Source organism: Eleutherodactylus coqui, unplaced genomic scaffold (assembly GCF_035609145.1).
Source record: "Eleutherodactylus coqui strain aEleCoq1 unplaced genomic scaffold, aEleCoq1.hap1 HAP1_SCAFFOLD_284, whole genome shotgun sequence".
NCBI classification, from domain to species: domain Eukaryota; kingdom Metazoa; phylum Chordata; class Amphibia; order Anura; family Eleutherodactylidae; genus Eleutherodactylus; species Eleutherodactylus coqui.
Genome location: NW_027102553.1, coordinates 41,440 through 164,549, shown reverse-complemented (window position 1 = coordinate 164,549; position 123,110 = coordinate 41,440). Strand labels below are relative to the sequence as shown.

At 47.8% G+C, this 123,110-nt stretch overlaps 40 non-coding genes and 1 pseudogene across 40 annotated transcripts; all 41 read left to right on the top strand.

Moving 5' to 3' along the window:
* The first annotated feature begins 1,732 nt into the window (after positions 1 to 1,732).
* On the top strand, positions 1,733 to 1,923 carry LOC136604803 (U2 spliceosomal RNA). The gene has a single exon (XR_010789899.1). It is a non-coding gene; the product is annotated as a U2 spliceosomal RNA (small nuclear RNA).
* Positions 1,924 to 4,545: 2,622 nt separating this feature from the next.
* Positions 4,546 to 4,735, top strand: LOC136604744 (U2 spliceosomal RNA). Its single transcript, XR_010789847.1, has one exon. It is a non-coding gene; the product is annotated as a U2 spliceosomal RNA (small nuclear RNA).
* Positions 4,736 to 7,353: 2,618 nt separating this feature from the next.
* Positions 7,354 to 7,544, top strand: LOC136604801 (U2 spliceosomal RNA). Its single transcript, XR_010789898.1, has one exon. It is a non-coding gene; the product is annotated as a U2 spliceosomal RNA (small nuclear RNA).
* Positions 7,545 to 10,166: 2,622 nt separating this feature from the next.
* LOC136604800 (U2 spliceosomal RNA) lies at positions 10,167 to 10,357 on the top strand. Its single transcript, XR_010789897.1, has one exon. It is a non-coding gene; the product is annotated as a U2 spliceosomal RNA (small nuclear RNA).
* A 2,614-nt stretch (positions 10,358 to 12,971) lies between these two features.
* Positions 12,972 to 13,162, top strand: LOC136604799 (U2 spliceosomal RNA). The gene has a single exon (XR_010789896.1). It is a non-coding gene; the product is annotated as a U2 spliceosomal RNA (small nuclear RNA).
* Positions 13,163 to 15,778: 2,616 nt separating this feature from the next.
* On the top strand, positions 15,779 to 15,969 carry LOC136604798 (U2 spliceosomal RNA). The gene has a single exon (XR_010789895.1). It is a non-coding gene; the product is annotated as a U2 spliceosomal RNA (small nuclear RNA).
* A 2,620-nt stretch (positions 15,970 to 18,589) lies between these two features.
* Positions 18,590 to 18,732, top strand: LOC136604750 (U2 spliceosomal RNA; annotated as a pseudogene).
* Positions 18,733 to 23,793: 5,061 nt separating this feature from the next.
* Positions 23,794 to 23,977, top strand: LOC136604746 (U2 spliceosomal RNA). The gene has a single exon (XR_010789849.1). It is a non-coding gene; the product is annotated as a U2 spliceosomal RNA (small nuclear RNA).
* A 2,625-nt stretch (positions 23,978 to 26,602) lies between these two features.
* LOC136604796 (U2 spliceosomal RNA) lies at positions 26,603 to 26,793 on the top strand. The gene has a single exon (XR_010789893.1). It is a non-coding gene; the product is annotated as a U2 spliceosomal RNA (small nuclear RNA).
* Positions 26,794 to 29,419: 2,626 nt separating this feature from the next.
* LOC136604795 (U2 spliceosomal RNA) lies at positions 29,420 to 29,610 on the top strand. Its single transcript, XR_010789892.1, has one exon. It is a non-coding gene; the product is annotated as a U2 spliceosomal RNA (small nuclear RNA).
* A 2,614-nt stretch (positions 29,611 to 32,224) lies between these two features.
* LOC136604794 (U2 spliceosomal RNA) lies at positions 32,225 to 32,415 on the top strand. Its single transcript, XR_010789891.1, has one exon. It is a non-coding gene; the product is annotated as a U2 spliceosomal RNA (small nuclear RNA).
* Positions 32,416 to 35,033: 2,618 nt separating this feature from the next.
* On the top strand, positions 35,034 to 35,224 carry LOC136604793 (U2 spliceosomal RNA). The gene has a single exon (XR_010789890.1). It is a non-coding gene; the product is annotated as a U2 spliceosomal RNA (small nuclear RNA).
* Positions 35,225 to 37,841: 2,617 nt separating this feature from the next.
* Positions 37,842 to 38,032, top strand: LOC136604792 (U2 spliceosomal RNA). The gene has a single exon (XR_010789889.1). It is a non-coding gene; the product is annotated as a U2 spliceosomal RNA (small nuclear RNA).
* A 2,616-nt stretch (positions 38,033 to 40,648) lies between these two features.
* On the top strand, positions 40,649 to 40,839 carry LOC136604790 (U2 spliceosomal RNA). Its single transcript, XR_010789888.1, has one exon. It is a non-coding gene; the product is annotated as a U2 spliceosomal RNA (small nuclear RNA).
* Positions 40,840 to 43,455: 2,616 nt separating this feature from the next.
* On the top strand, positions 43,456 to 43,646 carry LOC136604789 (U2 spliceosomal RNA). The gene has a single exon (XR_010789887.1). It is a non-coding gene; the product is annotated as a U2 spliceosomal RNA (small nuclear RNA).
* A 2,606-nt stretch (positions 43,647 to 46,252) lies between these two features.
* Positions 46,253 to 46,443, top strand: LOC136604788 (U2 spliceosomal RNA). The gene has a single exon (XR_010789886.1). It is a non-coding gene; the product is annotated as a U2 spliceosomal RNA (small nuclear RNA).
* A 2,621-nt stretch (positions 46,444 to 49,064) lies between these two features.
* LOC136604787 (U2 spliceosomal RNA) lies at positions 49,065 to 49,255 on the top strand. Its single transcript, XR_010789885.1, has one exon. It is a non-coding gene; the product is annotated as a U2 spliceosomal RNA (small nuclear RNA).
* A 2,620-nt stretch (positions 49,256 to 51,875) lies between these two features.
* LOC136604786 (U2 spliceosomal RNA) lies at positions 51,876 to 52,066 on the top strand. The gene has a single exon (XR_010789884.1). It is a non-coding gene; the product is annotated as a U2 spliceosomal RNA (small nuclear RNA).
* A 2,618-nt stretch (positions 52,067 to 54,684) lies between these two features.
* On the top strand, positions 54,685 to 54,875 carry LOC136604784 (U2 spliceosomal RNA). Its single transcript, XR_010789882.1, has one exon. It is a non-coding gene; the product is annotated as a U2 spliceosomal RNA (small nuclear RNA).
* A 2,618-nt stretch (positions 54,876 to 57,493) lies between these two features.
* Positions 57,494 to 57,684, top strand: LOC136604783 (U2 spliceosomal RNA). Its single transcript, XR_010789881.1, has one exon. It is a non-coding gene; the product is annotated as a U2 spliceosomal RNA (small nuclear RNA).
* A 2,620-nt stretch (positions 57,685 to 60,304) lies between these two features.
* LOC136604782 (U2 spliceosomal RNA) lies at positions 60,305 to 60,495 on the top strand. The gene has a single exon (XR_010789880.1). It is a non-coding gene; the product is annotated as a U2 spliceosomal RNA (small nuclear RNA).
* Positions 60,496 to 63,112: 2,617 nt separating this feature from the next.
* On the top strand, positions 63,113 to 63,303 carry LOC136604781 (U2 spliceosomal RNA). Its single transcript, XR_010789879.1, has one exon. It is a non-coding gene; the product is annotated as a U2 spliceosomal RNA (small nuclear RNA).
* Positions 63,304 to 65,913: 2,610 nt separating this feature from the next.
* Positions 65,914 to 66,104, top strand: LOC136604779 (U2 spliceosomal RNA). Its single transcript, XR_010789878.1, has one exon. It is a non-coding gene; the product is annotated as a U2 spliceosomal RNA (small nuclear RNA).
* Positions 66,105 to 68,718: 2,614 nt separating this feature from the next.
* LOC136604778 (U2 spliceosomal RNA) lies at positions 68,719 to 68,909 on the top strand. Its single transcript, XR_010789877.1, has one exon. It is a non-coding gene; the product is annotated as a U2 spliceosomal RNA (small nuclear RNA).
* Positions 68,910 to 71,524: 2,615 nt separating this feature from the next.
* On the top strand, positions 71,525 to 71,715 carry LOC136604777 (U2 spliceosomal RNA). Its single transcript, XR_010789876.1, has one exon. It is a non-coding gene; the product is annotated as a U2 spliceosomal RNA (small nuclear RNA).
* Positions 71,716 to 74,322: 2,607 nt separating this feature from the next.
* Positions 74,323 to 74,513, top strand: LOC136604776 (U2 spliceosomal RNA). The gene has a single exon (XR_010789875.1). It is a non-coding gene; the product is annotated as a U2 spliceosomal RNA (small nuclear RNA).
* Positions 74,514 to 77,120: 2,607 nt separating this feature from the next.
* LOC136604775 (U2 spliceosomal RNA) lies at positions 77,121 to 77,311 on the top strand. The gene has a single exon (XR_010789874.1). It is a non-coding gene; the product is annotated as a U2 spliceosomal RNA (small nuclear RNA).
* Positions 77,312 to 79,935: 2,624 nt separating this feature from the next.
* On the top strand, positions 79,936 to 80,126 carry LOC136604774 (U2 spliceosomal RNA). Its single transcript, XR_010789873.1, has one exon. It is a non-coding gene; the product is annotated as a U2 spliceosomal RNA (small nuclear RNA).
* Positions 80,127 to 82,733: 2,607 nt separating this feature from the next.
* Positions 82,734 to 82,924, top strand: LOC136604772 (U2 spliceosomal RNA). Its single transcript, XR_010789871.1, has one exon. It is a non-coding gene; the product is annotated as a U2 spliceosomal RNA (small nuclear RNA).
* Positions 82,925 to 85,527: 2,603 nt separating this feature from the next.
* On the top strand, positions 85,528 to 85,718 carry LOC136604771 (U2 spliceosomal RNA). Its single transcript, XR_010789870.1, has one exon. It is a non-coding gene; the product is annotated as a U2 spliceosomal RNA (small nuclear RNA).
* Positions 85,719 to 88,314: 2,596 nt separating this feature from the next.
* LOC136604770 (U2 spliceosomal RNA) lies at positions 88,315 to 88,505 on the top strand. Its single transcript, XR_010789869.1, has one exon. It is a non-coding gene; the product is annotated as a U2 spliceosomal RNA (small nuclear RNA).
* Positions 88,506 to 91,117: 2,612 nt separating this feature from the next.
* LOC136604768 (U2 spliceosomal RNA) lies at positions 91,118 to 91,308 on the top strand. Its single transcript, XR_010789868.1, has one exon. It is a non-coding gene; the product is annotated as a U2 spliceosomal RNA (small nuclear RNA).
* A 2,614-nt stretch (positions 91,309 to 93,922) lies between these two features.
* Positions 93,923 to 94,113, top strand: LOC136604767 (U2 spliceosomal RNA). The gene has a single exon (XR_010789867.1). It is a non-coding gene; the product is annotated as a U2 spliceosomal RNA (small nuclear RNA).
* Positions 94,114 to 96,726: 2,613 nt separating this feature from the next.
* LOC136604766 (U2 spliceosomal RNA) lies at positions 96,727 to 96,917 on the top strand. Its single transcript, XR_010789866.1, has one exon. It is a non-coding gene; the product is annotated as a U2 spliceosomal RNA (small nuclear RNA).
* A 2,606-nt stretch (positions 96,918 to 99,523) lies between these two features.
* LOC136604765 (U2 spliceosomal RNA) lies at positions 99,524 to 99,714 on the top strand. The gene has a single exon (XR_010789865.1). It is a non-coding gene; the product is annotated as a U2 spliceosomal RNA (small nuclear RNA).
* A 2,602-nt stretch (positions 99,715 to 102,316) lies between these two features.
* Positions 102,317 to 102,507, top strand: LOC136604764 (U2 spliceosomal RNA). Its single transcript, XR_010789864.1, has one exon. It is a non-coding gene; the product is annotated as a U2 spliceosomal RNA (small nuclear RNA).
* A 2,609-nt stretch (positions 102,508 to 105,116) lies between these two features.
* On the top strand, positions 105,117 to 105,307 carry LOC136604763 (U2 spliceosomal RNA). The gene has a single exon (XR_010789863.1). It is a non-coding gene; the product is annotated as a U2 spliceosomal RNA (small nuclear RNA).
* A 7,744-nt stretch (positions 105,308 to 113,051) lies between these two features.
* LOC136604748 (U2 spliceosomal RNA) lies at positions 113,052 to 113,248 on the top strand. The gene has a single exon (XR_010789850.1). It is a non-coding gene; the product is annotated as a U2 spliceosomal RNA (small nuclear RNA).
* Positions 113,249 to 115,865: 2,617 nt separating this feature from the next.
* Positions 115,866 to 116,056, top strand: LOC136604762 (U2 spliceosomal RNA). Its single transcript, XR_010789862.1, has one exon. It is a non-coding gene; the product is annotated as a U2 spliceosomal RNA (small nuclear RNA).
* Positions 116,057 to 118,663: 2,607 nt separating this feature from the next.
* On the top strand, positions 118,664 to 118,854 carry LOC136604760 (U2 spliceosomal RNA). Its single transcript, XR_010789860.1, has one exon. It is a non-coding gene; the product is annotated as a U2 spliceosomal RNA (small nuclear RNA).
* Positions 118,855 to 121,472: 2,618 nt separating this feature from the next.
* On the top strand, positions 121,473 to 121,663 carry LOC136604759 (U2 spliceosomal RNA). The gene has a single exon (XR_010789859.1). It is a non-coding gene; the product is annotated as a U2 spliceosomal RNA (small nuclear RNA).
* The last annotated feature ends 1,447 nt before the right edge of the window (positions 121,664 to 123,110 follow it).

Sequence of the window (123,110 nt, the reverse complement as noted above, 5' to 3'; positions counted from 1 at the left end):
TGTAAACTTGCATGGAGCTCGTTTGTCAGCCACTGACTGACTGAATGCTGAAACGTGGTCTGACGTTACATGCACCACCAGGGATAAGGCCTTGCCTATAAGCATTCCCCAGCTGGCAAAAACCGAACCTCCCTGCCTATTCCTCACCATGGAAGAACGGAACCTACCTTTTTTTAAAAAAAGAAAGCCACAGCAGCAGCCAACTCGATTTTGGTAGGCCGCTGTCTCCCCCTTGTGTGCTGCATAAAAAATGCACTCCACTAAAAATAGCAATGATCCACGAAATAGAGCGTATGGAGAGAATGAGGCTTCCAGATGAGCCGTCAGGCTATGATAAATTGTATCACACCTGGGCGATATGGATAGATGCCCGGAGCTCACCCCTATTTACCAAGTGGTTACAGACAGGGACATGTGAGTAACACGTTTAAACCACAATCGTAAAGAGAAACAACAATTCCGGAGCCCGCCCCCCCCCCCCTTTTTGTTTTATTTTTTCTTTCTCCCGTGTCATAGATACCTACCCCCCCCTTACCCTCCCCTCATTCCCCTGTTTGTAGACCTTATAAAATATCACAGACAAACATGATATAGTTCAACTCGAAATTGATTTATTAAGTTTCATTGTCAAAGTTAATTTTACATTGCTTTGAGATAAGGCAAAAGTTTCCCCCCCTCCATGAAACCAATAAAACCTATATTGAATAAAATAAAAATGATGCAGTTACCGGTAGTTCTGCAGCTTCTTGGTGGAAATAAAGACCATCTCCCGTCTCCCAGCTGCAGCAGAGACTGACTGAAATGGCTGCCAAGCCCGGTATTAATGCTTCTAAATTGATGACATCACAAAGGAGTGACATCGTCAGCCTTCCAAACACCTGGCTCAATTGCATACAGTATGTATGTATGTATGCATGTATGTGAGTGAGTCTATCTATCTATCTATCTATCTATCTATCTATCTATCTATCTATCTTTATTAATTATGTAGAATATAGATATGGATTATTTCTAAATTACAGATTTTGTAGATATAGATTAAAGATAGATTTAAGATTGTGTGTGTGTGTGTGTGTGTGTGTGTGTGTGTGTGTGTGTGTGTGTGTGTGTGTGTGTGTGTGTGTATATATAATGTATATATGTAAAAAAAAATATAAAATCTGTAGTTATGTATGTATGTATGTATGGCGGGCGGGCAAAAAAGGCCTGCTGTATGTTTTTAAGTTCTTCGGATGACCATGCCGCTCTAATATTCTCCTTACTAGGGTCTACTAATGCTGGCCCAGGGGAAGGCAATAAAGCCCTATGGGGCCGAAGCCAATTTCCCTTATTTTAGGTTAAAAGTTTCCATCCGTCCCCACTGGAAATGCGGCCGGCCGAAGAGATCCCTCCAACCGACCGACCGACGCACCTTCAGAGACAAACTAGTGCTTGCTTCTAGTGTCATCGCCGGCTTAACCATCCTTTGTAGGGAGCTGACGAGTCCTGCAGTAGCAGCAGCAGCAGGCTCTGCAAGCCTAGGATGCGTGAGCACGGTGCAAGAGGAAGGACTGAGGGTGTGAGGCTGGGCGCGGTTGAGAAGGCGTGGGGCGGGGCTATGGAAAGTTTTAATAGCTCTCCCAGCTGCCTGGGTGCATTGTGGGTGCGCCCAGAGTGCTGGCTGAGCGTGTTGCCTCAAGCCTTGGAAGTGGAGTTGGGCGGGCCGGGCTACAGGTGAAACCCATTTCGGGTTATCGCTTCTCGGCCTTTTGGCTAAGATCAAGTGTAGTATCTGTTCTTATCAGTTTAATATCTGATACGTCCCCTATCTGGGGACCATATATTAAATGGATTTTTAGAACAGGGAGCTGGAAAAAGAGCTTGCTCTGTCCACTCCACGCATTGACCTGGTATTGCAGTACCTCCAGGACCGGTGCACCCCCTTTCCTACAGCAGTTTCCAAAAGCAGAAAAACAAAACCGACGAGCAAGAGGTGCAGCGCAGCTGTGGCGGCGGCTGCTGCTACCACCCAAGCACTTTGATTGACACTCAGCCCGTCTGCTCGCAACATTGTATCCACTGAGCAGCTGCGTCTGCCAGAGTGTGCACAGCACAGGTACAACTGGAAGCAAAACACACACACACACACACACACCAGTTCATATGGCAGCCGCACTCTATAGTTCGTACCTACCGCTGCGCTAATAGCCAAGTTGGAAACATCGGGCAGGCACAGCGTATCCTGGCAGCCTGCGTCTGTATGCTCCACGTATTCGGGTCATGGGTGTATGTGCAGGGGGCCCGGAGCCCTAGGGGGCCCATAAAGTCTCTCTTCCCCACATTGTAAACCAATGCTATCAATGACGCTTTATAGTTTGGGGGCCCAGTTCCAGACTTTGTACTGGGGCCCCCGCAGCTTCAAGTTACACCTCCGGATCAGGATAATGCTAGGCCATTCCAACCAGCCTGTGTGTGTGACCTGCAGTCGCTGGTAGTCGAAAAGCGGCCGGCCCCGGATGCGCGCTTCAGAGTGGACAGACAGCAGCGGACCCCCAATCACACAGGCCCAAGGCTTGCTATGTAGCACGGAATACCTCATTGGACTGCAGCACTCCACGCGGGCTGAGATACACGCTCCACGTGGGATGGGCAGTATTCGTCCATGAAGATCCAGGCCAACGTTTAGAGATGGAGCAACACTCGGGGAGCAAAGAACTCCAACGAACGGACGCCTACTTTACAAGGATGTATTGCTTTATTCAATGCATGGACACAGAAACAGTTCAACCGCTCGATTACAGACCGCAGTCAATACAGTAAAGAAAGAAATGTGTCTGTTTAATGTAAACTTGCATGGAGCTCGTTTGTCAGCCACTGACTGACTGAATGCTGAAACGTGGTCTGACGTTACATGCACCACCAGGGATAAGGCCTTGCCTATAAGCATTCCCCAGCTGGCAAAAACCGAACCTCCCTGCCTATTCCTCACCATGGAAGAACGGAACCTACCTTTTTTTAAAAAAAAGAAAGCCACAGCAGCAGCCAACTCGATTTTGGTAGGCCGCTGTCTCCCCCTTGTGTGCTGCATAAAAAATGCACTCCACTAAAATAGCAATGATCCACGAAATAGAGCGTATGGAGAGAATGAGGCTTCCAGATGAGCCGTCAGGCTATGATAAATTGTATCACACCTGGGCGATATGGATAGATGCCCGGAGCTCACCCCTATTTACCAAGTGGTTACAGACAGGGACATGTGAGTAACACGTTTAAACCACAATCGTAAAGAGAAACAACAATTCCGGAGCCCGCCCCCCCCCCCCCTTTTTGTTTTATTTTTTCTTTCTCCCGTGTCATAGATACCTACCCCCCCCTTACCCTCCCCTCATTCCCCTGTTTGTAGACCTTATAAAATATCACAGACAAACATGATATAGTTCAACTCGAAATTGATTTATTAAGTTTCATTGTCAAAGTTAATTTTACATTGCTTTGAGATAAGGCAAAAGTTTCCCCCCCTCCATGAAACCAATAAAACCTATATTGAATAAAATAAAAATGATGCAGTTACCGGTAGTTCTGCAGCTTCTTGGTGGAAATAAAGACCATCTCCCGTCTCCCAGCTGCAGCAGAGACTGACTGAAATGGCTGCCAAGCCCGGTATTAATGCTTCTAAATTGATGACATCACAAAGGAGTGACATCGTCAGCCTTCAAACACCTGGCTCAATTGCATACAGTATGTATGTATGTATGCATGTATGTGAGTGAGTCTATCTATCTATCTATCTATCTATCTATCTATCTATCTATCTATCTTTATTAATTATGTAGAATATAGATATGGATTATTTCTAAATTACAGATTTTGTAGATATAGATTAAAGATAGATTTAAGATTTGTGTGGTGTGTGTGTGTGTGTGTGTGTGTGTGTGTGTGTGTGTGTGTGTGTGTGTGTGTGTATATATAATGTATATATGTAAAAAAAAATATAAATCTGTAGTTATGTATGTATGTATGTATGGCGGGCGGGCAAAAAAGGCCTGCTGTATGTTTTTAAGTTCTTCGGATGACCATGCCGCTCTAATATTCTCCTTACTAGGGTCTACTAATGCTGGCCCAGGGGAAGGCAATAAAGCCCTATGGGGCCGAAGCCAATTTCCCTTATTTTAGGTTAAAAGTTTCCATCCGTCCCCACTGGAAATGCGGCCGGCCGAAGAGATCCCTCAACCGACCGACCGACGCACCTTCAGAGACAAACTAGTGCTTGCTTCTAGTGTCATCGCCGGCTTAACCATCCTTTGTAGGGAGCTGACGAGTCCTGCAGTAGCAGCAGCAGCAGGCTCTGCAAGCCTAGGATGCGTGAGCACGGTGCAAGAGGAAGGACTGAGGGTGTGAGGCTGGGCGCGGTTGAGAAGGCGTGGGGCGGGGCTATGGAAAGTTTTAATAGCTCTCCAGCTGCCTGGTGCATTGTGGGTGCGCCCAGAGTGCTGGCTGAGCGTGTTGCCTCAAGCCTTGGAAGTGGAGTTGGGCGGGCCGGGCTACAGGTGAAACCCATTTCGGGTTATCGCTTCTCGGCCTTTTGGCTAAGATCAAGTGTAGTATCTGTTCTTATCAGTTTAATATCTGATACGTCCCCTATCTGGGGACCATATATTAATGGATTTTTAGAACAGGGAGCTGGAAAAAGAGCTTGCTCTGTCCACTCCACGCATTGACCTGGTATTGCAGTACCTCCAGGACCGGTGCACCCCTTTCCTACAGCAGTTTCCAAAAGCAGAAAAACAAAACCGACGAGCAAGAGGTGCAGCGCAGCTGTGGCGGCGGCTGCTGCTACCACCCAAGCACTTTGATTGACACTCAGCCCGTCTGCTCGCAACATTGTATCCACTGAGCAGCTGCGTCTGCCAGAGTGTGCACAGCACAGGTACAACTGGAAGCAAAACACACACACACACACACACCAGTTCATATGGCAGCCGCACTCTATAGTTCGTACCTACCGCTGCGCTAATAGCCAAGTTGGAAACATCGGGCAGGCACAGCGTATCCTGGCAGCCTGCGTCTGTATGCTCCACGTATTCGGGTCATGGGTGTATGTGCAGGGGGCCCGGAGCCCTAGGGGGCCCCATAAAGTCTCTCTTCCCCACATTGTAAACCAATGCTATCAATGACGCTTTATAGTTTGGGGGCCCAGTTCCAGACTTTGTACTGGGGCCCCGCAGCTTCAAGTTACACCTCCGGATCAGGATAATGCTAGGCATTCCAACCAGCCTGTGTGTGTGACCTGCAGTCGCTGGTAGTCGAAAAGCGGCCGGCCCCGGATGCGCGCTTCAGAGTGGACAGACAGCAGCGGACCCCCAATCACACAGGCCCAAGGCTTGCTATGTAGCACGGAATACCTCATTGGACCTGCAGCACTCCACGCGGGCTGAGATACACGCTCCACGTGGGATGGGCAGTATTCGTCCATGAAGATCCAGGCCAACGTTTAGAGATGGAGCAACACTCGGGGAGCAAAGAACTCCAACGAACGGACGCCTACTTTACAAGGATGTATTGCTTTATTCAATGCATGGACACAGAAACAGTTCAACCGCTCGATTACAGACCGCAGTCAATACAGTAAAGAAAGAAATGTGTCTGTTTAATGTAAACTTGCATGGAGCTCGTTGTCAGCCACTGACTGACTGAATGCTGAAACGTGGTCTGACGTTACATGCACCACCAGGGATAAGGCCTTGCCTATAAGCATTCCCCAGCTGGCAAAAACCGAACCTCCTGCCTATTCCTCACCATGGAAGAACGGAACCTACCTTTTTTTAAAAAAAAGAAAGCCACAGCAGCAGCCAACTCGATTTTGGTAGGCCGCTGTCTCCCCCTTGTGTGCTGCATAAAAAATGCACTCCACTAAAAATAGCAATGATCCACGAAATAGAGCGTATGGAGAGAATGAGGCTTCCAGATGAGCCGTCAGGCTATGATAAATTGTATCACACCTGGGCGATATGGATAGATGCCCGGAGCTCACCCCTATTTACCAAGTGGTTACAGACAGGGACATGTGAGTAACACGTTTAAACCACAATCGTAAAGAGAAACAACAATTCCGGAGCCCGCCCCCCCCCCCCTTTTTGTTTTATTTTTTCTTTCTCCCGTGTCATAGATACCTACCCCCCCCTTACCCCTCCCCTCATTCCCCTGTTTGTAGACCTTATAAAATATCACAGACAAACATGATATAGTTCAACTCGAAATTGATTTATTAAGTTTCATTGTCAAAGTTATTTTACATTGCTTTGAGATAAGGCAAAAGTTTCCCCCCCTCCATGAAACCAATAAAACCTATATTGAATAAAATAAAAATGATGCAGTTACCGGTAGTTCTGCAGCTTCTTGGTGGAAATAAAGACCATCTCCCGTCTCCCAGCTGCAGCAGAGACTGACTGAAATGGCTTGCCAAGCCCGGTATTAATGCTTCTAAATTGATGACATCACAAAGGAGTGACATCGTCAGCCTTCCAAACACCTGGCTCAATTGCATACAGTATGTATGTATGTATGCATGTATGTGAGTGAGTCTATCTATCTATCTATCTATCTATCTATCTATCTATCTATCTATCTTTATTAATTATGTAGAATATAGATATGGATTATTTCTAATTACAGATTTTGTAGATATAGATTAAAGATAGATTTAAGATTGTGTGTGTGTGTGTGTGTGTGTGTGTGTGTGTGTGTGTGTGTGTGTGTGTGGTGTGTGTATATATAATGTATATATGTAAAAAAAAATATAAAATCTGTAGTTATGTATGTATGTATGTATGGCGGGCGGGCAAAAAAGGCCTGCTGTATGTTTTTAAGTTCTTCGGATGACCATGCCGCTCTAATATTCTCCTTACTAGGGTCTACTAATGCTGGCCCAGGGGAAGGCAATAAAGCCCTATGGGGCCGAAGCCAATTTCCCTTATTTTAGGTTAAAAGTTTCCATCCGTCCCCACTGGAAATGCGGCCGGCCGAAGAGATCCCTCCAACCGACCGACCGACGCACCTTCAGAGACAAACTAGTGCTTGCTTCTAGTGTCTCGCCGGCTTAACCATCCTTTGTAGGGAGCTGACGAGTCCTGCAGTAGCAGCAGCAGCAGGCTCTGCAAGCCTAGGATGCGTGAGCACGGTGCAAGAGGAAGGACTGAGGGTGTGAGGCTGGGCGCGGTTGAGAAGGCGTGGGGCGGGGCTATGGAAAGTTTTAATAGCTCTCCCAGCTGCCTGGGTGCATTGTGGGTGCGCCCAGAGTGCTGGCTGAGCGTGTTGCCTCAAGCCTTGGAAGTGGAGTTGGGCGGGCCGGGCTACAGGTGAAACCCATTTCGGGTTATCGCTTCTCGGCCTTTTGGCTAAGATCAAGTGTAGTATCTGTTCTTATCAGTTTAATATCTGATACGTCCCCTATCTGGGGACCATATATTAAATGGATTTTTAGAACAGGGAGCTGGAAAAAGAGCTTGCTCTGTCCACTCCACGCATTGACCTGGTATTGCAGTACCTCCAGGACCGGTGCACCCCCTTTCCTACAGCAGTTTCCAAAAGCAGAAAAACAAAACCGACGAGCAAGAGGTGCAGCGCAGCTGTGGCGGCGGCTGCTGCTACCACCCAAGCACTTTGATTGACACTCAGCCCGTCTGCTCGCAACATTGTATCCACTGAGCAGCTGCGTCTGCCAGAGTGTGCACAGCACAGGTACAACTGGAAGCAAAACACACACACACACACACACCAGTTCATATGGCAGCCGCACTCTATAGTTCGTACCTACCGCTGCGCTAATAGCCAAGTTGGAAACATCGGGCAGGCACAGCGTATCCTGGCAGCCTGCGTCTGTATGCTCCACGTATTCGGGTCATGGGTGTATGTGCAGGGGGCCCGGAGCCCTAGGGGGCCCATAAAGTCTCTCTTCCCCACATTGTAAACCAATGCTATCAATGACGCTTTATAGTTTGGGGGCCCAGTTCCAGACTTTGTACTGGGGCCCCGCAGCTTCAAGTTACACCTCCGGATCAGGATAATGCTAGGCCATTCCAACCAGCCTGTGTGTGTGACCTGCAGTCGCTGGTAGTCGAAAAGCGGCCGGCCCCGGATGCGCGCTTCAGAGTGGACAGACAGCAGCGGACCCCCAATCACACAGGCCCAAGGCTTGCTATGTAGCACGGAATACCTCATTGGACTGCAGCACTCCACGCGGGCTGAGATACACGCTCCACGTGGGATGGGCAGTATTCGTCCATGAAGATCCAGGCCAACGTTTAGAGATGGAGCAACACTCGGGGAGCAAAGAACTCCAACGAACGGACGCCTACTTTACAAGGATGTATTGCTTTATTCAATGCATGGACACAGAAACAGTTCAACCGCTCGATTACAGACCGCAGTCAATACAGTAAAGAAAGAAATGTGTCTGTTTAATGTAAACTTGCATGGAGCTCGTTTGTCAGCCACTGACTGACTGAATGCTGAAACGTGGTCTGACGTTACATGCACCACCAGGGATAAGGCCTTGCCTATAAGCATTCCCCAGCTGGCAAAAACCGAACCTCCCTGCCTATTCCTCACCATGGAAGAACGGAACCTACCTTTTTTTAAAAAAAAGAAAGCCACAGCAGCAGCCAACTCGATTTTGGTAGGCCGCTGTCTCCCCCTTGTGTGCTGCATAAAAAATGCACTCCACTAAAAATAGCAATGATCCACGAAATAGAGCGTATGGAGAGAATGAGGCTTCCAGATGAGCCGTCAGGCTATGATAAATTGTATCACACCTGGGCGATATGGATAGATGCCCGGAGCTCACCCCTATTTACCAAGTGGTTACAGACAGGGACATGTGAGTAACACGTTTAAACCACAATCGTAAAGAGAAACAACAATTCCGGAGCCCGCCCCCCCCCCCCTTTTTGTTTTATTTTTTCTTTCTCCCGTGTCATAGATACCTACCCCCCCCTTACCCTCCCCTCATTCCCCTGTTTGTAGACCTTATAAAATATCACAGACAAACATGATATAGTTCAACTCGAAATTGATTTATTAAGTTTCATTGTCAAAGTTAATTTTACATTGCTTTGAGATAAGGCAAAAGTTTCCCCCCCTCCATGAAACCAATAAAACCTATATTGAATAAAATAAAAATGATGCAGTTACCGGTAGTTCTGCAGCTTCTTGGTGGAAATAAAGACCATCTCCCGTCTCCCAGCTGCAGCAGAGACTGACTGAAATGGCTGCCAAGCCCGGTATTAATGCTTCTAAATTGATGACATCACAAAGGAGTGACATCGTCAGCCTTCCAAACACCTGGCTCAATTGCATACAGTATGTATGTATGTATGCATGTATGTGAGTGAGTCTATCTATCTATCTATCTATCTATCTATCTATCTATCTATCTTTATTAATTATGTAGAATATAGATATGGATTATTTCTAAATTACAGATTTTGTAGATATAGATTAAAGATAGATTTAAGATTGTGTGTGTGTGTGTGTGTGTGTGTGTGTGTGTGTGTGTGTGTGTGTGTGTGTGTGTGTGTGTGTATATATAATGTATATATGTAAAAAAAAATATAAAATCTGTAGTTATGTATGTATGTATGTATGGCGGGCGGGCAAAAAAGGCCTGCTGTATGTTTTTAAGTTCTTCGGATGACCATGCCGCTCTAATATTCTCCTTACTAGGGTCTACTAATGCTGGCCCAGGGGAAGGCAATAAAGCCCTATGGGGCCGAAGCCAATTTCCCTTATTTTAGGTTAAAAGTTTCCATCCGTCCCCACTGGAAATGCGGCCGGCCGAAGAGATCCCTCCAACCGACCGACCGACGCACCTTCAGAGACAAACTAGTGCTTGCTTCTAGTGTCATCGCCGGCTTAACCATCCTTTGTAGGGAGCTGACGAGTCCTGCAGTAGCAGCAGCAGCAGGCTCTGCAAGCCTAGGATGCGTGAGCACGGTGCAAGAGGAAGGACTGAGGGTGTGAGGCTGGGCGCGGTTGAGAAGGCGTGGGGCGGGGCTATGGAAAGTTTTAATAGCTCTCCCAGCTGCCTGGGTGCATTGTGGGTGCGCCCAGAGTGCTGGCTGAGCGTGTTGCCTCAAGCCTTGGAAGTGGAGTTGGGCGGGCCGGGCTACAGGTGAAACCCATTTCGGGTTATCGCTTCTCGGCCTTTTGGCTAAGATCAAGTGTAGTATCTGTTCTTATCAGTTTAATATCTGATACGTCCCCTATCTGGGGACCATATATTAAATGGATTTTTAGAACAGGGAGCTGGAAAAAGAGCTTGCTCTGTCCACTCCACGCATTGACCTGGTATTGCAGTACCTCCAGGACCGGTGCACCCCCTTTCCTACAGCAGTTTCCAAAAGCAGAAAAACAAAACCGACGAGCAAGAGGTGCAGCGCAGCTGTGGCGGCGGCTGCTGCTACCACCCAAGCACTTTGATTGACACTCAGCCCGTCTGCTCGCAACATTGTATCCACTGAGCAGCTGCGTCTGCCAGAGTGTGCACAGCACAGGTACAACTGGAAGCAAAACACACACACACACACACACCAGTTCATATGGCAGCCGCACTCTATAGTTCGTACCTACCGCTGCGCTAATAGCCAAGTTGGAAACATCGGGCAGGCACAGCGTATCCTGGCAGCCTGCGTCTGTATGCTCCACGTATTCGGGTCATGGGTGTATGTGCAGGGGGCCCGGAGCCCTAGGGGGCCCATAAAGTCTCTCTTCCCCACATTGTAAACCAATGCTATCAATGACGCTTTATAGTTTGGGGGCCCAGTTCCAGACTTTGTACTGGGGCCCCGCAGCTTCAAGTTACACCTCCGGATCAGGATAATGCTAGGCCATTCCAACCAGCCTGTGTGTGTGACCTGCAGTCGCTGGTAGTCGAAAAGCGGCCGGCCCCGGATGCGCGCTTCAGAGTGGACAGACAGCAGCGGACCCCCAATCACACAGGCCCAAGGCTTGCTATGTAGCACGGAATACCTCATTGGACTGCAGCACTCCACGCGGGCTGAGATACACGCTCCACGTGGGATGGGCAGTATTCGTCCATGAAGATCCAGGCCAACGTTTAGAGATGGAGCAACACTCGGGGAGCAAAGAACTCCAACGAACGGACGCCTACTTTACAAGGATGTATTGCTTTATTCAATGCATGGACACAGAAACAGTTCAACCGCTCGATTACAGACCGCAGTCAATACAGTAAAGAAAGAAATGTGTCTGTTTAATGTAAACTTGCATGGAGCTCGTTTGTCAGCCACTGACTGACTGAATGCTGAAACGTGGTCTGACGTTACATGCACCACCAGGGATAAGGCCTTGCCTATAAGCATTCCCCAGCTGGCAAAAACCGAACCTCCCTGCCTATTCCTCACCATGGAAGAACGGAACCTACCTTTTTTTAAAAAAAAGAAAGCCACAGCAGCAGCCAACTCGATTTTGGTAGGCCGCTGTCTCCCCCTTGTGTGCTGCATAAAAAATGCACTCCACTAAAAATAGCAATGATCCACGAAATAGAGCGTATGGAGAGAATGAGGCTTCCAGATGAGCCGTCAGGCTATGATAAATTGTATCACACCTGGGCGATATGGATAGATGCCCGGAGCTCACCCCTATTTACCAAGTGGTTACAGACAGGGACATGTGAGTAACACGTTTAAACCACAATCGTAAAGAGAAACAACAATTCCGGAGCCCGCCCCCCCCCCCCTTTTTGTTTTATTTTTTCTTTCTCCCGTGTCATAGATACCTACCCCCCCCTTACCCTCCCCTCATTCCCCTGTTTGTAGACCTTATAAAATATCACAGACAAACATGATATAGTTCAACTCGAAATTGATTTATTAAGTTTCATTGTCAAAGTTAATTTTACATTGCTTTGAGATAAGGCAAAAGTTTCCCCCCCTCCATGAAACCAATAAAACCTATATTGAATAAAATAAAAATGATGCAGTTACCGGTAGTTCTGCAGCTTCTTGGTGGAAATAAAGACCATCTCCCGTCTCCCAGCTGCAGCAGAGACTGACTGAAATGGCTGCCAAGCCCGGTATTAATGCTTCTAAATTGATGACATCACAAAGGAGTGACATCGTCAGCCTTCCAAACACCTGGCTCAATTGCATACAGTATGTATGTATGTATGCATGTATGTGAGTGAGTCTATCTATCTATCTATCTATCTATCTATCTATCTTTATTAATTATGTAGAATATAGATATGGATTATTTCTAAATTACAGATTTTGTAGATATAGATTAAAGATAGATTTAAGATTGTGTGTGTGTGTGTGTGTGTGTGTGTGTGTGTGTGTGTGTGTGTGTGTGTGTGTGTGTGTGTGTATATATAATGTATATATGTAAAAAAAAATATAAAATCTGTAGTTATGTATGTATGTATGTATGGCGGGCGGGCAAAAAAGGCCTGCTGTATGTTTTTAAGTTCTTCGGATGACCATGCCGCTCTAATATTCTCCTTACTAGGGTCTACTAATGCTGGCCCAGGGGAAGGCAATAAAGCCCTATGGGGCCGAAGCCAATTTCCCTTATTTTAGGTTAAAAGTTTCCATCCGTCCCCACTGGAAATGCGGCCGGCCGAAGAGATCCCTCCAACCGACCGACCGACGCACCTTCAGAGACAAACTAGTGCTTGCTTCTAGTGTCATCGCCGGCTTAACCATCCTTTGTAGGGAGCTGACGAGTCCTGCAGTAGCAGCAGCAGCAGGCTCTGCAAGCCTAGGATGCGTGAGCACGGTGCAAGAGGAAGGACTGAGGGTGTGAGGCTGGGCGCGGTTGAGAAGGCGTGGGGCGGGGCTATGGAAAGTTTTAATAGCTCTCCCAGCTGCCTGGGTGCATTGTGGGTGCGCCCAGAGTGCTGGCTGAGCGTGTTGCCTCAAGCCTTGGAAGTGGAGTTGGGCGGGCCGGGCTACAGGTGAAACCCATTTCGGGTTATCGCTTCTCGGCCTTTTGGCTAAGATCAAGTGTAGTATCTGTTCTTATCAGTTTAATATCTGATACGTCCCCTATCTGGGGACCATATATTAAATGGATTTTTAGAACAGGGAGCTGGAAAAAGAGCTTGCTCTGTCCACTCCACGCATTGACCTGGTATTGCAGTACCTCCAGGACCGGTGCACCCCCTTTCCTACAGCAGTTTCCAAAAGCAGAAAAACAAAACCGACGAGCAAGAGGTGCAGCGCAGCTGTGGCGGCGGCTGCTGCTACCACCCAAGCACTTTGATTGACACTCAGCCCGTCTGCTCGCAACATTGTATCCACTGAGCAGCTGCGTCTGCCAGAGTGTGCACAGCACAGGTACAACTGGAAGCAAAACACACACACACACACACACCAGTTCATATGGCAGCCGCACTCTATAGTTCGTACCTACCGCTGCGCTAATAGCCAAGTTGGAAACATCGGGCAGGCACAGCGTATCCTGGCAGCCTGCGTCTGTATGCTCCACGTATTCGGGTCATGGGTGTATGTGCAGGGGGCCCGGAGCCCTAGGGGGCCCATAAAGTCTCTCTTCCCCACATTGTAAACCAATGCTATCAATGACGCTTTATAGTTTGGGGGCCCAGTTCCAGACTTTGTACTGGGGCCCCGCAGCTTCAAGTTACACCTCCGGATCAGGATAATGCTAGGCCATTCCAACCAGCCTGTGTGTGTGACCTGCAGTCGCTGGTAGTCGAAAAGCGGCCGGCCCCGGATGCGCGCTTCAGAGTGGACAGACAGCAGCGGACCCCCAATCACACAGGCCCAAGGCTTGCTATGTAGCACGGAATACCTCATTGGACTGCAGCACTCCACGCGGGCTGAGATACACGCTCCACGTGGGATGGGCAGTATTCGTCCATGAAGATCCAGGCCAACGTTTAGAGATGGAGCAACACTCGGGGAGCAAAGAACTCCAACGAACGGACGCCTACTTTACAAGGATGTATTGCTTTATTCAATGCATGGACACAGAAACAGTTCAACCGCTCGATTACAGACCGCAGTCAATACAGTAAAGAAAGAAATGTGTCTGTTTAATGTAAACTTGCATGGAGCTCGTTTGTCAGCCACTGACTGACTGAATGCTGAAACGTGGTCTGACGTTACATGCACCACCAGGGATAAGGCCTTGCCTATAAGCATTCCCCAGCTGGCAAAAACCGAACCTCCCTGCCTATTCCTCACCATGGAAGAACGGAACCTACCTTTTTTTTAAAAAAAGAAAGCCACAGCAGCAGCCAACTCGATTTTGGTAGGCCGCTGTCTCCCCCTTGTGTGCTGCATAAAAAATGCACTCCACTAAAAATAGCAATGATCCACGAAATAGAGCGTATGGAGAGAATGAGGCTTCCAGATGAGCCGTCAGGCTATGATAAATTGTATCACACCTGGGCGATATGGATAGATGCCCGGAGCTCACCCCTATTTACCAAGTGGTTACAGACAGGGACATGTGAGTAACACGTTTAAACCACAATCGTAAAGAGAAACAACAATTCCGGAGCCCGCCCCCCCCCCCCTTTTTGTTTTATTTTTTCTTTCTCCCGTGTCATAGATACCTACCCCCCCCTTACCCTCCCCTCATTCCCCTGTTTGTAGACCTTATAAAATATCACAGACAAACATGATATAGTTCAACTCGAAATTGATTTATTAAGTTTCATTGTCAAAGTTAATTTTACATTGCTTTGAGATAAGGCAAAAGTTTCCCCCCCTCCATGAAACCAATAAAACCTATATTGAATAAAATAAAAATGATGCAGTTACCGGTAGTTCTGCAGCTTCTTGGTGGAAATAAAGACCATCTCCCGTCTCCCAGCTGCAGCAGAGACTGACTGAAATGGCTGCCAAGCCCGGTATTAATGCTTCTAAATTGATGACATCACAAAGGAGTGACATCGTCAGCCTTCCAAACACCTGGCTCAATTGCATACAGTATGTATGTATGTATGCATGTATGTGAGTGAGTCTATCTATCTATCTATCTATCTATCTATCTATCTATCTTTATTAATTATGTAGAATATAGATATGGATTATTTCTAAATTACAGATTTTGTAGATATAGATTAAAGATAGATTTAAGATTGTGTGTGTGTGTGTGTGTGTGTGTGTGTGTGTGTGTGTGTGTGTGTGTGTGTGTGTGTGTGTATATATAATGTATATATGTAAAAAAAAATATAAAATCTGTAGTTATGTATGTATGTATGTATGGCGGGCGGGCAAAAAAGGCCTGCTGTATGTTTTTAAGTTCTTCGGATGACCATGCCGCTCTAATATTCTCCTTACTAGGGTCTACTAATGCTGGCCCAGGGGAAGGCAATAAAGCCCTATGGGGCCGAAGCCAATTTCCCTTATTTTAGGTTAAAAGTTTCCATCCGTCCCCACTGGAAATGCGGCCGGCCGAAGAGATCCCTCCAACCGACCGACCGACGCACCTTCAGAGACAAACTAGTGCTTGCTTCTAGTGTCATCGCCGGCTTAACCATCCTTTGTAGGGAGCTGACGAGTCCTGCAGTAGCAGCAGCAGCAGGCTCTGCAAGCCTAGGATGCGTGAGCACGGTGCAAGAGGAAGGACTGAGGGTGTGAGGCTGGGCGCGGTTGAGAAGGCGTGGGGCGGGGCTATGGAAAGTTTTAATAGCTCTCCCAGCTGCCTGGGTGCATTGTGGGTGCGCCCAGAGTGCTGGCTGAGCGTGTTGCCTCAAGCCTTGGAAGTGGAGTTGGGCGGGCCGGGCTACAGGTGAAACCCATTTCGGGTTATCGCTTCTCGGCCTTTTGGCTAAGATCAAGTGTAGTATCTGTTCTTATCAGTTTAATATCTGATACGTCCCCTATCTGGGGACCATATATTAAATGGATTTTTAGAACAGGGAGCTGGAAAAAGAGCTTGCTCTGTCCACTCCACGCATTGACCTGGTATTGCAGTACCTCCAGGACCGGTGCACCCCCTTTCCTACAGCAGTTTCCAAAAGCAGAAAAACAAAACCGACGAGCAAGAGGTGCAGCGCAGCTGTGGCGGCGGCTGCTGCTACCACCCAAGCACTTTGATTGACACTCAGCCCGTCTGCTCGCAACATTGTATCCACTGAGCAGCTGCGTCTGCCAGAGTGTGCACAGCACAGGTACAACTGGAAGCAAAACACACACACACACACACACCAGTTCATATGGCAGCCGCACTCTATAGTTCGTACCTACCGCTGCGCTAATAGCCAAGTTGGAAACATCGGGCAGGCACAGCGTATCCTGGCAGCCTGCGTCTGTATGCTCCACGTATTCGGGTCATGGGTGTATGTGCAGGGGGCCCGGAGCCCTAGGGGGCCCATAAAGTCTCTCTTCCCCACATTGTAAACCAATGCTATCAATGACGCTTTATAGTTTGGGGGCCCAGTTCCAGACTTTGTACTGGGGCCCCGCAGCTTCAAGTTACACCTCCGGATCAGGATAATGCTAGGCCATTCCAACCAGCCTGTGTGTGTGACCTGCAGTCGCTGGTAGTCGAAAAGCGGCCGGCCCCGGATGCGCGCTTCAGAGTGGACAGACAGCAGCGGACCCCCAATCACACAGGCCCAAGGCTTGCTATGTAGCACGGAATACCTCATTGGACTGCAGCACTCCACGCGGGCTGAGATACACGCTCCACGTGGGATGGGCAGTATTCGTCCATGAAGATCCAGGCCAACGTTTAGAGATGGAGCAACACTCGGGGAGCAAAGAACTCCAACGAACGGACGCCTACTTTACAAGGATGTATTGCTTTATTCAATGCATGGACACAGAAACAGTTCAACCGCTCGATTACAGACCGCAGTCAATACAGTAAAGAAAGAAATGTGTCTGTTTAATGTAAACTTGCATGGAGCTCGTTTGTCAGCCACTGACTGACTGAATGCTGAAACGTGGTCTGACGTTACATGCACCACCAGGGATAAGGCCTTGCCTATAAGCATTCCCCAGCTGGCAAAAACCGAACCTCCCTGCCTATTCCTCACCATGGAAGAACGGAACCTACCTTTTTTTAAAAAAAAGAAAGCCACAGCAGCAGCCAACTCGATTTTGGTAGGCCGCTGTCTCCCCCTTGTGTGCTGCATAAAAAATGCACTCCACTAAAAATAGCAATGATCCACGAAATAGAGCGTATGGAGAGAATGAGGCTTCCAGATGAGCCGTCAGGCTATGATAAATTGTATCACACCTGGGCGATATGGATAGATGCCCGGAGCTCACCCCTATTTACCAAGTGGTTACAGACAGGGACATGTGAGTAACACGTTTAAACCACAATCGTAAAGAGAAACAACAATTCCGGAGCCCGCCCCCCCCCCCCTTTTTGTTTTATTTTTTCTTTCTCCCGTGTCATAGATACCTACCCCCCCCTTACCCTCCCCTCATTCCCCTGTTTGTAGACCTTATAAAATATCACAGACAAACATGATATAGTTCAACTCGAAATTGATTTATTAAGTTTCATTGTCAAAGTTAATTTTACATTGCTTTGAGATAAGGCAAAAGTTTCCCCCCCTCCATGAAACCAATAAAACCTATATTGAATAAAATAAAAATGATGCAGTTACCGGTAGTTCTGCAGCTTCTTGGTGGAAATAAAGACCATCTCCCGTCTCCCAGCTGCAGCAGAGACTGACTGAAATGGCTGCCAAGCCCGGTATTAATGCTTCTAAATTGATGACATCACAAAGGAGTGACATCGTCAGCCTTCCAAACACCTGGCTCAATTGCATACAGTATGTATGTATGTATGCATGTATGTGAGTGAGTCTATCTATCTATCTATCTATCTATCTATCTATCTATCTATCTTTATTAATTATGTAGAATATAGATATGGATTATTTCTAAATTACAGATTTTGTAGATATAGATTAAAGATAGATTTAAGATTGTGTGTGTGTGTGTGTGTGTGTGTGTGTGTGTGTGTGTGTGTGTGTGTGTGTGTGTGTGTGTATATATAATGTATATATGTAAAAAAAAATATAAAATCTGTAGTTATGTATGTATGTATGTATGGCGGGCGGGCAAAAAAGGCCTGCTGTATGTTTTTAAGTTCTTCGGATGACCATGCCGCTCTAATATTCTCCTTACTAGGGTCTACTAATGCTGGCCCAGGGGAAGGCAATAAAGCCCTATGGGGCCGAAGCCAATTTCCCTTATTTTAGGTTAAAAGTTTCCATCCGTCCCCACTGGAAATGCGGCCGGCCGAAGAGATCCCTCCAACCGACCGACCGACGCACCTTCAGAGACAAACTAGTGCTTGCTTCTAGTGTCATCGCCGGCTTAACCATCCTTTGTAGGGAGCTGACGAGTCCTGCAGTAGCAGCAGCAGCAGGCTCTGCAAGCCTAGGATGCGTGAGCACGGTGCAAGAGGAAGGACTGAGGGTGTGAGGCTGGGCGCGGTTGAGAAGGCGTGGGGCGGGGCTATGGAAAGTTTTAATAGCTCTCCCAGCTGCCTGGGTGCATTGTGGGTGCGCCCAGAGTGCTGGCTGAGCGTGTTGCCTCAAGCCTTGGAAGTGGAGTTGGGCGGGCCGGGCTACAGGTGAAACCCATTTCGGGTTATCGCTTCTCGGCCTTTTGGCTACGATCAAGTGTAGTACCTGGTCTAGCCGGAGGGTTGGGAGTGAGCTGGGTTTGGCCCAGGCTCTACTGCAAAAGCAGAATTTTTTCTGTGGTCCCTGACAGACCGACAGACTTACCTTGTGAAGATGGCTGGAATCCGGAACACCATCCGCTTTGACGTGGACCTCACCGACAGGACGAGGAATAGCTTGGTGTACATCGTGCGGGATGTCCTTATGGAAAAGTGCGGTGTGCAGAAAATGGAAATCTACAGCGTGCAGGACTTCGCAAGACAAGGCCAGTACGATGTCACATTTTGTGAGGAATATGCGTGCTTAAATGTGTATGAATGGCTGCGGGCTCACAAAGACAGTGACCTTCTGAAGGGAGTGAGGATAACTCCCTTGTTCGGGATACAAGAAAAGCCTGTATTGGTCCACGTGTACAACCCGTACACCGACGTAGCGTTAATTGAAAGCTTCCTAAGGCGGTACTGCGATAATGTGCGCGGTGGGGACAAACAAAAAAACATATTGGACATATTTAATTGCAAATATAAATTCTTTGTCCGATTCAGAATGGATCCAAACCGCTTGGGAGGGGTGATGCACCCGCCAGCGAACTTTTCTATTGCTGGAAATCGTGGGTATTTAACGTATCCTGGACAGCCCCGCTACTGCAGAAACTGCAACCAGTTCGGACATATAAAGGACGAGTGCACCAAAGGGCAAGTCTGCCGCAACTGTCAGGGCGAGGGGCACCACGCAGGCGATTGCCCAAAACCCAGACGGTGCGACCTGTGCGGGTCTGAGGAGCACGTTTGTAAGGACTGCCCGGGGGCTGAACGCCCTAGAGACTTTTGGAGGAGGACGTATGCAGAGACTGCTGCAGGTAAACGAGATACTGCTGCCTCGGGTGTGGCTGCTGGGGGCGCGGCAGCTGCAGGTGCTGCTAAGGCTCGTTACTCACCTGCTGTGAGAGCTGCTGCAACCCCTGAGTCAGCCTCTGCAAAGGCTAATGTTGTGTCTGTGACCCCGACTGCAAGTACCCTCGCTTCTAACCCACCAGCTGTTACCCCTGATTCACCTGCTGTGAGTACCAGGCCTGTTGTGGGGCCACCTGCCGCTACTGCTGTTTCTGTGCCGTCGGCTGCAGTTGCAGCTACTGTTAAAGTACTGTCTGCTGCTGTTGTGATGCCTGCTGCAGTTGCTGTTGCCACATCGTCTGCTGCTGCTATTGCTGCTCCTGTTCCCGTGCAGCCTGCTGCGGCTGCTGCTGTCTCTGCTGCGGCTGCTGCTGTTTCAGCTGCGGCTGCTGCTGTTTCTGCACCACCTACTACCACAAAGAGCGTGACTGGCCAGAACATAAAAAGAAAAGTGGAAAGCCAGAAAGTTGTGGGTGTGGATATGAGTGCGGCAGCAGACGCTCAGGTGTCTGAAGTTATCCGCCATCTGGAGGAAATAATAGAGGAGGTGGACAGCCCCATCCGTCCGTCTGGCATCATTGGCAGCTTTTCCTCGCCAGAGACGGTTTTGTGTCACAGGGAGGGTGGTGGGTACAAAATTAGTGACAGCGAGGAGGATTTCACCGAGGTGGCTGACAGTAAAGCTGCAAAAAAAAGAAGGAATGAGGAGAGTGGAAGTGAGGCGATGGAAACCAGCAACCCCTTTGAAGCGCTGGCGCCAGATGAAGGCGACCATATGGGGCTATGTTAGGCGCTTTGATGCCATGAACCCTATGCCTTGACTTTATGTTTGTGTATGTTTATATAAAGCCATGTCCCTACTGATCCACTCCCAGAACGTTCGTGTTTTTCAAAATAAGAGCAGGAGAGCGGCCATATTGAGCCTACTAAGGCAAGAAGGGGCGTCCGTAATATGCCTACAAGAATGTGGTATTAGCGGTGAGGTTGGCCCTGGAGAGTGGCCCCACGGAGGAGCCATATGGTCTGGGAGTGGATCTAATAAAAACGACGGGGTAGCGATCCTCATAAACACTGGGGACATAGAGCTACTCAGTTATGAGGTTATAGAGGTGGGGAGATGCGTCTCGGCCACATTATTGTATAGGAATATAAAGTTTCGTGTTGTTAACGTGTATGCGCCCACAGGTAAGAATGAGCGCAAGATATTATTTGACAAATTGAAATTCTTTATGCAGGGCAGGTTGCCCGTTATCTTAGTTGGGGATATGAATTGTGACATAAACAAGACTCCCCTGGACATATCTGGAAAAGCCTTGGTTGAAATTATAACGGATTTTCATTTGCAGGACATACAGACCTTATGTAACATATCACCATTTATGCCTACTTATCATGCAGACAGGGGGGGGGTCCACTCCCGCCTGGATTTTTGTTTCGTTTCACATGATTTTACTGCCATTAAGTACAAGCAAAAACCGGTTTTGTTTTCTGATCATGAGAGTGTGTTATGTGAGCTTGTGGTTAGGGAGAGTGCGGTGTGTGGGAGGGGAGTATGGAAGTTAAATGTAAGTCATCTGGAGTGTGAGGATGTGAGAGTGCAGTATGAGTGTGAATACAAAAAGTGGAGTAGGAGAAAGGTGGAGTTCCCTAATATCTTGGCATGGTGGGAATGGGTTAAAAGGAAAACAAGAGCTTTCTTCAAGTCTGCAGGGTATAAAAGAGCAAGAGAGAAAAGGAAGGAGTACATAAGGCTCAGTGCCCGTCTGTGCTTCCTTTTAAAGCTCCGTGAGAACGGTATGGAGGTCCAGCAGGACATAATACAGACTAAGAGGGATATTAACAACTATCTGACTCAGAAAGGCAGGAGCATTATATACAGAGCTAAAGCAGACAAGATGGAGCATGACGAAAAATGCACACGTTTCTTTTTTAAGAAAGCTTTTGCCAAGAAACCAACTTTTGAGTGTGTGATGAATGAGGATGAGTGTGAGGTGAGGGGGGAGGGGGTGCATGAGGTGATTGCGGGGTTCTATGAGGAGTTGTATGCGGATAAGTGGAGGGATGAATGTCTGGAGAATGAGGTTCTGAGTGAGGTAGAGGGTAGGCTCGGGGAGGTGGAGCGGGCATCCATTATGCGGGAGGTGACCACAAATGAAGTGTTTGAGGTGATGCAAAGTCTAGCATTAAACAAGACACCCGGGGCAGATGGGCTACCGGTGGAGTTCTACCGAATGTTGTGGAATGTGGTGGGCAAGGATTTGTGTGAGGTGTGCAAGTACATGTGGATGAATGCGGAGATGGCTGATAGTATGCGTGAGGGTGTGGTTGTGCTGATCCCAAAAAAGGGTGATCTGAAACATCTAAAGAACTGGCGTCCTATTACACTACTGAATAGTGATTATAAAATCTATGCCAAGATAATCGCCAACCGTATGCGTGATGTGGTGGAGTGTGTGGTGGGTGAGGATCAGTATTGTGCGGTGCCTGGGAGACGTGTGCATGAGAGCTTGTGTCTGATGAGGGATGTGTTGTGGGACTGCAAGAAGCGAAAGAAGAATGTGTATGTGGTGAGTGTGGATTTTGAGAAGGCGTATGACAGGTTGTCGCATGGGTTTTTGTTTCGTGTGTTGTTGCGAATGGGTTTTCCGGCTGAGTTTGTGTGCAGAGTGAGGAGTTTGTATGAAAGTATCTTCAGTAGAATGTTGGTGAATGGGAAGGTTGGAAGGAGAGTGAATGTGAAGTCTGGAGTGCGGCAGGGGTGCCCGTTGTCACCAGTGGCATTTATTTGTGCCATGGAGCCTTTGCTCTGCATGATTAGGAAAGACAAAGTGGTGCGAGGGATCCATATTCCTGGCAGCAATGGGAGAGAATGGAAGGTGAGTGCTTATATGGATGATGTGTGTGTGATGTGTGAGTCTGAGTGTGCTGTGAGGAGGGTGAAACTGTTGGTATCAGTGTTTTGTGGTGCGTCTGCGTTCAGAGTGAATTGGGACAAGAGTGAATGTAAGGTGTTTGGTGAGGCTGTGTTGAGTGCGGATGTAGGTATAAATGGAGTGAATGGTGCCATTAAGATTTTGGGGATCAGCTTTGATAGCAACCTGGATGGAAAAGAGAGCTGGCAGGAGGCAAAGCGAAAGGTGGAAAGCCGCTTGAATTTTTGGAGGCTGCGGAGTCTTACCTTTATAGGTAAGACCCTAGTAATAAAGAGTGTGATCTTGCCAATTTTTCTATATATAGCCATGGTGTTTCCACCAGACTACATGACCCTCAGGGGTCTGAATAGGATCATTTTCACCTTTTTCTGGAGGTCTAGGATGGAGCGGCTGAGGAGAGAGGAGGTTATAAAGAGCTGGAGGAAGGGGGGAGTGGGCTTCCCCAACCTAGAAGTCTATTTTGGGTGTAATATCATAGTTTACTTATTGGCGCTGGTCCAGAAAGATTCGAAAGGTGCGTGTATGATGAGGTACTTAGCTGGGAGACTGTGTGTGCGGATGAAGTGGTGTGAGTATGATCTACGTAAGCCAGTGGCGTTTGAGAGTCCCAAGTGGTATGAATGGGTTGTCAGTTTTGTAGTGAAGTTTGAGTTGAGTGAGTGTGAGGCAAGCGTGCTGAGGAATAAGCGGATGGTCCAGAGAATGATTGAGAGTAAGGATGTGGTGTGTGATATCAGTTCTGTGAGGGGAGCGGATGTGGAGAGTGTGTGGAAGAAAGTGCGGATGGACGGGATGAGTAACAAGCAGAGTGAGATTGTATGGCAGAGTCTGCATGGTGTGTTACCGGTGCGAGAGTTTCAGCGTGTGAGAGGTCTGGTGAGGGATGAAAGGTGTCCGAGAGAGGGGTGCGGGGGATGTGAGAGTGTGATGCACGTTTTTTGGAACTGCGGCTATGCACAGAATGTATTACGGAGGCTCGGCCCTCTGTGCAAGGAAATAACAGGGGCCACGTTCATTAATTATGGTTTAGTTATGTTCGGCTTTGGTGTGAGTGATTGTGTGAAGCAGAGGTTGTTGTGGCTGTTTATGGCGTGTGTGAAGGAAGTGTTGTGGGATGTAAGGAATGTGTATGTGTTTAAGCGGAAGGATCTGAGTGTTAGGGACAGCGTGCGAATGGTGCTGGGGAAATTGTATTTTATTTATTTGTGGGACAAAAGCAAAGGGGGGGTGGATGCGGAGGGGATGTGGAAAGTCAAAAAATGGATTGAGTTAGTTAATTTGTCAGGAGTTTGACATGTCTTTAAGTTGTATTTGATGTGATGAACTGTTTTTGTGTTGTGTAAATAAAACCTTTCAGGTTAATAAAAAAAAAAAAATCTGTTCTTATCAGTTTAATATCTGATACGTCCCCTATCTGGGGACCATATATTAAATGGATTTTTAGAACAGGGAGCTGGAAAAAGAGCTTGCTCTGTCCACTCCACGCATTGACCTGGTATTGCAGTACCTCCAGGACCGGTGCACCCCCTTTCCTACAGCAGTTTCCAAAAGCAGAAAAACAAAACCGACGAGCAAGAGGTGCAGCGCAGCTGTGGCGGCGGCTGCTGCTACCACCCAAGCACTTTGATTGACACTCAGCCCGTCTGCTCGCAACATTGTATCCACTGAGCAGCTGCGTCTGCCAGAGTGTGCACAGCACAGGTACAACTGGAAGCAAAACACACACACACACACACACCAGTTCATATGGCAGCCGCACTCTATAGTTCGTACCTACCGCTGCGCTAATAGCCAAGTTGGAAACATCGGGCAGGCACAGCGTATCCTGGCAGCCTGCGTCTGTATGCTCCACGTATTCGGGTCATGGGTGTATGTGCAGGGGGCCCGGAGCCCTAGGGGGCCCATAAAGTCTCTCTTCCCCACATTGTAAACCAATGCTATCAATGACGCTTTATAGTTTGGGGGCCCAGTTCCAGACTTTGTACTGGGGCCCCGCAGCTTCAAGTTACACCTCCGGATCAGGATAATGCTAGGCCATTCCAACCAGCCTGTGTGTGTGACCTGCAGTCGCTGGTAGTCGAAAAGCGGCCGGCCCCGGATGCGCGCTTCAGAGTGGACAGACAGCAGCGGACCCCCAATCACACAGGCCCAAGGCTTGCTATGTAGCACGGAATACCTCATTGGACTGCAGCACTCCACGCGGGCTGAGATACACGCTCCACGTGGGATGGGCAGTATTCGTCCATGAAGATCCAGGCCAACGTTTAGAGATGGAGCAACACTCGGGGAGCAAAGAACTCCAACGAACGGACGCCTACTTTACAAGGATGTATTGCTTTATTCAATGCATGGACACAGAAACAGTTCAACCGCTCGATTACAGACCGCAGTCAATACAGTAAAGAAAGAAATGTGTCTGTTTAATGTAAACTTGCATGGAGCTCGTTTGTCAGCCACTGACTGACTGAATGCTGAAACGTGGTCTGACGTTACATGCACCACCAGGGATAAGGCCTTGCCTATAAGCATTCCCCAGCTGGCAAAAACCGAACCTCCCTGCCTATTCCTCACCATGGAAGAACGGAACCTACCTTTTTTTTAAAAAAAGAAAGCCACAGCAGCAGCCAACTCGATTTTGGTAGGCCGCTGTCTCCCCCTTGTGTGCTGCATAAAAAATGCACTCCACTAAAAATAGCAATGATCCACGAAATAGAGCGTATGGAGAGAATGAGGCTTCCAGATGAGCCGTCAGGCTATGATAAATTGTATCACACCTGGGCGATATGGATAGATGCCCGGAGCTCACCCCTATTTACCAAGTGGTTACAGACAGGGACATGTGAGTAACACGTTTAAACCACAATCGTAAAGAGAAACAACAATTCCGGAGCCCGCCCCCCCCCCCCCTTTTTGTTTTATTTTTTCTTTCTCCCGTGTCATAGATACCTACCCCCCCCTTACCCTCCCCTCATTCCCCTGTTTGTAGACCTTATAAAATATCACAGACAAACATGATATAGTTCAACTCGAAATTGATTTATTAAGTTTCATTGTCAAAGTTAATTTTACATTGCTTTGAGATAAGGCAAAAGTTTCCCCCCCTCCATGAAACCAATAAAACCTATATTGAATAAAATAAAAATGATGCAGTTACCGGTAGTTCTGCAGCTTCTTGGTGGAAATAAAGACCATCTCCCGTCTCCCAGCTGCAGCAGAGACTGACTGAAATGGCTGCCAAGCCCGGTATTAATGCTTCTAAATTGATGACATCACAAAGGAGTGACATCGTCAGCCTTCCAAACACCTGGCTCAATTGCATACAGTATGTATGTATGTATGCATGTATGTGAGTGAGTCTATCTATCTATCTATCTATCTATCTATCTATCTATCTATCTTTATTAATTATGTAGAATATAGATATGGATTATTTCTAAATTACAGATTTTGTAGATATAGATTAAAGATAGATTTAAGATTGTGTGTGTGTGTGTGTGTGTGTGTGTGTGTGTGTGTGTGTGTGTGTGTGTGTGTGTGTGTGTGTGTATATATAATGTATATATGTAAAAAAAAATATAAAATCTGTAGTTATGTATGTATGTATGTATGGCGGGCGGGCAAAAAAGGCCTGCTGTATGTTTTTAAGTTCTTCGGATGACCATGCCGCTCTAATATTCTCCTTACTAGGGTCTACTAATGCTGGCCCAGGGGAAGGCAATAAAGCCCTATGGGGCCGAAGCCAATTTCCCTTATTTTAGGTTAAAAGTTTCCATCCGTCCCCACTGGAAATGCGGCCGGCCGAAGAGATCCCTCCAACCGACCGACCGACGCACCTTCAGAGACAAACTAGTGCTTGCTTCTAGTGTCATCGCCGGCTTAACCATCCTTTGTAGGGAGCTGACGAGTCCTGCAGTAGCAGCAGCAGCAGGCTCTGCAAGCCTAGGATGCGTGAGCACGGTGCAAGAGGAAGGACTGAGGGTGTGAGGCTGGGCGCGGTTGAGAAGGCGTGGGGCGGGGCTATGGAAAGTTTTAATAGCTCTCCCAGCTGCCTGGGTGCATTGTGGGTGCGCCCAGAGTGCTGGCTGAGCGTGTTGCCTCAAGCCTTGGAAGTGGAGTTGGGCGGGCCGGGCTACAGGTGAAACCCATTTCGGGTTATCGCTTCTCGGCCTTTTGGCTAAGATCAAGTGTAGTATCTGTTCTTATCAGTTTAATATCTGATACGTCCCCTATCTGGGGACCATATATTAAATGGATTTTTAGAACAGGGAGCTGGAAAAAGAGCTTGCTCTGTCCACTCCACGCATTGACCTGGTATTGCAGTACCTCCAGGACCGGTGCACCCCCTTTCCTACAGCAGTTTCCAAAAGCAGAAAAACAAAACCGACGAGCAAGAGGTGCAGCGCAGCTGTGGCGGCGGCTGCTGCTACCACCCAAGCACTTTGATTGACACTCAGCCCGTCTGCTCGCAACATTGTATCCACTGAGCAGCTGCGTCTGCCAGAGTGTGCACAGCACAGGTACAACTGGAAGCAAAACACACACACACACACACACCAGTTCATATGGCAGCCGCACTCTATAGTTCGTACCTACCGCTGCGCTAATAGCCAAGTTGGAAACATCGGGCAGGCACAGCGTATCCTGGCAGCCTGCGTCTGTATGCTCCACGTATTCGGGTCATGGGTGTATGTGCAGGGGGCCCGGAGCCCTAGGGGGCCCATAAAGTCTCTCTTCCCCACATTGTAAACCAATGCTATCAATGACGCTTTATAGTTTGGGGGCCCAGTTCCAGACTTTGTACTGGGGCCCCGCAGCTTCAAGTTACACCTCCGGATCAGGATAATGCTAGGCCATTCCAACCAGCCTGTGTGTGTGACCTGCAGTCGCTGGTAGTCGAAAAGCGGCCGGCCCCGGATGCGCGCTTCAGAGTGGACAGACAGCAGCGGACCCCCAATCACACAGGCCCAAGGCTTGCTATGTAGCACGGAATACCTCATTGGACTGCAGCACTCCACGCGGGCTGAGATACACGCTCCACGTGGGATGGGCAGTATTCGTCCATGAAGATCCAGGCCAACGTTTAGAGATGGAGCAACACTCGGGGAGCAAAGAACTCCAACGAACGGACGCCTACTTTACAAGGATGTATTGCTTTATTCAATGCATGGACACAGAAACAGTTCAACCGCTCGATTACAGACCGCAGTCAATACAGTAAAGAAAGAAATGTGTCTGTTTAATGTAAACTTGCATGGAGCTCGTTTGTCAGCCACTGACTGACTGAATGCTGAAACGTGGTCTGACGTTACATGCACCACCAGGGATAAGGCCTTGCCTATAAGCATTCCCCAGCTGGCAAAAACCGAACCTCCCTGCCTATTCCTCACCATGGAAGAACGGAACCTACCTTTTTTTAAAAAAAAGAAAGCCACAGCAGCAGCCAACTCGATTTTGGTAGGCCGCTGTCTCCCCCTTGTGTGCTGCATAAAAAATGCACTCCACTAAAAATAGCAATGATCCACGAAATAGAGCGTATGGAGAGAATGAGGCTTCCAGATGAGCCGTCAGGCTATGATAAATTGTATCACACCTGGGCGATATGGATAGATGCCCGGAGCTCACCCCTATTTACCAAGTGGTTACAGACAGGGACATGTGAGTAACACGTTTAAACCACAATCGTAAAGAGAAACAACAATTCCGGAGCCCGCCCCCCCCCCCCTTTTTGTTTTATTTTTTCTTTCTCCCGTGTCATAGATACCTACCCCCCCCTTACCCTCCCCTCATTCCCCTGTTTGTAGACCTTATAAAATATCACAGACAAACATGATATAGTTCAACTCGAAATTGATTTATTAAGTTTCATTGTCAAAGTTAATTTTACATTGCTTTGAGATAAGGCAAAAGTTTCCCCCCCTCCATGAAACCAATAAAACCTATATTGAATAAAATAAAAATGATGCAGTTACCGGTAGTTCTGCAGCTTCTTGGTGGAAATAAAGACCATCTCCCGTCTCCCAGCTGCAGCAGAGACTGACTGAAATGGCTGCCAAGCCCGGTATTAATGCTTCTAAATTGATGACATCACAAAGGAAAGGAGTGACATCGTCAGCCTTCCAAACACCTGGCTCAATTGCATACAGTATGTATGTATGTATGCATGTATGTGAGTGAGTCTATCTATCTATCTATCTATCTATCTATCTATCTATCTATCTATTATTAATTATGTAGAATATAGATATGGATTATTTCTAAATTACAGATTTTGTAGATATAGATTAAAGATAGATTTAAGATTGTGTGTGTGTGTGTGTGTGTGTGTGTGTGTGTGTGTGTGTGTGTGTGTGTGTGTGTGTGTGTATATATAATGTATATATGTAAAAAAAAATATAAAATCTGTAGTTATGTATGTATGTATGTATGGCGGGCGGGCAAAAAAGGCCTGCTGTATGTTTTTAAGTTCTTCGGATGACCATGCCGCTCTAATATTCTCCTTACTAGGGTCTACTAATGCTGGCCCAGGGGAAGGCAATAAAGCCCTATGGGGCCGAAGCCAATTTCCCTTATTTTAGGTTAAAAGTTTCCATCCGTCCCCACTGGAAATGCGGCCGGCCGAAGAGATCCCTCCAACCGACCGACCGACGCACCTTCAGAGACAAACTAGTGCTTGCTTCTAGTGTCATCGCCGGCTTAACCATCCTTTGTAGGGAGCTGACGAGTCCTGCAGTAGCAGCAGCAGCAGGCTCTGCAAGCCTAGGATGCGTGAGCACGGTGCAAGAGGAAGGACTGAGGGTGTGAGGCTGGGCGCGGTTGAGAAGGCGTGGGGCGGGGCTATGGAAAGTTTTAATAGCTCTCCCAGCTGCCTGGGTGCATTGTGGGTGCGCCCAGAGTGCTGGCTGAGCGTGTTGCCTCAAGCCTTGGAAGTGGAGTTGGGCGGGCCGGGCTACAGGTGAAACCCATTTCGGGTTATCGCTTCTCGGCCTTTTGGCTAAGATCAAGTGTAGTATCTGTTCTTATCAGTTTAATATCTGATACGTCCCCTATCTGGGGACCATATATTAAATGGATTTTTAGAACAGGGAGCTGGAAAAAGAGCTTGCTCTGTCCACTCCACGCATTGACCTGGTATTGCAGTACCTCCAGGACCGGTGCACCCCCTTTCCTACAGCAGTTTCCAAAAGCAGAAAAACAAAACCGACGAGCAAGAGGTGCAGCGCAGCTGTGGCGGCGGCTGCTGCTACCACCCAAGCACTTTGATTGACACTCAGCCCGTCTGCTCGCAACATTGTATCCACTGAGCAGCTGCGTCTGCCAGAGTGTGCACAGCACAGGTACAACTGGAAGCAAAACACACACACACACACACCAGTTCATATGGCAGCCGCACTCTATAGTTCGTACCTACCGCTGCGCTAATAGCCAAGTTGGAAACATCGGGCAGGCACAGCGTATCCTGGCAGCCTGCGTCTGTATGCTCCACGTATTCGGGTCATGGGTGTATGTGCAGGGGGCCCGGAGCCCTAGGGGGCCCATAAAGTCTCTCTTCCCCACATTGTAAACCAATGCTATCAATGACGCTTTATAGTTTGGGGGCCCAGTTCCAGACTTTGTACTGGGGCCCCGCAGCTTCAAGTTACACCTCCGGATCAGGATAATGCTAGGCCATTCCAACCAGCCTGTGTGTGTGACCTGCAGTCGCTGGTAGTCGAAAAGCGGCCGGCCCCGGATGCGCGCTTCAGAGTGGACAGACAGCAGCGGACCCCCAATCACACAGGCCCAAGGCTTGCTATGTAGCACGGAATACCTCATTGGACTGCAGCACTCCACGCGGGCTGAGATACACGCTCCACGTGGGATGGGCAGTATTCGTCCATGAAGATCCAGGCCAACGTTTAGAGATGGAGCAACACTCGGGGAGCAAAGAACTCCAACGAACGGACGCCTACTTTACAAGGATGTATTGCTTTATTCAATGCATGGACACAGAAACAGTTCAACCGCTCGATTACAGACCGCAGTCAATACAGTAAAGAAAGAAATGTGTCTGTTTAATGTAAACTTGCATGGAGCTCGTTTGTCAGCCACTGACTGACTGAATGCTGAAACGTGGTCTGACGTTACATGCACCACCAGGGATAAGGCCTTGCCTATAAGCATTCCCCAGCTGGCAAAAACCGAACCTCCCTGCCTATTCCTCACCATGGAAGAACGGAACCTACCTTTTTTTTAAAAAAAGAAAGCCACAGCAGCAGCCAACTCGATTTTGGTAGGCCGCTGTCTCCCCCTTGTGTGCTGCATAAAAAATGCACTCCACTAAAAATAGCAATGATCCACGAAATAGAGCGTATGGAGAGAATGAGGCTTCCAGATGAGCCGTCAGGCTATGATAAATTGTATCACACCTGGGCGATATGGATAGATGCCCGGAGCTCACCCCTATTTACCAAGTGGTTACAGACAGGGACATGTGAGTAACACGTTTAAACCACAATCGTAAAGAGAAACAACAATTCCGGAGCCCGCCCCCCCCCCCCTTTTTGTTTTATTTTTTCTTTCTCCCGTGTCATAGATACCTACCCCCCCCTTACCCTCCCCTCATTCCCCTGTTTGTAGACCTTATAAAATATCACAGACAAACATGATATAGTTCAACTCGAAATTGATTTATTAAGTTTCATTGTCAAAGTTAATTTTACATTGCTTTGAGATAAGGCAAAAGTTTCCCCCCCTCCATGAAACCAATAAAACCTATATTGAATAAAATAAAAATGATGCAGTTACCGGTAGTTCTGCAGCTTCTTGGTGGAAATAAAGACCATCTCCCGTCTCCCAGCTGCAGCAGAGACTGACTGAAATGGCTGCCAAGCCCGGTATTAATGCTTCTAAATTGATGACATCACAAAGGAGTGACATCGTCAGCCTTCCAAACACCTGGCTCAATTGCATACAGTATGTATGTATGTATGCATGTATGTGAGTGAGTCTATCTATCTATCTATCTATCTATCTATCTATCTATCTTTATTAATTATGTAGAATATAGATATGGATTATTTCTAAATTACAGATTTTGTAGATATAGATTAAAGATAGATTTAAGATTGTGTGTGTGTGTGTGTGTGTGTGTGTGTGTGTGTGTGTGTGTGTGTGTGTGTGTGTGTGTGTATATATAATGTATATATGTAAAAAAAAATATAAAATCTGTAGTTATGTATGTATGTATGTATGGCGGGCGGGCAAAAAAGGCCTGCTGTATGTTTTTAAGTTCTTCGGATGACCATGCCGCTCTAATATTCTCCTTACTAGGGTCTACTAATGCTGGCCCAGGGGAAGGCAATAAAGCCCTATGGGGCCGAAGCCAATTTCCCTTATTTTAGGTTAAAAGTTTCCATCCGTCCCCACTGGAAATGCGGCCGGCCGAAGAGATCCCTCCAACCGACCGACCGACGCACCTTCAGAGACAAACTAGTGCTTGCTTCTAGTGTCATCGCCGGCTTAACCATCCTTTGTAGGGAGCTGACGAGTCCTGCAGTAGCAGCAGCAGCAGGCTCTGCAAGCCTAGGATGCGTGAGCACGGTGCAAGAGGAAGGACTGAGGGTGTGAGGCTGGGCGCGGTTGAGAAGGCGTGGGGCGGGGCTATGGAAAGTTTTAATAGCTCTCCCAGCTGCCTGGGTGCATTGTGGGTGCGCCCAGAGTGCTGGCTGAGCGTGTTGCCTCAAGCCTTGGAAGTGGAGTTGGGCGGGCCGGGCTACAGGTGAAACCCATTTCGGGTTATCGCTTCTCGGCCTTTTGGCTAAGATCAAGTGTAGTATCTGTTCTTATCAGTTTAATATCTGATACGTCCCCTATCTGGGGACCATATATTAAATGGATTTTTAGAACAGGGAGCTGGAAAAAGAGCTTGCTCTGTCCACTCCACGCATTGACCTGGTATTGCAGTACCTCCAGGACCGGTGCACCCCCTTTCCTACAGCAGTTTCCAAAAGCAGAAAAACAAAACCGACGAGCAAGAGGTGCAGCGCAGCTGTGGCGGCGGCTGCTGCTACCACCCAAGCACTTTGATTGACACTCAGCCCGTCTGCTCGCAACATTGTATCCACTGAGCAGCTGCGTCTGCCAGAGTGTGCACAGCACAGGTACAACTGGAAGCAAAACACACACACACACACACACCAGTTCATATGGCAGCCGCACTCTATAGTTCGTACCTACCGCTGCGCTAATAGCCAAGTTGGAAACATCGGGCAGGCACAGCGTATCCTGGCAGCCTGCGTCTGTATGCTCCACGTATTCGGGTCATGGGTGTATGTGCAGGGGGCCCGGAGCCCTAGGGGGCCCATAAAGTCTCTCTTCCCCACATTGTAAACCAATGCTATCAATGACGCTTTATAGTTTGGGGGCCCAGTTCCAGACTTTGTACTGGGGCCCCGCAGCTTCAAGTTACACCTCCGGATCAGGATAATGCTAGGCCATTCCAACCAGCCTGTGTGTGTGACCTGCAGTCGCTGGTAGTCGAAAAGCGGCCGGCCCCGGATGCGCGCTTCAGAGTGGACAGACAGCAGCGGACCCCCAATCACACAGGCCCAAGGCTTGCTATGTAGCACGGAATACCTCATTGGACTGCAGCACTCCACGCGGGCTGAGATACACGCTCCACGTGGGATGGGCAGTATTCGTCCATGAAGATCCAGGCCAACGTTTAGAGATGGAGCAACACTCGGGGAGCAAAGAACTCCAACGAACGGACGCCTACTTTACAAGGATGTATTGCTTTATTCAATGCATGGACACAGAAACAGTTCAACCGCTCGATTACAGACCGCAGTCAATACAGTAAAGAAAGAAATGTGTCTGTTTAATGTAAACTTGCATGGAGCTCGTTTGTCAGCCACTGACTGACTGAATGCTGAAACGTGGTCTGACGTTACATGCACCACCAGGGATAAGGCCTTGCCTATAAGCATTCCCCAGCTGGCAAAAACCGAACCTCCCTGCCTATTCCTCACCATGGAAGAACGGAACCTACCTTTTTTTTAAAAAAAGAAAGCCACAGCAGCAGCCAACTCGATTTTGGTAGGCCGCTGTCTCCCCCTTGTGTGCTGCATAAAAAATGCACTCCACTAAAAATAGCAATGATCCACGAAATAGAGCGTATGGAGAGAATGAGGCTTCCAGATGAGCCGTCAGGCTATGATAAATTGTATCACACCTGGGCGATATGGATAGATGCCCGGAGCTCACCCCTATTTACCAAGTGGTTACAGACAGGGACATGTGAGTAACACGTTTAAACCACAATCGTAAAGAGAAACAACAATTCCGGAGCCCGCCCCCCCCCCCCTTTTTGTTTTATTTTTTCTTTCTCCCGTGTCATAGATACCTACCCCCCCCTTACCCTCCCCTCATTCCCCTGTTTGTAGACCTTATAAAATATCACAGACAAACATGATATAGTTCAACTCGAAATTGATTTATTAAGTTTCATTGTCAAAGTTAATTTTACATTGCTTTGAGATAAGGCAAAAGTTTCCCCCCCTCCATGAAACCAATAAAACCTATATTGAATAAAATAAAAATGATGCAGTTACCGGTAGTTCTGCAGCTTCTTGGTGGAAATAAAGACCATCTCCCGTCTCCCAGCTGCAGCAGAGACTGACTGAAATGGCTGCCAAGCCCGGTATTAATGCTTCTAAATTGATGACATCACAAAGGAGTGACATCGTCAGCCTTCCAAACACCTGGCTCAATTGCATACAGTATGTATGTATGTATGCATGTATGTGAGTGAGTCTATCTATCTATCTATCTATCTATCTATCTATCTATCTTTATTAATTATGTAGAATATAGATATGGATTATTTCTAAATTACAGATTTTGTAGATATAGATTAAAGATAGATTTAAGATTGTGTGTGTGTGTGTGTGTGTGTGTGTGTGTGTGTGTGTGTGTGTGTGTGTGTGTGTGTGTGTGTATATATAATGTATATATGTAAAAAAAAATATAAAATCTGTAGTTATGTATGTATGTATGTATGGCGGGCGGGCAAAAAAGGCCTGCTGTATGTTTTTAAGTTCTTCGGATGACCATGCCGCTCTAATATTCTCCTTACTAGGGTCTACTAATGCTGGCCCAGGGGAAGGCAATAAAGCCCTATGGGGCCGAAGCCAATTTCCCTTATTTTAGGTTAAAAGTTTCCATCCGTCCCCACTGGAAATGCGGCCGGCCGAAGAGATCCCTCCAACCGACCGACCGACGCACCTTCAGAGACAAACTAGTGCTTGCTTCTAGTGTCATCGCCGGCTTAACCATCCTTTGTAGGGAGCTGACGAGTCCTGCAGTAGCAGCAGCAGCAGGCTCTGCAAGCCTAGGATGCGTGAGCACGGTGCAAGAGGAAGGACTGAGGGTGTGAGGCTGGGCGCGGTTGAGAAGGCGTGGGGCGGGGCTATGGAAAGTTTTAATAGCTCTCCCAGCTGCCTGGGTGCATTGTGGGTGCGCCCAGAGTGCTGGCTGAGCGTGTTGCCTCAAGCCTTGGAAGTGGAGTTGGGCGGGCCGGGCTACAGGTGAAACCCATTTCGGGTTATCGCTTCTCGGCCTTTTGGCTAAGATCAAGTGTAGTATCTGTTCTTATCAGTTTAATATCTGATACGTCCCCTATCTGGGGACCATATATTAAATGGATTTTTAGAACAGGGAGCTGGAAAAAGAGCTTGCTCTGTCCACTCCACGCATTGACCTGGTATTGCAGTACCTCCAGGACCGGTGCACCCCCTTTCCTACAGCAGTTTCCAAAAGCAGAAAAACAAAACCGACGAGCAAGAGGTGCAGCGCAGCTGTGGCGGCGGCTGCTGCTACCACCCAAGCACTTTGATTGACACTCAGCCCGTCTGCTCGCAACATTGTATCCACTGAGCAGCTGCGTCTGCCAGAGTGTGCACAGCACAGGTACAACTGGAAGCAAAACACACACACACACACACACCAGTTCATATGGCAGCCGCACTCTATAGTTCGTACCTACCGCTGCGCTAATAGCCAAGTTGGAAACATCGGGCAGGCACAGCGTATCCTGGCAGCCTGCGTCTGTATGCTCCACGTATTCGGGTCATGGGTGTATGTGCAGGGGGCCCGGAGCCCTAGGGGGCCCATAAAGTCTCTCTTCCCCACATTGTAAACCAATGCTATCAATGACGCTTTATAGTTTGGGGGCCCAGTTCCAGACTTTGTACTGGGGCCCCGCAGCTTCAAGTTACACCTCCGGATCAGGATAATGCTAGGCCATTCCAACCAGCCTGTGTGTGTGACCTGCAGTCGCTGGTAGTCGAAAAGCGGCCGGCCCCGGATGCGCGCTTCAGAGTGGACAGACAGCAGCGGACCCCCAATCACACAGGCCCAAGGCTTGCTATGTAGCACGGAATACCTCATTGGACTGCAGCACTCCACGCGGGCTGAGATACACGCTCCACGTGGGATGGGCAGTATTCGTCCATGAAGATCCAGGCCAACGTTTAGAGATGGAGCAACACTCGGGGAGCAAAGAACTCCAACGAACGGACGCCTACTTTACAAGGATGTATTGCTTTATTCAATGCATGGACACAGAAACAGTTCAACCGCTCGATTACAGACCGCAGTCAATACAGTAAAGAAAGAAATGTGTCTGTTTAATGTAAACTTGCATGGAGCTCGTTTGTCAGCCACTGACTGACTGAATGCTGAAACGTGGTCTGACGTTACATGCACCACCAGGGATAAGGCCTTGCCTATAAGCATTCCCCAGCTGGCAAAAACCGAACCTCCCTGCCTATTCCTCACCATGGAAGAACGGAACCTACCTTTTTTTTAAAAAAAGAAAGCCACAGCAGCAGCCAACTCGATTTTGGTAGGCCGCTGTCTCCCCCTTGTGTGCTGCATAAAAAATGCACTCCACTAAAAATAGCAATGATCCACGAAATAGAGCGTATGGAGAGAATGAGGCTTCCAGATGAGCCGTCAGGCTATGATAAATTGTATCACACCTGGGCGATATGGATAGATGCCCGGAGCTCACCCCTATTTACCAAGTGGTTACAGACAGGGACATGTGAGTAACACGTTTAAACCACAATCGTAAAGAGAAACAACAATTCCGGAGCCCGCCCCCCCCCCCCTTTTTGTTTTATTTTTTCTTTCTCCCGTGTCATAGATACCTACCCCCCCCTTACCCTCCCCTCATTCCCCTGTTTGTAGACCTTATAAAATATCACAGACAAACATGATATAGTTCAACTCGAAATTGATTTATTAAGTTTCATTGTCAAAGTTAATTTTACATTGCTTTGAGATAAGGCAAAAGTTTCCCCCCCTCCATGAAACCAATAAAACCTATATTGAATAAAATAAAAATGATGCAGTTACCGGTAGTTCTGCAGCTTCTTGGTGGAAATAAAGACCATCTCCCGTCTCCCAGCTGCAGCAGAGACTGACTGAAATGGCTGCCAAGCCCGGTATTAATGCTTCTAAATTGATGACATCACAAAGGAGTGACATCGTCAGCCTTCCAAACACCTGGCTCAATTGCATACAGTATGTATGTATGTATGCATGTATGTGAGTGAGTCTATCTATCTATCTATCTATCTATCTATCTATCTATCTATTATTAATTATGTAGAATATAGATATGGATTATTTCTAAATTACAGATTTTGTAGATATAGATTAAAGATAGATTTAAGATTGTGTGTGTGTGTGTGTGTGTGTGTGTGTGTGTGTGTGTGTGTGTGTGTGTGTGTGTGTGTGTATATATAATGTATATATGTAAAAAAAAATATAAAATCTGTAGTTATGTATGTATGTATGTATGGCGGGCGGGCAAAAAAGGCCTGCTGTATGTTTTTAAGTTCTTCGGATGACCATGCCGCTCTAATATTCTCCTTACTAGGGTCTACTAATGCTGGCCCAGGGGAAGGCAATAAAGCCCTATGGGGCCGAAGCCAATTTCCCTTATTTTAGGTTAAAAGTTTCCATCCGTCCCCACTGGAAATGCGGCCGGCCGAAGAGATCCCTCCAACCGACCGACCGACGCACCTTCAGAGACAAACTAGTGCTTGCTTCTAGTGTCATCGCCGGCTTAACCATCCTTTGTAGGGAGCTGACGAGTCCTGCAGTAGCAGCAGCAGCAGGCTCTGCAAGCCTAGGATGCGTGAGCACGGTGCAAGAGGAAGGACTGAGGGTGTGAGGCTGGGCGCGGTTGAGAAGGCGTGGGGCGGGGCTATGGAAAGTTTTAATAGCTCTCCCAGCTGCCTGGGTGCATTGTGGGTGCGCCCAGAGTGCTGGCTGAGCGTGTTGCCTCAAGCCTTGGAAGTGGAGTTGGGCGGGCCGGGCTACAGGTGAAACCCATTTCGGGTTATCGCTTCTCGGCCTTTTGGCTAAGATCAAGTGTAGTATCTGTTCTTATCAGTTTAATATCTGATACGTCCCCTATCTGGGGACCATATATTAAATGGATTTTTAGAACAGGGAGCTGGAAAAAGAGCTTGCTCTGTCCACTCCACGCATTGACCTGGTATTGCAGTACCTCCAGGACCGGTGCACCCCCTTTCCTACAGCAGTTTCCAAAAGCAGAAAAACAAAACCGACGAGCAAGAGGTGCAGCGCAGCTGTGGCGGCGGCTGCTGCTACCACCCAAGCACTTTGATTGACACTCAGCCCGTCTGCTCGCAACATTGTATCCACTGAGCAGCTGCGTCTGCCAGAGTGTGCACAGCACAGGTACAACTGGAAGCAAAACACACACACACACACACACCAGTTCATATGGCAGCCGCACTCTATAGTTCGTACCTACCGCTGCGCTAATAGCCAAGTTGGAAACATCGGGCAGGCACAGCGTATCCTGGCAGCCTGCGTCTGTATGCTCCACGTATTCGGGTCATGGGTGTATGTGCAGGGGGCCCGGAGCCCTAGGGGGCCCATAAAGTCTCTCTTCCCCACATTGTAAACCAATGCTATCAATGACGCTTTATAGTTTGGGGGCCCAGTTCCAGACTTTGTACTGGGGCCCCGCAGCTTCAAGTTACACCTCCGGATCAGGATAATGCTAGGCCATTCCAACCAGCCTGTGTGTGTGACCTGCAGTCGCTGGTAGTCGAAAAGCGGCCGGCCCCGGATGCGCGCTTCAGAGTGGACAGACAGCAGCGGACCCCCAATCACACAGGCCCAAGGCTTGCTATGTAGCACGGAATACCTCATTGGACTGCAGCACTCCACGCGGGCTGAGATACACGCTCCACGTGGGATGGGCAGTATTCGTCCATGAAGATCCAGGCCAACGTTTAGAGATGGAGCAACACTCGGGGAGCAAAGAACTCCAACGAACGGACGCCTACTTTACAAGGATGTATTGCTTTATTCAATGCATGGACACAGAAACAGTTCAACCGCTCGATTACAGACCGCAGTCAATACAGTAAAGAAAGAAATGTGTCTGTTTAATGTAAACTTGCATGGAGCTCGTTTGTCAGCCACTGACTGACTGAATGCTGAAACGTGGTCTGACGTTACATGCACCACCAGGGATAAGGCCTTGCCTATAAGCATTCCCCAGCTGGCAAAAACCGAACCTCCCTGCCTATTCCTCACCATGGAAGAACGGAACCTACCTTTTTTTTAAAAAAAGAAAGCCACAGCAGCAGCCAACTCGATTTTGGTAGGCCGCTGTCTCCCCCTTGTGTGCTGCATAAAAAATGCACTCCACTAAAAATAGCAATGATCCACGAAATAGAGCGTATGGAGAGAATGAGGCTTCCAGATGAGCCGTCAGGCTATGATAAATTGTATCACACCTGGGCGATATGGATAGATGCCCGGAGCTCACCCCTATTTACCAAGTGGTTACAGACAGGGACATGTGAGTAACACGTTTAAACCACAATCGTAAAGAGAAACAACAATTCCGGAGCCCGCCCCCCCCCCCCTTTTTGTTTTATTTTTTCTTTCTCCCGTGTCATAGATACCTACCCCCCCCTTACCCTCCCCTCATTCCCCTGTTTGTAGACCTTATAAAATATCACAGACAAACATGATATAGTTCAACTCGAAATTGATTTATTAAGTTTCATTGTCAAAGTTAATTTTACATTGCTTTGAGATAAGGCAAAAGTTTCCCCCCCTCCATGAAACCAATAAAACCTATATTGAATAAAATAAAAATGATGCAGTTACCGGTAGTTCTGCAGCTTCTTGGTGGAAATAAAGACCATCTCCCGTCTCCCAGCTGCAGCAGAGACTGACTGAAATGGCTGCCAAGCCCGGTATTAATGCTTCTAAATTGATGACATCACAAAGGAGTGACATCGTCAGCCTTCCAAACACCTGGCTCAATTGCATACAGTATGTATGTATGTATGCATGTATGTGAGTGAGTCTATCTATCTATCTATCTATCTATCTATCTATCTATCTTTATTAATTATGTAGAATATAGATATGGATTATTTCTAAATTACAGATTTTGTAGATATAGATTAAAGATAGATTTAAGATTGTGTGTGTGTGTGTGTGTGTGTGTGTGTGTGTGTGTGTGTGTGTGTGTGTGTGTGTGTGTGTATATATAATGTATATATGTAAAAAAAAATATAAAATCTGTAGTTATGTATGTATGTATGTATGGCGGGCGGGCAAAAAAGGCCTGCTGTATGTTTTTAAGTTCTTCGGATGACCATGCCGCTCTAATATTCTCCTTACTAGGGTCTACTAATGCTGGCCCAGGGGAAGGCAATAAAGCCCTATGGGGCCGAAGCCAATTTCCCTTATTTTAGGTTAAAAGTTTCCATCCGTCCCCACTGGAAATGCGGCCGGCCGAAGAGATCCCTCCAACCGACCGACCGACGCACCTTCAGAGACAAACTAGTGCTTGCTTCTAGTGTCATCGCCGGCTTAACCATCCTTTGTAGGGAGCTGACGAGTCCTGCAGTAGCAGCAGCAGCAGGCTCTGCAAGCCTAGGATGCGTGAGCACGGTGCAAGAGGAAGGACTGAGGGTGTGAGGCTGGGCGCGGTTGAGAAGGCGTGGGGCGGGGCTATGGAAAGTTTTAATAGCTCTCCCAGCTGCCTGGGTGCATTGTGGGTGCGCCCAGAGTGCTGGCTGAGCGTGTTGCCTCAAGCCTTGGAAGTGGAGTTGGGCGGGCCGGGCTACAGGTGAAACCCATTTCGGGTTATCGCTTCTCGGCCTTTTGGCTAAGATCAAGTGTAGTATCTGTTCTTATCAGTTTAATATCTGATACGTCCCCTATCTGGGGACCATATATTAAATGGATTTTTAGAACAGGGAGCTGGAAAAAGAGCTTGCTCTGTCCACTCCACGCATTGACCTGGTATTGCAGTACCTCCAGGACCGGTGCACCCCCTTTCCTACAGCAGTTTCCAAAAGCAGAAAAACAAAACCGACGAGCAAGAGGTGCAGCGCAGCTGTGGCGGCGGCTGCTGCTACCACCCAAGCACTTTGATTGACACTCAGCCCGTCTGCTCGCAACATTGTATCCACTGAGCAGCTGCGTCTGCCAGAGTGTGCACAGCACAGGTACAACTGGAAGCAAAACACACACACACACACACACCAGTTCATATGGCAGCCGCACTCTATAGTTCGTACCTACCGCTGCGCTAATAGCCAAGTTGGAAACATCGGGCAGGCACAGCGTATCCTGGCAGCCTGCGTCTGTATGCTCCACGTATTCGGGTCATGGGTGTATGTGCAGGGGGCCCGGAGCCCTAGGGGGCCCATAAAGTCTCTCTTCCCCACATTGTAAACCAATGCTATCAATGACGCTTTATAGTTTGGGGGCCCAGTTCCAGACTTTGTACTGGGGCCCCGCAGCTTCAAGTTACACCTCCGGATCAGGATAATGCTAGGCCATTCCAACCAGCCTGTGTGTGTGACCTGCAGTCGCTGGTAGTCGAAAAGCGGCCGGCCCCGGATGCGCGCTTCAGAGTGGACAGACAGCAGCGGACCCCCAATCACACAGGCCCAAGGCTTGCTATGTAGCACGGAATACCTCATTGGACTGCAGCACTCCACGCGGGCTGAGATACACGCTCCACGTGGGATGGGCAGTATTCGTCCATGAAGATCCAGGCCAACGTTTAGAGATGGAGCAACACTCGGGGAGCAAAGAACTCCAACGAACGGACGCCTACTTTACAAGGATGTATTGCTTTATTCAATGCATGGACACAGAAACAGTTCAACCGCTCGATTACAGACCGCAGTCAATACAGTAAAGAAAGAAATGTGTCTGTTTAATGTAAACTTGCATGGAGCTCGTTTGTCAGCCACTGACTGACTGAATGCTGAAACGTGGTCTGACGTTACATGCACCACCAGGGATAAGGCCTTGCCTATAAGCATTCCCCAGCTGGCAAAAACCGAACCTCCCTGCCTATTCCTCACCATGGAAGAACGGAACCTACCTTTTTTTTAAAAAAAGAAAGCCACAGCAGCAGCCAACTCGATTTTGGTAGGCCGCTGTCTCCCCCTTGTGTGCTGCATAAAAAATGCACTCCACTAAAAATAGCAATGATCCACGAAATAGAGCGTATGGAGAGAATGAGGCTTCCAGATGAGCCGTCAGGCTATGATAAATTGTATCACACCTGGGCGATATGGATAGATGCCCGGAGCTCACCCCTATTTACCAAGTGGTTACAGACAGGGACATGTGAGTAACACGTTTAAACCACAATCGTAAAGAGAAACAACAATTCCGGAGCCCGCCCCCCCCCCCCTTTTTGTTTTATTTTTTCTTTCTCCCGTGTCATAGATACCTACCCCCCCCTTACCCTCCCCTCATTCCCCTGTTTGTAGACCTTATAAAATATCACAGACAAACATGATATAGTTCAACTCGAAATTGATTTATTAAGTTTCATTGTCAAAGTTAATTTTACATTGCTTTGAGATAAGGCAAAAGTTTCCCCCCCTCCATGAAACCAATAAAACCTATATTGAATAAAATAAAAATGATGCAGTTACCGGTAGTTCTGCAGCTTCTTGGTGGAAATAAAGACCATCTCCCGTCTCCCAGCTGCAGCAGAGACTGACTGAAATGGCTGCCAAGCCCGGTATTAATGCTTCTAAATTGATGACATCACAAAGGAGTGACATCGTCAGCCTTCCAAACACCTGGCTCAATTGCATACAGTATGTATGTATGTATGCATGTATGTGAGTGAGTCTATCTATCTATCTATCTATCTATCTATCTATCTATCTATCTATTAATTATGTAGAATATAGATATGGATTATTTCTAAATTACAGATTTTGTAGATATAGATTAAAGATAGATTTAAGATTGTGTGTGTGTGTGTGTGTGTGTGTGTGTGTGTGTGTGTGTGTGTGTGTGTGTGTGTGTGTATATATAATGTATATATGTAAAAAAAAATATAAAATCTGTAGTTATGTATGTATGTATGTATGGCGGGCGGGCAAAAAAGGCCTGCTGTATGTTTTTAAGTTCTTCGGATGACCATGCCGCTCTAATATTCTCCTTACTAGGGTCTACTAATGCTGGCCCAGGGGAAGGCAATAAAGCCCTATGGGGCCGAAGCCAATTTCCCTTATTTTAGGTTAAAAGTTTCCATCCGTCCCCACTGGAAATGCGGCCGGCCGAAGAGATCCCTCCAACCGACCGACCGACGCACCTTCAGAGACAAACTAGTGCTTGCTTCTAGTGTCATCGCCGGCTTAACCATCCTTTGTAGGGAGCTGACGAGTCCTGCAGTAGCAGCAGCAGCAGGCTCTGCAAGCCTAGGATGCGTGAGCACGGTGCAAGAGGAAGGACTGAGGGTGTGAGGCTGGGCGCGGTTGAGAAGGCGTGGGGCGGGGCTATGGAAAGTTTTAATAGCTCTCCCAGCTGCCTGGGTGCATTGTGGGTGCGCCCAGAGTGCTGGCTGAGCGTGTTGCCTCAAGCCTTGGAAGTGGAGTTGGGCGGGCCGGGCTACAGGTGAAACCCATTTCGGGTTATCGCTTCTCGGCCTTTTGGCTAAGATCAAGTGTAGTATCTGTTCTTATCAGTTTAATATCTGATACGTCCCCTATCTGGGGACCATATATTAAATGGATTTTTAGAACAGGGAGCTGGAAAAAGAGCTTGCTCTGTCCACTCCACGCATTGACCTGGTATTGCAGTACCTCCAGGACCGGTGCACCCCCTTTCCTACAGCAGTTTCCAAAAGCAGAAAAACAAAACCGACGAGCAAGAGGTGCAGCGCAGCTGTGGCGGCGGCTGCTGCTACCACCCAAGCACTTTGATTGACACTCAGCCCGTCTGCTCGCAACATTGTATCCACTGAGCAGCTGCGTCTGCCAGAGTGTGCACAGCACAGGTACAACTGGAAGCAAAACACACACACACACACACACCAGTTCATATGGCAGCCGCACTCTATAGTTCGTACCTACCGCTGCGCTAATAGCCAAGTTGGAAACATCGGGCAGGCACAGCGTATCCTGGCAGCCTGCGTCTGTATGCTCCACGTATTCGGGTCATGGGTGTATGTGCAGGGGGCCCGGAGCCCTAGGGGGCCCATAAAGTCTCTCTTCCCCACATTGTAAACCAATGCTATCAATGACGCTTTATAGTTTGGGGGCCCAGTTCCAGACTTTGTACTGGGGCCCCGCAGCTTCAAGTTACACCTCCGGATCAGGATAATGCTAGGCCATTCCAACCAGCCTGTGTGTGTGACCTGCAGTCGCTGGTAGTCGAAAAGCGGCCGGCCCCGGATGCGCGCTTCAGAGTGGACAGACAGCAGCGGACCCCCAATCACACAGGCCCAAGGCTTGCTATGTAGCACGGAATACCTCATTGGACTGCAGCACTCCACGCGGGCTGAGATACACGCTCCACGTGGGATGGGCAGTATTCGTCCATGAAGATCCAGGCCAACGTTTAGAGATGGAGCAACACTCGGGGAGCAAAGAACTCCAACGAACGGACGCCTACTTTACAAGGATGTATTGCTTTATTCAATGCATGGACACAGAAACAGTTCAACCGCTCGATTACAGACCGCAGTCAATACAGTAAAGAAAGAAATGTGTCTGTTTAATGTAAACTTGCATGGAGCTCGTTTGTCAGCCACTGACTGACTGAATGCTGAAACGTGGTCTGACGTTACATGCACCACCAGGGATAAGGCCTTGCCTATAAGCATTCCCCAGCTGGCAAAAACCGAACCTCCCTGCCTATTCCTCACCATGGAAGAACGGAACCTACCTTTTTTTTAAAAAAAGAAAGCCACAGCAGCAGCCAACTCGATTTTGGTAGGCCGCTGTCTCCCCCTTGTGTGCTGCATAAAAAATGCACTCCACTAAAAATAGCAATGATCCACGAAATAGAGCGTATGGAGAGAATGAGGCTTCCAGATGAGCCGTCAGGCTATGATAAATTGTATCACACCTGGGCGATATGGATAGATGCCCGGAGCTCACCCCTATTTACCAAGTGGTTACAGACAGGGACATGTGAGTAACACGTTTAAACCACAATCGTAAAGAGAAACAACAATTCCGGAGCCCGCCCCCCCCCCCCTTTTTGTTTTATTTTTTCTTTCTCCCGTGTCATAGATACCTACCCCCCCCTTACCCTCCCCTCATTCCCCTGTTTGTAGACCTTATAAAATATCACAGACAAACATGATATAGTTCAACTCGAAATTGATTTATTAAGTTTCATTGTCAAAGTTAATTTTACATTGCTTTGAGATAAGGCAAAAGTTTCCCCCCCTCCATGAAACCAATAAAACCTATATTGAATAAAATAAAAATGATGCAGTTACCGGTAGTTCTGCAGCTTCTTGGTGGAAATAAAGACCATCTCCCGTCTCCCAGCTGCAGCAGAGACTGACTGAAATGGCTGCCAAGCCCGGTATTAATGCTTCTAAATTGATGACATCACAAAGGAGTGACATCGTCAGCCTTCCAAACACCTGGCTCAATTGCATACAGTATGTATGTATGTATGCATGTATGTGAGTGAGTCTATCTATCTATCTATCTATCTATCTATCTATCTATCTATCTATTAATTATGTAGAATATAGATATGGATTATTTCTAAATTACAGATTTTGTAGATATAGATTAAAGATAGATTTAAGATTGTGTGTGTGTGTGTGTGTGTGTGTGTGTGTGTGTGTGTGTGTGTGTGTGTGTGTGTGTGTGTATATATAATGTATATATGTAAAAAAAAATATAAAATCTGTAGTTATGTATGTATGTATGTATGGCGGGCGGGCAAAAAAGGCCTGCTGTATGTTTTTAAGTTCTTCGGATGACCATGCCGCTCTAATATTCTCCTTACTAGGGTCTACTAATGCTGGCCCAGGGGAAGGCAATAAAGCCCTATGGGGCCGAAGCCAATTTCCCTTATTTTAGGTTAAAAGTTTCCATCCGTCCCCACTGGAAATGCGGCCGGCCGAAACCGACCGACCGACGCACCTTCAGAGACAAACTAGTGCTTGCTTCTAGTGTCATCGCCGGCTTAACCATCCTTTGTAGGGAGCTGACGAGTCCTGCAGTAGCAGCAGCAGCAGGCTCTGCAAGCCTAGGATGCGTGAGCACGGTGCAAGAGGAAGGACTGAGGGTGTGAGGCTGGGCGCGGTTGAGAAGGCGTGGGGCGGGGCTATGGAAAGTTTTAATAGCTCTCCCAGCTGCCTGGGTGCATTGTGGGTGCGCCCAGAGTGCTGGCTGAGCGTGTTGCCTCAAGCCTTGGAAGTGGAGTTGGGCGGGCCGGGCTACAGGTGAAACCCATTTCGGGTTATCGCTTCTCGGCCTTTTGGCTAAGATCAAGTGTAGTATCTGTTCTTATCAGTTTAATATCTGATACGTCCCCTATCTGGGGACCATATATTAAATGGATTTTTAGAACAGGGAGCTGGAAAAAGAGCTTGCTCTGTCCACTCCACGCATTGACCTGGTATTGCAGTACCTCCAGGACCGGTGCACCCCCTTTCCTACAGCAGTTTCCAAAAGCAGAAAAACAAAACCGACGAGCAAGAGGTGCAGCGCAGCTGTGGCGGCGGCTGCTGCTACCACCCAAGCACTTTGATTGACACTCAGCCCGTCTGCTCGCAACATTGTATCCACTGAGCAGCTGCGTCTGCCAGAGTGTGCACAGCACAGGTACAACTGGAAGCAAAACACACACACACACACACACCAGTTCATATGGCAGCCGCACTCTATAGTTCGTACCTACCGCTGCGCTAATAGCCAAGTTGGAAACATCGGGCAGGCACAGCGTATCCTGGCAGCCTGCGTCTGTATGCTCCACGTATTCGGGTCATGGGTGTATGTGCAGGGGGCCCGGAGCCCTAGGGGGCCCATAAAGTCTCTCTTCCCCACATTGTAAACCAATGCTATCAATGACGCTTTATAGTTTGGGGGCCCAGTTCCAGACTTTGTACTGGGGCCCCGCAGCTTCAAGTTACACCTCCGGATCAGGATAATGCTAGGCCATTCCAACCAGCCTGTGTGTGTGACCTGCAGTCGCTGGTAGTCGAAAAGCGGCCGGCCCCGGATGCGCGCTTCAGAGTGGACAGACAGCAGCGGACCCCCAATCACACAGGCCCAAGGCTTGCTATGTAGCACGGAATACCTCATTGGACTGCAGCACTCCACGCGGGCTGAGATACACGCTCCACGTGGGATGGGCAGTATTCGTCCATGAAGATCCAGGCCAACGTTTAGAGATGGAGCAACACTCGGGGAGCAAAGAACTCCAACGAACGGACGCCTACTTTACAAGGATGTATTGCTTTATTCAATGCATGGACACAGAAACAGTTCAACCGCTCGATTACAGACCGCAGTCAATACAGTAAAGAAAGAAATGTGTCTGTTTAATGTAAACTTGCATGGAGCTCGTTTGTCAGCCACTGACTGACTGAATGCTGAAACGTGGTCTGACGTTACATGCACCACCAGGGATAAGGCCTTGCCTATAAGCATTCCCCAGCTGGCAAAAACCGAACCTCCCTGCCTATTCCTCACCATGGAAGAACGGAACCTACCTTTTTTTTAAAAAAAGAAAGCCACAGCAGCAGCCAACTCGATTTTGGTAGGCCGCTGTCTCCCCCTTGTGTGCTGCATAAAAAATGCACTCCACTAAAAATAGCAATGATCCACGAAATAGAGCGTATGGAGAGAATGAGGCTTCCAGATGAGCCGTCAGGCTATGATAAATTGTATCACACCTGGGCGATATGGATAGATGCCCGGAGCTCACCCCTATTTACCAAGTGGTTACAGACAGGGACATGTGAGTAACACGTTTAAACCACAATCGTAAAGAGAAACAACAATTCCGGAGCCCGCCCCCCCCCCCCTTTTTGTTTTATTTTTTCTTTCTCCCGTGTCATAGATACCTACCCCCCCCTTACCCTCCCCTCATTCCCCTGTTTGTAGACCTTATAAAATATCACAGACAAACATGATATAGTTCAACTCGAAATTGATTTATTAAGTTTCATTGTCAAAGTTAATTTTACATTGCTTTGAGATAAGGCAAAAGTTTCCCCCCCTCCATGAAACCAATAAAACCTATATTGAATAAAATAAAAATGATGCAGTTACCGGTAGTTCTGCAGCTTCTTGGTGGAAATAAAGACCATCTCCCGTCTCCCAGCTGCAGCAGAGACTGACTGAAATGGCTGCCAAGCCCGGTATTAATGCTTCTAAATTGATGACATCACAAAGGAGTGACATCGTCAGCCTTCCAAACACCTGGCTCAATTGCATACAGTATGTATGTATGTATGCATGTATGTGAGTGAGTCTATCTATCTATCTATCTATCTATCTATCTATCTATCTATCTTATTAATTATGTAGAATATAGATATGGATTATTTCTAAATTACAGATTTTGTAGATATAGATTAAAGATAGATTTAAGATTGTGTGTGTGTGTGTGTGTGTGTGTGTGTGTGTGTGTGTGTGTGTGTGTGTGTGTGTGTGTGTGTATATATAATGTATATATGTAAAAAAAAATATAAAATCTGTAGTTATGTATGTATGTATGTATGGCGGGCGGGCAAAAAAGGCCTGCTGTATGTTTTTAAGTTCTTCGGATGACCATGCCGCTCTAATATTCTCCTTACTAGGGTCTACTAATGCTGGCCCAGGGGAAGGCAATAAAGCCCTATGGGGCCGAAGCCAATTTCCCTTATTTTAGGTTAAAAGTTTCCATCCGTCCCCACTGGAAATGCGGCCGGCCGAAGAGATCCCTCCAACCGACCGACCGACGCACCTTCAGAGACAAACTAGTGCTTGCTTCTAGTGTCATCGCCGGCTTAACCATCCTTTGTAGGGAGCTGACGAGTCCTGCAGTAGCAGCAGCAGCAGGCTCTGCAAGCCTAGGATGCGTGAGCACGGTGCAAGAGGAAGGACTGAGGGTGTGAGGCTGGGCGCGGTTGAGAAGGCGTGGGGCGGGGCTATGGAAAGTTTTAATAGCTCTCCCAGCTGCCTGGGTGCATTGTGGGTGCGCCCAGAGTGCTGGCTGAGCGTGTTGCCTCAAGCCTTGGAAGTGGAGTTGGGCGGGCCGGGCTACAGGTGAAACCCATTTCGGGTTATCGCTTCTCGGCCTTTTGGCTAAGATCAAGTGTAGTATCTGTTCTTATCAGTTTAATATCTGATACGTCCCCTATCTGGGGACCATATATTAAATGGATTTTTAGAACAGGGAGCTGGAAAAAGAGCTTGCTCTGTCCACTCCACGCATTGACCTGGTATTGCAGTACCTCCAGGACCGGTGCACCCCCTTTCCTACAGCAGTTTCCAAAAGCAGAAAAACAAAACCGACGAGCAAGAGGTGCAGCGCAGCTGTGGCGGCGGCTGCTGCTACCACCCAAGCACTTTGATTGACACTCAGCCCGTCTGCTCGCAACATTGTATCCACTGAGCAGCTGCGTCTGCCAGAGTGTGCACAGCACAGGTACAACTGGAAGCAAAACACACACACACACACACACCAGTTCATATGGCAGCCGCACTCTATAGTTCGTACCTACCGCTGCGCTAATAGCCAAGTTGGAAACATCGGGCAGGCACAGCGTATCCTGGCAGCCTGCGTCTGTATGCTCCACGTATTCGGGTCATGGGTGTATGTGCAGGGGGCCCGGAGCCCTAGGGGGCCCATAAAGTCTCTCTTCCCCACATTGTAAACCAATGCTATCAATGACGCTTTATAGTTTGGGGGCCCAGTTCCAGACTTTGTACTGGGGCCCCGCAGCTTCAAGTTACACCTCCGGATCAGGATAATGCTAGGCCATTCCAACCAGCCTGTGTGTGTGACCTGCAGTCGCTGGTAGTCGAAAAGCGGCCGGCCCCGGATGCGCGCTTCAGAGTGGACAGACAGCAGCGGACCCCCAATCACACAGGCCCAAGGCTTGCTATGTAGCACGGAATACCTCATTGGACTGCAGCACTCCACGCGGGCTGAGATACACGCTCCACGTGGGATGGGCAGTATTCGTCCATGAAGATCCAGGCCAACGTTTAGAGATGGAGCAACACTCGGGGAGCAAAGAACTCCAACGAACGGACGCCTACTTTACAAGGATGTATTGCTTTATTCAATGCATGGACACAGAAACAGTTCAACCGCTCGATTACAGACCGCAGTCAATACAGTAAAGAAAGAAATGTGTCTGTTTAATGTAAACTTGCAAGCTCGTTTGTCAGCCACTGACTGACTGAATGCTGAAACGTGGTCTGACGTTACATGCACCACCAGGGATAAGGCCTTGCCTATAAGCATTCCCCAGCTGGCAAAAACCGAACCTCCCTGCCTATTCCTCACCATGGAAGAACGGAACCTACCTTTTTTTTAAAAAAAGAAAGCCACAGCAGCAGCCAACTCGATTTTGGTAGGCCGCTGTCTCCCCCTTGTGTGCTGCATAAAAAATGCACTCCACTAAAAATAGCAATGATCCACGAAATAGAGCGTATGGAGAGAATGAGGCTTCCAGATGAGCCGTCAGGCTATGATAAATTGTATCACACCTGGGCGATATGGATAGATGCCCGGAGCTCACCCCTATTTACCAAGTGGTTACAGACAGGGACATGTGAGTAACACGTTTAAACCACAATCGTAAAGAGAAACAACAATTCCGGAGCCCGCCCCCCCCCCCCTTTTTGTTTTATTTTTTCTTTCTCCCGTGTCATAGATACCTACCCCCCCCTTACCCTCCCCTCATTCCCCTGTTTGTTTGTAGACCTTATAAAATATCACAGACAAACATGATATAGTTCAACTCGAAATTGATTTATTAAGTTTCATTGTCAAAGTTAATTTTACATTGCTTTGAGATAAGGCAAAAGTTTCCCCCCCTCCATGAAACCAATAAAACCTATATTGAATAAAATAAAAATGATGCAGTTACCGGTAGTTCTGCAGCTTCTTGGTGGAAATAAAGACCATCTCCCGTCTCCCAGCTGCAGCAGAGACTGACTGAAATGGCTGCCAAGCCCGGTATTAATGCTTCTAAATTGATGACATCACAAAGGAGTGACATCGTCAGCCTTCCAAACACCTGGCTCAATTGCATACAGTATGTATGTATGTATGCATGTATGTGAGTGAGTCTATCTATCTATCTATCTATCTATCTATCTATCTATCTATCTTTATTAATTATGTAGAATATAGATATGGATTATTTCTAAATTACAGATTTTGTAGATATAGATTAAAGATAGATTTAAGATGTGTGTGTGTGTGTGTGTGTGTGTGTGTGTGTGTGTGTGTGTGTGTGTGTGTGTGTGTGTGTATATATAATGTATATATGTAAAAAAAAATATAAAATCTGTAGTTATGTATGTATGTATGTATGGCGGGCGGGCAAAAAAGGCCTGCTGTATGTTTTTAAGTTCTTCGGATGACCATGCCGCTCTAATATTCTCCTTACTAGGGTCTACTAATGCTGGCCCAGGGGAAGGCAATAAAGCCCTATGGGGCCGAAGCCAATTTCCCTTATTTTAGGTTAAAAGTTTCCATCCGTCCCCACTGGAAATGCGGCCGGCCGAAGAGATCCCTCCAACCGACCGACCGACGCACCTTCAGAGACAAACTAGTGCTTGCTTCTAGTGTCATCGCCGGCTTAACCATCCTTTGTAGGGAGCTGACGAGTCCTGCAGTAGCAGCAGCAGCAGGCTCTGCAAGCCTAGGATGCGTGAGCACGGTGCAAGAGGAAGGACTGAGGGTGTGAGGCTGGGCGCGGTTGAGAAGGCGTGGGGCGGGGCTATGGAAAGTTTTAATAGCTCTCCCAGCTGCCTGGGTGCATTGTGGGTGCGCCCAGAGTGCTGGCTGAGCGTGTTGCCTCAAGCCTTGGAAGTGGAGTTGGGCGGGCCGGGCTACAGGTGAAACCCATTTCGGGTTATCGCTTCTCGGCCTTTTGGCTAAGATCAAGTGTAGTATCTGTTCTTATCAGTTTAATATCTGATACGTCCCCTATCTGGGGACCATATATTAAATGGATTTTTAGAACAGGGAGCTGGAAAAAGAGCTTGCTCTGTCCACTCCACGCATTGACCTGGTATTGCAGTACCTCCAGGACCGGTGCACCCCCTTTCCTACAGCAGTTTCCAAAAGCAGAAAAACAAAACCGACGAGCAAGAGGTGCAGCGCAGCTGTGGCGGCGGCTGCTGCTACCACCCAAGCACTTTGATTGACACTCAGCCCGTCTGCTCGCAACATTGTATCCACTGAGCAGCTGCGTCTGCCAGAGTGTGCACAGCACAGGTACAACTGGAAGCAAAACACACACACACACACACACCAGTTCATATGGCAGCCGCACTCTATAGTTCGTACCTACCGCTGCGCTAATAGCCAAGTTGGAAACATCGGGCAGGCACAGCGTATCCTGGCAGCCTGCGTCTGTATGCTCCACGTATTCGGGTCATGGGTGTATGTGCAGGGGGCCCGGAGCCCTAGGGGGCCCATAAAGTCTCTCTTCCCCACATTGTAAACCAATGCTATCAATGACGCTTTATAGTTTGGGGGCCCAGTTCCAGACTTTGTACTGGGGCCCCGCAGCTTCAAGTTACACCTCCGGATCAGGATAATGCTAGGCCATTCCAACCAGCCTGTGTGTGTGACCTGCAGTCGCTGGTAGTCGAAAAGCGGCCGGCCCCGGATGCGCGCTTCAGAGTGGACAGACAGCAGCGGACCCCCAATCACACAGGCCCAAGGCTTGCTATGTAGCACGGAATACCTCATTGGACTGCAGCACTCCACGCGGGCTGAGATACACGCTCCACGTGGGATGGGCAGTATTCGTCCATGAAGATCCAGGCCAACGTTTAGAGATGGAGCAACACTCGGGGAGCAAAGAACTCCAACGAACGGACGCCTACTTTACAAGGATGTATTGCTTTATTCAATGCATGGACACAGAAACAGTTCAACCGCTCGATTACAGACCGCAGTCAATACAGTAAAGAAAGAAATGTGTCTGTTTAATGTAAACTTGCATGGAGCTCGTTTGTCAGCCACTGACTGACTGAATGCTGAAACGTGGTCTGACGTTACATGCACCACCAGGGATAAGGCCTTGCCTATAAGCATTCCCCAGCTGGCAAAAACCGAACCTCCCTGCCTATTCCTCACCATGGAAGAACGGAACCTACCTTTTTTTTAAAAAAAGAAAGCCACAGCAGCAGCCAACTCGATTTTGGTAGGCCGCTGTCTCCCCCTTGTGTGCTGCATAAAAAATGCACTCCACTAAAAATAGCAATGATCCACGAAATAGAGCGTATGGAGAGAATGAGGCTTCCAGATGAGCCGTCAGGCTATGATAAATTGTATCACACCTGGGCGATATGGATAGATGCCCGGCTCACCCCTATTTACCAAGTGGTTACAGACAGGGACATGTGAGTAACACGTTTAAACCACAATCGTAAAGAGAAACAACAATTCCGGAGCCCGCCCCCCCCCCCCTTTTTGTTTTATTTTTTCTTTCTCCCGTGTCATAGATACCTACCCCCCCCTTACCCTCCCCTCATTCCCCTGTTTGTAGACCTTATAAAATATCACAGACAAACATGATATAGTTCAACTCGAAATTGATTTATTAAGTTTCATTGTCAAAGTTAATTTTACATTGCTTTGAGATAAGGCAAAAGTTTCCCCCCCTCCATGAAACCAATAAAACCTATATTGAATAAAATAAAAATGATGCAGTTACCGGTAGTTCTGCAGCTTCTTGGTGGAAATAAAGACCATCTCCCGTCTCCCAGCTGCAGCAGAGACTGACTGAAATGGCTGCCAAGCCCGGTATTAATGCTTCTAAATTGATGACATCACAAAGGAGTGACATCGTCAGCCTTCCAAACACCTGGCTCAATTGCATACAGTATGTATGTATGTATGCATGTATGTGAGTGAGTCTATCTATCTATCTATCTATCTATCTATCTATCTATCTTTATTAATTATGTAGAATATAGATATGGATTATTTCTAAATTACAGATTTTGTAGATATAGATTAAAGATAGATTTAAGATTGTGTGTGTGTGTGTGTGTGTGTGTGTGTGTGTGTGTGTGTGTGTGTGTGTGTGTGTGTGTGTGTGTATATATAATGTATATATGTAAAAAAAAATATAAAATCTGTAGTTATGTATGTATGTATGTATGGCGGGCGGGCAAAAAAGGCCTGCTGTATGTTTTTAAGTTCTTCGGATGACCATGCCGCTCTAATATTCTCCTTACTAGGGTCTACTAATGCTGGCCCAGGGGAAGGCAATAAAGCCCTATGGGGCCGAAGCCAATTTCCCTTATTTTAGGTTAAAAGTTTCCATCCGTCCCCACTGGAAATGCGGCCGGCCGAAGAGATCCCTCCAACCGACCGACCGACGCACCTTCAGAGACAAACTAGTGCTTGCTTCTAGTGTCATCGCCGGCTTAACCATCCTTTGTAGGGAGCTGACGAGTCCTGCAGTAGCAGCAGCAGCAGGCTCTGCAAGCCTAGGATGCGTGAGCACGGTGCAAGAGGAAGGACTGAGGGTGTGAGGCTGGGCGCGGTTGAGAAGGCGTGGGGCGGGGCTATGGAAAGTTTTAATAGCTCTCCCAGCTGCCTGGGTGCATTGTGGGTGCGCCCAGAGTGCTGGCTGAGCGTGTTGCCTCAAGCCTTGGAAGTGGAGTTGGGCGGGCCGGGCTACAGGTGAAACCCATTTCGGGTTATCGCTTCTCGGCCTTTTGGCTAAGATCAAGTGTAGTATCTGTTCTTATCAGTTTAATATCTGATACGTCCCCTATCTGGGGACCATATATTAAATGGATTTTTAGAACAGGGAGCTGGAAAAAGAGCTTGCTCTGTCCACTCCACGCATTGACCTGGTATTGCAGTACCTCCAGGACCGGTGCACCCCCTTTCCTACAGCAGTTTCCAAAAGCAGAAAAACAAAACCGACGAGCAAGAGGTGCAGCGCAGCTGTGGCGGCGGCTGCTGCTACCACCCAAGCACTTTGATTGACACTCAGCCCGTCTGCTCGCAACATTGTATCCACTGAGCAGCTGCGTCTGCCAGAGTGTGCACAGCACAGGTACAACTGGAAGCAAAACACACACACACACACACACCAGTTCATATGGCAGCCGCACTCTATAGTTCGTACCTACCGCTGCGCTAATAGCCAAGTTGGAAACATCGGGCAGGCACAGCGTATCCTGGCAGCCTGCGTCTGTATGCTCCACGTATTCGGGTCATGGGTGTATGTGCAGGGGGCCCGGAGCCCTAGGGGGCCCATAAAGTCTCTCTTCCCCACATTGTAAACCAATGCTATCAATGACGCTTTATAGTTTGGGGGCCCAGTTCCAGACTTTGTACTGGGGCCCCGCAGCTTCAAGTTACACCTCCGGATCAGGATAATGCTAGGCCATTCCAACCAGCCTGTGTGTGTGACCTGCAGTCGCTGGTAGTCGAAAAGCGGCCGGCCCCGGATGCGCGCTTCAGAGTGGACAGACAGCAGCGGACCCCCAATCACACAGGCCCAAGGCTTGCTATGTAGCACGGAATACCTCATTGGACTGCAGCACTCCACGCGGGCTGAGATACACGCTCCACGTGGGATGGGCAGTATTCGTCCATGAAGATCCAGGCCAACGTTTAGAGATGGAGCAACACTCGGGGAGCAAAGAACTCCAACGAACGGACGCCTACTTTACAAGGATGTATTGCTTTATTCAATGCATGGACACAGAAACAGTTCAACCGCTCGATTACAGACCGCAGTCAATACAGTAAAGAAAGAAATGTGTCTGTTTAATGTAAACTTGCATGGAGCTCGTTTGTCAGCCACTGACTGACTGAATGCTGAAACGTGGTCTGACGTTACATGCACCACCAGGGATAAGGCCTTGCCTATAAGCATTCCCCAGCTGGCAAAAACCGAACCTCCCTGCCTATTCCTCACCATGGAAGAACGGAACCTACCTTTTTTTTAAAAAAAGAAAGCCACAGCAGCAGCCAACTCGATTTTGGTAGGCCGCTGTCTCCCCCTTGTGTGCTGCATAAAAAATGCACTCCACTAAAAATAGCAATGATCCACGAAATAGAGCGTATGGAGAGAATGAGGCTTCCAGATGAGCCGTCAGGCTATGATAAATTGTATCACACCTGGGCGATATGGATAGATGCCCGGAGCTCACCCCTATTTACCAAGTGGTTACAGACAGGGACATGTGAGTAACACGTTTAAACCACAATCGTAAAGAGAAACAACAATTCCGGAGCCCGCCCCCCCCCCCCTTTTTGTTTTATTTTTTCTTTCTCCCGTGTCATAGATACCTACCCCCCCCTTACCCTCCCCTCATTCCCCTGTTTGTAGACCTTATAAAATATCACAGACAAACATGATATAGTTCAACTCGAAATTGATTTATTAAGTTTCATTGTCAAAGTTAATTTTACATTGCTTTGAGATAAGGCAAAAGTTTCCCCCCCTCCATGAAACCAATAAAACCTATATTGAATAAAATAAAAATGATGCAGTTACCGGTAGTTCTGCAGCTTCTTGGTGGAAATAAAGACCATCTCCCGTCTCCCAGCTGCAGCAGAGACTGACTGAAATGGCTGCCAAGCCCGGTATTAATGCTTCTAAATTGATGACATCACAAAGGAGTGACATCGTCAGCCTTCCAAACACCTGGCTCAATTGCATACAGTATGTATGTATGTATGCATGTATGTGAGTGAGTCTATCTATCTATCTATCTATCTATCTATCTATCTATCTTTATTAATTATGTAGAATATAGATATGGATTATTTCTAAATTACAGATTTTGTAGATATAGATTAAAGATAGATTTAAGATTGTGTGTGTGTGTGTGTGTGTGTGTGTGTGTGTGTGTGTGTGTGTGTGTGTGTGTGTGTGTGTGTATATATAATGTATATATGTAAAAAAAAATATAAAATCTGTAGTTATGTATGTATGTATGTATGGCGGGCGGGCAAAAAAGGCCTGCTGTATGTTTTTAAGTTCTTCGGATGACCATGCCGCTCTAATATTCTCCTTACTAGGGTCTACTAATGCTGGCCCAGGGGAAGGCAATAAAGCCCTATGGGGCCGAAGCCAATTTCCCTTATTTTAGGTTAAAAGTTTCCATCCGTCCCCACTGGAAATGCGGCCGGCCGAAGAGATCCCTCCAACCGACCGACCGACGCACCTTCAGAGACAAACTAGTGCTTGCTTCTAGTGTCATCGCCGGCTTAACCATCCTTTGTAGGGAGCTGACGAGTCCTGCAGTAGCAGCAGCAGCAGGCTCTGCAAGCCTAGGATGCGTGAGCACGGTGCAAGAGGAAGGACTGAGGGTGTGAGGCTGGGCGCGGTTGAGAAGGCGTGGGGCGGGGCTATGGAAAGTTTTAATAGCTCTCCCAGCTGCCTGGGTGCATTGTGGGTGCGCCCAGAGTGCTGGCTGAGCGTGTTGCCTCAAGCCTTGGAAGTGGAGTTGGGCGGGCCGGGCTACAGGTGAAACCCATTTCGGGTTATCGCTTCTCGGCCTTTTGGCTAAGATCAAGTGTAGTATCTGTTCTTATCAGTTTAATATCTGATACGTCCCCTATCTGGGGACCATATATTAAATGGATTTTTAGAACAGGGAGCTGGAAAAAGAGCTTGCTCTGTCCACTCCACGCATTGACCTGGTATTGCAGTACCTCCAGGACCGGTGCACCCCCTTTCCTACAGCAGTTTCCAAAAGCAGAAAAACAAAACCGACGAGCAAGAGGTGCAGCGCAGCTGTGGCGGCGGCTGCTGCTACCACCCAAGCACTTTGATTGACACTCAGCCCGTCTGCTCGCAACATTGTATCCACTGAGCAGCTGCGTCTGCCAGAGTGTGCACAGCACAGGTACAACTGGAAGCAAAACACACACACACACACACACCAGTTCATATGGCAGCCGCACTCTATAGTTCGTACCTACCGCTGCGCTAATAGCCAAGTTGGAAACATCGGGCAGGCACAGCGTATCCTGGCAGCCTGCGTCTGTATGCTCCACGTATTCGGGTCATGGGTGTATGTGCAGGGGGCCCGGAGCCCTAGGGGGCCCATAAAGTCTCTCTTCCCCACATTGTAAACCAATGCTATCAATGACGCTTTATAGTTTGGGGGCCCAGTTCCAGACTTTGTACTGGGGCCCCGCAGCTTCAAGTTACACCTCCGGATCAGGATAATGCTAGGCCATTCCAACCAGCCTGTGTGTGTGACCTGCAGTCGCTGGTAGTCGAAAAGCGGCCGGCCCCGGATGCGCGCTTCAGAGTGGACAGACAGCAGCGGACCCCCAATCACACAGGCCCAAGGCTTGCTATGTAGCACGGAATACCTCATTGGACTGCAGCACTCCACGCGGGCTGAGATACACGCTCCACGTGGGATGGGCAGTATTCGTCCATGAAGATCCAGGCCAACGTTTAGAGATGGAGCAACACTCGGGGAGCAAAGAACTCCAACGAACGGACGCCTACTTTACAAGGATGTATTGCTTTATTCAATGCATGGACACAGAAACAGTTCAACCGCTCGATTACAGACCGCAGTCAATACAGTAAAGAAAGAAATGTGTCTGTTTAATGTAAACTTGCATGGAGCTCGTTTGTCAGCCACTGACTGACTGAATGCTGAAACGTGGTCTGACGTTACATGCACCACCAGGGATAAGGCCTTGCCTATAAGCATTCCCCAGCTGGCAAAAACCGAACCTCCCTGCCTATTCCTCACCATGGAAGAACGGAACCTACCTTTTTTTTAAAAAAAGAAAGCCACAGCAGCAGCCAACTCGATTTTGGTAGGCCGCTGTCTCCCCCTTGTGTGCTGCATAAAAAATGCACTCCACTAAAAATAGCAATGATCCACGAAATAGAGCGTATGGAGAGAATGAGGCTTCCAGATGAGCCGTCAGGCTATGATAAATTGTATCACACCTGGGCGATATGGATAGATGCCCGGAGCTCACCCCTATTTACCAAGTGGTTACAGACAGGGACATGTGAGTAACACGTTTAAACCACAATCGTAAAGAGAAACAACAATTCCGGAGCCCGCCCCCCCCCCCCTTTTTGTTTTATTTTTTCTTTCTCCCGTGTCATAGATACCTACCCCCCCCTTACCCTCCCCTCATTCCCCTGTTTGTAGACCTTATAAAATATCACAGACAAACATGATATAGTTCAACTCGAAATTGATTTATTAAGTTTCATTGTCAAAGTTAATTTTACATTGCTTTGAGATAAGGCAAAAGTTTCCCCCCCTCCATGAAACCAATAAAACCTATATTGAATAAAATAAAAATGATGCAGTTACCGGTAGTTCTGCAGCTTCTTGGTGGAAATAAAGACCATCTCCCGTCTCCCAGCTGCAGCAGAGACTGACTGAAATGGCTGCCAAGCCCGGTATTAATGCTTCTAAATTGATGACATCACAAAGGAGTGACATCGTCAGCCTTCCAAACACCTGGCTCAATTGCATACAGTATGTATGTATGTATGCATGTATGTGAGTGAGTCTATCTATCTATCTATCTATCTATCTATCTATCTATCTTTATTAATTATGTAGAATATAGATATGGATTATTTCTAAATTACAGATTTTGTAGATATAGATTAAAGATAGATTTAAGATTGTGTGTGTGTGTGTGTGTGTGTGTGTGTGTGTGTGTGTGTGTGTGTGTGTGTGTGTGTGTGTGTGTATATATAATGTATATATGTAAAAAAAAATATAAAATCTGTAGTTATGTATGTATGTATGTATGGCGGGCGGGCAAAAAAGGCCTGCTGTATGTTTTTAAGTTCTTCGGATGACCATGCCGCTCTAATATTCTCCTTACTAGGGTCTACTAATGCTGGCCCAGGGGAAGGCAATAAAGCCCTATGGGGCCGAAGCCAATTTCCCTTATTTTAGGTTAAAAGTTTCCATCCGTCCCCACTGGAAATGCGGCCGGCCGAAGAGATCCCTCCAACCGACCGACCGACGCACCTTCAGAGACAAACTAGTGCTTGCTTCTAGTGTCATCGCCGGCTTAACCATCCTTTGTAGGGAGCTGACGAGTCCTGCAGTAGCAGCAGCAGCAGGCTCTGCAAGCCTAGGATGCGTGAGCACGGTGCAAGAGGAAGGACTGAGGGTGTGAGGCTGGGCGCGGTTGAGAAGGCGTGGGGCGGGGCTATGGAAAGTTTTAATAGCTCTCCCAGCTGCCTGGGTGCATTGTGGGTGCGCCCAGAGTGCTGGCTGAGCGTGTTGCCTCAAGCCTTGGAAGTGGAGTTGGGCGGGCCGGGCTACAGGTGAAACCCATTTCGGGTTATCGCTTCTCGGCCTTTTGGCTAAGATCAAGTGTAGTATCTGTTCTTATCAGTTTAATATCTGATACGTCCCCTATCTGGGGACCATATATTAAATGGATTTTTAGAACAGGGAGCTGGAAAAAGAGCTTGCTCTGTCCACTCCACGCATTGACCTGGTATTGCAGTACCTCCAGGACCGGTGCACCCCCTTTCCTACAGCAGTTTCCAAAAGCAGAAAAACAAAACCGACGAGCAAGAGGTGCAGCGCAGCTGTGGCGGCGGCTGCTGCTACCACCCAAGCACTTTGATTGACACTCAGCCCGTCTGCTCGCAACATTGTATCCACTGAGCAGCTGCGTCTGCCAGAGTGTGCACAGCACAGGTACAACTGGAAGCAAAACACACACACACACACACACCAGTTCATATGGCAGCCGCACTCTATAGTTCGTACCTACCGCTGCTAATAGCCAAGTTGGAAACATCGGGCAGGCACAGCGTATCCTGGCAGCCTGCGTCTGTATGCTCCACGTATTCGGGTCATGGGTGTATGTGCAGGGGGCCCGGAGCCCTAGGGGGCCCATAAAGTCTCTCTTCCCCACATTGTAAACCAATGCTATCAATGACGCTTTATAGTTTGGGGGCCCAGTTCCAGACTTTGTACTGGGGCCCCGCAGCTTCAAGTTACACCTCCGGATCAGGATAATGCTAGGCCATTCCAACCAGCCTGTGTGTGTGACCTGCAGTCGCTGGTAGTCGAAAAGCGGCCGGCCCCGGATGCGCGCTTCAGAGTGGACAGACAGCAGCGGACCCCCAATCACACAGGCCCAAGGCTTGCTATGTAGCACGGAATACCTCATTGGACTGCAGCACTCCACGCGGGCTGAGATACACGCTCCACGTGGGATGGGCAGTATTCGTCCATGAAGATCCAGGCCAACGTTTAGAGATGGAGCAACACTCGGGGAGCAAAGAACTCCAACGAACGGACGCCTACTTTACAAGGATGTATTGCTTTATTCAATGCATGGACACAGAAACAGTTCAACCGCTCGATTACAGACCGCAGTCAATACAGTAAAGAAAGAAATGTGTCTGTTTAATGTAAACTTGCATGGAGCTCGTTTGTCAGCCACTGACTGACTGAATGCTGAAACGTGGTCTGACGTTACATGCACCACCAGGGATAAGGCCTTGCCTATAAGCATTCCCCAGCTGGCAAAAACCGAACCTCCCTGCCTATTCCTCACCATGGAAGAACGGAACCTACCTTTTTTTTAAAAAAAGAAAGCCACAGCAGCAGCCAACTCGATTTTGGTAGGCCGCTGTCTCCCCCTTGTGTGCTGCATAAAAAATGCACTCCACTAAAAATAGCAATGATCCACGAAATAGAGCGTATGGAGAGAATGAGGCTTCCAGATGAGCCGTCAGGCTATGATAAATTGTATCACACCTGGGCGATATGGATAGATGCCCGGAGCTCACCCCTATTTACCAAGTGGTTACAGACAGGGACATGTGAGTAACACGTTTAAACCACAATCGTAAAGAGAAACAACAATTCCGGAGCCCGCCCCCCCCCCCCTTTTTGTTTTATTTTTTCTTTCTCCCGTGTCATAGATACCTACCCCCCCCTTACCCTCCCCTCATTCCCCTGTTTGTAGACCTTATAAAATATCACAGACAAACATGATATAGTTCAACTCGAAATTGATTTATTAAGTTTCATTGTCAAAGTTAATTTTACATTGCTTTGAGATAAGGCAAAAGTTTCCCCCCCTCCATGAAACCAATAAAACCTATATTGAATAAAATAAAAATGATGCAGTTACCGGTAGTTCTGCAGCTTCTTGGTGGAAATAAAGACCATCTCCCGTCTCCCAGCTGCAGCAGAGACTGACTGAAATGGCTGCCAAGCCCGGTATTAATGCTTCTAAATTGATGACATCACAAAGGAGTGACATCGTCAGCCTTCCAAACACCTGGCTCAATTGCATACAGTATGTATGTATGTATGCATGTATGTGAGTGAGTCTATCTATCTATCTATCTATCTATCTATCTATCTATCTATTATTAATTATGTAGAATATAGATATGGATTATTTCTAAATTACAGATTTTGTAGATATAGATTAAAGATAGATTTAAGATTGTGTGTGTGTGTGTGTGTGTGTGTGTGTGTGTGTGTGTGTGTGTGTGTGTGTGTGTGTGTGTGTATATATAATGTATATATGTAAAAAAAAATATAAAATCTGTAGTTATGTATGTATGTATGTATGGCGGGCGGGCAAAAAAGGCCTGCTGTATGTTTTTAAGTTCTTCGGATGACCATGCCGCTCTAATATTCTCCTTACTAGGGTCTACTAATGCTGGCCCAGGGGAAGGCAATAAAGCCCTATGGGGCCGAAGCCAATTTCCCTTATTTTAGGTTAAAAGTTTCCATCCGTCCCCACTGGAAATGCGGCCGGCCGAAGAGATCCCTCCAACCGACCGACCGACGCACCTTCAGAGACAAACTAGTGCTTGCTTCTAGTGTCATCGCCGGCTTAACCATCCTTTGTAGGGAGCTGACGAGTCCTGCAGTAGCAGCAGCAGCAGGCTCTGCAAGCCTAGGATGCGTGAGCACGGTGCAAGAGGAAGGACTGAGGGTGTGAGGCTGGGCGCGGTTGAGAAGGCGTGGGGCGGGGCTATGGAAAGTTTTAATAGCTCTCCCAGCTGCCTGGGTGCATTGTGGGTGCGCCCAGAGTGCTGGCTGAGCGTGTTGCCTCAAGCCTTGGAAGTGGAGTTGGGCGGGCCGGGCTACAGGTGAAACCCATTTCGGGTTATCGCTTCTCGGCCTTTTGGCTAAGATCAAGTGTAGTATCTGTTCTTATCAGTTTAATATCTGATACGTCCCCTATCTGGGGACCATATATTAAATGGATTTTTAGAACAGGGAGCTGGAAAAAGAGCTTGCTCTGTCCACTCCACGCATTGACCTGGTATTGCAGTACCTCCAGGACCGGTGCACCCCCTTTCCTACAGCAGTTTCCAAAAGCAGAAAAACAAAACCGACGAGCAAGAGGTGCAGCGCAGCTGTGGCGGCGGCTGCTGCTACCACCCAAGCACTTTGATTGACACTCAGCCCGTCTGCTCGCAACATTGTATCCACTGAGCAGCTGCGTCTGCCAGAGTGTGCACAGCACAGGTACAACTGGAAGCAAAACACACACACACACACCAGTTCATATGGCAGCCGCACTCTATAGTTCGTACCTACCGCTGCGCTAATAGCCAAGTTGGAAACATCGGGCAGGCACAGCGTATCCTGGCAGCCTGCGTCTGTATGCTCCACGTATTCGGGTCATGGGTGTATGTGCAGGGGGCCCGGAGCCCTAGGGGGCCCATAAAGTCTCTCTTCCCCACATTGTAAACCAATGCTATCAATGACGCTTTATAGTTTGGGGGCCCAGTTCCAGACTTTGTACTGGGGCCCCGCAGCTTCAAGTTACACCTCCGGATCAGGATAATGCTAGGCCATTCCAACCAGCCTGTGTGTGTGACCTGCAGTCGCTGGTAGTCGAAAAGCGGCCGGCCCCGGATGCGCGCTTCAGAGTGGACAGACAGCAGCGGACCCCCAATCACACAGGCCCAAGGCTTGCTATGTAGCACGGAATACCTCATTGGACTGCAGCACTCCACGCGGGCTGAGATACACGCTCCACGTGGGATGGGCAGTATTCGTCCATGAAGATCCAGGCCAACGTTTAGAGATGGAGCAACACTCGGGGAGCAAAGAACTCCAACGAACGGACGCCTACTTTACAAGGATGTATTGCTTTATTCAATGCATGGACACAGAAACAGTTCAACCGCTCGATTACAGACCGCAGTCAATACAGTAAAGAAAGAAATGTGTCTGTTTAATGTAAACTTGCATGGAGCTCGTTTGTCAGCCACTGACTGACTGAATGCTGAAACGTGGTCTGACGTTACATGCACCACCAGGGATAAGGCCTTGCCTATAAGCATTCCCCAGCTGGCAAAAACCGAACCTCCCTGCCTATTCCTCACCATGGAAGAACGGAACCTACCTTTTTTTTAAAAAAAGAAAGCCACAGCAGCAGCCAACTCGATTTTGGTAGGCCGCTGTCTCCCCCTTGTGTGCTGCATAAAAAATGCACTCCACTAAAAATAGCAATGATCCACGAAATAGAGCGTATGGAGAGAATGAGGCTTCCAGATGAGCCGTCAGGCTATGATAAATTGTATCACACCTGGGCGATATGGATAGATGCCCGGAGCTCACCCCTATTTACCAAGTGGTTACAGACAGGGACATGTGAGTAACACGTTTAAACCACAATCGTAAAGAGAAACAACAATTCCGGAGCCCGCCCCCCCCCCCCTTTTTGTTTTATTTTTTCTTTCTCCCGTGTCATAGATACCTACCCCCCCCTTACCCTCCCCTCATTCCCCTGTTTGTAGACCTTATAAAATATCACAGACAAACATGATATAGTTCAACTCGAAATTGATTTATTAAGTTTCATTGTCAAAGTTAATTTTACATTGCTTTGAGATAAGGCAAAAGTTTCCCCCCCTCCATGAAACCAATAAAACCTATATTGAATAAAATAAAAATGATGCAGTTACCGGTAGTTCTGCAGCTTCTTGGTGGAAATAAAGACCATCTCCCGTCTCCCAGCTGCAGCAGAGACTGACTGAAATGGCTGCCAAGCCCGGTATTAATGCTTCTAAATTGATGACATCACAAAGGAGTGACATCGTCAGCCTTCCAAACACCTGGCTCAATTGCATACAGTATGTATGTATGTATGCATGTATGTGAGTGAGTCTATCTATCTATCTATCTATCTATCTATCTATCTTTATTAATTATGTAGAATATAGATATGGATTATTTCTAAATTACAGATTTTGTAGATATAGATTAAAGATAGATTTAAGATTGTGTGTGTGTGTGTGTGTGTGTGTGTGTGTGTGTGTGTGTGTGTGTGTGTGTGTGTGTGTGTGTATATATAATGTATATATGTAAAAAAAAATATAAAATCTGTAGTTATGTATGTATGTATGTATGGCGGGCGGGCAAAAAAGGCCTGCTGTATGTTTTTAAGTTCTTCGGATGACCATGCCGCTCTAATATTCTCCTTACTAGGGTCTACTAATGCTGGCCCAGGGGAAGGCAATAAAGCCCTATGGGGCCGAAGCCAATTTCCCTTATTTTAGGTTAAAAGTTTCCATCCGTCCCCACTGGAAATGCGGCCGGCCGAAGAGATCCCTCCAACCGACCGACCGACGCACCTTCAGAGACAAACTAGTGCTTGCTTCTAGTGTCATCGCCGGCTTAACCATCCTTTGTAGGGAGCTGACGAGTCCTGCAGTAGCAGCAGCAGCAGGCTCTGCAAGCCTAGGATGCGTGAGCACGGTGCAAGAGGAAGGACTGAGGGTGTGAGGCTGGGCGCGGTTGAGAAGGCGTGGGGCGGGGCTATGGAAAGTTTTAATAGCTCTCCCAGCTGCCTGGGTGCATTGTGGGTGCGCCCAGAGTGCTGGCTGAGCGTGTTGCCTCAAGCCTTGGAAGTGGAGTTGGGCGGGCCGGGCTACAGGTGAAACCCATTTCGGGTTATCGCTTCTCGGCCTTTTGGCTAAGATCAAGTGTAGTATCTGTTCTTATCAGTTTAATATCTGATACGTCCCCTATCTGGGGACCATATATTAAATGGATTTTTAGAACAGGGAGCTGGAAAAAGAGCTTGCTCTGTCCACTCCACGCATTGACCTGGTATTGCAGTACCTCCAGGACCGGTGCACCCCCTTTCCTACAGCAGTTTCCAAAAGCAGAAAAACAAAACCGACGAGCAAGAGGTGCAGCGCAGCTGTGGCGGCGGCTGCTGCTACCACCCAAGCACTTTGATTGACACTCAGCCCGTCTGCTCGCAACATTGTATCCACTGAGCAGCTGCGTCTGCCAGAGTGTGCACAGCACAGGTACAACTGGAAGCAAAACACACACACACACACACACCAGTTCATATGGCAGCCGCACTCTATAGTTCGTACCTACCGCTGCGCTAATAGCCAAGTTGGAAACATCGGGCAGGCACAGCGTATCCTGGCAGCCTGCGTCTGTATGCTCCACGTATTCGGGTCATGGGTGTATGTGCAGGGGGCCCGGAGCCCTAGGGGGCCCATAAAGTCTCTCTTCCCCACATTGTAAACCAATGCTATCAATGACGCTTTATAGTTTGGGGGCCCAGTTCCAGACTTTGTACTGGGGCCCCGCAGCTTCAAGTTACACCTCCGGATCAGGATAATGCTAGGCCATTCCAACCAGCCTGTGTGTGTGACCTGCAGTCGCTGGTAGTCGAAAAGCGGCCGGCCCCGGATGCGCGCTTCAGAGTGGACAGACAGCAGCGGACCCCCAATCACACAGGCCCAAGGCTTGCTATGTAGCACGGAATACCTCATTGGACTGCAGCACTCCACGCGGGCTGAGATACACGCTCCACGTGGGATGGGCAGTATTCGTCCATGAAGATCCAGGCCAACGTTTAGAGATGGAGCAACACTCGGGGAGCAAAGAACTCCAACGAACGGACGCCTACTTTACAAGGATGTATTGCTTTATTCAATGCATGGACACAGAAACAGTTCAACCGCTCGATTACAGACCGCAGTCAATACAGTAAAGAAAGAAATGTGTCTGTTTAATGTAAACTTGCATGGAGCTCGTTTGTCAGCCACTGACTGACTGAATGCTGAAACGTGGTCTGACGTTACATGCACCACCAGGGATAAGGCCTTGCCTATAAGCATTCCCCAGCTGGCAAAAACCGAACCTCCCTGCCTATTCCTCACCATGGAAGAACGGAACCTACCTTTTTTTTAAAAAAAGAAAGCCACAGCAGCAGCCAACTCGATTTTGGTAGGCCGCTGTCTCCCCCTTGTGTGCTGCATAAAAAATGCACTCCACTAAAAATAGCAATGATCCACGAAATAGAGCGTATGGAGAGAATGAGGCTTCCAGATGAGCCGTCAGGCTATGATAAATTGTATCACACCTGGGCGATATGGATAGATGCCCGGAGCTCACCCCTATTTACCAAGTGGTTACAGACAGGGACATGTGAGTAACACGTTTAAACCACAATCGTAAAGAGAAACAACAATTCCGGAGCCCGCCCCCCCCCCCCTTTTTGTTTTATTTTTTCTTTCTCCCGTGTCATAGATACCTACCCCCCCCTTACCCTCCCCTCATTCCCCTGTTTGTAGACCTTATAAAATATCACAGACAAACATGATATAGTTCAACTCGAAATTGATTTATTAAGTTTCATTGTCAAAGTTAATTTTACATTGCTTTGAGATAAGGCAAAAGTTTCCCCCCCTCCATGAAACCAATAAAACCTATATTGAATAAAATAAAAATGATGCAGTTACCGGTAGTTCTGCAGCTTCTTGGTGGAAATAAAGACCATCTCCCGTCTCCCAGCTGCAGCAGAGACTGACTGAAATGGCTGCCAAGCCCGGTATTAATGCTTCTAAATTGATGACATCACAAAGGAGTGACATCGTCAGCCTTCCAAACATCTGGCTCAATTGCATACAGTATGTATGTATGTATGCATGTATGTGAGTGAGTCTATCTATCTATCTATCTATCTATCTATCTATCTATCTTTATTAATTATGTAGAATATAGATATGGATTATTTCTAAATTACAGATTTTGTAGATATAGATTAAAGATAGATTTAAGATTGTGTGTGTGTGTGTGTGTGTGTGTGTGTGTGTGTGTGTGTGTGTGTGTGTGTGTGTGTGTATATATAATGTATATATGTAAAAAAAAATATAAAATCTGTAGTTATGTATGTATGTATGTATGGCGGGCGGGCAAAAAAGGCCTGCTGTATGTTTTTAAGTTCTTCGGATGACCATGCCGCTCTAATATTCTCCTTACTAGGGTCTACTAATGCTGGCCCAGGGGAAGGCAATAAAGCCCTATGGGGCCGAAGCCAATTTCCCTTATTTTAGGTTAAAAGTTTCCATCCGTCCCCACTGGAAATGCGGCCGGCCGAAGAGATCCCTCCAACCGACCGACCGACGCACCTTCAGAGACAAACTAGTGCTTGCTTCTAGTGTCATCGCCGGCTTAACCATCCTTTGTAGGGAGCTGACGAGTCCTGCAGTAGCAGCAGCAGCAGGCTCTGCAAGCCTAGGATGCGTGAGCACGGTGCAAGAGGAAGGACTGAGGGTGTGAGGCTGGGCGCGGTTGAGAAGGCGTGGGGCGGGGCTATGGAAAGTTTTAATAGCTCTCCCAGCTGCCTGGGTGCATTGTGGGTGCGCCCAGAGTGCTGGCTGAGCGTGTTGCCTCAAGCCTTGGAAGTGGAGTTGGGCGGGCCGGGCTACAGGTGAAACCCATTTCGGGTTATCGCTTCTCGGCCTTTTGGCTAAGATCAAGTGTAGTATCTGTTCTTATCAGTTTAATATCTGATACGTCCCCTATCTGGGGACCATATATTAAATGGATTTTTAGAACAGGGAGCTGGAAAAAGAGCTTGCTCTGTCCACTCCACGCATTGACCTGGTATTGCAGTACCTCCAGGACCGGTGCACCCCCTTTCCTACAGCAGTTTCCAAAAGCAGAAAAACAAAACCGACGAGCAAGAGGTGCAGCGCAGCTGTGGCGGCGGCTGCTGCTACCACCCAAGCACTTTGATTGACACTCAGCCCGTCTGCTCGCAACATTGTATCCACTGAGCAGCTGCGTCTGCCAGAGTGTGCACAGCACAGGTACAACTGGAAGCAAAACACACACACACACACACACCAGTTCATATGGCAGCCGCACTCTATAGTTCGTACCTACCGCTGCGCTAATAGCCAAGTTGGAAACATCGGGCAGGCACAGCGTATCCTGGCAGCCTGCGTCTGTATGCTCCACGTATTCGGGTCATGGGTGTATGTGCAGGGGGCCCGGAGCCCTAGGGGGCCCATAAAGTCTCTCTTCCCCACATTGTAAACCAATGCTATCAATGACGCTTTATAGTTTGGGGGCCCAGTTCCAGACTTTGTACTGGGGCCCCGCAGCTTCAAGTTACACCTCCGGATCAGGATAATGCTAGGCCATTCCAACCAGCCTGTGTGTGTGACCTGCAGTCGCTGGTAGTCGAAAAGCGGCCGGCCCCGGATGCGCGCTTCAGAGTGGACAGACAGCAGCGGACCCCCAATCACACAGGCCCAAGGCTTGCTATGTAGCACGGAATACCTCATTGGACTGCAGCACTCCACGCGGGCTGAGATACACGCTCCACGTGGGATGGGCAGTATTCGTCCATGAAGATCCAGGCCAACGTTTAGAGATGGAGCAACACTCGGGGAGCAAAGAACTCCAACGAACGGACGCCTACTTTACAAGGATGTATTGCTTTATTCAATGCATGGACACAGAAACAGTTCAACCGCTCGATTACAGACCGCAGTCAATACAGTAAAGAAAGAAATGTGTCTGTTTAATGTAAACTTGCATGGAGCTCGTTTGTCAGCCACTGACTGACTGAATGCTGAAACGTGGTCTGACGTTACATGCACCACCAGGGATAAGGCCTTGCCTATAAGCATTCCCCAGCTGGCAAAAACCGAACCTCCCTGCCTATTCCTCACCATGGAAGAACGGAACCTACCTTTTTTTTAAAAAAAGAAAGCCACAGCAGCAGCCAACTCGATTTTGGTAGGCCGCTGTCTCCCCCTTGTGTGCTGCATAAAAAATGCACTCCACTAAAAATAGCAATGATCCACGAAATAGAGCGTATGGAGAGAATGAGGCTTCCAGATGAGCCGTCAGGCTATGATAAATTGTATCACACCTGGGCGATATGGATAGATGCCCGGAGCTCACCCCTATTTACCAAGTGGTTACAGACAGGGACATGTGAGTAACACGTTTAAACCACAATCGTAAAGAGAAACAACAATTCCGGAGCCCGCCCCCCCCCCCCTTTTTGTTTTATTTTTTCTTTCTCCCGTGTCATAGATACCTACCCCCCCCTTACCCTCCCCTCATTCCCCTGTTTGTAGACCTTATAAAATATCACAGACAAACATGATATAGTTCAACTCGAAATTGATTTATTAAGTTTCATTGTCAAAGTTAATTTTACATTGCTTTGAGATAAGGCAAAAGTTTCCCCCCCTCCATGAAACCAATAAAACCTATATTGAATAAAATAAAAATGATGCAGTTACCGGTAGTTCTGCAGCTTCTTGGTGGAAATAAAGACCATCTCCCGTCTCCCAGCTGCAGCAGAGACTGACTGAAATGGCTGCCAAGCCCGGTATTAATGCTTCTAAATTGATGACATCACAAAGGAGTGACATCGTCAGCCTTCCAAACACCTGGCTCAATTGCATACAGTATGTATGTATGTATGCATGTATGTGAGTGAGTCTATCTATCTATCTATCTATCTATCTATCTATCTATCTATTATTAATTATGTAGAATATAGATATGGATTATTTCTAAATTACAGATTTTGTAGATATAGATTAAAGATAGATTTAAGATTGTGTGTGTGTGTGTGTGTGTGTGTGTGTGTGTGTGTGTGTGTGTGTGTGTGTGTGTGTGTATATATAATGTATATATGTAAAAAAAAATATAAAATCTGTAGTTATGTATGTATGTATGTATGGCGGGCGGGCAAAAAAGGCCTGCTGTATGTTTTTAAGTTCTTCGGATGACCATGCCGCTCTAATATTCTCCTTACTAGGGTCTACTAATGCTGGCCCAGGGGAAGGCAATAAAGCCCTATGGGGCCGAAGCCAATTTCCCTTATTTTAGGTTAAAAGTTTCCATCCGTCCCCACTGGAAATGCGGCCGGCCGAAGAGATCCCTCCAACCGACCGACCGACGCACCTTCAGAGACAAACTAGTGCTTGCTTCTAGTGTCATCGCCGGCTTAACCATCCTTTGTAGGGAGCTGACGAGTCCTGCAGTAGCAGCAGCAGCAGGCTCTGCAAGCCTAGGATGCGTGAGCACGGTGCAAGAGGAAGGACTGAGGGTGTGAGGCTGGGCGCGGTTGAGAAGGCGTGGGGCGGGGCTATGGAAAGTTTTAATAGCTCTCCCAGCTGCCTGGGTGCATTGTGGGTGCGCCCAGAGTGCTGGCTGAGCGTGTTGCCTCAAGCCTTGGAAGTGGAGTTGGGCGGGCCGGGCTACAGGTGAAACCCATTTCGGGTTATCGCTTCTCGGCCTTTTGGCTAAGATCAAGTGTAGTATCTGTTCTTATCAGTTTAATATCTGATACGTCCCCTATCTGGGGACCATATATTAAATGGATTTTTAGAACAGGGAGCTGGAAAAAGAGCTTGCTCTGTCCACTCCACGCATTGACCTGGTATTGCAGTACCTCCAGGACCGGTGCACCCCCTTTCCTACAGCAGTTTCCAAAAGCAGAAAAACAAAACCGACGAGCAAGAGGTGCAGCGCAGCTGTGGCGGCGGCTGCTGCTACCACCCAAGCACTTTGATTGACACTCAGCCCGTCTGCTCGCAACATTGTATCCACTGAGCAGCTGCGTCTGCCAGAGTGTGCACAGCACAGGTACAACTGGAAGCAAAACACACACACACACACACACCAGTTCATATGGCAGCCGCACTCTATAGTTCGTACCTACCGCTGCGCTAATAGCCAAGTTGGAAACATCGGGCAGGCACAGCGTATCCTGGCAGCCTGCGTCTGTATGCTCCACGTATTCGGGTCATGGGTGTATGTGCAGGGGGCCCGGAGCCCTAGGGGGCCCATAAAGTCTCTCTTCCCCACATTGTAAACCAATGCTATCAATGACGCTTTATAGTTTGGGGGCCCAGTTCCAGACTTTGTACTGGGGCCCCGCAGCTTCAAGTTACACCTCCGGATCAGGATAATGCTAGGCCATTCCAACCAGCCTGTGTGTGTGACCTGCAGTCGCTGGTAGTCGAAAAGCGGCCGGCCCCGGATGCGCGCTTCAGAGTGGACAGACAGCAGCGGACCCCCAATCACACAGGCCCAAGGCTTGCTATGTAGCACGGAATACCTCATTGGACTGCAGCACTCCACGCGGGCTGAGATACACGCTCCACGTGGGATGGGCAGTATTCGTCCATGAAGATCCAGGCCAACGTTTAGAGATGGAGCAACACTCGGGGAGCAAAGAACTCCAACGAACGGACGCCTACTTTACAAGGATGTATTGCTTTATTCAATGCATGGACACAGAAACAGTTCAACCGCTCGATTACAGACCGCAGTCAATACAGTAAAGAAAGAAATGTGTCTGTTTAATGTAAACTTGCATGGAGCTCGTTTGTCAGCCACTGACTGACTGAATGCTGAAACGTGGTCTGACGTTACATGCACCACCAGGGATAAGGCCTTGCCTATAAGCATTCCCCAGCTGGCAAAAACCGAACCTCCCTGCCTATTCCTCACCATGGAAGAACGGAACCTACCTTTTTTTTAAAAAAAGAAAGCCACAGCAGCAGCCAACTCGATTTTGGTAGGCCGCTGTCTCCCCCTTGTGTGCTGCATAAAAAATGCACTCCACTAAAAATAGCAATGATCCACGAAATAGAGCGTATGGAGAGAATGAGGCTTCCAGATGAGCCGTCAGGCTATGATAAATTGTATCACACCTGGGCGATATGGATAGATGCCCGGAGCTCACCCCTATTTACCAAGTGGTTACAGACAGGGACATGTGAGTAACACGTTTAAACCACAATCGTAAAGAGAAACAACAATTCCGGAGCCCGCCCCCCCCCCCCCTTTTTGTTTTATTTTTTCTTTCTCCCGTGTCATAGATACCTACCCCCCCCTTACCCTCCCCTCATTCCCCTGTTTGTAGACCTTATAAAATATCACAGACAAACATGATATAGTTCAACTCGAAATTGATTTATTAAGTTTCATTGTCAAAGTTAATTTTACATTGCTTTGAGATAAGGCAAAAGTTTCCCCCCCTCCATGAAACCAATAAAACCTATATTGAATAAAATAAAAATGATGCAGTTACCGGTAGTTCTGCAGCTTCTTGGTGGAAATAAAGACCATCTCCCGTCTCCCAGCTGCAGCAGAGACTGACTGAAATGGCTGCCAAGCCCGGTATTAATGCTTCTAAATTGATGACATCACAAAGGAGTGACATCGTCAGCCTTCCAAACACCTGGCTCAATTGCATACAGTATGTATGTATGTATGCATGTATGTGAGTGAGTCTATCTATCTATCTATCTATCTATCTATCTTTATTAATTATGTAGAATATAGATATGGATTATTTCTAAATTACAGATTTTGTAGATATAGATTAAAGATAGATTTTTAAGATTGTGTGTGTGTGTGTGTGTGTGTGTGTGTGTGTGTGTGTGTGTGTGTGTGTGTGTGTGTATATATAATGTATATATGTAAAAAAAAATATAAAATCTGTAGTTATGTATGTATGTATGTATGGCGGGCGGGCAAAAAAGGCCTGCTGTATGTTTTTAAGTTCTTCGGATGACCATGCCGCTCTAATATTCTCCTTACTAGGGTCTACTAATGCTGGCCCAGGGGAAGGCAATAAAGCCCTATGGGGCCGAAGCCAATTTCCCTTATTTTAGGTTAAAAGTTTCCATCCGTCCCCACTGGAAATGCGGCCGGCCGAAGAGATCCCTCCAACCGACCGACCGACGCACCTTCAGAGACAAACTAGTGCTTGCTTCTAGTGTCATCGCCGGCTTAACCATCCTTTGTAGGGAGCTGACGAGTCCTGCAGTAGCAGCAGCAGCAGGCTCTGCAAGCCTAGGATGCGTGAGCACGGTGCAAGAGGAAGGACTGAGGGTGTGAGGCTGGGCGCGGTTGAGAAGGCGTGGGGCGGGGCTATGGAAAGTTTTAATAGCTCTCCCAGCTGCCTGGGTGCATTGTGGGTGCGCCCAGAGTGCTGGCTGAGCGTGTTGCCTCAAGCCTTGGAAGTGGAGTTGGGCGGGCCGGGCTACAGGTGAAACCCATTTCGGGTTATCGCTTCTCGGCCTTTTGGCTAAGATCAAGTGTAGTATCTGTTCTTATCAGTTTAATATCTGATACGTCCCCTATCTGGGGACCATATATTAAATGGATTTTTAGAACAGGGAGCTGGAAAAAGAGCTTGCTCTGTCCACTCCACGCATTGACCTGGTATTGCAGTACCTCCAGGACCGGTGCACCCCCTTTCCTACAGCAGTTTCCAAAAGCAGAAAAACAAAACCGACGAGCAAGAGGTGCAGCGCAGCTGTGGCGGCGGCTGCTGCTACCACCCAAGCACTTTGATTGACACTCAGCCCGTCTGCTCGCAACATTGTATCCACTGAGCAGCTGCGTCTGCCAGAGTGTGCACAGCACAGGTACAACTGGAAGCAAAACACACACACACACACACACCAGTTCATATGGCAGCCGCACTCTATAGTTCGTACCTACCGCTGCGCTAATAGCCAAGTTGGAAACATCGGGCAGGCACAGCGTATCCTGGCAGCCTGCGTCTGTATGCTCCACGTATTCGGGTCATGGGTGTATGTGCAGGGGGCCCGGAGCCCTAGGGGGCCCATAAAGTCTCTCTTCCCCACATTGTAAACCAATGCTATCAATGACGCTTTATAGTTTGGGGGCCCAGTTCCAGACTTTGTACTGGGGCCCCGCAGCTTCAAGTTACACCTCCGGATCAGGATAATGCTAGGCCATTCCAACCAGCCTGTGTGTGTGACCTGCAGTCGCTGGTAGTCGAAAAGCGGCCGGCCCCGGATGCGCGCTTCAGAGTGGACAGACAGCAGCGGACCCCCAATCACACAGGCCCAAGGCTTGCTATGTAGCACGGAATACCTCATTGGACTGCAGCACTCCACGCGGGCTGAGATACACGCTCCACGTGGGATGGGCAGTATTCGTCCATGAAGATCCAGGCCAACGTTTAGAGATGGAGCAACACTCGGGGAGCAAAGAACTCCAACGAACGGACGCCTACTTTACAAGGATGTATTGCTTTATTCAATGCATGGACACAGAAACAGTTCAACCGCTCGATTACAGACCGCAGTCAATACAGTAAAGAAAGAAATGTGTCTGTTTAATGTAAACTTGCATGGAGCTCGTTTGTCAGCCACTGACTGACTGAATGCTGAAACGTGGTCTGACGTTACATGCACCACCAGGGATAAGGCCTTGCCTATAAGCATTCCCCAGCTGGCAAAAACCGAACCTCCCTGCCTATTCCTCACCATGGAAGAACGGAACCTACCTTTTTTTTAAAAAAAGAAAGCCACAGCAGCAGCCAACTCGATTTTGGTAGGCCGCTGTCTCCCCCTTGTGTGCTGCATAAAAAATGCACTCCACTAAAAATAGCAATGATCCACGAAATAGAGCGTATGGAGAGAATGAGGCTTCCAGATGAGCCGTCAGGCTATGATAAATTGTATCACACCTGGGCGATATGGATAGATGCCCGGAGCTCACCCCTATTTACCAAGTGGTTACAGACAGGGACATGTGAGTAACACGTTTAAACCACAATCGTAAAGAGAAACAACAATTCCGGAGCCCGCCCCCCCCCCCCTTTTTGTTTTATTTTTTCTTTCTCCCGTGTCATAGATACCTACCCCCCCCTTACCCTCCCCTCATTCCCCTGTTTGTAGACCTTATAAAATATCACAGACAAACATGATATAGTTCAACTCGAAATTGATTTATTAAGTTTCATTGTCAAAGTTAATTTTACATTGCTTTGAGATAAGGCAAAAGTTTCCCCCCCTCCATGAAACCAATAAAACCTATATTGAATAAAATAAAAATGATGCAGTTACCGGTAGTTCTGCAGCTTCTTGGTGGAAATAAAGACCATCTCCCGTCTCCCAGCTGCAGCAGAGACTGACTGAAATGGCTGCCAAGCCCGGTATTAATGCTTCTAAATTGATGACATCACAAAGGAGTGACATCGTCAGCCTTCCAAACACCTGGCTCAATTGCATACAGTATGTATGTATGTATGCATGTATGTGAGTGAGTCTATCTATCTATCTATCTATCTATCTATCTATCTATTATTAATTATGTAGAATATAGATATGGATTATTTCTAAATTACAGATTTTGTAGATATAGATTAAAGATAGATTTAAGATTGTGTGTGTGTGTGTGTGTGTGTGTGTGTGTGTGTGTGTGTGTGTGTGTGTGTGTGTATATATAATGTATATATGTAAAAAAAAATATAAAATCTGTAGTTATGTATGTATGTATGTATGGCGGGCGGGCAAAAAAGGCCTGCTGTATGTTTTTAAGTTCTTCGGATGACCATGCCGCTCTAATATTCTCCTTACTAGGGTCTACTAATGCTGGCCCAGGGGAAGGCAATAAAGCCCTATGGGGCCGAAGCCAATTTCCCTTATTTTAGGTTAAAAGTTTCCATCCGTCCCCACTGGAAATGCGGCCGGCCGAAGAGATCCCTCCAACCGACCGACCGACGCACCTTCAGAGACAAACTAGTGCTTGCTTCTAGTGTCATCGCCGGCTTAACCATCCTTTGTAGGGAGCTGACGAGTCCTGCAGTAGCAGCAGCAGCAGGCTCTGCAAGCCTAGGATGCGTGAGCACGGTGCAAGAGGAAGGACTGAGGGTGTGAGGCTGGGCGCGGTTGAGAAGGCGTGGGGCGGGGCTATGGAAAGTTTTAATAGCTCTCCCAGCTGCCTGGGTGCATTGTGGGTGCGCCCAGAGTGCTGGCTGAGCGTGTTGCCTCAAGCCTTGGAAGTGGAGTTGGGCGGGCCGGGCTACAGGTGAAACCCATTTCGGGTTATCGCTTCTCGGCCTTTTGGCTAAGATCAAGTGTAGTATCTGTTCTTATCAGTTTAATATCTGATACGTCCCCTATCTGGGGACCATATATTAAATGGATTTTTAGAACAGGGAGCTGGAAAAAGAGCTTGCTCTGTCCACTCCACGCATTGACCTGGTATTGCAGTACCTCCAGGACCGGTGCACCCCCTTTCCTACAGCAGTTTCCAAAAGCAGAAAAACAAAACCGACGAGCAAGAGGTGCAGCGCAGCTGTGGCGGCGGCTGCTGCTACCACCCAAGCACTTTGATTGACACTCAGCCCGTCTGCTCGCAACATTGTATCCACTGAGCAGCTGCGTCTGCCAGAGTGTGCACAGCACAGGTACAACTGGAAGCAAAACACACACACACACACACACCAGTTCATATGGCAGCCGCACTCTATAGTTCGTACCTACCGCTGCGCTAATAGCCAAGTTGGAAACATCGGGCAGGCACAGCGTATCCTGGCAGCCTGCGTCTGTATGCTCCACGTATTCGGGTCATGGGTGTATGTGCAGGGGGCCCGGAGCCCTAGGGGGCCCATAAAGTCTCTCTTCCCCACATTGTAAACCAATGCTATCAATGACGCTTTATAGTTTGGGGGCCCAGTTCCAGACTTTGTACTGGGGCCCCGCAGCTTCAAGTTACACCTCCGGATCAGGATAATGCTAGGCCATTCCAACCAGCCTGTGTGTGTGACCTGCAGTCGCTGGTAGTCGAAAAGCGGCCGGCCCCGGATGCGCGCTTCAGAGTGGACAGACAGCAGCGGACCCCCAATCACACAGGCCCAAGGCTTGCTATGTAGCACGGAATACCTCATTGGACTGCAGCACTCCACGCGGGCTGAGATACACGCTCCACGTGGGATGGGCAGTATTCGTCCATGAAGATCCAGGCCAACGTTTAGAGATGGAGCAACACTCGGGGAGCAAAGAACTCCAACGAACGGACGCCTACTTTACAAGGATGTATTGCTTTATTCAATGCATGGACACAGAAACAGTTCAACCGCTCGATTACAGACCGCAGTCAATACAGTAAAGAAAGAAATGTGTCTGTTTAATGTAAACTTGCATGGAGCTCGTTTGTCAGCCACTGACTGACTGAATGCTGAAACGTGGTCTGACGTTACATGCACCACCAGGGATAAGGCCTTGCCTATAAGCATTCCCCAGCTGGCAAAAACCGAACCTCCCTGCCTATTCCTCACCATGGAAGAACGGAACCTACCTTTTTTTTAAAAAAAGAAAGCCACAGCAGCAGCCAACTCGATTTTGGTAGGCCGCTGTCTCCCCCTTGTGTGCTGCATAAAAAATGCACTCCACTAAAAATAGCAATGATCCACGAAATAGAGCGTATGGAGAGAATGAGGCTTCCAGATGAGCCGTCAGGCTATGATAAATTGTATCACACCTGGGCGATATGGATAGATGCCCGGAGCTCACCCCTATTTACCAAGTGGTTACAGACAGGGACATGTGAGTAACACGTTTAAACCACAATCGTAAAGAGAAACAACAATTCCGGAGCCCGCCCCCCCCCCCCTTTTTGTTTTATTTTTTCTTTCTCCCGTGTCATAGATACCTACCCCCCCCTTACCCTCCCCTCATTCCCCTGTTTGTAGACCTTATAAAATATCACAGACAAACATGATATAGTTCAACTCGAAATTGATTTATTAAGTTTCATTGTCAAAGTTAATTTTACATTGCTTTGAGATAAGGCAAAAGTTTCCCCCCCTCCATGAAACCAATAAAACCTATATTGAATAAAATAAAAATGATGCAGTTACCGGTAGTTCTGCAGCTTCTTGGTGGAAATAAAGACCATCTCCCGTCTCCCAGCTGCAGCAGAGACTGACTGAAATGGCTGCCAAGCCCGGTATTAATGCTTCTAAATTGATGACATCACAAAGGAGTGACATCGTCAGCCTTCCAAACACCTGGCTCAATTGCATACAGTATGTATGTATGTATGCATGTATGTGAGTGAGTCTATCTATCTATCTATCTATCTATCTATCTATCTATCTATCTTTATTAATTATGTAGAATATAGATATGGATTATTTCTAAATTACAGATTTTGTAGATATAGATTAAAGATAGATTTAAGATTGTGTGTGTGTGTGTGTGTGTGTGTGTGTGTGTGTGTGTGTGTGTGTGTGTGTGTGTGTGTGTGTATATATATAATGTATATATGTAAAAAAAAATATAAAATCTGTAGTTATGTATGTATGTATGTATGGCGGGCGGGCAAAAAAGGCCTGCTGTATGTTTTTAAGTTCTTCGGATGACCATGCCGCTCTAATATTCTCCTTACTAGGGTCTACTAATGCTGGCCCAGGGGAAGGCAATAAAGCCCTATGGGGCCGAAGCCAATTTCCCTTATTTTAGGTTAAAAGTTTCCATCCGTCCCCACTGGAAATGCGGCCGGCCGAAGAGATCCCTCCAACCGACCGACCGACGCACCTTCAGAGACAAACTAGTGCTTGCTTCTAGTGTCATCGCCGGCTTAACCATCCTTTGTAGGGAGCTGACGAGTCCTGCAGTAGCAGCAGCAGCAGGCTCTGCAAGCCTAGGATGCGTGAGCACGGTGCAAGAGGAAGGACTGAGGGTGTGAGGCTGGGCGCGGTTGAGAAGGCGTGGGGCGGGGCTATGGAAAGTTTTAATAGCTCTCCCAGCTGCCTGGGTGCATTGTGGGTGCGCCCAGAGTGCTGGCTGAGCGTGTTGCCTCAAGCCTTGGAAGTGGAGTTGGGCGGGCCGGGCTACAGGTGAAACCCATTTCGGGTTATCGCTTCTCGGCCTTTTGGCTAAGATCAAGTGTAGTATCTGTTCTTATCAGTTTAATATCTGATACGTCCCCTATCTGGGGACCATATATTAAATGGATTTTTAGAACAGGGAGCTGGAAAAAGAGCTTGCTCTGTCCACTCCACGCATTGACCTGGTATTGCAGTACCTCCAGGACCGGTGCACCCCCTTTCCTACAGCAGTTTCCAAAAGCAGAAAAACAAAACCGACGAGCAAGAGGTGCAGCGCAGCTGTGGCGGCGGCTGCTGCTACCACCCAAGCACTTTGATTGACACTCAGCCCGTCTGCTCGCAACATTGTATCCACTGAGCAGCTGCGTCTGCCAGAGTGTGCACAGCACAGGTACAACTGGAAGCAAAACACACACACACACACACACCAGTTCATATGGCAGCCGCACTCTATAGTTCGTACCTACCGCTGCGCTAATAGCCAAGTTGGAAACATCGGGCAGGCACAGCGTATCCTGGCAGCCTGCGTCTGTATGCTCCACGTATTCGGGTCATGGGTGTATGTGCAGGGGGCCCGGAGCCCTAGGGGGCCCATAAAGTCTCTCTTCCCCACATTGTAAACCAATGCTATCAATGACGCTTTATAGTTTGGGGGCCCAGTTCCAGACTTTGTACTGGGGCCCCGCAGCTTCAAGTTACACCTCCGGATCAGGATAATGCTAGGCCATTCCAACCAGCCTGTGTGTGTGACCTGCAGTCGCTGGTAGTCGAAAAGCGGCCGGCCCCGGATGCGCGCTTCAGAGTGGACAGACAGCAGCGGACCCCCAATCACACAGGCCCAAGGCTTGCTATGTAGCACGGAATACCTCATTGGACTGCAGCACTCCACGCGGGCTGAGATACACGCTCCACGTGGGATGGGCAGTATTCGTCCATGAAGATCCAGGCCAACGTTTAGAGATGGAGCAACACTCGGGGAGCAAAGAACTCCAACGAACGGACGCCTACTTTACAAGGATGTATTGCTTTATTCAATGCATGGACACAGAAACAGTTCAACCGCTCGATTACAGACCGCAGTCAATACAGTAAAGAAAGAAATGTGTCTGTTTAATGTAAACTTGCATGGAGCTCGTTTGTCAGCCACTGACTGACTGAATGCTGAAACGTGGTCTGACGTTACATGCACCACCAGGGATAAGGCCTTGCCTATAAGCATTCCCCAGCTGGCAAAAACCGAACCTCCCTGCCTATTCCTCACCATGGAAGAACGGAACCTACCTTTTTTTTAAAAAAAGAAAGCCACAGCAGCAGCCAACTCGATTTTGGTAGGCCGCTGTCTCCCCCTTGTGTGCTGCATAAAAAATGCACTCCACTAAAAATAGCAATGATCCACGAAATAGAGCGTATGGAGAGAATGAGGCTTCCAGATGAGCCGTCAGGCTATGATAAATTGTATCACACCTGGGCGATATGGATAGATGCCTGGAGCTCACCCCTATTTACCAAGTGGTTACAGACAGGGACATGTGAGTAACACGTTTAAACCACAATCGTAAAGAGAAACAACAATTCCGGAGCCCGCCCCCCCCCCCTTTTTGTTTTATTTTTTCTTTCTCCCGTGTCATAGATACCTACCCCCCCCTTACCCTCCCCTCATTCCCCTGTTTGTAGACCTTATAAAATATCACAGACAAACATGATATAGTTCAACTCGAAATTGATTTATTAAGTTTCATTGTCAAAGTTAATTTTACATTGCTTTGAGATAAGGCAAAAGTTTCCCCCCCTCCATGAAACCAATAAAACCTATATTGAATAAAATAAAAATGATGCAGTTACCGGTAGTTCTGCAGCTTCTTGGTGGAAATAAAGACCATCTCCCGTCTCCCAGCTGCAGCAGAGACTGACTGAAATGGCTGCCAAGCCCGGTATTAATGCTTCTAAATTGATGACATCACAAAGGAGTGACATCGTCAGCCTTCCAAACACCTGGCTCAATTGCATACAGTATGTATGTATGTATGCATGTATGTGAGTGAGTCTATCTATCTATCTATCTATCTATCTATCTATCTATCTATCTTTATTAATTATGTAGAATATAGATATGGATTATTTCTAAATTACAGATTTTGTAGATATAGATTAAAGATAGATTTAAGATTGTGTGTGTGTGTGTGTGTGTGTGTGTGTGTGTGTGTGTGTGTGTGTGTGTATATATAATGTATATATGTAAAAAAAAATATAAAATCTGTAGTTATGTATGTATGTATGTATGGCGGGCGGGCAAAAAAGGCCTGCTGTATGTTTTTAAGTTCTTCGGATGACCATGCCGCTCTAATATTCTCCTTACTAGGGTCTACTAATGCTGGCCCAGGGGAAGGCAATAAAGCCCTATGGGGCCGAAGCCAATTTCCCTTATTTTAGGTTAAAAGTTTCCATCCGTCCCCACTGGAAATGCGGCCGGCCGAAGAGATCCCTCCAACCGACCGACCGACGCACCTTCAGAGACAAACTAGTGCTTGCTTCTAGTGTCATCGCCGGCTTAACCATCCTTTGTAGGGAGCTGACGAGTCCTGCAGTAGCAGCAGCAGCAGGCTCTGCAAGCCTAGGATGCGTGAGCACGGTGCAAGAGGAAGGACTGAGGGTGTGAGGCTGGGCGCGGTTGAGAAGGCGTGGGGCGGGGCTATGGAAAGTTTTAATAGCTCTCCCAGCTGCCTGGGTGCATTGTGGGTGCGCCCAGAGTGCTGGCTGAGCGTGTTGCCTCAAGCCTTGGAAGTGGAGTTGGGCGGGCCGGGCTACAGGTGAAACCCATTTCGGGTTATCGCTTCTCGGCCTTTTGGCTAAGATCAAGTGTAGTATCTGTTCTTATCAGTTTAATATCTGATACGTCCCCTATCTGGGGACCATATATTAAATGGATTTTTAGAACAGGGAGCTGGAAAAAGAGCTTGCTCTGTCCACTCCACGCATTGACCTGGTATTGCAGTACCTCCAGGACCGGTGCACCCCCTTTCCTACAGCAGTTTCCAAAAGCAGAAAAACAAAACCGACGAGCAAGAGGTGCAGCGCAGCTGTGGCGGCGGCTGCTGCTACCACCCAAGCACTTTGATTGACACTCAGCCCGTCTGCTCGCAACATTGTATCCACTGAGCAGCTGCGTCTGCCAGAGTGTGCACAGCACAGGTACAACTGGAAGCAAAACACACACACACACACACACCAGTTCATATGGCAGCCGCACTCTATAGTTCGTACCTACCGCTGCGCTAATAGCCAAGTTGGAAACATCGGGCAGGCACAGCGTATCCTGGCAGCCTGCGTCTGTATGCTCCACGTATTCGGGTCATGGGTGTATGTGCAGGGGGCCCGGAGCCCTAGGGGGCCCATAAAGTCTCTCTTCCCCACATTGTAAACCAATGCTATCAATGACGCTTTATAGTTTGGGGGCCCAGTTCCAGACTTTGTACTGGGGCCCCGCAGCTTCAAGTTACACCTCCGGATCAGGATAATGCTAGGCCATTCCAACCAGCCTGTGTGTGTGACCTGCAGTCGCTGGTAGTCGAAAAGCGGCCGGCCCCGGATGCGCGCTTCAGAGTGGACAGACAGCAGCGGACCCCCAATCACACAGGCCCAAGGCTTGCTATGTAGCACGGAATACCTCATTGGACTGCAGCACTCCACGCGGGCTGAGATACACGCTCCACGTGGGATGGGCAGTATTCGTCCATGAAGATCCAGGCCAACGTTTAGAGATGGAGCAACACTCGGGGAGCAAAGAACTCCAACGAACGGACGCCTACTTTACAAGGATGTATTGCTTTATTCAATGCATGGACACAGAAACAGTTCAACCGCTCGATTACAGACCGCAGTCAATACAGTAAAGAAAGAAATGTGTCTGTTTAATGTAAACTTGCATGGAGCTCGTTTGTCAGCCACTGACTGACTGAATGCTGAAACGTGGTCTGACGTTACATGCACCACCAGGGATAAGGCCTTGCCTATAAGCATTCCCCAGCTGGCAAAAACCGAACCTCCCTGCCTATTCCTCACCATGGAAGAACGGAACCTACCTTTTTTTTAAAAAAAGAAAGCCACAGCAGCAGCCAACTCGATTTTGGTAGGCCGCTGTCTCCCCCTTGTGTGCTGCATAAAAAATGCACTCCACTAAAAATAGCAATGATCCACGAAATAGAGCGTATGGAGAGAATGAGGCTTCCAGATGAGCCGTCAGGCTATGATAAATTGTATCACACCTGGGCGATATGGATAGATGCCCGGAGCTCACCCCTATTTACCAAGTGGTTACAGACAGGGACATGTGAGTAACACGTTTAAACCACAATCGTAAAGAGAAACAACAATTCCGGAGCCCGCCCCCCCCCCCTTTTTGTTTTATTTTTTCTTTCTCCCGTGTCATAGATACCTACCCCCCCCTTACCCTCCCCTCATTCCCCTGTTTGTAGACCTTATAAAATATCACAGACAAACATGATATAGTTCAACTCGAAATTGATTTATTAAGTTTCATTGTCAAAGTTAATTTTACATTGCTTTGAGATAAGGCAAAAGTTTCCCCCCCTCCATGAAACCAATAAAACCTATATTGAATAAAATAAAAATGATGCAGTTACCGGTAGTTCTGCAGCTTCTTGGTGGAAATAAAGACCATCTCCCGTCTCCCAGCTGCAGCAGAGACTGACTGAAATGGCTGCCAAGCCCGGTATTAATGCTTCTAAATTGATGACATCACAAAGGAGTGACATCGTCAGCCTTCCAAACACCTGGCTCAATTGCATACAGTATGTATGTATGTATGCATGTATGTGAGTGAGTCTATCTATCTATCTATCTATCTATCTTTATTAATTATGTAGAATATAGATATGGATTATTTCTAAATTACAGATTTTGTAGATATAGATTAAAGATAGATTTAAGATTGTGTGTGTGTGTGTGTGTGTGTGTGTGTGTGTGTGTGTGTGTGTGTGTGTGTGTGTGTGTGTATATATAATGTATATATGTAAAAAAAAATATAAAATCTGTAGTTATGTATGTATGTATGTATGGCGGGCGGGCAAAAAAGGCCTGCTGTATGTTTTTAAGTTCTTCGGATGACCATGCCGCTCTAATATTCTCCTTACTAGGGTCTACTAATGCTGGCCCAGGGGAAGGCAATAAAGCCCTATGGGGCCGAAGCCAATTTCCCTTATTTTAGGTTAAAAGTTTCCATCCGTCCCCACTGGAAATGCGGCCGGCCGAAGAGATCCCTCCAACCGACCGACCGACGCACCTTCAGAGACAAACTAGTGCTTGCTTCTAGTGTCATCGCCGGCTTAACCATCCTTTGTAGGGAGCTGACGAGTCCTGCAGTAGCAGCAGCAGCAGGCTCTGCAAGCCTAGGATGCGTGAGCACGGTGCAAGAGGAAGGACTGAGGGTGTGAGGCTGGGCGCGGTTGAGAAGGCGTGGGGCGGGGCTATGGAAAGTTTTAATAGCTCTCCCAGCTGCCTGGGTGCATTGTGGGTGCGCCCAGAGTGCTGGCTGAGCGTGTTGCCTCAAGCCTTGGAAGTGGAGTTGGGCGGGCCGGGCTACAGGTGAAACCCATTTCGGGTTATCGCTTCTCGGCCTTTTGGCTAAGATCAAGTGTAGTATCTGTTCTTATCAGTTTAATATCTGATACGTCCCCTATCTGGGGACCATATATTAAATGGATTTTTAGAACAGGGAGCTGGAAAAAGAGCTTGCTCTGTCCACTCCACGCATTGACCTGGTATTGCAGTACCTCCAGGACCGGTGCACCCCCTTTCCTACAGCAGTTTCCAAAAGCAGAAAAACAAAACCGACGAGCAAGAGGTGCAGCGCAGCTGTGGCGGCGGCTGCTGCTACCACCCAAGCACTTTGATTGACACTCAGCCCGTCTGCTCGCAACATTGTATCCACTGAGCAGCTGCGTCTGCCAGAGTGTGCACAGCACAGGTACAACTGGAAGCAAAACACACACACACACACCAGTTCATATGGCAGCCGCACTCTATAGTTCGTACCTACCGCTGCGCTAATAGCCAAGTTGGAAACATCGGGCAGGCACAGCGTATCCTGGCAGCCTGCGTCTGTATGCTCCACGTATTCGGGTCATGGGTGTATGTGCAGGGGGCCCGGAGCCCTAGGGGGCCCATAAAGTCTCTCTTCCCCACATTGTAAACCAATGCTATCAATGACGCTTTATAGTTTGGGGGCCCAGTTCCAGACTTTGTACTGGGGCCCCGCAGCTTCAAGTTACACCTCCGGATCAGGATAATGCTAGGCCATTCCAACCAGCCTGTGTGTGTGACCTGCAGTCGCTGGTAGTCGAAAAGCGGCCGGCCCCGGATGCGCGCTTCAGAGTGGACAGACAGCAGCGGACCCCCAATCACACAGGCCCAAGGCTTGCTATGTAGCACGGAATACCTCATTGGACTGCAGCACTCCACGCGGGCTGAGATACACGCTCCACGTGGGATGGGCAGTATTCGTCCATGAAGATCCAGGCCAACGTTTAGAGATGGAGCAACACTCGGGGAGCAAAGAACTCCAACGAACGGACGCCTACTTTACAAGGATGTATTGCTTTATTCAATGCATGGACACAGAAACAGTTCAACCGCTCGATTACAGACCGCAGTCAATACAGTAAAGAAAGAAATGTGTCTGTTTAATGTAAACTTGCATGGAGCTCGTTTGTCAGCCACTGACTGACTGAATGCTGAAACGTGGTCTGACGTTACATGCACCACCAGGGATAAGGCCTTGCCTATAAGCATTCCCCAGCTGGCAAAAACCGAACCTCCCTGCCTATTCCTCACCATGGAAGAACGGAACCTACCTTTTTTTTAAAAAAAGAAAGCCACAGCAGCAGCCAACTCGATTTTGGTAGGCCGCTGTCTCCCCCTTGTGTGCTGCATAAAAAATGCACTCCACTAAAAATAGCAATGATCCACGAAATAGAGCGTATGGAGAGAATGAGGCTTCCAGATGAGCCGTCAGGCTATGATAAATTGTATCACACCTGGGCGATATGGATAGATGCCCGGAGCTCACCCCTATTTACCAAGTGGTTACAGACAGGGACATGTGAGTAACACGTTTAAACCACAATCGTAAAGAGAAACAACAATTCCGGAGCCCGCCCCCCCCCCCCTTTTTGTTTTATTTTTTCTTTCTCCCGTGTCATAGATACCTACCCCCCCCTTACCCTCCCCTCATTCCCCTGTTTGTAGACCTTATAAAATATCACAGACAAACATGATATAGTTCAACTCGAAATTGATTTATTAAGTTTCATTGTCAAAGTTAATTTTACATTGCTTTGAGATAAGGCAAAAGTTTCCCCCCCTCCATGAAACCAATAAAACCTATATTGAATAAAATAAAAATGATGCAGTTACCGGTAGTTCTGCAGCTTCTTGGTGGAAATAAAGACCATCTCCCGTCTCCCAGCTGCAGCAGAGACTGACTGAAATGGCTGCCAAGCCCGGTATTAATGCTTCTAAATTGATGACATCACAAAGGAGTGACATCGTCAGCCTTCCAAACACCTGGCTCAATTGCATACAGTATGTATGTATGTATGCATGTATGTGAGTGAGTCTATCTATCTATCTATCTATCTATCTATCTATCTTTATTAATTATGTAGAATATAGATATGGATTATTTCTAAATTACAGATTTTGTAGATATAGATTAAAGATAGATTTAAGATTGTGTGTGTGTGTGTGTGTGTGTGTGTGTGTGTGTGTGTGTGTGTGTGTGTATATATAATGTATATATGTAAAAAAAAATATAAAATCTGTAGTTATGTATGTATGTATGTATGGCGGGCGGGCAAAAAAGGCCTGCTGTATGTTTTTAAGTTCTTCGGATGACCATGCCGCTCTAATATTCTCCTTACTAGGGTCTACTAATGCTGGCCCAGGGGAAGGCAATAAAGCCCTATGGGGCCGAAGCCAATTTCCCTTATTTTAGGTTAAAAGTTTCCATCCGTCCCCACTGGAAATGCGGCCGGCCGAAGAGATCCCTCCAACCGACCGACCGACGCACCTTCAGAGACAAACTAGTGCTTGCTTCTAGTGTCATCGCCGGCTTAACCATCCTTTGTAGGGAGCTGACGAGTCCTGCAGTAGCAGCAGCAGCAGGCTCTGCAAGCCTAGGATGCGTGAGCACGGTGCAAGAGGAAGGACTGAGGGTGTGAGGCTGGGCGCGGTTGAGAAGGCGTGGGGCGGGGCTATGGAAAGTTTTAATAGCTCTCCCAGCTGCCTGGGTGCATTGTGGGTGCGCCCAGAGTGCTGGCTGAGCGTGTTGCCTCAAGCCTTGGAAGTGGAGTTGGGCGGGCCGGGCTACAGGTGAAACCCATTTTGGGTTATCGCTTCTCGGCCTTTTGGCTAAGATCAAGTGTAGTATCTGTTCTTATCAGTTTAATATCTGATACGTCCCCTATCTGGGGACCATATATTAAATGGATTTTTAGAACAGGGAGCTGGAAAAAGAGCTTGCTCTGTCCACTCCACGCATTGACCTGGTATTGCAGTACCTCCAGGACCGGTGCACCCCCTTTCCTACAGCAGTTTCCAAAAGCAGAAAAACAAAACCGACGAGCAAGAGGTGCAGCGCAGCTGTGGCGGCGGCTGCTGCTACCACCCAAGCACTTTGATTGACACTCAGCCCGTCTGCTCGCAACATTGTATCCACTGAGCAGCTGCGTCTGCCAGAGTGTGCACAGCACAGGTACAACTGGAAGCAAAACACACACACACACACCAGTTCATATGGCAGCCGCACTCTATAGTTCGTACCTACCGCTGCGCTAATAGCCAAGTTGGAAACATCGGGCAGGCACAGCGTATCCTGGCAGCCTGCGTCTGTATGCTCCACGTATTCGGGTCATGGGTGTATGTGCAGGGGGCCCGGAGCCCTAGGGGGCCCATAAAGTCTCTCTTCCCCACATTGTAAACCAATGCTATCAATGACGCTTTATAGTTTGGGGGCCCAGTTCCAGACTTTGTACTGGGGCCCCGCAGCTTCAAGTTACACCTCCGGATCAGGATAATGCTAGGCCATTCCAACCAGCCTGTGTGTGTGACCTGCAGTCGCTGGTAGTCGAAAAGCGGCCGGCCCCGGATGCGCGCTTCAGAGTGGACAGACAGCAGCGGACCCCCAATCACACAGGCCCAAGGCTTGCTATGTAGCACGGAATACCTCATTGGACTGCAGCACTCCACGCGGGCTGAGATACACGCTCCACGTGGGATGGGCAGTATTCGTCCATGAAGATCCAGGCCAACGTTTAGAGATGGAGCAACACTCGGGGAGCAAAGAACTCCAACGAACGGACGCCTACTTTACAAGGATGTATTGCTTTATTCAATGCATGGACACAGAAACAGTTCAACCGCTCGATTACAGACCGCAGTCAATACAGTAAAGAAAGAAATGTGTCTGTTTAATGTAAACTTGCATGGAGCTCGTTTGTCAGCCACTGACTGACTGAATGCTGAAACGTGGTCTGACGTTACATGCACCACCAGGGATAAGGCCTTGCCTATAAGCATTCCCCAGCTGGCAAAAACCGAACCTCCCTGCCTATTCCTCACCATGGAAGAACGGAACCTACCTTTTTTTTAAAAAAAGAAAGCCACAGCAGCAGCCAACTCGATTTTGGTAGGCCGCTGTCTCCCCCTTGTGTGCTGCATAAAAAATGCACTCCACTAAAAATAGCAATGATCCACGAAATAGAGCGTATGGAGAGAATGAGGCTTCCAGATGAGCCGTCAGGCTATGATAAATTGTATCACACCTGGGCGATATGGATAGATGCCCGGAGCTCACCCCTATTTACCAAGTGGTTACAGACAGGGACATGTGAGTAACACGTTTAAACCACAATCGTAAAGAGAAACAACAATTCCGGAGCCCGCCCCCCCCCCCCTTTTTGTTTTATTTTTTCTTTCTCCCGTGTCATAGATACCTACCCCCCCCTTACCCTCCCCTCATTCCCCTGTTTGTAGACCTTATAAAATATCACAGACAAACATGATATAGTTCAACTCGAAATTGATTTATTAAGTTTCATTGTCAAAGTTAATTTTACATTGCTTTGAGATAAGGCAAAAGTTTCCCCCCCTCCATGAAACCAATAAAACCTATATTGAATAAAATAAAAATGATGCAGTTACCGGTAGTTCTGCAGCTTCTTGGTGGAAATAAAGACCATCTCCCGTCTCCCAGCTGCAGCAGAGACTGACTGAAATGGCTGCCAAGCCCGGTATTAATGCTTCTAAATTGATGACATCACAAAGGAGTGACATCGTCAGCCTTCCAAACACCTGGCTCAATTGCATACAGTATGTATGTATGTATGCATGTATGTGAGTGAGTCTATCTATCTATCTATCTATCTATCTATCTATCTTTATTAATTATGTAGAATATAGATATGGATTATTTCTAAATTACAGATTTTGTAGATATAGATTAAAGATAGATTTAAGATTGTGTGTGTGTGTGTGTGTGTGTGTGTGTGTGTGTGTGTGTGTGTGTGTGTGTGTGTGTGTGTGTGTATATATAATGTATATATGTAAAAAAAAATATAAAATCTGTAGTTATGTATGTATGTATGTATGGCGGGCGGGCAAAAAAGGCCTGCTGTATGTTTTTAAGTTCTTCGGATGACCATGCCGCTCTAATATTCTCCTTACTAGGGTCTACTAATGCTGGCCCAGGGGAAGGCAATAAAGCCCTATGGGGCCGAAGCCAATTTCCCTTATTTTAGGTTAAAAGTTTCCATCCGTCCCCACTGGAAATGCGGCCGGCCGAAGAGATCCCTCCAACCGACCGACCGACGCACCTTCAGAGACAAACTAGTGCTTGCTTCTAGTGTCATCGCCGGCTTAACCATCCTTTGTAGGGAGCTGACGAGTCCTGCAGTAGCAGCAGCAGCAGGCTCTGCAAGCCTAGGATGCGTGAGCACGGTGCAAGAGGAAGGACTGAGGGTGTGAGGCTGGGCGCGGTTGAGAAGGCGTGGGGCGGGGCTATGGAAAGTTTTAATAGCTCTCCCAGCTGCCTGGGTGCATTGTGGGTGCGCCCAGAGTGCTGGCTGAGCGTGTTGCCTCAAGCCTTGGAAGTGGAGTTGGGCGGGCCGGGCTACAGGTGAAACCCATTTCGGGTTATCGCTTCTCGGCCTTTTGGCTAAGATCAAGTGTAGTATCTGTTCTTATCAGTTTAATATCTGATACGTCCCCTATCTGGGGACCATATATTAAATGGATTTTTAGAACAGGGAGCTGGAAAAAGAGCTTGCTCTGTCCACTCCACGCATTGACCTGGTATTGCAGTACCTCCAGGACCGGTGCACCCCCTTTCCTACAGCAGTTTCCAAAAGCAGAAAAACAAAACCGACGAGCAAGAGGTGCAGCGCAGCTGTGGCGGCGGCTGCTGCTACCACCCAAGCACTTTGATTGACACTCAGCCCGTCTGCTCGCAACATTGTATCCACTGAGCAGCTGCGTCTGCCAGAGTGTGCACAGCACAGGTACAACTGGAAGCAAAACACACACACACACACACACCAGTTCATATGGCAGCCGCACTCTATAGTTCGTACCTACCGCTGCGCTAATAGCCAAGTTGGAAACATCGGGCAGGCACAGCGTATCCTGGCAGCCTGCGTCTGTATGCTCCACGTATTCGGGTCATGGGTGTATGTGCAGGGGGCCCGGAGCCCTAGGGGGCCCATAAAGTCTCTCTTCCCCACATTGTAAACCAATGCTATCAATGACGCTTTATAGTTTGGGGGCCCAGTTCCAGACTTTGTACTGGGGCCCCGCAGCTTCAAGTTACACCTCCGGATCAGGATAATGCTAGGCCATTCCAACCAGCCTGTGTGTGTGACCTGCAGTCGCTGGTAGTCGAAAAGCGGCCGGCCCCGGATGCGCGCTTCAGAGTGGACAGACAGCAGCGGACCCCCAATCACACAGGCCCAAGGCTTGCTATGTAGCACGGAATACCTCATTGGACTGCAGCACTCCACGCGGGCTGAGATACACGCTCCACGTGGGATGGGCAGTATTCGTCCATGAAGATCCAGGCCAACGTTTAGAGATGGAGCAACACTCGGGGAGCAAAGAACTCCAACGAACGGACGCCTACTTTACAAGGATGTATTGCTTTATTCAATGCATGGACACAGAAACAGTTCAACCGCTCGATTACAGACCGCAGTCAATACAGTAAAGAAAGAAATGTGTCTGTTTAATGTAAACTTGCATGGAGCTCGTTTGTCAGCCACTGACTGACTGAATGCTGAAACGTGGTCTGACGTTACATGCACCACCAGGGATAAGGCCTTGCCTATAAGCATTCCCCAGCTGGCAAAAACCGAACCTCCCTGCCTATTCCTCACCATGGAAGAACGGAACCTACCTTTTTTTTAAAAAAAGAAAGCCACAGCAGCAGCCAACTCGATTTTGGTAGGCCGCTGTCTCCCCCTTGTGTGCTGCATAAAAAATGCACTCCACTAAAAATAGCAATGATCCACGAAATAGAGCGTATGGAGAGAATGAGGCTTCCAGATGAGCCGTCAGGCTATGATAAATTGTATCACACCTGGGCGATATGGATAGATGCCCGGAGCTCACCCCTATTTACCAAGTGGTTACAGACAGGGACATGTGAGTAACACGTTTAAACCACAATCGTAAAGAGAAACAACAATTCCGGAGCCCGCCCCCCCCCCCCTTTTTGTTTTATTTTTTCTTTCTCCCGTGTCATAGATACCTACCCCCCCCTTACCCTCCCCTCATTCCCCTGTTTGTAGACCTTATAAAATATCACAGACAAACATGATATAGTTCAACTCGAAATTGATTTATTAAGTTTCATTGTCAAAGTTAATTTTACATTGCTTTGAGATAAGGCAAAAGTTTCCCCCCCTCCATGAAACCAATAAAACCTATATTGAATAAAATAAAAATGATGCAGTTACCGGTAGTTCTGCAGCTTCTTGGTGGAAATAAAGACCATCTCCCGTCTCCCAGCTGCAGCAGAGACTGACTGAAATGGCTGCCAAGCCCGGTATTAATGCTTCTAAATTGATGACATCACAAAGGAGTGACATCGTCAGCCTTCCAAACATCTGGCTCAATTGCATACAGTATGTATGTATGTATGCATGTATGTGAGTGAGTCTATCTATCTATCTATCTATCTATCTATCTATCTATCTTTATTAATTATGTAGAATATAGATATGGATTATTTCTAAATTACAGATTTTGTAGATATAGATTAAAGATAGATTTAAGATTGTGTGTGTGTGTGTGTGTGTGTGTGTGTGTGTGTGTGTGTGTGTGTGTGTGTGTGTGTGTATATATAATGTATATATGTAAAAAAAAATATAAAATCTGTAGTTATGTATGTATGTATGTATGGCGGGCGGGCAAAAAAGGCCTGCTGTATGTTTTTAAGTTCTTCGGATGACCATGCCGCTCTAATATTCTCCTTACTAGGGTCTACTAATGCTGGCCCAGGGGAAGGCAATAAAGCCCTATGGGGCCGAAGCCAATTTCCCTTATTTTAGGTTAAAAGTTTCCATCCGTCCCCACTGGAAATGCGGCCGGCCGAAGAGATCCCTCCAACCGACCGACCGACGCACCTTCAGAGACAAACTAGTGCTTGCTTCTAGTGTCATCGCCGGCTTAACCATCCTTTGTAGGGAGCTGACGAGTCCTGCAGTAGCAGCAGCAGCAGGCTCTGCAAGCCTAGGATGCGTGAGCACGGTGCAAGAGGAAGGACTGAGGGTGTGAGGCTGGGCGCGGTTGAGAAGGCGTGGGGCGGGGCTATGGAAAGTTTTAATAGCTCTCCCAGCTGCCTGGGTGCATTGTGGGTGCGCCCAGAGTGCTGGCTGAGCGTGTTGCCTCAAGCCTTGGAAGTGGAGTTGGGCGGGCCGGGCTACAGGTGAAACCCATTTCGGGTTATCGCTTCTCGGCCTTTTGGCTAAGATCAAGTGTAGTATCTGTTCTTATCAGTTTAATATCTGATACGTCCCCTATCTGGGGACCATATATTAAATGGATTTTTAGAACAGGGAGCTGGAAAAAGAGCTTGCTCTGTCCACTCCACGCATTGACCTGGTATTGCAGTACCTCCAGGACCGGTGCACCCCCTTTCCTACAGCAGTTTCCAAAAGCAGAAAAACAAAACCGACGAGCAAGAGGTGCAGCGCAGCTGTGGCGGCGGCTGCTGCTACCACCCAAGCACTTTGATTGACACTCAGCCCGTCTGCTCGCAACATTGTATCCACTGAGCAGCTGCGTCTGCCAGAGTGTGCACAGCACAGGTACAACTGGAAGCAAAACACACACACACACACACACCAGTTCATATGGCAGCCGCACTCTATAGTTCGTACCTACCGCTGCGCTAATAGCCAAGTTGGAAACATCGGGCAGGCACAGCGTATCCTGGCAGCCTGCGTCTGTATGCTCCACGTATTCGGGTCATGGGTGTATGTGCAGGGGGCCCGGAGCCCTAGGGGGCCCATAAAGTCTCTCTTCCCCACATTGTAAACCAATGCTATCAATGACGCTTTATAGTTTGGGGGCCCAGTTCCAGACTTTGTACTGGGGCCCCGCAGCTTCAAGTTACACCTCCGGATCAGGATAATGCTAGGCCATTCCAACCAGCCTGTGTGTGTGACCTGCAGTCGCTGGTAGTCGAAAAGCGGCCGGCCCCGGATGCGCGCTTCAGAGTGGACAGACAGCAGCGGACCCCCAATCACACAGGCCCAAGGCTTGCTATGTAGCACGGAATACCTCATTGGACTGCAGCACTCCACGCGGGCTGAGATACACGCTCCACGTGGGATGGGCAGTATTCGTCCATGAAGATCCAGGCCAACGTTTAGAGATGGAGCAACACTCGGGGAGCAAAGAACTCCAACGAACGGACGCCTACTTTACAAGGATGTATTGCTTTATTCAATGCATGGACACAGAAACAGTTCAACCGCTCGATTACAGACCGCAGTCAATACAGTAAAGAAAGAAATGTGTCTGTTTAATGTAAACTTGCATGGAGCTCGTTTGTCAGCCACTGACTGACTGAATGCTGAAACGTGGTCTGACGTTACATGCACCACCAGGGATAAGGCCTTGCCTATAAGCATTCCCCAGCTGGCAAAAACCGAACCTCCCTGCCTATTCCTCACCATGGAAGAACGGAACCTACCTTTTTTTTAAAAAAAGAAAGCCACAGCAGCAGCCAACTCGATTTTGGTAGGCCGCTGTCTCCCCCTTGTGTGCTGCATAAAAAATGCACTCCACTAAAAATAGCAATGATCCACGAAATAGAGCGTATGGAGAGAATGAGGCTTCCAGATGAGCCGTCAGGCTATGATAAATTGTATCACACCTGGGCGATATGGATAGATGCCCGGAGCTCACCCCTATTTACCAAGTGGTTACAGACAGGGACATGTGAGTAACACGTTTAAACCACAATCGTAAAGAGAAACAACAATTCCGGAGCCCGCCCCCCCCCCCCCTTTTTGTTTTATTTTTTCTTTCTCCCGTGTCATAGATACCTACCCCCCCCTTACCCTCCCCTCATTCCCCTGTTTGTAGACCTTATAAAATATCACAGACAAACATGATATAGTTCAACTCGAAATTGATTTATTAAGTTTCATTGTCAAAGTTAATTTTACATTGCTTTGAGATAAGGCAAAAGTTTCCCCCCCTCCATGAAACCAATAAAACCTATATTGAATAAAATAAAAATGATGCAGTTACCGGTAGTTCTGCAGCTTCTTGGTGGAAATAAAGACCATCTCCCGTCTCCCAGCTGCAGCAGAGACTGACTGAAATGGCTGCCAAGCCCGGTATTAATGCTTCTAAATTGATGACATCACAAAGGAGTGACATCGTCAGCCTTCCAAACACCTGGCTCAATTGCATACAGTATGTATGTATGTATGCATGTATGTGAGTGAGTCTATCTATCTATCTATCTATCTATCTATCTATCTATCTTTATTAATTATGTAGAATATAGATATGGATTATTTCTAAATTACAGATTTTGTAGATATAGATTAAAGATAGATTTAAGATTGTGTGTGTGTGTGTGTGTGTGTGTGTGTGTGTGTGTGTGTGTGTGTGTGTGTGTGTGTATATATAATGTATATATGTAAAAAAAAATATAAAATCTGTAGTTATGTATGTATGTATGTATGGCGGGCGGGCAAAAAAGGCCTGCTGTATGTTTTTAAGTTCTTCGGATGACCATGCCGCTCTAATATTCTCCTTACTAGGGTCTACTAATGCTGGCCCAGGGGAAGGCAATAAAGCCCTATGGGGCCGAAGCCAATTTCCCTTATTTTAGGTTAAAAGTTTCCATCCGTCCCCACTGGAAATGCGGCCGGCCGAAGAGATCCCTCCAACCGACCGACCGACGCACCTTCAGAGACAAACTAGTGCTTGCTTCTAGTGTCATCGCCGGCTTAACCATCCTTTGTAGGGAGCTGACGAGTCCTGCAGTAGCAGCAGCAGCAGGCTCTGCAAGCCTAGGATGCGTGAGCACGGTGCAAGAGGAAGGACTGAGGGTGTGAGGCTGGGCGCGGTTGAGAAGGCGTGGGGCGGGGCTATGGAAAGTTTTAATAGCTCTCCCAGCTGCCTGGGTGCATTGTGGGTGCGCCCAGAGTGCTGGCTGAGCGTGTTGCCTCAAGCCTTGGAAGTGGAGTTGGGCGGGCCGGGCTACAGGTGAAACCCATTTCGGGTTATCGCTTCTCGGCCTTTTGGCTAAGATCAAGTGTAGTATCTGTTCTTATCAGTTTAATATCTGATACGTCCCCTATCTGGGGACCATATATTAAATGGATTTTTAGAACAGGGAGCTGGAAAAAGAGCTTGCTCTGTCCACTCCACGCATTGACCTGGTATTGCAGTACCTCCAGGACCGGTGCACCCCCTTTCCTACAGCAGTTTCCAAAAGCAGAAAAACAAAACCGACGAGCAAGAGGTGCAGCGCAGCTGTGGCGGCGGCTGCTGCTACCACCCAAGCACTTTGATTGACACTCAGCCCGTCTGCTCGCAACATTGTATCCACTGAGCAGCTGCGTCTGCCAGAGTGTGCACAGCACAGGTACAACTGGAAGCAAAACACACACACACACACACACCAGTTCATATGGCAGCCGCACTCTATAGTTCGTACCTACCGCTGCGCTAATAGCCAAGTTGGAAACATCGGGCAGGCACAGCGTATCCTGGCAGCCTGCGTCTGTATGCTCCACGTATTCGGGTCATGGGTGTATGTGCAGGGGGCCCGGAGCCCTAGGGGGCCCATAAAGTCTCTCTTCCCCACATTGTAAACCAATGCTATCAATGACGCTTTATAGTTTGGGGGCCCAGTTCCAGACTTTGTACTGGGGCCCCGCAGCTTCAAGTTACACCTCCGGATCAGGATAATGCTAGGCCATTCCAACCAGCCTGTGTGTGTGACCTGCAGTCGCTGGTAGTCGAAAAGCGGCCGGCCCCGGATGCGCGCTTCAGAGTGGACAGACAGCAGCGGACCCCCAATCACACAGGCCCAAGGCTTGCTATGTAGCACGGAATACCTCATTGGACTGCAGCACTCCACGCGGGCTGAGATACACGCTCCACGTGGGATGGGCAGTATTCGTCCATGAAGATCCAGGCCAACGTTTAGAGATGGAGCAACACTCGGGGAGCAAAGAACTCCAACGAACGGACGCCTACTTTACAAGGATGTATTGCTTTATTCAATGCATGGACACAGAAACAGTTCAACCGCTCGATTACAGACCGCAGTCAATACAGTAAAGAAAGAAATGTGTCTGTTTAATGTAAACTTGCATGGAGCTCGTTTGTCAGCCACTGACTGACTGAATGCTGAAACGTGGTCTGACGTTACATGCACCACCAGGGATAAGGCCTTGCCTATAAGCATTCCCCAGCTGGCAAAAACCGAACCTCCCTGCCTATTCCTCACCATGGAAGAACGGAACCTACCTTTTTTTTAAAAAAAGAAAGCCACAGCAGCAGCCAACTCGATTTTGGTAGGCCGCTGTCTCCCCCTTGTGTGCTGCATAAAAAATGCACTCCACTAAAAATAGCAATGATCCACGAAATAGAGCGTATGGAGAGAATGAGGCTTCCAGATGAGCCGTCAGGCTATGATAAATTGTATCACACCTGGGCGATATGGATAGATGCCCGGAGCTCACCCCTATTTACCAAGTGGTTACAGACAGGGACATGTGAGTAACACGTTTAAACCACAATCGTAAAGAGAAACAACAATTCCGGAGCCCGCCCCCCCCCCCCTTTTTGTTTTATTTTTTCTTTCTCCCGTGTCATAGATACCTACCCCCCCCTTACCCTCCCCTCATTCCCCTGTTTGTAGACCTTATAAAATATCACAGACAAACATGATATAGTTCAACTCGAAATTGATTTATTAAGTTTCATTGTCAAAGTTAATTTTACATTGCTTTGAGATAAGGCAAAAGTTTCCCCCCCTCCATGAAACCAATAAAACCTATATTGAATAAAATAAAAATGATGCAGTTACCGGTAGTTCTGCAGCTTCTTGGTGGAAATAAAGACCATCTCCCGTCTCCCAGCTGCAGCAGAGACTGACTGAAATGGCTGCCAAGCCCGGTATTAATGCTTCTAAATTGATGACATCACAAAGGAGTGACATCGTCAGCCTTCCAAACACCTGGCTCAATTGCATACAGTATGTATGTATGTATGCATGTATGTGAGTGAGTCTATCTATCTATCTATCTATCTATCTATCTTTATTAATTATGTAGAATATAGATATGGATTATTTCTAAATTACAGATTTTGTAGATATAGATTAAAGATAGATTTAAGATTGTGTGTGTGTGTGTGTGTGTGTGTGTGTGTGTGTGTGTGTGTGTGTGTGTGTGTGTGTGTATATATAATGTATATATGTAAAAAAAAATATAAAATCTGTAGTTATGTATGTATGTATGTATGGCGGGCGGGCAAAAAAGGCCTGCTGTATGTTTTTAAGTTCTTCGGATGACCATGCCGCTCTAATATTCTCCTTACTAGGGTCTACTAATGCTGGCCCAGGGGAAGGCAATAAAGCCCTATGGGGCCGAAGCCAATTTCCCTTATTTTAGGTTAAAAGTTTCCATCCGTCCCCACTGGAAATGCGGCCGGCCGAAGAGATCCCTCCAACCGACCGACCGACGCACCTTCAGAGACAAACTAGTGCTTGCTTCTAGTGTCATCGCCGGCTTAACCATCCTTTGTAGGGAGCTGACGAGTCCTGCAGTAGCAGCAGCAGCAGGCTCTGCAAGCCTAGGATGCGTGAGCACGGTGCAAGAGGAAGGACTGAGGGTGTGAGGCTGGGCGCGGTTGAGAAGGCGTGGGGCGGGGCTATGGAAAGTTTTAATAGCTCTCCCAGCTGCCTGGGTGCATTGTGGGTGCGCCCAGAGTGCTGGCTGAGCGTGTTGCCTCAAGCCTTGGAAGTGGAGTTGGGCGGGCCGGGCTACAGGTGAAACCCATTTCGGGTTATCGCTTCTCGGCCTTTTGGCTAAGATCAAGTGTAGTATCTGTTCTTATCAGTTTAATATCTGATACGTCCCCTATCTGGGGACCATATATTAAATGGATTTTTAGAACAGGGAGCTGGAAAAAGAGCTTGCTCTGTCCACTCCACGCATTGACCTGGTATTGCAGTACCTCCAGGACCGGTGCACCCCCTTTCCTACAGCAGTTTCCAAAAGCAGAAAAACAAAACCGACGAGCAAGAGGTGCAGCGCAGCTGTGGCGGCGGCTGCTGCTACCACCCAAGCACTTTGATTGACACTCAGCCCGTCTGCTCGCAACATTGTATCCACTGAGCAGCTGCGTCTGCCAGAGTGTGCACAGCACAGGTACAACTGGAAGCAAAACACACACACACACACACACCAGTTCATATGGCAGCCGCACTCTATAGTTCGTACCTACCGCTGCGCTAATAGCCAAGTTGGAAACATCGGGCAGGCACAGCGTATCCTGGCAGCCTGCGTCTGTATGCTCCACGTATTCGGGTCATGGGTGTATGTGCAGGGGGCCCGGAGCCCTAGGGGGCCCATAAAGTCTCTCTTCCCCACATTGTAAACCAATGCTATCAATGACGCTTTATAGTTTGGGGGCCCAGTTCCAGACTTTGTACTGGGGCCCCGCAGCTTCAAGTTACACCTCCGGATCAGGATAATGCTAGGCCATTCCAACCAGCCTGTGTGTGTGACCTGCAGTCGCTGGTAGTCGAAAAGCGGCCGGCCCCGGATGCGCGCTTCAGAGTGGACAGACAGCAGCGGACCCCCAATCACACAGGCCCAAGGCTTGCTATGTAGCACGGAATACCTCATTGGACTGCAGCACTCCACGCGGGCTGAGATACACGCTCCACGTGGGATGGGCAGTATTCGTCCATGAAGATCCAGGCCAACGTTTAGAGATGGAGCAACACTCGGGGAGCAAAGAACTCCAACGAACGGACGCCTACTTTACAAGGATGTATTGCTTTATTCAATGCATGGACACAGAAACAGTTCAACCGCTCGATTACAGACCGCAGTCAATACAGTAAAGAAAGAAATGTGTCTGTTTAATGTAAACTTGCATGGAGCTCGTTTGTCAGCCACTGACTGACTGAATGCTGAAACGTGGTCTGACGTTACATGCACCACCAGGGATAAGGCCTTGCCTATAAGCATTCCCCAGCTGGCAAAAACCGAACCTCCCTGCCTATTCCTCACCATGGAAGAACGGAACCTACCTTTTTTTTAAAAAAAGAAAGCCACAGCAGCAGCCAACTCGATTTTGGTAGGCCGCTGTCTCCCCCTTGTGTGCTGCATAAAAAATGCACTCCACTAAAAATAGCAATGATCCACGAAATAGAGCGTATGGAGAGAATGAGGCTTCCAGATGAGCCGTCAGGCTATGATAAATTGTATCACACCTGGGCGATATGGATAGATGCCCGGAGCTCACCCCTATTTACCAAGTGGTTACAGACAGGGACATGTGAGTAACACGTTTAAACCACAATCGTAAAGAGAAACAACAATTCCGGAGCCCGCCCCCCCCCCCCTTTTTGTTTTATTTTTTCTTTCTCCCGTGTCATAGATACCTACCCCCCCCTTACCCTCCCCTCATTCCCCTGTTTGTAGACCTTATAAAATATCACAGACAAACATGATATAGTTCAACTCGAAATTGATTTATTAAGTTTCATTGTCAAAGTTAATTTTACATTGCTTTGAGATAAGGCAAAAGTTTCCCCCCCTCCATGAAACCAATAAAACCTATATTGAATAAAATAAAAATGATGCAGTTACCGGTAGTTCTGCAGCTTCTTGGTGGAAATAAAGACCATCTCCCGTCTCCCAGCTGCAGCAGAGACTGACTGAAATGGCTGCCAAGCCCGGTATTAATGCTTCTAAATTGATGACATCACAAAGGAGTGACATCGTCAGCCTTCCAAACACCTGGCTCAATTGCATACAGTATGTATGTATGTATGCATGTATGTGAGTGAGTCTATCTATCTATCTATCTATCTATCTATCTATCTATCTTTATTAATTATGTAGAATATAGATATGGATTATTTCTAAATTACAGATTTTGTAGATATAGATTAAAGATAGATTTAAGATTGTGTGTGTGTGTGTGTGTGTGTGTGTGTGTGTGTGTGTGTGTGTGTGTATATATAATGTATATATGTAAAAAAAAATATAAAATCTGTAGTTATGTATGTATGTATGTATGGCGGGCGGGCAAAAAAGGCCTGCTGTATGTTTTTAAGTTCTTCGGATGACCATGCCGCTCTAATATTCTCCTTACTAGGGTCTACTAATGCTGGCCCAGGGGAAGGCAATAAAGCCCTATGGGGCCGAAGCCAATTTCCCTTATTTTAGGTTAAAAGTTTCCATCCGTCCCCACTGGAAATGCGGCCGGCCGAAGAGATCCCTCCAACCGACCGACCGACGCACCTTCAGAGACAAACTAGTGCTTGCTTCTAGTGTCATCGCCGGCTTAACCATCCTTTGTAGGGAGCTGACGAGTCCTGCAGTAGCAGCAGCAGCAGGCTCTGCAAGCCTAGGATGCGTGAGCACGGTGCAAGAGGAAGGACTGAGGGTGTGAGGCTGGGCGCGGTTGAGAAGGCGTGGGGCGGGGCTATGGAAAGTTTTAATAGCTCTCCCAGCTGCCTGGGTGCATTGTGGGTGCGCCCAGAGTGCTGGCTGAGCGTGTTGCCTCAAGCCTTGGAAGTGGAGTTGGGCGGGCCGGGCTACAGGTGAAACCCATTTCGGGTTATCGCTTCTCGGCCTTTTGGCTAAGATCAAGTGTAGTATCTGTTCTTATCAGTTTAATATCTGATACGTCCCCTATCTGGGGACCATATATTAAATGGATTTTTAGAACAGGGAGCTGGAAAAAGAGCTTGCTCTGTCCACTCCACGCATTGACCTGGTATTGCAGTACCTCCAGGACCGGTGCACCCCCTTTCCTACAGCAGTTTCCAAAAGCAGAAAAACAAAACCGACGAGCAAGAGGTGCAGCGCAGCTGTGGCGGCGGCTGCTGCTACCACCCAAGCACTTTGATTGACACTCAGCCCGTCTGCTCGCAACATTGTATCCACTGAGCAGCTGCGTCTGCCAGAGTGTGCACAGCACAGGTACAACTGGAAGCAAAACACACACACACACACACACCAGTTCATATGGCAGCCGCACTCTATAGTTCGTACCTACCGCTGCGCTAATAGCCAAGTTGGAAACATCGGGCAGGCACAGCGTATCCTGGCAGCCTGCGTCTGTATGCTCCACGTATTCGGGTCATGGGTGTATGTGCAGGGGGCCCGGAGCCCTAGGGGGCCCATAAAGTCTCTCTTCCCCACATTGTAAACCAATGCTATCAATGACGCTTTATAGTTTGGGGGCCCAGTTCCAGACTTTGTACTGGGGCCCCGCAGCTTCAAGTTACACCTCCGGATCAGGATAATGCTAGGCCATTCCAACCAGCCTGTGTGTGTGACCTGCAGTCGCTGGTAGTCGAAAAGCGGCCGGCCCCGGATGCGCGCTTCAGAGTGGACAGACAGCAGCGGACCCCCAATCACACAGGCCCAAGGCTTGCTATGTAGCACGGAATACCTCATTGGACTGCAGCACTCCACACGGGCTGAGATACACGCTCCACGTGGGATGGGCAGTATTCGTCCATGAAGATCCAGGCCAACGTTTAGAGATGGAGCAACACTCGGGGAGCAAAGAACTCCAACGAACGGACGCCTACTTTACAAGGATGTATTGCTTTATTCAATGCATGGACACAGAAACAGTTCAACCGCTCGATTACAGACCGCAGTCAATACAGTAAAGAAAGAAATGTGTCTGTTTAATGTAAACTTGCATGGAGCTCGTTTGTCAGCCACTGACTGACTGAATGCTGAAACGTGGTCTGACGTTACATGCACCACCAGGGATAAGGCCTTGCCTATAAGCATTCCCCAGCTGGCAAAAACCGAACCTCCCTGCCTATTCCTCACCATGGAAGAACGGAACCTACCTTTTTTTTAAAAAAAGAAAGCCACAGCAGCAGCCAACTCGATTTTGGTAGGCCGCTGTCTCCCCCTTGTGTGCTGCATAAAAAATGCACTCCACTAAAAATAGCAATGATCCACGAAATAGAGCGTATGGAGAGAATGAGGCTTCCAGATGAGCCGTCAGGCTATGATAAATTGTATCACACCTGGGCGATATGGATAGATGCCCGGAGCTCACCCCTATTTACCAAGTGGTTACAGACAGGGACATGTGAGTAACACGTTTAAACCACAATCGTAAAGAGAAACAACAATTCCGGAGCCCGCCCCCCCCCCCTTTTTGTTTTATTTTTTCTTTCTCCCGTGTCATAGATACCTACCCCCCCCTTACCCTCCCCTCATTCCCCTGTTTGTAGACCTTATAAAATATCACAGACAAACATGATATAGTTCAACTCGAAATTGATTTATTAAGTTTCATTGTCAAAGTTAATTTTACATTGCTTTGAGATAAGGCAAAAGTTTCCCCCCCTCCATGAAACCAATAAAACCTATATTGAATAAAATAAAAATGATGCAGTTACCGGTAGTTCTGCAGCTTCTTGGTGGAAATAAAGACCATCTCCCGTCTCCCAGCTGCAGCAGAGACTGACTGAAATGGCTGCCAAGCCCGGTATTAATGCTTCTAAATTGATGACATCACAAAGGAGTGACATCGTCAGCCTTCCAAACACCTGGCTCAATTGCATACAGTATGTATGTATGTATGCATGTATGTGAGTGAGTCTATCTATCTATCTATCTATCTATCTATCTATCTTTATTAATTATGTAGAATATAGATATGGATTATTTCTAAATTACAGATTTTGTAGATATAGATTAAAGATAGATTTAAGATTGTGTGTGTGTGTGTGTGTGTGTGTGTGTGTGTGTGTGTGTGTGTGTGTGTGTGTGTGTGTATATATAATGTATATATGTAAAAAAAAATATAAAATCTGTAGTTATGTATGTATGTATGTATGGCGGGCGGGCAAAAAAGGCCTGCTGTATGTTTTTAAGTTCTTCGGATGACCATGCCGCTCTAATATTCTCCTTACTAGGGTCTACTAATGCTGGCCCAGGGGAAGGCAATAAAGCCCTATGGGGCCGAAGCCAATTTCCCTTATTTTAGGTTAAAAGTTTCCATCCGTCCCCACTGGAAATGCGGCCGGCCGAAGAGATCCCTCCAACCGACCGACCGACGCACCTTCAGAGACAAACTAGTGCTTGCTTCTAGTGTCATCGCCGGCTTAACCATCCTTTGTAGGGAGCTGACGAGTCCTGCAGTAGCAGCAGCAGCAGGCTCTGCAAGCCTAGGATGCGTGAGCACGGTGCAAGAGGAAGGACTGAGGGTGTGAGGCTGGGCGCGGTTGAGAAGGCGTGGGGCGGGGCTATGGAAAGTTTTAATAGCTCTCCCAGCTGCCTGGGTGCATTGTGGGTGCGCCCAGAGTGCTGGCTGAGCGTGTTGCCTCAAGCCTTGGAAGTGGAGTTGGGCGGGCCGGGCTACAGGTGAAACCCATTTCGGGTTATCGCTTCTCGGCCTTTTGGCTAAGATCAAGTGTAGTATCTGTTCTTATCAGTTTAATATCTGATACGTCCCCTATCTGGGGACCATATATTAAATGGATTTTTAGAACAGGGAGCTGGAAAAAGAGCTTGCTCTGTCCACTCCACGCATTGACCTGGTATTGCAGTACCTCCAGGACCGGTGCACCCCCTTTCCTACAGCAGTTTCCAAAAGCAGAAAAACAAAACCGACGAGCAAGAGGTGCAGCGCAGCTGTGGCGGCGGCTGCTGCTACCACCCAAGCACTTTGATTGACACTCAGCCCGTCTGCTCGCAACATTGTATCCACTGAGCAGCTGCGTCTGCCAGAGTGTGCACAGCACAGGTACAACTGGAAGCAAAACACACACACACACACCAGTTCATATGGCAGCCGCACTCTATAGTTCGTACCTACCGCTGCGCTAATAGCCAAGTTGGAAACATCGGGCAGGCACAGCGTATCCTGGCAGCCTGCGTCTGTATGCTCCACGTATTCGGGTCATGGGTGTATGTGCAGGGGGCCCGGAGCCCTAGGGGGCCCATAAAGTCTCTCTTCCCCACATTGTAAACCAATGCTATCAATGACGCTTTATAGTTTGGGGGCCCAGTTCCAGACTTTGTACTGGGGCCCCGCAGCTTCAAGTTACACCTCCGGATCAGGATAATGCTAGGCCATTCCAACCAGCCTGTGTGTGTGACCTGCAGTCGCTGGTAGTCGAAAAGCGGCCGGCCCCGGATGCGCGCTTCAGAGTGGACAGACAGCAGCGGACCCCCAATCACACAGGCCCAAGGCTTGCTATGTAGCACGGAATACCTCATTGGACTGCAGCACTCCACGCGGGCTGAGATACACGCTCCACGTGGGATGGGCAGTATTCGTCCATGAAGATCCAGGCCAACGTTTAGAGATGGAGCAACACTCGGGGAGCAAAGAACTCCAACGAACGGACGCCTACTTTACAAGGATGTATTGCTTTATTCAATGCATGGACACAGAAACAGTTCAACCGCTCGATTACAGACCGCAGTCAATACAGTAAAGAAAGAAATGTGTCTGTTTAATGTAAACTTGCATGGAGCTCGTTTGTCAGCCACTGACTGACTGAATGCTGAAACGTGGTCTGACGTTACATGCACCACCAGGGATAAGGCCTTGCCTATAAGCATTCCCCAGCTGGCAAAAACCGAACCTCCCTGCCTATTCCTCACCATGGAAGAACGGAACCTACCTTTTTTTTAAAAAAAGAAAGCCACAGCAGCAGCCAACTCGATTTTGGTAGGCCGCTGTCTCCCCCTTGTGTGCTGCATAAAAAATGCACTCCACTAAAAATAGCAATGATCCACGAAATAGAGCGTATGGAGAGAATGAGGCTTCCAGATGAGCCGTCAGGCTATGATAAATTGTATCACACCTGGGCGATATGGATAGATGCCCGGAGCTCACCCCTATTTACCAAGTGGTTACAGACAGGGACATGTGAGTAACACGTTTAAACCACAATCGTAAAGAGAAACAACAATTCCGGAGCCCGCCCCCCCCCCCCCTTTTTGTTTTATTTTTTCTTTCTCCCGTGTCATAGATACCTACCCCCCCCTTACCCTCCCCTCATTCCCCTGTTTGTAGACCTTATAAAATATCACAGACAAACATGATATAGTTCAACTCGAAATTGATTTATTAAGTTTCATTGTCAAAGTTAATTTTACATTGCTTTGAGATAAGGCAAAAGTTTCCCCCCCTCCATGAAACCAATAAAACCTATATTGAATAAAATAAAAATGATGCAGTTACCGGTAGTTCTGCAGCTTCTTGGTGGAAATAAAGACCATCTCCCGTCTCCCAGCTGCAGCAGAGACTGACTGAAATGGCTGCCAAGCCCGGTATTAATGCTTCTAAATTGATGACATCACAAAGGAGTGACATCGTCAGCCTTCCAAACACCTGGCTCAATTGCATACAGTATGTATGTATGTATGCATGTATGTGAGTGAGTCTATCTATCTATCTATCTATCTATCTATCTATCTTTATTAATTATGTAGAATATAGATATGGATTATTTCTAAATTACAGATTTTGTAGATATAGATTAAAGATAGATTTAAGATTGTGTGTGTGTGTGTGTGTGTGTGTGTGTGTGTGTGTGTGTGTGTGTGTGTGTGTGTGTATATATAATGTATATATGTAAAAAAAAATATAAAATCTGTAGTTATGTATGTATGTATGTATGGCGGGCGGGCAAAAAAGGCCTGCTGTATGTTTTTAAGTTCTTCGGATGACCATGCCGCTCTAATATTCTCCTTACTAGGGTCTACTAATGCTGGCCCAGGGGAAGGCAATAAAGCCCTATGGGGCCGAAGCCAATTTCCCTTATTTTAGGTTAAAAGTTTCCATCCGTCCCCACTGGAAATGCGGCCGGCCGAAGAGATCCCTCCAACCGACCGACCGACGCACCTTCAGAGACAAACTAGTGCTTGCTTCTAGTGTCATCGCCGGCTTAACCATCCTTTGTAGGGAGCTGACGAGTCCTGCAGTAGCAGCAGCAGCAGGCTCTGCAAGCCTAGGATGCGTGAGCACGGTGCAAGAGGAAGGACTGAGGGTGTGAGGCTGGGCGCGGTTGAGAAGGCGTGGGGCGGGGCTATGGAAAGTTTTAATAGCTCTCCCAGCTGCCTGGGTGCATTGTGGGTGCGCCCAGAGTGCTGGCTGAGCGTGTTGCCTCAAGCCTTGGAAGTGGAGTTGGGCGGACCGGGCTACAGGTGAAACCCATTTCGGGTTATCGCTTCTCGGCCTTTTGGCTCAGATCAAGTGTAAGGCTCGGTCTGTGCTGGAGGAGCGATCTGGGTGCGCCCAGTTTTTTTGCTTGGAGCGGCATCTTTTTCCTGTGGTTTTTGGACCGACAGCTGACCCCTGAAAATGTTTGGCATGAAGAATTCCATACGCTTTGAAGTTGCGCCAGGAGATTACAACAAGAACACTGTCGTCTTTATCGTCAGAGATATTCTCCTGGAGAAGATGAAGGTTCCTAAAGCAGCCATCTACAGCGTGCAGGACTTTCCACGGCAGGGTATGTACGATGTGACTTTTACAGAGGAACATATCTGCCTAAATGTTTATGAATGGCTCAGAAAGCACAAGGACATTGACTTGTTGGATGGAGTTAGGATCACTCCGTTGTTTGGCATCCACGAAAAGCCAGTTTTGGTGCATGTCTACAACCCCTTCACTGAGGTTGAACTAGTTAAAAGCTTTTTAAGAAGATATTGCGACCAGGTGAGGGGTGGAGACAAGCAGATGAACATTTTAGGCATATTCAACTGCAAGTACAAGTTCTATTGCAGATTTAGACAGAGTGCAGACAGCATTGGAGGTGTGAAGCACCCACCGGCCAACTTCACAATTGCTGGACATAGAGGCTATTTGTCTTATCCGGGGCAACCCACTTACTGCCGCAATTGCTTCGAGTTTGGGCATGTAAAAACTGAATGCACGAAAGGGCAAGTATGCAGAAACTGCCAGGAAGAGGGTCATCACGCTGGTAATTGCCCGCAACCAAAGCGGTGTGACTTTTGTGGCTCTAGCGATCATATGTTTAAAGATTGCACTGCGAGCATAAGGCCCAGAATGGGAGGAGAGAGGGAAGAGGTGCCAGAGCAGGAGAGAGCTGGTAAATCTCCTGGCATACAGAGGAAGGTTGAAAACCCCAAAAGTGTGCAGGCTGAAGCTGCAGGGCCTGCTGAGGTATCTGGAGCCGTAGGGGCCCCAAAAGTGTCTGAGGTTCCAAAAACGTCTGAGACTGCAAAATTGTCTGAGGCCACAAAAACTGAAACTGCAAAAATATCTTGGGCTGCAGTGGCTGCTAAGGCACCTGTGGAGGCTGGAGTGTCTGGAGCTGCTAGGGCACCAGTGGTTGCTAAAGTGTCCAAAGCAACTAAAATGTCCAGAGCAACTAAAGCGCCGGTGGCAAGTAAAACGCCTGTAGTTTCCAAACCACCTGAGGTCGTTAAAGTGTCTGAGGCAGCAGAAATGCCTGAAGCTGTGGAGGTATCTGAGGCCCAGGTGTCTAAGATAATTAGACACCTGGAGGAAGTAATTGAAGGGGTGGAGAGTCCAGTACATCCCTCAGACCCAGAGAACATTGCAAGCTTCTCCTCACCAGAGACTTCCCTGTGTAAGAGGGAGGGTGGTGGGGATTCTGAAAGCTCAAGTGATGAAGAGTTCGCAAAAGTGGTGGGGGACTCTGCTAAAAAACGAAAGTGTGAGAGGAGTAAAGAAAAACCCATGGAAACCGGCGACCCGCTGGAAAAAGTGGCGCAGGACCTTGTCCTTACTACTGATAGTGGTGAAGACTTATAAATGAATCTTTGCATAGGGTACTCACCCTGATGTATTTAAGCAGTATGAAAATGAGGATGTAATATGGGTTTTACCATTTGCTCACAAAATGTCCGGGTGTTTACCAGTAGGGCCAGGAGGACGGCCATACTGAGTTTTCTCAGACAGGAGAATGCGGATGTGTACTGTCTGCAAGAATGTGGGATTACTGGTGATATAAAGCCTGATGAATGGCCTTGTGGGACATGTATATGGTCTGGCAGTAAAACCAACAGAAATGATGGGGTAGGCATATTGCTTAAGTCGGGGGAGGTGCAGCTAGACAGCTACACAGTAATTGAGGTGGGGAGGTGTCTGTCAGCGGTACTGATATATAAAAACACGAAGTTTTTGTTAGTTAATATTTATGCTCCCAGCAGTAAGAATGAGAGAAAACTTTTATTTGAAAAAATTAAATTGTTTATTCAGGGCAGAATGCCAGTAATTATAGTCGGTGATGTGAACTGCGACCTGGACAAGAAGGCTTTTGATTTGTCTGGGAAGGTTTTGTCAGAGATTGTTTCTGATTATAGGTTGCAAGATATGCAGATTTTATGTAACATTAACCCCAAATTATGTACGTACCATGCTGATAGAGGGGGCCTTCATTCCCGGTTGGATTATTGTTTTGTTTCAGAGAATATCATACCGTTAAGTTACCAACAAAAACCAGTTATTTTTTCGGATCATGAGTGTTTGCTGTGTGGTGTGGATGTGAATGTGAGAGGGGTACATGGGAGGGGGCTGTGGAAACTCAATATAAGTCATCTGGAGAGTGAGGATGTGAGAAAGGAGTATGAGTGTCTGTATAACAGGTGGTGTGAGAGGAAAAACAAGTTTGCTAATATTCTGCAGTGGTGGGATTGGGTAAAAAAGAAGACTAAAGCATATTTCAAGTCTTTGGGATATAAACTGGCAGCAAGAAGGCGGGAGGAGTACACAAAACTAAACACACGTCTAAGTTTTTTGGAGAGAATGAGAGAGAATGGTGTGGATGTGCAGGATGAGTTGGTGAGTGTGAGGAGAGAAATTAATAGGTATATGACAGAAAAAGGCAGAAGCATCATATACAGGGCCAAACTGGAAAAGATGGAGTATGGAGAGAAATGCTCTAGGTTTTTCTTTAAAAAGGTCTTTGCAAAGAAACCAACAATAGAGGTGGTGGCGAAAGAGGATGGATGTGAGGTGAGTGGGGATGGTGTGAGTGAGGAAGTGGCTGCGTTCTATGAGGATCTGTATGCGGTGAAAGAGAGGGATGAGAGTTTGGAGAGTGAGGTGCTGAGTGTGCTAGAGAGTAAGCTTGGAGAGGGAGAGAGAGCGTCTGTGATGAGAGACATATCTATGGATGAGGTGGAGAGAGTGGTACAAGGAATGGCTGTGAATAAGACGCCTGGTGAGGATGGGTTGCCTGTGGAATTCTATCGTCTGTTGTGGAAGGTGGTGGGAGTGGATGTGTGTGCGGTGTGTAAGTATATGTGGGAGAATGTGGAAGTGGCTGAGAGTATGCGTGGGGGAGTGATTGTGTTGATACCAAAAAAAGGAAGCCTGAAAAGTCTGAAAAATTGGAGGCCCATCACGTTACTTAACTGTGATTACAAGATTTATGCGAAGATAGTGGCCAACAGAATGAGAGATGTGGTTGAATGTGTGGTGAGTGAAGAGCAATTTTGTGCGGTGCCTGGTAGAAGAGTGCAAGAGAGTCTGGTGTTGTTGAGAGATGTGTTGTGGGATTGTAAGAGTAGAGAGAAGAGTGTGTATGTTGTGTCTATAGACTTTGAAAAGGCGTATGATAGATTGTCTCATAGTTTTTTGTTTAGAGTGTTGTTACGAATGGGTTTCCCGAGTGATTTTGTGTGGAGAGTTCAGAGTTTGTATAATGGAATGTATAGCAGAGTGTTGGTGAATGGATGTGTGGGGAGAAAGGTGAATGGATGTTCTGGGGTGCGGCAGGGCTGTCCGCTGTCCGCAGTCGCCTTTATCTGTGCGATTGAGCCATTGTTGTGCCTGTTGAGAAAGGACAAAGTTGTGAGAGGGATTCATATTCCAGGAAGTGGTGGGAAAGAGTTAAAAGTGTGTGCGTATATGGATGATGTGTGTGTGGTGTGCGAGTCAGAGAGTGCTGTGCGTAGAGTCAAGTTGTTAGCGTCTATTTTTTGTGGTGCGTCTGCTTTTAGAGTGAATTGGTCAAAGAGTGAATGTAAAGTATTTGGGGAGGTAGGTGGAGTGAGAGATTTAGGTTTGAATGTAGTGTCTGGGCCAATGAAAATTCTGGGGGTCATGTTTAATGACTCTGTGGATGGTAAAGAGAGTTGGGAGGCAGCAAAGGAAAGAGTGGAGAAACGGTTGACCTTCTGGAGGATGAGAGATCTTAGTCTCCTGGGAAAAATAGTAGTGATCAAGAGTATTGTTCTGCCAATCTTTTTGTATGTGGCAATGATCTTCCCGCCTGACTATATGAGGCTCAGGAGTTTAAATAGGATTCTATTTGTTTTTTTCTGGGGATCTAAGATGGAGCGCTTGAAAAGAGAGACTGTGGTGAAGAACTGGAGGAATGGTGGTATGAGTTTCCCGAACCTAGAAGTTTATTTTGGAGTGAATGGATTAGTTTTTTTATTGGCTGTGATTGAGAGAGAGAGAAAGGTGTCGTGTATGATGAGATATTTGGCTGGGCGACTGTTTGTAAGGTTAAAGTGGTGCAGGAATGACTTGAGTAAGCCTGTTGCATTCGTGGTTCCAAAGTGGTATGAGTGGATTGTAAAGTTTGTAGAGAAGTATGAGTTGAGTGAAGTGGAAGTGAGTATGCTCCGAAATAAACGTCTGCTTGTGAGAATGATTGAGAGTAGGGAAAGGGTGAGTGAGATAAATCTGGTTGGTGGAAGGAATGTGCAGAGAGTATGGGCGAAAGTGAGAATGGATGGAATGACTGGCAGACAGAAAGAAATTGTATGGCAGAGCTTGCATGGCGTACTACCTGTGAGAGAATTCCAGAGGAGTAGAGGTCTGATAGCAAGAGAGACCTGTCCTAGAGTCCAGTGTGGAGGCAGCGAGAGCATAGTCCACTTATTCTGGAATTGTGCCTATGCCCAGAAAGTGGTGAAAAAATTAGGACCGCTCTGTAAAGAGTTAACAGGCATTCAGTTTCTATCTTTTGAGGTACTGATGTTTGGATTAGGTGCGAGTGATGGAGTGAAAGAAAGATTGTTGTGGTTGTTTTTGTCATGTGTGAAAGAAGTGCTGTGGGATGTGAGGAACGTGTATGTGTATAAAAGAGAAGAGCTGAGTGTGAATGCGAGTGTAAGAATGGTGCTAGGGAAGTTATTCATATGCTACCTATGGGATAAGAGGAGGAGGGGGGTGGATGCGGAGGGCGTTTGGAAGGTGAAGAAGTGGATTCAACTTGTTGGATTGTAAAAATAATGTTTTTTCTTTGTGATATTGTTTTTTGTTACTGTGAAAAATAAGAACAGTAATAAAGCCTGATGATGAAAGGGATGAACGTTGCAGTAAATATGCAATGACAGTTTACTTGAAAGTAAAGTAAAGTAAGTTTTCAACCCAATCTGAGGGTATAAAAAAAAAAAAAAAAATCTGTTCTTATCAGTTTAATATCTGATACGTCCCCTATCTGGGGACCATATATTAAATGGATTTTTAGAACAGGGAGCTGGAAAAAGAGCTTGCTCTGTCCACTCCACGCATTGACCTGGTATTGCAGTACCTCCAGGACCGGTGCACCCCCTTTCCTACAGCAGTTTCCAAAAGCAGAAAAACAAAACCGACGAGCAAGAGGTGCAGCGCAGCTGTGGCGGCGGCTGCTGCTACCACCCAAGCACTTTGATTGACACTCAGCCCGTCTGCTCGCAACATTGTATCCACTGAGCAGCTGCGTCTGCCAGAGTGTGCACAGCACAGGTACAACTGGAAGCAAAACACACACACACACACACACCAGTTCATATGGCAGCCGCACTCTATAGTTCGTACCTACCGCTGCGCTAATAGCCAAGTTGGAAACATCGGGCAGGCACAGCGTATCCTGGCAGCCTGCGTCTGTATGCTCCACGTATTCGGGTCATGGGTGTATGTGCAGGGGGCCCGGAGCCCTAGGGGGCCCATAAAGTCTCTCTTCCCCACATTGTAAACCAATGCTATCAATGACGCTTTATAGTTTGGGGGCCCAGTTCCAGACTTTGTACTGGGGCCCCGCAGCTTCAAGTTACACCTCCGGATCAGGATAATGCTAGACCATTCCAACCAGCCTGTGTGTGTGACCTGCAGTCGCTGGTAGTCGAAAAGCGGCCGGCCCCGGATGCGCGCTTCAGAGTGGACAGACAGCAGCGGACCCCCAATCACACAGGCCCAAGGCTTGCTATGTAGCACGGAATACCTCATTGGACTGCAGCACTCCACGCGGGCTGAGATACACGCTCCACGTGGGATGGGCAGTATTCGTCCATGAAGATCCAGGCCAACGTTTAGAGATGGAGCAACACTCGGGGAGCAAAGAACTCCAACGAACGGACGCCTACTTTACAAGGATGTATTGCTTTATTCAATGCATGGACACAGAAACAGTTCAACCGCTCGATTACAGACCGCAGTCAATACAGTAAAGAAAGAAATGTGTCTGTTTAATGTAAACTTGCATGGAGCTCGTTTGTCAGCCACTGACTGACTGAATGCTGAAACGTGGTCTGACGTTACATGCACCACCAGGGATAAGGCCTTGCCTATAAGCATTCCCCAGCTGGCAAAAACCGAACCTCCCTGCCTATTCCTCACCATGGAAGAACGGAACCTACCTTTTTTTTAAAAAAAGAAAGCCACAGCAGCAGCCAACTCGATTTTGGTAGGCCGCTGTCTCCCCCTTGTGTGCTGCATAAAAAATGCACTCCACTAAAAATAGCAATGATCCACGAAATAGAGCGTATGGAGAGAATGAGGCTTCCAGATGAGCCGTCAGGCTATGATAAATTGTATCACACCTGGGCGATATGGATAGATGCCCGGAGCTCACCCCTATTTACCAAGTGGTTACAGACAGGGACATGTGAGTAACACGTTTAAACCACAATCGTAAAGAGAAACAACAATTCCGGAGCCCGCCCCCCCCCCCCCTTTTTGTTTTATTTTTTCTTTCTCCCGTGTCATAGATACCTACCCCCCCCTTACCCTCCCCTCATTCCCCTGTTTGTAGACCTTATAAAATATCACAGACAAACATGATATAGTTCAACTCGAAATTGATTTATTAAGTTTCATTGTCAAAGTTAATTTTACATTGCTTTGAGATAAGGCAAAAGTTTCCCCCCCTCCATGAAACCAATAAAACCTATATTGAATAAAATAAAAATGATGCAGTTACCGGTAGTTCTGCAGCTTCTTGGTGGAAATAAAGACCATCTCCCGTCTCCCAGCTGCAGCAGAGACTGACTGAAATGGCTGCCAAGCCCGGTATTAATGCTTCTAAATTGATGACATCACAAAGGAGTGACATCGTCAGCCTTCCAAACACCTGGCTCAATTGCATACAGTATGTATGTATGTATGCATGTATGTGAGTGAGTCTATCTATCTATCTATCTATCTATCTATCTATCTTTATTAATTATGTAGAATATAGATATGGATTATTTCTAAATTACAGATTTTGTAGATATAGATTAAAGATAGATTTAAGATTGTGTGTGTGTGTGTGTGTGTGTGTGTGTGTGTGTGTGTGTGTGTGTGTGTGTGTGTGTGTGTGTGTATATATAATGTATATATGTAAAAAAAAATATAAAATCTGTAGTTATGTATGTATGTATGTATGGCGGGCGGGCAAAAAAGGCCTGCTGTATGTTTTTAAGTTCTTCGGATGACCATGCCGCTCTAATATTCTCCTTACTAGGGTCTACTAATGCTGGCCCAGGGGAAGGCAATAAAGCCCTATGGGGCCGAAGCCAATTTCCCTTATTTTAGGTTAAAAGTTTCCATCCGTCCCCACTGGAAATGCGGCCGGCCGAAGAGATCCCTCCAACCGACCGACCGACGCACCTTCAGAGACAAACTAGTGCTTGCTTCTAGTGTCATCGCCGGCTTAACCATCCTTTGTAGGGAGCTGACGAGTCCTGCAGTAGCAGCAGCAGCAGGCTCTGCAAGCCTAGGATGCGTGAGCACGGTGCAAGAGGAAGGACTGAGGGTGTGAGGCTGGGCGCGGTTGAGAAGGCGTGGGGCGGGGCTATGGAAAGTTTTAATAGCTCTCCCAGCTGCCTGGGTGCATTGTGGGTGCGCCCAGAGTGCTGGCTGAGCGTGTTGCCTCAAGCCTTGGAAGTGGAGTTGGGCGGGCCGGGCTACAGGTGAAACCCATTTCGGGTTATCGCTTCTCGGCCTTTTGGCTAAGATCAAGTGTAGTATCTGTTCTTATCAGTTTAATATCTGATACGTCCCCTATCTGGGGACCATATATTAAATGGATTTTTAGAACAGGGAGCTGGAAAAAGAGCTTGCTCTGTCCACTCCACGCATTGACCTGGTATTGCAGTACCTCCAGGACCGGTGCACCCCCTTTCCTACAGCAGTTTCCAAAAGCAGAAAAACAAAACCGACGAGCAAGAGGTGCAGCGCAGCTGTGGCGGCGGCTGCTGCTACCACCCAAGCACTTTGATTGACACTCAGCCCGTCTGCTCGCAACATTGTATCCACTGAGCAGCTGCGTCTGCCAGAGTGTGCACAGCACAGGTACAACTGGAAGCAAAACACACACACACACACACACCAGTTCATATGGCAGCCGCACTCTATAGTTCGTACCTACCGCTGCGCTAATAGCCAAGTTGGAAACATCGGGCAGGCACAGCGTATCCTGGCAGCCTGCGTCTGTATGCTCCACGTATTCGGGTCATGGGTGTATGTGCAGGGGGCCCGGAGCCCTAGGGGGCCCATAAAGTCTCTCTTCCCCACATTGTAAACCAATGCTATCAATGACGCTTTATAGTTTGGGGGCCCAGTTCCAGACTTTGTACTGGGGCCCCGCAGCTTCAAGTTACACCTCCGGATCAGGATAATGCTAGGCCATTCCAACCAGCCTGTGTGTGTGACCTGCAGTCGCTGGTAGTCGAAAAGCGGCCGGCCCCGGATGCGCGCTTCAGAGTGGACAGACAGCAGCGGACCCCCAATCACACAGGCCCAAGGCTTGCTATGTAGCACGGAATACCTCATTGGACTGCAGCACTCCACGCGGGCTGAGATACACGCTCCACGTGGGATGGGCAGTATTCGTCCATGAAGATCCAGGCCAACGTTTAGAGATGGAGCAACACTCGGGGAGCAAAGAACTCCAACGAACGGACGCCTACTTTACAAGGATGTATTGCTTTATTCAATGCATGGACACAGAAACAGTTCAACCGCTCGATTACAGACCGCAGTCAATACAGTAAAGAAAGAAATGTGTCTGTTTAATGTAAACTTGCATGGAGCTCGTTTGTCAGCCACTGACTGACTGAATGCTGAAACGTGGTCTGACGTTACATGCACCACCAGGGATAAGGCCTTGCCTATAAGCATTCCCCAGCTGGCAAAAACCGAACCTCCCTGCCTATTCCTCACCATGGAAGAACGGAACCTACCTTTTTTTTAAAAAAAGAAAGCCACAGCAGCAGCCAACTCGATTTTGGTAGGCCGCTGTCTCCCCCTTGTGTGCTGCATAAAAAATGCACTCCACTAAAAATAGCAATGATCCACGAAATAGAGCGTATGGAGAGAATGAGGCTTCCAGATGAGCCGTCAGGCTATGATAAATTGTATCACACCTGGGCGATATGGATAGATGCCCGGAGCTCACCCCTATTTACCAAGTGGTATGTGAGTAACACGTTTAAACCACAATCGTAAAGAGAAACAACAATTCCGGAGCCCGCCCCCCCCCCCCTTTTTGTTTTATTTTTTCTTTCTCCCGTGTCATAGATACCTACCCCCCCCTTACCCTCCCCTCATTCCCCTGTTTGTAGACCTTATAAAATATCACAGACAAACATGATATAGTTCAACTCGAAATTGATTTATTAAGTTTCATTGTCAAAGTTAATTTTACATTGCTTTGAGATAAGGCAAAAGTTTCCCCCCCTCCATGAAACCAATAAAACCTATATTGAATAAAATAAAAATGATGCAGTTACCGGTAGTTCTGCAGCTTCTTGGTGGAAATAAAGACCATCTCCCGTCTCCCAGCTGCAGCAGAGACTGACTGAAATGGCTGCCAAGCCCGGTATTAATGCTTCTAAATTGATGACATCACAAAGGAGTGACATCGTCAGCCTTCCAAACACCTGGCTCAATTGCATACAGTATGTATGTATGTATGCATGTATGTGAGTGAGTCTATCTATCTATCTATCTATCTATCTATCTATCTATCTATCTATTAATTATGTAGAATATAGATATGGATTATTTCTAAATTACAGATTTTGTAGATATAGATTAAAGATAGATTTAAGATTGTGTGTGTGTGTGTGTGTGTGTGTGTGTGTGTGTGTGTGTGTGTGTGTGTGTGTGTGTGTGTGTATATATAATGTATATATGTAAAAAAAAATATAAAATCTGTAGTTATGTATGTATGTATGTATGGCGGGCGGGCAAAAAAGGCCTGCTGTATGTTTTTAAGTTCTTCGGATGACCATGCCGCTCTAATATTCTCCTTACTAGGGTCTACTAATGCTGGCCCAGGGGAAGGCAATAAAGCCCTATGGGGCCGAAGCCAATTTCCCTTATTTTAGGTTAAAAGTTTCCATCCGTCCCCACTGGAAATGCGGCCGGCCGAAGAGATCCCTCCAACCGACCGACCGACGCACCTTCAGAGACAAACTAGTGCTTGCTTCTAGTGTCATCGCCGGCTTAACCATCCTTTGTAGGGAGCTGACGAGTCCTGCAGTAGCAGCAGCAGCAGGCTCTGCAAGCCTAGGATGCGTGAGCACGGTGCAAGAGGAAGGACTGAGGGTGTGAGGCTGGGCGCGGTTGAGAAGGCGTGGGGCGGGGCTATGGAAAGTTTTAATAGCTCTCCCAGCTGCCTGGGTGCATTGTGGGTGCGCCCAGAGTGCTGGCTGAGCGTGTTGCCTCAAGCCTTGGAAGTGGAGTTGGGCGGGCCGGGCTACAGGTGAAACCCATTTCGGGTTATCGCTTCTCGGCCTTTTGGCTAAGATCAAGTGTAGTATCTGTTCTTATCAGTTTAATATCTGATACGTCCCCTATCTGGGGACCATATATTAAATGGATTTTTAGAACAGGGAGCTGGAAAAAGAGCTTGCTCTGTCCACTCCACGCATTGACCTGGTATTGCAGTACCTCCAGGACCGGTGCACCCCCTTTCCTACAGCAGTTTCCAAAAGCAGAAAAACAAAACCGACGAGCAAGAGGTGCAGCGCAGCTGTGGCGGCGGCTGCTGCTACCACCCAAGCACTTTGATTGACACTCAGCCCGTCTGCTCGCAACATTGTATCCACTGAGCAGCTGCGTCTGCCAGAGTGTGCACAGCACAGGTACAACTGGAAGCAAAACACACACACACACACACACCAGTTCATATGGCAGCCGCACTCTATAGTTCGTACCTACCGCTGCGCTAATAGCCAAGTTGGAAACATCGGGCAGGCACAGCGTATCCTGGCAGCCTGCGTCTGTATGCTCCACGTATTCGGGTCATGGGTGTATGTGCAGGGGGCCCGGAGCCCTAGGGGGCCCATAAAGTCTCTCTTCCCCACATTGTAAACCAATGCTATCAATGACGCTTTATAGTTTGGGGGCCCAGTTCCAGACTTTGTACTGGGGCCCCGCAGCTTCAAGTTACACCTCCGGATCAGGATAATGCTAGGCCATTCCAACCAGCCTGTGTGTGTGACCTGCAGTCGCTGGTAGTCGAAAAGCGGCCGGCCCCGGATGCGCGCTTCAGAGTGGACAGACAGCAGCGGACCCCCAATCACACAGGCCCAAGGCTTGCTATGTAGCACGGAATACCTCATTGGACTGCAGCACTCCACGCGGGCTGAGATACACGCTCCACGTGGGATGGGCAGTATTCGTCCATGAAGATCCAGGCCAACGTTTAGAGATGGAGCAACACTCGGGGAGCAAAGAACTCCAACGAACGGACGCCTACTTTACAAGGATGTATTGCTTTATTCAATGCATGGACACAGAAACAGTTCAACCGCTCGATTACAGACCGCAGTCAATACAGTAAAGAAAGAAATGTGTCTGTTTAATGTAAACTTGCATGGAGCTCGTTTGTCAGCCACTGACTGACTGAATGCTGAAACGTGGTCTGACGTTACATGCACCACCAGGGATAAGGCCTTGCCTATAAGCATTCCCCAGCTGGCAAAAACCGAACCTCCCTGCCTATTCCTCACCATGGAAGAACGGAACCTACCTTTTTTTTAAAAAAAGAAAGCCACAGCAGCAGCCAACTCGATTTTGGTAGGCCGCTGTCTCCCCCTTGTGTGCTGCATAAAAAATGCACTCCACTAAAAATAGCAATGATCCACGAAATAGAGCGTATGGAGAGAATGAGGCTTCCAGATGAGCCGTCAGGCTATGATAAATTGTATCACACCTGGGCGATATGGATAGATGCCCGGAGCTCACCCCTATTTACCAAGTGGTTACAGACAGGGACATGTGAGTAACACGTTTAAACCACAATCGTAAAGAGAAACAACAATTCCGGAGCCCGCCCCCCCCCCCCTTTTTGTTTTATTTTTTCTTTCTCCCGTGTCATAGATACCTACCCCCCCCTTACCCTCCCCTCATTCCCCTGTTTGTAGACCTTATAAAATATCACAGACAAACATGATATAGTTCAACTCGAAATTGATTTATTAAGTTTCATTGTCAAAGTTAATTTTACATTGCTTTGAGATAAGGCAAAAGTTTCCCCCCCTCCATGAAACCAATAAAACCTATATTGAATAAAATAAAAATGATGCAGTTACCGGTAGTTCTGCAGCTTCTTGGTGGAAATAAAGACCATCTCCCGTCTCCCAGCTGCAGCAGAGACTGACTGAAATGGCTGCCAAGCCCGGTATTAATGCTTCTAAATTGATGACATCACAAAGGAGTGACATCGTCAGCCTTCCAAACACCTGGCTCAATTGCATACAGTATGTATGTATGTATGCATGTATGTGAGTGAGTCTATCTATCTATCTATCTATCTATCTATCTATCTATCTATCTATTAATTATGTAGAATATAGATATGGATTATTTCTAAATTACAGATTTTGTAGATATAGATTAAAGATAGATTTAAGATTGTGTGTGTGTGTGTGTGTGTGTGTGTGTGTGTGTGTGTGTGTGTGTGTGTGTGTGTGTGTGTATATATAATGTATATATGTAAAAAAAAATATAAAATCTGTAGTTATGTATGTATGTATGTATGGCGGGCGGGCAAAAAAGGCCTGCTGTATGTTTTTAAGTTCTTCGGATGACCATGCCGCTCTAATATTCTCCTTACTAGGGTCTACTAATGCTGGCCCAGGGGAAGGCAATAAAGCCCTATGGGGCCGAAGCCAATTTCCCTTATTTTAGGTTAAAAGTTTCCATCCGTCCCCACTGGAAATGCGGCCGGCCGAAGAGATCCCTCCAACCGACCGACCGACGCACCTTCAGAGACAAACTAGTGCTTGCTTCTAGTGTCATCGCCGGCTTAACCATCCTTTGTAGGGAGCTGACGAGTCCTGCAGTAGCAGCAGCAGCAGGCTCTGCAAGCCTAGGATGCGTGAGCACGGTGCAAGAGGAAGGACTGAGGGTGTGAGGCTGGGCGCGGTTGAGAAGGCGTGGGGCGGGGCTATGGAAAGTTTTAATAGCTCTCCCAGCTGCCTGGGTGCATTGTGGGTGCGCCCAGAGTGCTGGCTGAGCGTGTTGCCTCAAGCCTTGGAAGTGGAGTTGGGCGGGCCGGGCTACAGGTGAAACCCATTTCGGGTTATCGCTTCTCGGCCTTTTGGCTAAGATCAAGTGTAGTATCTGTTCTTATCAGTTTAATATCTGATACGTCCCCTATCTGGGGACCATATATTAAATGGATTTTTAGAACAGGGAGCTGGAAAAAGAGCTTGCTCTGTCCACTCCACGCATTGACCTGGTATTGCAGTACCTCCAGGACCGGTGCACCCCCTTTCCTACAGCAGTTTCCAAAAGCAGAAAAACAAAACCGACGAGCAAGAGGTGCAGCGCAGCTGTGGCGGCGGCTGCTGCTACCACCCAAGCACTTTGATTGACACTCAGCCCGTCTGCTCGCAACATTGTATCCACTGAGCAGCTGCGTCTGCCAGAGTGTGCACAGCACAGGTACAACTGGAAGCAAAACACACACACACACACACACCAGTTCATATGGCAGCCGCACTCTATAGTTCGTACCTACCGCTGCGCTAATAGCCAAGTTGGAAACATCGGGCAGGCACAGCGTATCCTGGCAGCCTGCGTCTGTATGCTCCACGTATTCGGGTCATGGGTGTATGTGCAGGGGGCCCGGAGCCCTAGGGGGCCCATAAAGTCTCTCTTCCCCACATTGTAAACCAATGCTATCAATGACGCTTTATAGTTTGGGGGCCCAGTTCCAGACTTTGTACTGGGGCCCCGCAGCTTCAAGTTACACCTCCGGATCAGGATAATGCTAGGCCATTCCAACCAGCCTGTGTGTGTGACCTGCAGTCGCTGGTAGTCGAAAAGCGGCCGGCCCCGGATGCGCGCTTCAGAGTGGACAGACAGCAGCGGACCCCCAATCACACAGGCCCAAGGCTTGCTATGTAGCACGGAATACCTCATTGGACTGCAGCACTCCACGCGGGCTGAGATACACGCTCCACGTGGGATGGGCAGTATTCGTCCATGAAGATCCAGGCCAACGTTTAGAGATGGAGCAACACTCGGGGAGCAAAGAACTCCAACGAACGGACGCCTACTTTACAAGGATGTATTGCTTTATTCAATGCATGGACACAGAAACAGTTCAACCGCTCGATTACAGACCGCAGTCAATACAGTAAAGAAAGAAATGTGTCTGTTTAATGTAAACTTGCATGGAGCTCGTTTGTCAGCCACTGACTGACTGAATGCTGAAACGTGGTCTGACGTTACATGCACCACCAGGGATAAGGCCTTGCCTATAAGCATTCCCCAGCTGGCAAAAACCGAACCTCCCTGCCTATTCCTCACCATGGAAGAACGGAACCTACCTTTTTTTTAAAAAAAGAAAGCCACAGCAGCAGCCAACTCGATTTTGGTAGGCCGCTGTCTCCCCCTTGTGTGCTGCATAAAAAATGCACTCCACTAAAAATAGCAATGATCCACGAAATAGAGCGTATGGAGAGAATGAGGCTTCCAGATGAGCCGTCAGGCTATGATAAATTGTATCACACCTGGGCGATATGGATAGATGCCCGGAGCTCACCCCTATTTACCAAGTGGTTACAGACAGGGACATGTGAGTAACACGTTTAAACCACAATCGTAAAGAGAAACAACAATTCCGGAGCCCGCCCCCCCCCCCCTTTTTGTTTTATTTTTTCTTTCTCCCGTGTCATAGATACCTACCCCCCCCTTACCCTCCCCTCATTCCCC